A 124,229-nucleotide genomic window follows, 5' to 3' on the forward strand; every position below is an offset into this window, starting at 1 on the left:
CTGCAGGTGCTGTGGAGGCCAGCAGGGTTTAGGGACGGGCAGCCCACACATTTTAAAGGCAGCGTTTCAGCACTAAAATGCCATCCTGCCCCCATCCATACGGCAAAACCCACCCCGTGGCTCCAAGAGCAGCGGGCTGTCCGCTTCAGGCTGTCCTGCTGACCCCACTGCCCTCCTGAAATGCCTGATGGACTCCCAGAAACATCCCAGGAGTTTGGCATCTCTGGTAGACACAAACGCTTCATGCAGCGTTGGCTTACACGGGAATTATCTCTATTTTTCAGAATAGCCTGTGCTGTCAAAGATGCCCTTGGGTATATTCCTTCCAAAGCTTCAAAAAATTCATATAAACTTCCTAAAACACCTAATTGTCACTGCAACATTAATGAAAGCAACCATTCAGAGATCCTTTTGTTGCACTTTATTCCACCACAAGCCAAGACCAGGCAGGGAAAGATGCTATGTGAAAAGGCTGTGCTTTCTAAGACAGAATATTTTTATTTTAATAAGTAAAAACCCACTCTGAATTTAGCAATATGATCATTATAAACCAGCTTCCCCAGTGCCTAGACGGCAGTTTAAAACACCGGGGTGAGCACGGCTTCAGAAAGTGAAGATGCACTTTGAGAGGACTCCATTCACCCGGATATTGTACTGCTTCAAAATCAAACTCTGCCTTTCAAAATGTCAAAGGCAACAATTCACAGGCATACACCATATGGTGCATTTGTTCTCTTCTATTCCTCTCGGAACCAGCTGAAACAGAAAGAACATTTCAGAGCTGAAACGCCTGCATGCCACACTGCACACTGCAAGCTCTCAAAAACTGTAGATGGTGGCATGAAATTGCTCCAAGGGACAGAACTGATCATTTTCAGCCCAGCCTCCAGAAAGCCCACTTGTAAAATTCACTGTTGCTATGTCGTGGTTTTGCTCTGGGATCTGGGAGGGATTTGCACAGGAAAAGCCTCCCAGGATGTCCCCACCCTTTAAAAGGCAGCTGAAGTCGGTTATGGCAATGGTGAAGCTCTGCGATGGTGTAACAGCTGCTGAGTCCCAGCACGATTAAAATAAACTGCAGCAAAAACAGTCACATATTTGTGACTGAGGGGGAACAATCACTAGGGCAGCAGCAGAGCCGTTGGAGGCATCTTTTTGACATTTATGGGAGTTTTAAAATCACCTTCTCAACGGGTTCCCAGGCTGCAGTGGAAGGGCAGATCCTGGCCAGGAGCCACCAGGAGCAGCTCCTGCAGTTTCAGGGAGGGATTTTTCTGCTCCCACTGTTGTTCTTTAAATAAAATCCAGGCCCACATCTCTGAGTCTGGGGTGTGCACCCGTCCCAGGGCTACGCGATGGCACCACAGTGCTGTCAGCAACAGCAGCGCTCTGTGTCTCTTTCAGTGAATGTCCTCTGCAGATTTACTGAAACACCTGATGGGGGATCTTGCACTGAAACTAATCTTTGAACTGCATGAGACACAGATGATGACAGACTCTCAATTCCCTCCCTGTGACCCCGAGTGCTCAGGCAGCCTGAACCTGCTGAAACAAAGCTGGCTGAGGAGCAGCCCAACACCAGGTAACCCCAGAATGCAAATGTGATGTGATGTGATCTGGGTCTTCATGTTCACTCTTAAAAGCCTTTTCCAACCTGAATGAATTCTGTGATTTGCAGAAGAGATCTAGACACCACTACTGGAGTAAACACTTCACAATAACAATAGTAATAATTTGTGAAACAATTACACACTGCCACGCAAGGAAGGCTCAGGCCTTACATTTTATTTCTGCAAATGAGAGACAGATCTGGCTTGTGATCAGCTAAGCACACTCAGGTAACAAATTAAAGCCATCCCTCTTATCCCCTTTTCCCAGCATGTGACGCTGAGGTTTTGGAACGACATTAAACAAGAGCTCACAAAGCGAGATGGAAAATCCCAAGCGGCGGCGACACGCTCTGTTTGCTCGTTACTGAGTCCGTCTTACACTTTAATTGTGGGCCCACAGGACAACACTCGAGAGCAAAACCCTTTCTTTCACGGCCATAACAAACAGTCCTGCAGGCCTCTGGAGAAGAAGTGACAGCCCATGGGAATGGTGCTGGGCTGAGGGGACGTGGCCACCGCTGCCTGGCGAGGATTGCGCAGGCTGGTGTCCAGCCCCAGGGCAGCACGGCGCTGCTCCGCCTGCCAGAGGGGCTCCTGGGGTCACTGGCCGCTCTCCCCCCGTGCCCTGGGCTCTGCTGGCTCCGGGTGGGCAGCTGGCCACTCCGCTGCAGCCACGCCGCTCCCACTGGGATGGACGGATCCTCCTCCCGAGCCCGTGGGACACAGCCGAGGGTCCTGCGCCTTCCCTGCCCTGGCACACCGCCCTCCAGCCCGGGGGCAGCGGGACTGTGGGCAGTGGGGCAGTGGGCAGTGGGGCAGTGGGCAAGTGGGGCAGTGGGCAGTGGGCAATGGGAGAGTGGACAGTGGGGCTGTGGGCAGTGGGCAGTGGGAGAGTGGGCAGTGGGCAGTGGGCAGTGGGCAGTGGGGCTGTGGGCAGTGGGCAGTGGGAGAGTGGGCAGTGGGCAGTGGGCAGTGGGGCTGTGGGCAGTGAGAGAGTGGGCAGTGGGGCAGTGGGCAGTGGGGCTGTGGGCAGTGGGCAATGGGAGAGTGGGCAGTGGGAGAGTGGGCAGCGGGACCGTGGGCAGGGGGCTGTGGGCAGTGAGATATTGGGCAGTGGGCAGTGGGCAGTGGGGCCATGGGCAGTGGGGCTGTGGGCAGTGGGGCTGTGGGCAGTGGGGCTGTGGGCAGTGGGCAGTGGGAGAGTGGGCAGTGGGAGAGTGGGCAGCGGGACCGTGGGCAGGGGGCTGTGGGCAGTGAGATACTGGGCAGTGGGCAGTGGGAGAGTGGACAGTGGGGCTGTGGGGCTGTGGGCAGTGGGCAGTGGGCAGTGGGGCAGTGGGCAGTGGGGCTGTGGGCAGTGGGGCAGTGGGCAGAGGGGCAGTGGGGCAGTGGGGCAGTGGGGCTGTGGGCAGTGGGAGAGTGGGCAGTGGGATCATGGACAGTGGGATATTGGGCGGTGAGGCTGTGGGCAGTGGGATCACAGTCAGCAGGACAGTGGGCAGCACAACCGTGGGCAGCAGGACTGTGGGCAGCACAACCGTGGGCAGCAGGACCGTGGTCAGCAGGACCGTGGGCAGCAGGACAGTGGTCAGCAGGACCGTGGTCAGCAGGACCGTGGTCAGCAGGACCGTGGGCAGCAGGACAGTGGTCAGCAGGACCGTGGTCAGCAGGACCGTGGGCAGCAGGACCGTGGGCAGCAGGACCAAGGACAGCCAGCCGTGGTCTTCGGGGCTGGTTGGATCTGCTCCAGTGCGGGGCAGCTGCTCCTTCCATTGGAATGTCCCCCACCCCCAGTGAAAGTGCTGAGCTTTAGTTGAGGTATATCAATCATCTGCAACACCCCAGAAACCAAACCTCTGTCTCTGTCCCGTTTCCCCTTTCTAAACCGCTCTGGGGGACATGCAAACGCTCTCAGCAAGGACCTGAGACAAATGGCTTTGCCTTTTCAGGCCTCCTCCGTCAGCTTTGCCTTCCAAATGCCTTCCCCACCCCTGCAGCTGGACTTGCGCCCCATGCCATCCTTGCAGCTGGCTGCCTTCACACCAGTGCTGCCGATGGGCTGGAGCAGTGGCATTCCCATCGCCCCGACGCGAGATCCTCACACAGGAACACCTTCCTGGGCTTGTCAAAGCCTGCCACAGCTAACCCTGGTCCCAGCAAGAACGGAAACCAGCAAAGCAGCAAGCACTGCTGCTAGTCATCGGAGCCTCACACGCGTTTCTTCACGTCTCAGAGCGTTTAGCGGATTGCTTGTTAAAAGGGTAGAAATAATCCACACAGGAATAGTTAAATATGGGCCTTGCAGTACTAAATAGAGCAGTTTCTCCTGTACAAACGCCAGCAGCGCCGCTGTGCCAGGCAGCACAGCAGCAGGATGGTGAGGAAAGCAGAGGCTGTCTTGTATGGCACTGTTTACAGATCTCCCATTTAAAAAGCTGCCGAGTTGGGTTAAATATAAGTATAGAACATTTCTTCCCTATACAAACTCTTGTTAGCTGATTCATTATTAAGGTGCTCAGAAGTGTGGATGGAAACAGAAGGTACAGTAGATAGATCAGCCGTGTCTTCATCTATTTACACACAGTTGCCCGCTGACACCGGCATCTCCCAGAGAAGCTGGGAGCAAAGTGGCCGGTTAGGAAGCTCATGCCACAGGAACTGTTGTTTTCTTCACGAGATCTTTGTCAGGAGGAAAGCCTGTAGCACTTTGAGTCCTTTTTCAGCAGCAGAGGTGGGTGTGAGCTGAGCCCTGGCTGGGTCTGTGTGGCTGGAGGTGCCGGGCAGCGTCGCTCCCTGCTCCCAGCTCTCACGCCCGCCCAGCCCTCCCCATCCCGCTGGAATTCGCTGGTCTAGTGGCAGCTGTCCGAGCACCAGGCTGTCGCCCTGAAGTGCATCACACGGGCCCTCCGAAGTGCTCGGAAAGCTCAGATCCCCGTGCATCCCCCGCGACTGAAGGGAAGCTTTTGGTGTGAGAAACCACTAACCAGCAAAATGCACTTAGCAAAAATTTTGTCTTGTCCTCAGAGAAAATAAAACAGATCCCCAGCGGCCCGTACTTTGTAGGTCAAATTTCTTCCCCATTCATATTCTCAGAGAGTTATTTTTCTGTCTGGTGGCCAAACTCTACCTCTAGTTCCATTCTGTGCTGACTGACGGCTGGCATCACTTTATTCCGTACCTGTCCTCGCACAGGTGCCTCAGAGCGGCTCAGAGTTTGGCGTTTTGGGAACCTGTCCACCCAGGAGGGAATCTGACCGTACTGAAAATGTTAATTGTGTCCTTGTCGTTTCAAGTTGCTATAGAAAAAGAAAGGAAAATAAGTCTGTTTGACTACTGTTTGTAAACCTACCATGTACTGTCGTTTCTTCCCCTCGTACATTTAAGCTTCAAACAGGTCCCAGAGATCGCAAGGCAAGATTGTTAAGGCAGTGTAAGAAACCCAGGATTTCGCTCGCACCTCCGGATCCCCTTAGAAGCACTTCTAAGGCATCGCAAGGGGCGCGTGGTTTGTGCTTGCCTTTCCCGGAAAAGGCGTTGGGTAGTGTGGAGAGGGGACGCTCGGTGACACCCGGGAGCCGCCGGGCCCCGCGCAGCGGCCGCACCGCCCCGGAGGAACAGGGGTGCAGCGGGGCCCACGGGGGCTCACCACCGCTCCTTCTGGTACACCTCCGCCTGCACCATGTCCCCGGCGTGCTCCGAGATGCAGGCCCCGTTGATCTCGCTGAGCTTGTTGTCCGGAAGATCCTCGGGCTTCGTGCAAAGCTTCAGCGCCCTGGAGATGAAGACGTCCAGGTCGAAGTCGGGGTCGGTCTCGCTGCTCACCTCCGCGGGCTCCTTGTGCAGGTGGTGAGGAGAGGAGGGCAGGCTGCGCTCCTGCATCTCCGGCAGGGAGCTGGGGCACTCCAGCCCCGCCTGCGTGCTCTTCACCCACTGGGCGATCTCCAGAAACAGGTTGGATGGCTCCTCTTCCAGTGACAGCTCAGCTGCGGGTGCTATGGTCGCCCTTTTCCAGTGGGATAAATCCAGGATTAGCTTGGGCTCCGAGTAGTGGTGGGGCTTACTGTCCCTCCACAGCAACTTGTCCAGATAGGAGGGCGACCCCACTTTGTAATCGCACGACTTCCCGCAGTCGGCGTCGAACACGCGGTCCATGGACGAGTGGGACAGCTCCAGGAACCTCTCGGAGCTGCTCTGGGAGTATTTCCGCGGGTCGACCTGCGCCTCCTCCGCGGTGGACTCGGAGCCCGCGCGGGGGTCCCGCTGGACCTCGTCCATCTCGTGGGGCTTGTCGTGCCTCCAGTCCAGGTCGGAGGAGAGGCTGATGTGGTACCTGCCAAAGACACACCGCTGTGAGACACGGGCAACAGCAGTGCCCAAACCCGCCCCAGGCTGCTGCTGCTGCTCGCCCGGCCTTCTGCTCGCTGGTGTAATGTCTTACTGACATTCTCTTCTGCGTTAAAATGCCAGGGGGTCAGTAATTTTTATTGTCAAGAGCCTGAGATGCAGGAACAAAACCCCAACAAACAAACCAAGCAGCTCCTTCCTTCAGATGCCGATCATCTCCCCTCCCCTCGGGACTAAAAATTGATTAGCACCTTTAATAAGCAATCTACCCCTCAGCCCACAGACAGGTACCACAGCGAGAGTCCTTCCTGTTTGGTGACAGAACAGTAAAAGACCTAAAACTGACAGAACCAGAGGACGCAGTCTCAAGCTGTGCCAGGGGTTGGATATTAGGAAAAGGTTTTTACAGAAATAGTGATGAAGTTCTGGGATGGCTGCCCAGGGAGGTGGTGGAGTCACCATCCCTGGGTGTGTTTAACAAAGCCTGGATGTGGCACTGGGTGCCAGGGTTGAGTTGAGGTGCTGGGGCTGGGTTGGACTCAATGATCTTGAAGGTCTCTTCCAACCCGGTGATTCTGTGATTCTGGGAATTCTGTGACCAACCCCACCGAGGCTGGGCATCACCAGCTGGTTCTGATGTCAAGGACCCAGAGCATTCCTGAGCTCACCTTGCTCAGTGACAGCTTCTCCAGCCAGCCGAAATCCCTGCCCTGCACCTCCCCGACAGCCCCCACGGCTCTCCCAGTGATGCCTGACTTACTGGCTCCTGAGTGAGCTGCCTGTAGCACAGTTATCCCCAGTTCTGGGGCTCTGCCACAGCCACACGCTGCTCTCGGGTGTCCCACAGCACGCAGCCTCCTGTCCCCAGAACACCTGGCTCGTGCTGCAGGACCCACAGCCTGCAGTGGGCTGTTCCCAGTGTGTTTGCTGTACCTGGCAGGGGTGCTGGGGCTGTGGGGATACACCGAAGGTGAATATCCCACTTCCAGCCTTCCTCCCCACCCGACTGAGCCCCCCAGGCCCCACCCTGACCTTTATCACTCGGGCAAAGGGACTAATGACAGTGAGGGCGAGGAGAGGGTTCCTTTGGGTGATTTTTTCAATGCTGGTGAAGTCCAGTGGCTCAGGAAGGGGAGGAGGTTCAGTTGCTCTGCAGAGAGGAGCAGTGCTCAGAAATCCTCAGCCAGTTCATCCCCCACAGCCGGAAGGAGCTCTACAGAAAACTGAACCTACTGAATTCCCATCTGCTAATTTTGTCCTGCCTGCTCCAGTGCTGGAACTGGCCCAGTGGCTGGGGCAACCACCTAGAACGTGAGAGACCTCAGCTCAAGGCTTTCAGCTTCTAAACTTCCCGTGCGGCTTCCAGCAAACCGTTTAAACATCAACACAATTCAGGATGTTTTACAAGACCCCCAGATCTGTGGCCTCTGGGGTTTGTGCACCTTGAAAAGTGGTGAATGTAGCACAGTGCCAAATCAGGGCCAAATCACAGGGCCAAAAGGTACAAGAATTACAGTATTCTGTAACCTGTGCTATAGGGACAGAGGGCAGAGGTAAGGGCTGCAGAGCCACTTAAACCCAGGTGAAGACAACCTGGGCTGTGAGTAAAACCAAGAGCAGAAAGGTGCTCAGCGACTGGGGTGTGCAGGCTCTGCTTCTGGTCCCTGTGGAACCCAGGACGAGCCTCTGGGTGGCTTCAGCGAGGCGCCAGCTCGGGCTGGAATCACAGCGTGGCATCAAGAAGGAAAAGCAGGCGTCCTGCGTGGGCCTGGGACGCGGCTGCTGGAATCCAGCCAGCAGCACTCAGAGTGCTCTGCCCGGAGCACTGCAGGCAGGATCTGCTCTCCAGCCCGCCCTGGCGCCCTACCTGTCCCAGGTGGACATCTGGCTCTGGTTGGCCTCCATCAGCAGGATGTCGTCGATCTCGTCCTCGATGCGGAACGGGTGCTGGGACACCGGCTCGTCCTCGGGGCAGGAGTACGGGCTCATGTAGGGGTGCTGCAGGCCCATCTCAGCCGTTAATCGATCCATGGGGTTAAATGTCAGTATTTTCTCCAGAAAATCAATCGCTGCGAGGAAGAGACAAACAAGCTCGCCAATTCCTCAAAAGCAGGAACTGCCTCGCCAGCCCCCTGAACAAATCCCCCTGCCGTAAGGGATGGGTTAAAGGCCATCCCCAGGTGGACCCAAGCCGGGCACTTCTGTCCTTGCTGTGTCCCCCTGCTCCTCACGGGAGCTGTGAGCCTGCAGGGGAGCAACCCTGCAGCCCTGCAGCACAGCTGGGGCAGCGACTGCGAGAGCACCCTGGCACCTGTGCAGGACTGCAGGCGTGCATCACACACCCGGCGTGACAGCCCCGCACTGAGCTGACATCTCACCCCAAAACAGCCTTCGGATCTGGGATCTGGGATCTGGGATTTGAGCTGGGTCTGACTCCACGCCCTCACATCCACTGGGCAAGCACGCCAATTTCACGTCTTAGGTACAATCTGCATGAAGCAGATGGTATTTACTGCAATTTTTGAAAGCCTTTGGCGTGACTGATGCTACGAAATTATTTCACCCATCAATGTTTGAAGAATTATGAGTGGCTAAAATAGTTTTAGGAAGACTGTGGTGCGTGAACTCTTTCTGTGATGGCAGGAAATGTAAGTGCAATTAAACCTAAATGCAGAGTGTTTGCTATGATTGCTTTGATAATTCCTTCTACTGAGGCTATGTGTAAAGGTAAAATCCTGTTGCTGAAGTTGTTGCTTGTCCTGTTGTTCATGGGAAAGTCCCTTTGAGTTCAAGCAATAAAAATAGGAATAATGCCTTTTTTCAGATACAGCTTCGCATTGAAGCCTTCAGGAACATCCCCATTAAAGATGTTACCGTGTGAATGGGACAGTTTCTGTAGGGGCAGGACCCCTCGGCAGAAAGGACAGCCACACGTGCTGCCCCAGAGCTTAAACATTAACCAATTTACGACTGTCTCCCACGAGATTACCTCACCGCCCGGACTAATTAAGCAGAAAGGAATCAATTACTCCATAAGGTCACAACAACACATTACAGGCTAAATATTGTGATGCACCGCGGGGCAGCGAGGCAGGAAAATGACAATGAATTGTGTCAGGGGTGCGGGTGACCTTTCCTCCTGCAGCCACGGCAGGGAATAATCCTGCTGCTGCTTGCAGAGGCTGACACGGCTGCCCCGGCGCCGGGGATGTCGTGGCACCAGGGCATGTCCCAAATGAGGAGCCACACAGCAAACGGGAGCCCAGCCTGGTCCTGACCTCCCAAAAGCAGGTGGCCAGGCCGGGTTTAAGCCTCAGAAGGAGCTCAGAGAGCACTGGCTGATGCTGTCTGTAACACCTCAGGAGCCGGGGTGTTGGTCCAGACAAGGAAGGAAAAGCCTGTCCCTCGCTGTGCTGCACAACTGTGCTCAGGCCAGCACAGCGAGGAGCCGACGGGGCTTGGAAGGGACCTCTGGGCTGAGTCCTCGCTCAGAGCTCGGGGAGACACACGGGAAGCCAGGGATGTACCTCCAAAGGGCTTTGGAAGTGTGTTTCACCCTTAGGAGCCAGCTGTGAGCAATATGCAGCACCATGAGTGCTGTCCCGTGGCAGGGCCCAGGGACAGGCCGCCTGCGAGGGGACAGCAGTGGGGATATTAGGAAAAAACTTTTTCATTGAAAGAATAATAAAATACTGGATTTGTCTTCCTGGGGAGGTGGTGGAATGACCATCTCTGGATATGTTTAAAAAAAGACTGGACTTGGCACTTGGTGCTATGGTCTAGTTGTGGTGTTGGGGCATGTGTTGGACTTGATGATCTCAGAGGTCTCTTCCAACCTCGTGATTCTGTGATGTCTGCGCTACAGCCAGGGATGTGCAGCCCCTTCTCCAGCCTTTCCCAGGCCTTAGGCCTGAGACAGCTCCTGTGGCACTCCAAGGAGACGGCTCCGAGCACACGGCAGCCGGGGGAAGCCCCGCCGAGCCAGCGGCCAGCACGGTACCTTCACCGTCCACCTCGGGCAGCAGCTTGCGCAGCGGCTTCCGCACCTCCCACGTGCTGTTGATGAACATGGGCATCACCTTCAGCAGCTCCTCCTTGTCCTCCTGGTGGATGACGGGGATTGTCTCCAGAATCAGCTGCATCTGCTCCAGCTCGTGGCCCCCTGCACGGGAAGAAGGGCGCGGTGAGACGAGGCGCGGGAGTTAGACTGGGGCGGGCGTGGGGTGCTGTCAGCTCCGGGCGTCCCGAGCTCCACCTTTAGAGGAACGCAGGTGCCCAACCCCAAGAGGAAAGGTGTTTTCTGACCGGCTCCCAGCAGCTGCTGGGCACCAAGTCACGGCTCTGGTGGTGGCAGTCCCCCCGGCTGCCACGTGCCGTGTTTGCAGCCCTTTTCCTTCAGGATGTATTTATCCGTACGACCCCAAGCCCCGCTCAGGGCTGGCTGCCGGTCAGTGAGAGGAGAGGAGCAGCAGAGCCAAGCAGGGCACCTCGTTAGTGAGTGCCAATCCCACTCCTCAGGTGCTCCTGGATGGCACCAAGAGCTCCGTGGAGGATTTCCAGAGGAGCCCGGCAGGAGCGCGGAGCCGCGCCGTTGAATCCCTGCCTGCCAGGAGGGCTGGCTGGAAATGCTGCGTCCTCAGAGGCACTGCCGGAGCCCAGCTCACCCCTCTGGCTGCCCTGGCTGTCCCCAGACCCTGGCACAAGACAAAAACAACCATGGCTTTGATTTTAGCTCATGGAAAAAGCTGCCAACTCTGTGTGAGGAGTTACAAGCCACAAGGGTTTGAGTGGCGTGGTGGTTGAATTAACACAGGGTGAAAAAGTAGAATTTTGGGGGTTTTCCAGTGGGGTTCAAGGGGACAAGATGGAGGGATTTGAGCATGTCCTGGCCTTCTCCTTCTCCTTGCCCTCCATGTCTTGCTGTGCTGGTGACACTTTTCTGTTGGTTTAAGGTAGAGACAAACTGTCCAACATAAATGACAGATACTGGCACATTATTGTAAACATGGCACACACAGTTTTTGGTATAAAATGTAAATGCCACCCAAGATGGAGAACAGAATGCCATGGCCGAGCTGCTGGACAGAGCTCAGCAGGTCAGAGAAAGAATGTTAAAGAAAAGGAACAATAAACAACCTTGAGAAGCCGACCCTGCGCGTTTCAAACAGCTTTGGCTGTGCAGGCTAAGAAACAAAGGCTTTTACAATCTTAAGGTCATCCCAACACCCAGACCCCTGGGGCAGCCTGAACAACGGGGGTTTTTGGGCTACCAAGCCCTGCTGTCCCAGTCCTGCACTTCGGGCTGCTCCAACAGTGAGCAGGACGCGTCTGATCCACGACAAGGAGAGCTGAGCTCATCCACGGCCACACTTGTGATCAGCCAGCAGGGAGGGTGGGAGAGGCCACAGGGGATGGGGACCACTTGTCCCGAGGCAGCCCGGTGCTTGCAGGGGCTCCCCTCCACAGCCCAGAGCTCCCTGAGTATTGCAAATGAACCCATGGGAAGAAATTATGATGTCTGCTCCAGCTCAAGAGGCTGAATGATTTCTGTATTATAACTAGGCTATAATACATCAATATACTATTTAAAGGAGATACTAAAAATACAAACCTACTTTTTCTACCTACCATACCTAACTCCTCACAACTCGTGCCCCTCTCTGAGAGCCCAGCCCCAGGTGGGTTGGATTGGCCACCAGGCTCAAAAAATCCTCACCAGAATCCAACCAAGCAATCACCCTAGGTAAACAATTCTCCAAACACATTCCACATGGGAAAAACAAGGAGCAGAAATAAAAATTTTCTCTTTCTTTCCTCTGTGCTCCTCTTTGAAAAAATCCTGAGAGAGAGAAGAATGTGCCTGCCACACCTGTGGGTCAGCATGAGTTTTCCAGACTCACAGAGCCACAGGAAAAGCAAAGAGGACAAAAGGAGGGACGCCCTTCCCATATCAATCCTGGGCAGATTAATTCCCTTTCCTACAGAAGAGCTAATTTTAGGTCACTCAGAGATTCACAGCGTGACTCCAGGGGAAACCAAAGGTATCTGCCACGAAATGAACACCTTGTTAGTCAGGCTAATTCCCAAGCTGTGACCAAAATTACAGGGTGATGAAAGTCACAAAGCCTTGGTGGCTCTTCTCTTGGTGCAGCCCCAGCCACTGCTCTCTGAAGATACCTGGCAGCCAAAAGACACCGTGTTTAGTCACACAAAGAAGCTGCTAATGCAGTACTGGAAGCCTTGAATTATGGCTCTCCAGAAACCCCATTCTCTTCCATTATCCTCTATTTATGGAATTCCCAGGGACCTTTTCCTGAAGGCATTAACTCCTGAAAAGGGGAACACGAACCACAGGCAGAATAAACGCAGCAGGCTGTTGTTACCCAGGGGAGAACGAGGAGCTCTGCACCACATCTTGGAAAAGAGAACCTTCTCCAGGCTTGCAGCCAAGTCCCAGGGAAGCACCCAAGGCTGGGAGTAAGCCCTGATGCCATGGGAAAAGCCCCTGTGCCATCTCTAGCTCTTGTTCAGAGGCACAGCACCACTGGTGGACCCCATGGAGATCCGCAAGAACAGATCTCTTCTCCATTTTTCTCCTCTTTTCTCCCTTTTTCCCATTCACTCCTGCTCCCACTGCTGCATCTTTTGGTGGAAGGGACACAGGAGGGAGCTGTAGGTGCTCAGCTATGGGTGCTCTCCCCTGTTTTCCGTGGGGAAGCTCTCCCGAGGCCTGCAAGCCATGTTCCAGGTGCTGGGCAGGAGCTGCACGCTGTGAGCCTGGGGACAGCCAGGTCTGCTGTGGCCTCCCAGGGCTCTGCCAAGCCCACAGCACCCAGGGAAGGGCCTCTGGAAGGGGCTGGGGTCCCTTTTTGCTGCGCGTCCAGTAACTCGTGTGGGAGGATGGGAGCAGTGAGTGGCATCTACTCCGAATAACCAATCACCTTCATTCACCTGCCTGGCTTAAGCACCCCAGATAGACTGCCGAGTTAATTATATTGATTTATGCTCAGCACTCAATTTAAACTGCGCTGCTGACGCACTCTCAAGAAACCATTTACCAGGGCAAGGTGCTGCTGCAGGCTGGAGGCTTTCTATGAGCTACACGGCTGCCACTCCCCACGGGGCGCTGGCTGGCACCCAGGGCTCTGAGAAACCCTCATCCTGCAGGGAGAGAGGCTGTAGTTCTGTGAAACCCTCATCCTACAGCTCAGAGAAACTCTCATCCTGCAGGGAGGGAGGCTGTAGTTCTGTGAAACCCTCATCCTACAGCTCAGAGAAACTCTCATCCTGCAGGGAGGCTGTAGTTCTGTGAAACCCTCATCCTACAACTCTGAGAAACCCTCATCCTGCAGGGAGAGAGGCTGCAACTCTGAGAAACTCATCCTGCAGCTCTGTGAAACCCTCACCCTGCAGGGAGGGAGGCTGTAGTTCTGTGAAACTCATCCTGCAGCTCAGAGAAACTCTCATCCTGCAGGGAGGGAGGCTGTAGTTCTGTGAAACTCATCCTACAGCTCACAGAAACCCTCATCCTGCAGGGAGAGAGGCTATTGCTCTGTGAAACTCTCATCCTGCAGCTCAGAGAAACTCATCCTGCAGCTCTGAGAAACTCATCCTGCATCTCTGGGAAACCCTCATCCTGCAGCTCAGAGAAACTCTCATCTTGCAGGGAGAGAGGTTGTAGCTCAATGAAACTCATCCTGCAGCTGAGAGAAACTCACCCTGCAGCTCAGTGAAACTCATCCTGCAGGGAGAGAGGTTGTAGTTCTGTGAAACTCTCATCCTGCAGCTCAGTGAAACTCATCCTGCATCTCTGTGAAACCCTGGCATCCTGCAGCTCAGAGAAACTCATCCTGCAGCTCTGAGAAACTCATCTTGCAGGGAGAGAAGCTGTAGTTCTGTGAAACTCTTATCCTACATCTCTGTGAAACTCTCACCCTGCAGCTCAGTGAAACTCATCCTGCAAGGAGAGAGTCTGTAGTTCTGAGAAACTCTCATCCTGAAGCTCTGAGAAACTCCTGCATCTCTGAGAAACCCTCATCCTGCAGCTTTGAGAAACTCATCCTGCCTGCAGGGAGGGAGGCTGCAGCTTTGAGAAACTCTCATCCTGCAGGGAGAGAGGCTGCAACTCTGAGAAACTCATCCTGCAGCTGTGAGAAACTCATCCTGCAGCTGTGAGAAACATCCTGCAGCTCTGAGAAGCCCTCATCCTGCCTGCAGGGAGGCTGCAGCTGGCGTGGGGTGAGCTCCTTCTCCTGAGCAAAGAGAAGAGCAAGAGCAGAGGGGAATTCATGCTGCTGTGCAGGTGTTTGTGAGCTTTAGCTGCTCTGAGGGGCTGGGCTTTACTCCCCTCCTCTCTGGACACCACGGGCATCCTGCCTGCTGCCAGGCTCCTACCCTGGCCCTGCTGTGCCTGCTGGCACAGGAGGGGCCCGGAACTTCCCATGACAATGACAGATTTTGAAAGCCACCCAAAAGGAGTTATTCTGAGCTTGGTTTTGATCCCCGCCCATTAACCAAGCATCCTGCCAGCCCCTGGGGATGATTCAGTGATTTCACGGGATGCTCGCAGCGTGTGTCGGGCTGAGCCCAGCCTGTGGTGTGCCAAACCCCACCTCTGATCACCAAATCACCTCTGCTCTGCGCCTGCTGAGGGCTGTCAGGAACCAACCTGGGGAGGTTCCTGCTCTGGGGCAGAGGACAGATCAATCCCATCCCAGGACTACTTCTGCCTCTGTCTTACCTCGAAATGAGCTTAAAGCACCGCCTTGGATACCTCAGCCAAAATTACCTGTCCCATGGGATCCACAAAGAGCAAAAAGAAACCCAAGCTGGGGCTGAGAGAGGGGTCAGGCAGAGTGTGGAAAGCCAGAAATGCTCGGGAGCTCAGAAACAGCTCCTGTTTTGCTGTTTGGCGTGAGGAATAAGTGCAGGGGAACAGAGTGCAGCATCTCCCAGCAAGGTCAGACAATGCCCTGCACGTGCAGGTGTCCCTGCTCCTAGAACATATCCCAAGGAAACACCAGGAGCAGACAGCCTAAACGAACAGTTTTCAAAGCTGAAATCCTTGAGCTGGAGAGTTTTGGTGAAATTGAGGACAAAAAGAAGGAAGGAAAGGGAGGCACTTTTAATGATCGCTTCATAATGGTACTGACTGCTTATTTTTAAGCTTTCACAAAAGAAATATGGAAGATGCAGGCAGGAGTGGGGAGGCAGCAGCAGAGCAGCTGCAGACTAAGTCTGCAGAGCTCTTCTTCGCTGAGGTATCTGCGAAGGAAACGTTCTCCTCCATTATTAACGGGTCTGATTATTTATTTACACAACTCTGCAAACAGCTGCTCACAAAAGGCGTTAAGCCTTGTCGTTCAGAGTGCTGGCAGGCACAGAGGACATCCCGGGAGGAGCTGCAGCATCCCTCAGTGATGGCTCCGTGTCCCAGCCTGGGAAGTACAGCTTTGCTCCCCACACAGCATTTTTGGGACTCTGTTAAATGCATATTTTCTTCTCAATAACGTCAGAGCTGAGCTTTGAATGCTGCATTGATAACTCCTTGCTGTGCTTTTGTTGTCTTCTTTTCTTGCACCTCACCTTTACAGCTGCAATCCGTGCTCACAGGTAAATCCTAAAAGTTACAGGTCATTCAAATATCTTCCCATAAAGAAAATAAATAACTTGGAGACACCAATCACGATCCAAATCCATGGAATAGAGTACAAACCTGCTGGAACAGGGCACCAGCACCTCCTCTCCTCACACAGGGAAATTCCCTCTGCCGGGCTAGCCTCGGAATTGGGTAGCAAGGAAGGGAGAAAAGTGAATCAACGGGAGACAGAAACTTACCAGCGAAGAGCATCCTCCCAGTCAGCATCTCGGCCAGGATGCAGCCAGCTGCCCACATGTCGATGGCTTTGGTGTAGTTGTTGGGCGACAGGAGGAGGCGGGGGGAGCGGTACCACTTGGTCACCAAGCCTTCGGAGAGGTACCCCTGCAACAGCAGAGAGGGATCAGGAGGGGAATGGATAGAGAGCTCCTGCACCCTGAGCAGAGAGGGATCAGGAGGGGAATGGATAGAGAGCTCCTGCACCCCAAACAGAGAGGGATCAGGAGGGGAATGGATAGAGAGCTCCTGCACCCCAAAGAGAGAGGGATCAGGAGGGGAATGGATAGAGAGCTCCTGCACCCTGAGCACAGAGGGATCAGGAGGGGAATGGATAGAGAGCTCCTGCACCCTGAGCAGAGAGGGATCAGGAGGGGAATGGATAGAGAGCTCCTGCACCCCAAACAGAGAGGGATCAGGAGGGGAATGGATAGAGAGCTCCTGCACCCTGAGCAGAGAGGGATCAGGAGGGGAATGGATAGAGAGCTCCTGCACCCCAAACAGAGAGGGATCAGGAGGAGGAATGGATAGAGAGCTCCTGCACCCTGAGCAGAGAGGGATCAGGAGGGGAATGGATAGAGAGCTCCTGCACCCCAAACAGAGAGGGATCAGGAGGGGAATGGATAGAGAGCTTCTCCACCCCAAACAGAGAGGGATCAGGAGGGGAATGGATAGAGAGCTCCTGCACCCCAAACAGAGAGGGATCAGGAGGGGAATGGATAGAGAGCTTCTCCACCCCAAACAGAGAGGGATCAGGAGGGGAATGGATAGAGAGCTCCTGCACCCCAAACAGAGAGGGATCAGGAGGGGAATGGATAGAGAGCTTCTCCACCCCAAACAGAGAGGGATCAGGAGGGGATGGATAGAGAGCTCCTGCACCCTGAGCAGAGAGGGATCAGGAGGGGAATGGATAGAGAGCTCCTGCACCCTGAGCAGAGAGGGATCAGGAGGGGAATGGATAGAGAGCTCCTGCACCCCAAACAGAGAGGGATCAGGAGGGGAATGGATAGAGAGCTCCTGCACCCTGAGCAGAGAGGGATCAGGAGGGGAATGGATAGAGAGCTCCTGCACCCTGAGCAGAGAGGGATCAGGAGGAGGAATGGATAGAGAGCTCCTGCACCCCAAACAGAGAGGGATCAGGAGGAGGAATGGATAGAGAGCTTCTCCACCCCAAACAGAGAGGGATCAGGAGGGGAATGGATAGAGAGCTCCTGCACCCCAAACAGAGAGGGATCAGGAGGAGGAATGGATAGAGAGCTCCTGCACCCTGAGCAGAGAGGGATCAGGAGGGGAATGGATAGAGAGCTTCTCCACCCCAAACAGAGAGGGATCAGGAGGGGAATGGATAGAGAGCTCCTGCACCCTGAGCAGAGAGGGATCAGGAGGGGAATGGATACAGAGCTCCTGCACCCCAAACAGAGAGGGATCAGGAGGGGAATGGATAGAGAGCTCCTGCACCCTGAGCAGAGAGGGATCAGGAGGGGAATGGATAGAGAGCTCCTGCACCCCAAACAGAGAGGGATCAGGAGGGGAATGGACAGTAGAGCTCCTCTATCCTGAGCAGAGAGGGATCAGGAGGGGAATGGACAGCAGAGCTCCTGCACCCTGAGCAGAGAGGGATCAGGAGGGGGAAAAGGCAGTAGAGCTCCTGCACCCTGAGCAGAGAGGGATCAGGAGGGGAATGGATAGAGAGCTCCTGCACCCTGAGCAGAGAGGGATCAGGAGGAGGGAAAGCAGAGCTCCTCCACCCCGAGCAGAAAGGGATCAGGACAGAACAGGCAGCAGCTCCTCCATCCTGAGCACAGAGGGTTCAGGACAGGAACTGGCAGCAGAGCTCCTCCATCCTGATCAGGGAGGGTTCAAGACAGGAACAGGCAGCAGCTCCTCCACCCTGAGCAGAGAGCTCTCAGGAGGAGGAAAAGCAGCAGAGCTCCTCCACCCTGAGGAGAGAGGGATCAGGAGGGGGAAAAGGCAGCAGAGCTCCTCCATTCTCAGCAGAGAGGGCTCATGACAGGAACAGGCAGAAGCTTCTCCACCCTGAGCAGAGAGGGCTCAGGACAGAATGGGCAGCAGAGCTCCTGCATCCTGAACAGAAAGGGATCAGGAGGGGGAAAAGCAGCAGAGCTCCTCGCGGTCACTTCCCAGCGCAGGGAATCCTGCCCCCAGGGCTGCGCTGCTGCCCCACGGGATCTGGGGAACACCAGTGGGGACAGGGACACCTCAGGGCTCCACCAGGCAGGGCACGGGCTGTTTGTCACCATGGTAGTGCAGCACCACCTGCAAAGGACAGATGGCTGTGGCAGCACAGAGCTGCGGATCACACCTGCCCGAGTCATCCCAGGTCACCTCTGGAGGCTTGGATGTGTCCTATGAATCCCAATCCCCCTTCATGGGAGACATTGGCCAGAAAATCAAAAGCATCAGGATGGATCCACAGCACAGTGTGGAAGGAAAGCCTCTGGTATCAGACCTGTCTGCGAGGGGTGCAGAACTGCCAAGGGCTCTCAGCCAAGACTCCCACAACAACAAGCCAGGGGAAAAGTGGGAAAATCCTTCTGGGGAGCACCTAGCTGATTCAGGGATGGGAAAACCTGTTCCTCTGCACTGAGCCTGAGCCTTGCCTGACAAATCATCCTCTGGCATGGCGAGGGGCAGCTCCTCAGCCCGGCCCCACTGTGCTGGCAGTGGGGATGTTTGGGGCAGTCCTCACCCCTCTGTGCTGGCACTGAGGATGTTTGGGGCAGTCCTCACCCCACTGTGCTGGCAGTGGGGATGTTTGGGGCAGTCCTCACCCCTCTGTGCTGGCACTGAGGATGTTTGGGGCAGTCCTCACCCCACTGTGCTGGCAGTGGGGATGTTTGGGGCAGTCCTCACCCCACTGTGCTGGCACTGAGGATGTTTGGGGCGCTCCTCACCCCACTGTGCTGGCACTGAGGATGTTTGGGGAGTCCTCACCCCACTGTGCTGGCAGTGGGGATGATTGGGACAGCTCCTCACCCCTCTGTGCTGGCACTGGGGATGTTTGGGGAGTCCTCACCCCACTGTGCTGGCACTGAGGATGTTTGGGGAGTCCTCACCCCACTGTGCTGGCACTGAGGATGTTTGGGGCGCTCCTCAGCCCAGCCCCACTGTGCTGGCAGTGGGGATGTTTGGGGAGTCCTCACCCCACTGTGCTGGCAGTGGGGATGTTTGGGGAGTCCTCACCCCACTGTGCTGGCAGTGGGGATGTTTGGGGAGTCCTCACCCCACTGTGCTGGCAGTGGGGATGTTTGGGCAGTCCTCACCCCACTGTGCTGGCAGTGGGGATGTTTGGGGCAGTCCTCACCCCACTGTGCTGGCACTGAGGATGTTTGGGGAGTCCTCACCCCACTGTGCTGGCAGTGGGGATGTTTTGGGCGCTCCTCACCCCACTGTGCTGGCAGTGGGGATGTTTGGGGCAGCTCCTCACCCCACTGTGCTGGCAGTGGGGATGTTTGGGGCAGCTCCTCACCCCACTGTGCTGGCAGTGGGGATGTTTGGGGCAGTCCTCACCCCACTGTGCTGGCAGTGGGGATGTTTTGGGCGCTCCTCACCCCACTGTGCTGGCAGTGGGGATGTTTGGGGCAGTCCTCACCCCACTGTGCTGGCACTGAGGATGTTTTGGGCGCTCCTCACCCCACTGTGCTGGCAGTGGGGATGTTTGGGGAGTCCTCACCCCACTGTGCTGGCACTGAGGATGTTTGGGGAGTCCTCACCCCACTGTGCTGGCAGTGGGGATGTTTGGGGCAGTCCTCACCCCACTGTGCTGGCAGTGGGGATGTTTGGGGCAGCTCCTCACCCCACTGTGCTGGCACTGAGGATGTTTTGGGCGCTCCTCACCCCACTGTGCTGGCAGTGGGGATGTTTGGGGAGTCCTCACCCCACTGTGCTGGCACTGAGGATGTTTGGGGCAGTCCTCACCCCACTGTGCTGGCAGTGGGGATGTTTGGGGCGCTCCTCAGCCCAGCCCCACTGTGCTGGCAGTGGGGATGGAGTTTGGGATGCCTGACCTTGTTCCCAGGAGAAGCTCTCAGCAGCATCCATGGGATGAAGGCCATCCGGTCTCTGAAGCAAGGCCCTCCTGCTCCTGAGCCCACCTGGATTTGTCACCAGAGCCAAGAGCTCCCAGCCCTGCTGGAGCCACGGGACGTGTCCCCGCAGCCTGGGAATAACCCTGGCACCACCAGGGACCCCTCACTGCCACCCTGGGGTTGGGCATGGATGGTTATTGCATCGGGATAACACTGGAATATTCACAAGCAGCCCTTTCTATATCAAATATAACACATTAACAGAAGGAGGTAGATTGAAATGCAGCAGGAGCAGCAAAATAAAATTAAGTTATAAAGCTGAATTGCATTTAAATGCCACAAAGCATTTGGAGAACGTAAAAATGCAATGACGGCATGGACACAGCTCACATAAAAGCTTATTTGAAAACTCTATCCCTGCTGATTTAGTCCCACAGACTGTTTCCAGCTGCACTACACCTGGAGTTGTGCTGCAGGGCATTTCCTGGGATGCTGTAGGATGCATCTCTCCACCTAAACACCACAAACACCACAAGGCTGATCACACTCCTCTTCCCCCAGTGCAGGTTTTTGTGCCAATTCCCAAATGTGCGAGTCACCAAGCTTTTAATCATAAAGGGCTTGCTTTTAAAAGAACGTTTTAATTTCGGCCTTCTCATGATAAGTTGTAATGGAGACTGATTAGCTAAGAAGTTTCCTTTTATGGTGCTATATTTTTGCTAATGCTGCTCAGTCAGAACCAGCACAAAAGCCCCCAGGCATTATCCGATCAAACCACCACTTCTCAGCTGCTGCAATTATTCCCAACAACGGAGACGCTGGAATTTATTGGAGAACCCCAGGAAAATAAACTCTGAGGGTAGTAATCCAGGGCAATTCTTAGCTGGAGCCATTTCTTCCCTCTCCCAGGGAAGGAGTGCCACCTCCTTACGGATTTAACGCTGCTCATGTGTTTCTCCTCTCTGACAGCAAGAGGGATCTGAGCTCTCAGGGGTGTCTGCACCATGCAAGATGCATGAGCAAATATCTGAAAGTCACAGCAAGCTGAGCATTTTCCTCCCCTCATGTCTTGGAGAAAATTCCCTGCAAAAACTCGCCGAATGGACACATCTTCGACCTTCCTGCTGCCAGGTGAGGCTCCTGGAGGTGGTTAATTCTCGCCGTGCTTCCCCTCTCCTGCTGCCCCTCACCCCGGGTCTGAGTGGAAGCCATCTCCCCGCTTCCACCTGCTGGGAAACCTTGGCTTGCCCAGGAAGAACCCACAGAGGAACCAAGGATCCAAGGAGGAACCTGCAGCTGCTTTCCATCCCCCCAGTTCGTGGTCCTTGGAGCCAGACCCCACCATGGAGGACCCCACCATGGAGGACCCCACCTCATGGACCCCACCATGGAGCATCCCACCCCATGGACCCCACCAAGGTGGATCCCACCTCATGGACCCCACCATGGTGGATCCCACCTCATGGATCCCACCATGGAGGATCCCACCTCATGGACCCCACCATGGAGGACCCCACCTCATGGACCCCACCATGGTGGATCCCACCTCATGGACCCCACCATGGTGGATCCCACCTCATGGACCCCACCATGGAGGACCCCACCTCATGGACCCCACCATGGAGGATCCCATTTCGTGGACTCCACCATGGAGGATCCCACCTCATGGATCCCACCATGGAGGATCCCACCTCATGGACCCCACCATGGAGGATCCCACCTCATGGACCCCACTATGGAGGACCCCATCTCATGGACCCCACCATGGAGGATCCCATTTCGTGGACCCCACCATGGAGGATCCCACCCTGTGGACCCCACCACTGCCTCCCGGGGCATTCCACACCGGGCTCTGCATTATCCCTGCCCTTCCTCAGGGGAGAATACATGGAGGAGCTATTGGAGGTCTGGAAAGCGAGACTTTTCCGACCTGTCTCAAGGTCCTCCCGTGGGCAGCGCAGCGTCCCAGCCTCGAGCAGCTGACACAGCCCTGACACCTTCCCCTCACTAACAACCATGGCTAGATCCCTATTTTTAGGGAATACCCGAGCTCCTGTCCTGCTGCCTGCAGGAATTAGCTGCAGTCCTGTGGACTAACAGGTTCTAGGGAGAAATGCCACTGCAGCTTTGGGAGGAATGCCACTGCAGTTTTGGGAGAAATGCCACCGCACCTTTGGGAGAAATGCCACTGCAGTTTTGGGAAAAATGCCACTGCACCTTTGGGAGAAATGCCACTGCAGTTTTGGGAGAAATGCCACTGCACCTTTGGGAGAAATGCCACTGCACCTTTGGGAGAAATGCCACCACAGTTTTGGGAGAAATGCCACCACACCTTTGGGAGAAATGCCACTGCAGTTTTGGGAAAAATGCCACTGCACCTTTGAGAGAAATGCCACCACACCTTTGGGAGAAATGCCACCACAGCTTTGGGAGAAATGCCACTGCAGCTTTGGGATCCAGGATCATGAGGTCCTGGACCAGGACCCACCTGCACCTGGGCTGGGCACGGACTCAGCCCCAACCTGTGGTGAGGAGCCCAGGCACTTCTGGCCATCAGCTTGGCGAGGCAGGGCTCCAGCACAAGGATTTCACCGTTCACGTAGATTCAACCAGACAGCAAGACCAAGAGCCAAAGCATATTAATTAGTTCTAATTAAGATGGAACATAACCTCTTCGTGACAATATTCTGTGGATTCAGCACAGCCCTTTCTGCACTGAAGAGTCTCTTTATAAAAAACAACATAATGGAGTTAATTGAAAAATGGAAGTAGTTTCAAGTCTAAGCCCTTCCATGCTCTATATATTTTTTTCCCCTAGCAATTTTCTAGTGTCTTTTTCCTGCTTCTCCTCTTGTCTTCCCGTGTGTGTGGCAGCAGCTCAGGCAATCTATAAAGGTGATGGATTCACTACAGTTTGGATAAGAATCGAGTCAGATCAAACAGCACAGTGAGGGAACTGGAAAGCAAAGAGAAATGGACGCTTTTCCAAATTCCTTACACAACACATATTTTGTGTTTTGGTTGAAAACACCAGAAGGAGAAACAACTCAGGGCAGGCAGCACACTGAACCTGCCTTCCATGGGTGCGGGCACACGGGGAGCACACGGGGAGGACAGAGCTGCTGGTGCTCCAAATCCACCACCATCCAACCCCAGGGCTCCTCCCTGGAGCCAGAGCGATCCTCCTCAAGGGACCACGGAGCGCAGGATCCCACCTACTGCAAACCCAGCAGATGGATGGATGGATGTTGGATGGATGGATGGATGATGGATGATGGATGGATGGATGGATGGATGGATGGATGATGGATGGATGATGGATGGATGGATGGATGGATGGATGGATGATGGATGGATGGATGTTGGATGGATGGATGGATGATGGATGATGGATGGATGATGGATGGATGGATGGATGATGGATGGATGGATGATGGATGGATGGATGGATGGATGGATGATGGATGGATGATGGATGGATGGATGGATGGATGGATGGATGGATGGATGGATGGATGATAGATGGATGGATGGATGATGGATGGATGGATGTTGGATGGATGGATGGATGATGGATGGATGGATGGATGGATGGATGGATGATGGATGATGGATGGATGGATGGATGGATGGATGGATGATGGATGGATGGATGGATGATGGATGGATGGATGGATGGATGGATGGATGATGGATGGATGGATGGATGGATGGATGATGGATGGATGGATGGATGGATGGATGGATGATGGATGGATGGATGGATGGATGGATGGATGGATGATAGATGGATGGATGGATGATGGATGGATGGATGGATGATGGATGATGGATGATGGATGCATGATGGATGGATGATAGATGGATGGATGGATGATGGCTGGATGGATGGATGATGGATGGATGATGGATGGATGGATGGATGGATGGATGGATGGATGGATGGATGATGGATGGATGGATGGATGATGGATGGATGGATGGATGATGGATGGATGGATGGATGGATGGATGGATGGATGATGGATGGATGGATGATAGATGGATGGATGGATGATGGATGGATGGATGAATGGATGGATGGATGGATGGATGGATGATGGATGGATGGATGGGTGGATGGATGATGGATGGATGGATGGATGATGGATGGATGGATGGATGATGGATGATGGATGATGGATGGATGGATGGGTGGATGGATGGATGATGGATGGATGGATGATGGATGGATGGATGGATGGATGGATGGATGGATGATGGATGGATGATGGATGGATGGATGGATGGATGGATGATGGATGGATGGATGGATGATGGATGATGGATGGATGATGAATGGATGATGGATGGATGGATGGATGATAGATGGATGGATGGATGGATGGATGATGGATGGATGATGGATGGATGGATGGATGGATGGATGGATGGATGGATGAATGGATGGATGGATGGATGATAGATGGATGGATGGATGATGGATGGATGATGGATGGATGGATGGATGGATGGATGGATGGATGGATGGATGGATGGAGATGAGCAGGAGGACCAGAGCCTCTGCAGACACACTGGCAGGGACAAGACCCTGTGGGCCAGCCGGGCCGCAGAGCTGCAGACAGGCGGAGCATGGCAGAGGATTCTGGTGGGGAAGGGGGGATGAATGCATTCCCCACAGGGATGGAGACTGTGAGCAGGAAATGCCCAATTTGCCTGTCCTACACCAGGATAAGGACCACGTGGGCCTGGGAATGCTCCTTTCTTCACCTCCAACCCCCTCTTCGCTCACCATTTGGGCACTGGGGTGCAGGCCCAAGTGTTGAAACCACAAGCAGCAGCAGCCAAAGAGAAAGGCAAAAACATGGAGATGTTCCAGAGGGATAAACTCCCAGGAATAAAGAAAGAGCAGAGTGGTGGAAAAGAGAGGAGCCTCCACAGCTGGGTGGTGAGAGCTCTGGAGAAGATCCAGGATGAGAGAGAGAGACATGGATGAAGAGGATCAGCTCCTGAGGGTTCTCTCCTGCTACACCTGCTACTCTGTGCCCTAAAGTCTGCAAGCACCTGAGCTTAGAGCCTCCCTGTCTGGGACAGCGCTAAACTTGTCAGGCCTGAGCAGCCTGGGAAGGCTCAGACCGAGATCTGGATGTGACCTTGGCAGCTGGAAATCCCTTTTGTTCACTGTGGACAAGTTTCAGACCAAGAGATGTCCCCATGCTGCTCTTACCACATGGAGAAAGGTATCTGAGCAGCAAAACCAGCCAGAGTGGGAGACACAGAGCAAAAACTGCTCTGCTTCGCAGCTGGGGAGGCCAGCTCCTTGTTGTGCCTCGGGGCATCTCCCAGGGATGGGGAGCTCTCCATTCCCACCACGTTATCCCAACTCAGCAAACACCAGGGATGGGGAGCTCTCCATTCCCACCACGTTATCCCAACTCAGCAAACACCAGGGATGGGGAGCTCTCCATTCCCACCACGTTATCCCAGCTAAACAAACCCCAGGGATGGGGAGCTCTGCATTCCCACCACGTTATCCCAGCTCAGCAAACCCCAGGGATGGGGAGCTCTCCATTCCCACCACGTTATCCCAGCTAAACAAACCCCAGGGATGGGGAGCTCTCCATTCCCACCACGTTATCCCAGCTCAGCAAACCCCAGGGATGGGGAGCTCTGCATTCCCACCACGTTATCCCAGCTAAACAAACCCCAGGGATGGGGAGCTCTCCATTCCCACCACGTTATCCCAACCCAGTGTTTGGCTGAGGAAAGTCACACCAGGCAAGGATGGTAGGTGTATTCCAAGCTGTGTTTGAAATTCTGCTCACAACCCAGCGTGGTTCACATCTGCCGTTTTGACACTCTGCAGGATGGTTTGGGGTTTGAGAATCATCAGGTCAGAAGAGGTGTGACCTTTGAGACAACACCACAACCTGCAATTGTTTGTGTTAGCAGAGCCCAGCCATTAGTGCAAGCACATTCCAGACACAAAACATGCTAAGAGAAAAAAAAAATCCACACGCTTAAGACAACCCTTCCTCGCCTCACAGGCTACCAGAAAACAGAGGCGCAGCTCTGTGCTGCCTTCAGAGGTTTGGATCTGCTGTGTCTTTGGGGTAGTTAATTGCCCAAAGGGTGCAGGATTTCATCTGCTTGTGGGCGCCTCTGCCCGAGCACTGGCTGGAGCACCAGGTCTGGGCTGTGAGCATCCCTGCTGTGCTCAGGCCCGTGCCCTGGGCTGGCTGCCTGGGACAGAGGCCAAAGATTAAGAGAATAAAGTGGGCATTTATTAAAGGCCCTCAATAGCTGCACCTTGGGCAGTCAAAGCCTCCCGGAGGCCTCACACAGGGTGGATGAATTTTTCACACAATTTTAAATTTGGTCTTTTTACATATCAGGGGCTAACCTTCCAATTACAGCTTCAGGAAATGAAGTCATATTCCCCCAGTTTGCTTCCCCACAACTCACTTTTCTTTGTACTTTTCAGGGCCTGAGGCTGTAGGGTGTCCCTGGGTCTCAGGCCCAGAGGGATTGTTCTGCCTGCCCAAAATGTAGAGACAGGAGACAACACTTTATATAGAGTTTGGAGCGATGCACCAAAGCAGTATGGGATTTGAAAAATATAAAAGCTAAAACTCTAAGGTATCAGGGGGGTCCCGAAGCCTCAGACCCGGGATGCTCCACTGCTCTGCCTCCTGCCAGAGCACGGAGCTCATCAGTCCGAGCGAGCCTTGCAGGGGAGCAGAGCTTGAAAGGGAAACGGAAAGGAATTGATTTCCCTGAGCCATCTCCAAAGCGCTGGACATCAAAGGCAGGGCCACATCCCACCAAACCCAGCTGTGGCAAACCCAGCCCTGGCAAACCCAGCCCTGACAAACCCAGCCCTGACAAACCCAGCCCTGGCAAACCCAGCCCGGGCAAACCCAGCTCTGGCAAACCCAGGTTTAGCAAACCCAGTCCGGGCAAACCCAGCTTTAGCAAACCCAGCTGTGCCAAACCCAGCCCTGGCAAACCCAGCCCGGGCAAACCCAGCTTTAGCAAGCCCAGCCCTGCCACCACCAGCGATCACCAAGGGCTGACGTTACCTGCTGCTCCCAGCTCTGCTCCCAGCAGCCTCCACCTTTCTCTGCACACTCACATGGGCTTTTTTGCACTGATCCTCCAGCCTCCCACCCCATGAGGAGCTGGACATGCTCGTGCCATGGCATCTGCCAGAGTTAAACACCAACATGAAGCTGCAGCCCTTGACAGCTCCTTCCACTGCACTGGCTGTTATTGATGCGACAGAGGATTGCTTAGAAATAACAATAATTCCGCAGCAGACACCAGCAGATGACTCCTGCCCCGACCCCGCAGTCTTTGACAACACAGTTGTCCTTAAATCAGAGGCTTTCTGTGTTCATGTAGCCTGCCTTGTTTGCAGGGGTTTTCTCTGGGAGCTACCTGACTTTAAAACAAACAAATCACACGTTTGAAAAGCCAGGAGCCTCTTCCTGAGCTGGGGCATAAATAATGAGTGAGGAAGGGAGCACAGGAAGGGCAGGCAGTGTGACAGGGACCCCGTGCTTGCTTCCTGCAGCTTCATTCCTTTTCCCCAGGCTCTGTTTCTCCCCACATCCCAGACTCATATCCAGAATAAATCAGCGCAGGATTGTGAGATTGTCTTTTTGCCATCCTCTGCTGCTTTCCCTTCCCAGAACAATGGGCAGGAACCCACTGGTAAATGCAAAGCGCATTTAAACCTCGGCACAGGCACAACAAGAGATCCATGCAGGACCCCAGCCTTGCCCAGGCACATCCAGCTCTAGAGAACAGATTCCATGTGATCTCACAGCACCAAAGAGTGGCTTTAACCAGAAGCCAGCTGCAGACCACGCCGTGGCTTTGCATTCTCCCAGGAACGCGCGGGCCCACGGGCTGACGGAGCCTCCGCCACGCTCCTCCACTGCTCAGGAGCCCCAGCCTGGAAGGCAACCTGCAATTCACATCTGCAGCTGCGCTCAGGATCCATTAGCACCAGGACTGTGTGTTACAGAGCCTTCTCAGCCATTATCCCTCCCTCCCTGCCTCCCACGCCGCCTGCCCGCTGCCAGCACTGCAGGCTGCCCCGGTCACTCATGTTTTTGTGGCTTCATGATGCTGAGTGCCAAGCAGCAAAGAACTTCATGTGTCATTTGGATCCAGACCTCAGATGAAAGGATTTGGCTGAGCCTCAAAGACCCACTCCTCTCCCCCTATGTTAAATGAATGTAATTCAAACGAAATCAGGTTTTTAAGAAGCTGGTTGGCACCGAAGAGAGGACAAAGCCCAGCAGAGTGGGTGTGGACATGCCGGGTCCCCTCTCCGCGTGCTTCCAGCAGCTTGTGCTTTTTAACAGCAGCAGAGCAAGGAACACAGAGCTTAGTAATTTGAGTAAATCAAGCAAACACACGCCTCCCCACAGTGCACTGCTGAGACAGAACAAAATACCTGAGCGTGCGTTTGATATACACAGCATAAAGCAATGCAAGGCAGCTGAAGGACACTCAAATCCTTCCCCTGCCCTCTTTGCAGAGCTCAGTGCACGGGCTGTGCCCAGAAACCATGGATGGACAGGGCTCTGAGCAGCCCCTTCCAGTGGAAGGTGTCCCTGCTCCTTGCTGGGAGGTTGGGCTGAATGAGCTTTAAAGGTCCCTTCCCACCCAAACCGTGACTCCCTGGACACGTGTCGTGGCTTGGGGCAGAGCAGCCACCAGCAGTGACCACCCAGCAGGGCTCACAGCTGCCCAAAGAGGCTCCAGTTCCCCTGGAAGATCCCCCACGGCCCAGCCACATCACGCCACAAGCGCCTGGCCAGCCGGGCGCTGCTTACCTTGTGTGAGTAGTGCTGATCCACGATCCTGGCCAGGCCGAAGTCGCCGATCTTCAGCACCAGGTCCTCCGTGCTGATGAAGATGTTGGCCGGCTTGAGGTCGCGGTGCAGGACGTTGGCCGAGTGGATGTACTTGAGCCCGCGCAGCAGCTGGTACATGAAGAGCTTGGCGTGCTCCTCGGCCAGCTTGCCCTGCTCCAGCAGCCGCGCCAGGTCCGTCTCCATGTACTCCTGCACGATGTACACCATGTTGAACTTGAAGAAGTCCCCGCGCAGCTTGGCGCCCTTGGGGCCCAGCACCTCGTAGACCTTGACGATGTTCTCGTGGTCCAGGCGGCGGATGATCTTGATCTCGCGGAAGGCGTGCTTGACGCTGCGGGCATCGCCCAGCGTCAGCTTCTTCACGGCCACCTTGCGGCAGCTGCGGCTGTCCAGGGCGGACAGCACCAGCCCGTTGGCCCCGAAGCCCAGCGGTCGGAAGTTGACGAAGCGGCAGCCCAGGTCGTAGCCGTACATGCTGGCGATGCAGTCGCACTTCTCTGCCATCGCGCGCTCCGGCTCTCCCCGCTCCGCCGCTCGTCACTCGGGAAGCCGGGGACGTCCCAGGGCGGGCGGGTCAGACACGCGGCTGGAAAACGAGCCCCTCATTGCTACTCACGGGTGCCTGGAGAGGGGCCTTGCGCTCAGCCCATCACTTCGAGACCACACAGCGTGAAAATGAAGCTGAGGATACACAAACATGCAGAGAAATTAAATGTTTTAAACTGACTTTCCGAGCAGCATAGAGAAACAGAGATCTCTATCAGGGAAGGGAAGGGAAGGGAAGGGAAGGGAAGGGAAGGGAAGGGAAGGGAAGGGAAGGGAAGGGAAGGGAAGGGAAGGGAAGGGAAGGGAAGGGAAGGGAAGGGAAGGGAAGGGAAGGGAAGGGAAGGGAAGGGAAGGGAAGGGAAGGGAAGGGAAGGGAAGGGAAGGGAAGAGAAGAGAAGAGAAGAGAAGAGAAGAGAAGAGAAGAGAAGAGAAGAGAAGAGAAGAGAAGAGAAGAGAAGAGAAGAGAAGAGAAGAGAAGAGAAGAGAAGAGAAGAGAAGAGAAGAGAAGAGAAGAGAAGAGAAGAGAAGAGAAGAGAGGAGAGAAGAGAGAAGAGAGAGAAGAGAAGAGAAGAGAAGAGAAGAGAAGAGAAGAGAAGAGAAGAGAAGAGAAGAGAAGAGAAGAGAAGAGAAGGATCCATTTGATGCCAGTGCTTCTCATTCCCTGCCCATGTACCAGCTCGATGAAGGCTGACCATGAGCAAAGCCGTGACCTTTCAGAGGATCATCAGTTATCCCCTCCCAAGGCACGCAGCACCACCAGCATTTTTCAGCTGCTTAATTTTCCCTTTTCCATTTGTAAGATGCAGAGAGCTGTAACTCTCCCTTTCCCCTTTGCTGCTGCCTTTTTATTTTTTTTTTTTTTTAAATTTTCTTGAAAATGTAACAGAGCAATTTGCAGTGGCTGAAGAGCGTGTCATGTCAGCAACCACCCATGCAAAGCACACGGCAGAAACAGCACAGAAACGACAAACCCTCCCTGCCAGGCAGCTGAGAGAGCCCCGGAGCTTTCCAGCTTTGCAAAAACCCTTTGGAAGTGTCTGTGAGGATGTGACAACCCCGAACTCAGGTCCCACCTCGGCAGCAGCCCGGGGATGCCACCCCTGGATGCTGTGGGATTACGGCTGAGCAGGTAAATGCACACATATTCAGGGGTGAAGGACATAAAGTTTGTTGTCTCACACACCAAGCGGTGCGTGTGGGCACCAGGAGCCAGGTGAGCGGGGGCAGCAGGCTGAACCATCTCTGGAGCACAGCCCCACATCCCTGAGCTGCCTGCCCCTCACGCCTGAGGAGTCTCCCACCAAGCTGCAGCTGCTGGCACCACAGCAGACCCTCACCTCTGCTGGGCTGTGCCTTCAGCCAGAGGATCCCAGCTCCTGGGGGATCCTTCTGGAAAATGTCCTGGTCAGGTGGATCATCTGGTGGATCCTCCTGGAAAATGTCCTGGTCAGGTGGATCATCTCAGGGATCCTCCTGGAAAATGTCCTGGTCAGGTGGATCATCTGGGGGATCCTCCTGGAAAATGTCCTGGTCGGGTGGATCATCTGGGGGATCCTCCTGGCAAAATGTCCTGGTCGGGTGGATCATCTGGGGGATCCTCCTGGAAAATGTCCTGGTCAGGTGGATCATCTGGTGGATCCTCCTGGCAAAATGTCCTGGTCGGGTGGATCATCTGGGGGATCCTCCTGGAAAATGTCCTGGTCAGGTGGATCATCTGGTGGATCCTCCTGGCAAAATGTCCTGGTCAGGTGGATCATCTCAGGGATCCTCCTGGAAAATGTCCTGGTCAGGTGGATCATCTGGTGGATCCTCCTGGAAAATGTCCTGGTCAGGTGGATCATCTCAGGGATCCTCCTGGCAAAATGTCCAGGTCAGGTGGATCATCTCAGGGATCATCCTGGCAAAATGTCCTGGTCAGGTGGATCATCTCAGGGATCCTCCTGGAAAATGTCCTGGTCAGGTGGATCATCTGGTGGATCCTCCTGGAAAATGTCCTGGTCGGGTGGATCATCTCAGGGATCCTCCTGGCAAAATGTCCAGGTCAGGTGGATCATCTGGGGGATCCTCCTGGCAAAATGTCCTGGTCGGGTGGATCATCTCAGGGATCCTCCTGGCAAAATGTCCTGGTCAGGTGGATCATCTTGGGGATCCTCCTGGCAAATGTCCTGGTCAGGTGGATCATCTGGGGGATCCTCCTGGCAAAATGTCCTGGTCAGGTGGATCATCTGGGGGATCCTTCTGGAAAATGTCCTGGTCAGGTGGATCATCTGGGGGATCCTCCTGGCAAAATGTCCTGGTCGGGTGGATCATCTGGGGGATCCTCCTGGAAAATGTCCTGGTCGGGTGGATCATCTGGGGGATCCTCCTGGCAAAATGTCCTGGTCAGGTGGATCATCTCAGGGATCCTTCTGGAAAATGTCCTGGTCGGGTGGATCATCTCAGGGATCCTTCTGGAAAATGTCCTGGTCGGGTGGATCATCTCAGGGATCCTTCTGGAAAATGTCCTGGTCAGGTGGATCATCTGGGGGATCCTCCTGGCAAAATGTCCAGGTCAGGTGGATCATCTGGGGGATCCGCCTGGAAAATGTCCAGGTCAGGTGGATCATCTCAGGGATCCTCCTGGCAAAATGTCCTGGTCAGGTGGATCATCTCAGGGATCCTCCTGGCAAAATGTCCTGGTCAGGTGGATCATCTGGGGGATCCTTCTGGAAAATGTCCTGGTCAGGTGGACCATCTGGGGGATCCTCCTGGAAAATGTCCTGGTCAGGTGGATCATCTGGGGGATCCTCCTGGAAAATGTCCTGGTCAGGTGGATCATCTCAGGGATCCTCCTGGCAAAATGTCCTGGTCGGGTGGATCATCTGGGGGATCCTCCTGGAAAATGTCCTGGTCAGGTGGATCATCTGGGGGATCCTCCTGGCAAAATGTCCTGGTCAGGTGGATCATCTGGGGGATCCTTCTGGAAAATGTCCTGGTCAGGTGGATCATCTTGGGGATCCTCCTGGCAAATGTCCAGGTCAGGTGGATCATCTGGGGGATCCTTCTGGAAAATGTCCTGGTCAGGTGGATCATCTCAGGGATCCTCCTGGCAAAATGTCCTGGTCAGGTGGATCATCTTGGGGATCCTCCTGGCAAATGTCCTGGTCAGGTGGATCATCTGGGGGATCCTCCTGGAAAATGTCCAGGTCAGGTGGATCATCTGGGGGATCCTCCTGGAAAATGTCCTGGTCAGGTGGATCATCTCAGGGATCCTCCTGGCAAAATGTCCTGGTCAGGTGGATCATCTGGGGGATCCTCCTGGCAAAATGTCCTGGTCAGGTGGATCATCTCAGGGATCCTCCTGGCAAATGTCCTGGTCAGGTGGATCATCTGGGGGATCCTTCTGGAAAATGTCCTGGTCCGGTGGATCATCTCAGGGATCCTCCTGGAAAATGTCCTGGTCAGGTGGATCATCTGGGGGATCCTTCTGGAAAATGTCCAGGTCAGGTGGATCATCTCAGGGATCCTCCTGGAAAATGTCCAGGTCAGGTGGATCATCTCGGGGATCCTCCTGGAAAATGTCCAGGTCAGGTGGATCATCTGGGGGATCCTCCTGGCAAAATGTCCTGGTCAGGTGGATCATCTGGGGGATCCTCCTGGCAAAATGTCCTGGTCAGGTGGATCATCTCAGGGATCATCCTGGCAAAATGTCCTGGTCAGGTGGATCATCTCAGGGATCCTCCTGGCAAAATGTCCTGGTCAGGTGGATCATCTCAGGGATCCTCCTGGCAAAATGTCCTGGTCGGGTGGATCATCTGGGGGATCCTTCTGGAAAATGTCCTGGTCAGGTGGATTATCTCAGGGATCCTTCTGGAAAATGTCCTGGTCAGGTGGATCATCTCAGGGATCCTTCTGGAAAATGTCCTGGTCGGGTGGATCATCTGGGGGATCCTCCTGGCAAAATGTCCAGGTCAGGTGGATCATCTGGGGGATCCTCCTGGAAAATGTCCTGGTCAGGTGGATCATCTCAGGGATCCTCCTGGCAAAATGTCCTGGTCGGGTGGCAGGTGACCACGCGGACCTGGCCACGGGCAAGGAGCCATTTCCACAGCTGCTCCAGCAGGGAAAAGACCCTCAAAGCACTCCAAGTTTTCCCCAGTGGCTTTCACCTGATTTGGACCCAGGATGGAGCAGACGGTCTGAAGCGGGAGGGCACAGCTGGGCTTCTCCTCCCAGATGGTCAGCACAAGGTTCTGATTCACCACGTCTCCCTGCAGCTGTGTGGGGGTCTGGAGGAGCAAGGACGCCTCTCCTGCCTGAGCCTGGCCCCGTCCTGCTCCCACACACCCCTGATGTCCTGCTGCACCCAGTATCTCCCCTGTGACACCTCTGAGGGTCCTTCCAGCTTGGGGGGACCTGTGGGACCACCCGGCTGCACAGGGGCCGTGACCTTGCGCAGGGAGGTCCCAGGTTACCCACTGGGCTCAGTGCTGCCCAGAGGAGGAACACTGAAATAATAAAATAAAATATAAAATAAAAAAATATATAAAATAAAATACTAAAATAAAATAAAATAAAATAAAATAAAATAAAATAATAAAATAAAATAAAATAAAATAAAGAAAAGTAATTAAAAATTTTTAAATTAAATAAAATAATTAAAATAAAATAAAAAATTAAAATACAATGAAATAAAATAAAATAAAAGTAATTAAAATTTTTCAAATGAAATTAAAAGATTAAAATAAAATTAAAAAATTAAAATGAAATGAAATGAAATGAAATAAAATAAAATAAAATAATTAAAATAAAAAATTAAAATGAAAATAAAATTAAATTAATTAAAAAATTTTAAATGAAATAAAATAATTAAAATTAAAAAAAATTAAATTAAATTAAATTAAAATAAAATAAAATAAAATAAAATGAAATAAAATAAAAAATTAAAATGAAAATAAAATAAAATTAATTAAAAAATTTTAAATGAAATAAAATAATTAAAATAAAATAAAAAAATAAATTAAATTAAATTAAATTAAATTAAAATAAAATAAAATAAAATAAAATGAAATAAAATAAAAAATTAAAATGAAAATAAAATAAAAGTAATTAAAAATTTTTAAATGAAATAAAATAAAATAAAATAAAATAAAAAATTAAATTAAATTAAATTAAATTAAATTAAAATAAAATAAAATAAATTAACTTTTAAAATGAAATTTAAAAATAAAATAAAATAAAATAATTTAAATGAAATGAAATTAAATGAAATGAAAAAAAAATTTAAATAAAATAAAATAAAATAAAATAAAATAAAATAAAATAAAATAAAATGAAATAGCAAAACAACTATGGATCTGCTCCTGTTGTGTTCTTCATGCCGGAAAGGATGGCTCTCTTAGAGCCCCTGATCACCAGAGCTGCTCCATTAACCTGGCAGAGGGTTCACAGCCTGTCCTGTGCCCTGCGCTCCCCAGGCAGTGCTGCTGGGACCCTCAGCTCCCTGGCAGAAGTCACCGGGAATAACAGATTGCCAGGGAAAGCGCTGAGCGCTGAGCAATCACCCCTGGCAGGGCTCTTCAGAGGAGCCAGCTAGCAGCTGGAATGAAGGCGCATGGAGCATCTGAGGCAGGCAGGACGTGGGCAGGGCAGGGATACCCTCTGAGGAGCCTCTGCCAGCAGCTACCGAGCGTTTTGGCAAGCGCTGCCGGCTCCTCCAGTCGGGAAGCAGAAATAATTACAGCCTCTTCTCCATCCAGCAATTATCCCTACGCTGGCTTTCGCACGCCAGGGCCGCGCCGAGAAGGCTGCTGGCGCTCTCGGGGAGCAGGGCAGGCTCCAGAGGGGTGCACGGGCAAACCAGGGGCACAAACCCAGGTGGGAACACGGGGATGGATAAACCCTGAGGCTTGCAAGGAAGGAGCAGGAAGGTGTCCCAGCGTGGTGACCCAGATGCGAGGCACGGAAAGGGAGCAGGAAGGTGTCCCAGCGTGGTGACCCAGCTGCAAGGCACAGAAAAGGAGCAGGAAGGTGTCCCAGCGTGGTGACCCAGCTGCAAGGCACAGAAAAGGAGCAGGAAGGTGTCCCAGCGTGGTGACCCAGCTGCAAGGCACAGAAAAGGAGCAGGAAGGTGTCCCAGCGTGGTGACCCAGCTGCAAGGCACAGAAAAGGAGCAGGAAGGTGTCCCAGCGTGGTGACCCAGATGCGAGGCACGGAAAGGGAGCAGGAAGGTGTCCCAGCATGGTGACCCAGATGCGAGGCATGGAAAGGGAGCAGGAAGGTGTCCCAGCGTGGTGACCCAGCTGCAAGGCACGGAAAAGGAGCAGGAGCTGGCAAAGCCCCGGAGCTCTGGAGGTTCTGGGGACCACAGCAAGGCTGAAGGGCAGCCTGGGACCCGGTGAGCAACCAGGGGGCTGCAGCAGCACCGGGGCTGTTCCCCCGTGGGGAACCACCCGAGCTCGCCCAGCCTGCGCTGCAGACCCCAGCCTCTGCACAGGAGAGAGCCTGCGAGGAAAGGAAAGCAAACAAAACTGACCAAAAGCTCCTGCTGGCCAAAGGGATGCTGTGAAACGGGGCTGGGATCGATGTGCCTTTGGGAGCCTCTGCACGGCCCACGGTGGCCCCAGCAGCCAGCCCAGCGCGCTGCTGGGCTCTGCACTGCTCTGCTCTCCCGGGCTGGGGGACTGGGTGGTCCTGGAGGTCCTTCCAAGCACACCCTGTCAGCAGAGCCCCATGGGCAGCGGAGCCCAGGAGTGCGGGGCAGGACCCGGCACGAGCTCCCACGCAGTGGATAAAAACCGAGTTCTGCCTCGTCAGCCCAATTATTAATAATTAGTAGAGCTCTAGGAGCGCTGAAAGGGAAAGTGCAGCACATGAGGGGAAGAAAAGGGAAGAAAGAGCACAGTTTTTCGTCACAAGCAGAGCGATGGTCTGTGTGGCGCACCCTCAGCTGAGCCAGGGCCCTACTGCAGCTTCTGCAGTCAGAGGGGCCGAGGCAGAACAGCCCTAAAGGATGGTCCTGGAGCCCAGCAGGTCGCAGCCCTGTCCTCATGTGGCTGTGTCTCTCATTGAACGTCCAGGGAAAAGCTGCTGGCAAACACAGGGGGCTGCTCCGTGGCCAAGGGACCAGCAATCAGCATCCCATGGGAGTGGATAGAGGCAGGTCGAGGTAAGGGATTCTGCCCCTCTGCCCCTGTGCTCTGCTCAGAGCCCACCTGCAGAGCTGCCCCAGCCCTGCTCCAGCAGCACAAGGACGTGGAGCTGCTGGAGCCAGCCCAGAGGAGGCCACGGAGCTGCTGCCAGGCTGGAGCCCCTCTGCTCTGGAGCCAGCCTGGCAGAGCTGGGGCTGTTCCCCTGCACAAGAGAAGCTCCAGGGAGAGCTCAGAGCCCCTGCCAGGGCCTCAAGGGGCTCCAGGAGAGCTGCACAGGGACTGGGGACAAGGCAGGCAGGGACAGCACACAGGGAATGGCTCCCACTGCCAGAGGGCAGGCACAGATGGGAGATTGGGAATTAGGAATTGCTGGCTGGGAGGGTGGGCAGGCCCTGGCACAGGGTGCCCAGAGCAGCTGTGGCTGTCCCTGGATCCCTGGGAGTGTCCAAGGCCAGACTGGATGAGGTTGGAGCACCCTGGGACAGTGGAAGGTGTTCCTGCCATGGCAGGGGGTGGGATGGGATGACCCTGAAGTCCCTTCCCACCCAAACCACCCTGGGATTCAGTGACTGATCTCTGTCTGCATCTGCTCTCCGCCTGCTCCGCCTGGGACAGCAGCAAAGCCCCGGACCAGGCTGACCAGCCTCCCTTGGAGGGCCAAGGAGGTCATTGTCCCTGCCTGCCCCATCTCCAAACCACAGCTGGCTCTGACCAGGAGCCCCGAGGAAACGCCATCAGCAGCCCCGGTTTCTGCTCTGCCGTGATGAAGAAGAGTTAATTCCCTCGTGAGAGCTGCTGCCGCTGCCACAGAACCAGCAGAACGTTTTGTGATGGACACAAAACAGAGCCAGCTTTGGTGCAACTGCAGACCAGGGTGAAGATCAGGCTGGCCGGGCCAGGCTCTGGAGCCCACTCAGGGAGCCAAACCTGGTGGGAGGTTTGGGAGAGCAGAGCACAGCCAGCAGCTCCTGCAGCACAGCAGAGAGGGAGCAGCAGATTTTGGGAGCACCCGAGCGGCGTGCAGGGAACAAACCCGACCTGTTCACACGGGGGAGGCACCCAGCCTGCTCCTGTGGGCTCAACAAAAGGCTTTGCTGGCCAGCCAAACAGAGGGACAGCAGCTCAGAGGGACCTAAGGGAGTGCTCGCTTCATTCCCAGTCGCTGTCAGTCCCAGCTCAAAGAGAGGAAGGCGCTGGGTACCCCCAGGGCACACACCAGCGGGGCTCCTGTGTGCAGACCATGGATCCCCCGGTTTAATAAATATCTGCCATCACCCAAACCTGCACCGGGGCCTGAGGGAAGGGCCAGGAGCCCCGCGGTGCCACCAGCCTGCCCCACAGCCACCGGGAACGGATGGACACGGGGAGGGACCAGGAAAGGATGGGGGAGCTTAAACCACCAAATTAAAAACCAGAACCACCCCGCACTTAAGAATAATGCAGGAAATGTAGAGCTATTCCCTCCTGATGAACACACAGTGTATTTCACGGGTTTGATTCACCTCTCACTCGTTTTTCACTGGGGCAGCCCCAGCAGCTGCCTCTGGACAGATGCAGAGGTTTTATAATTGGTACCCTTAGTGCCATAAAATACCAAGACGGGGGAAGATTTGTGAGTTTCCTTTCATTCTTCCATCCTTCCTCTCTCTCTCCCCCTCGCTCCTGTGCGCAAGGGCAGGGCTGGCCCTGACGATGCTGCCGGGATTCGTGCTGACCCTCATCCTCATTTCTGCTGCCTTCATCCTCTGAAGGCTCGGGGTGCCCTCACAGGGCTTGGGGAGGCTCTGGGTGCCCTCACAAGGACTCTGGCTGCCCTCTCAGTGGCTCTCTGCTGTCACACGCCAGCGAGCTCCCAGCACGTCCCAGCACAAGCCCGAGGGTGACACCTGAGTGAGCTTTTCCTTGTCCCCAGCCCCGCTCCGAGGGCAGTGATCTCCCCAGCTGGGTGAATCCACTAAACCTGCAGAGCCTGAGCACGCTGCCTGTCATTAAGAGGGCACCACAGGTGCTAATTAGGGCGGGGTGGCAGTGATCTCTGGCTCGCACACCTTGGGAAGGGCCGGACCCCATTACACCTCGTGTCTCGGGGGGCTCTGGCTGTAGCACAACGAGCTTCATTTTTTCCCTACTTCTCCTCAGCCCAGCATTCCTCCCCGCTCAGCCACGGCCATCCTTTATCCTGTCCTGCTGATCCTGCTGAAGACCTGCCTGTCTTCAGGAAACCTCTCCAAGCTTCAGTCCCAGAGCTGGAGCTCCTGAAGCAGCAGCAAACAAGGACGAGGCTCCCGCTGCTCTTTGCTCCCACGCCAGCGGCTGCTCCAAGGCTGGAATTTAATTACCGCAGCCCATCAATAAACACGGCTCTGCAGAGCATCCCACGGAGAGCCGCAGGGACGGTGGCTCCTCGGAGAGCAGCGCAGGCGGGGAAAGCTCTGTCCTGCTCCTCTGCTGCAGCTCCAGACACAAACCACAGCGCCTGGCTCCCTGCTTTGTGCCCTCCTGCCTCGCCCGGGAGCACCGGGGGTCCCTGTCCCCCCTTCCTGCGACCCCCCACACCCCCACACCGAGGGCTGTGCCCTGCTCTGGCACCGGGAGCACAGCAGGACACCGGACAGGACACCCCAGGGACACGGGACATCCCGGGGTGAGAACCCACCCAGCAAAACCTCAGCAGAAGAAGCCGTTCAGGGAACCATCAAGGCTGGAAAAGGCCTCTAGGATCACCAAGTCCAAATGTTAACCCAGTGCCAGCACACCACGGCCCCAGATGCCACATCCACAGGCCTGTGGAACACTTCTGTTATGTGCAGTAAATATAATTCACACCATTCCTTGTATGAAATATGGAATATCGGATACTTGTTAGATTATGCCCATTGTATTCGTTCCCCCACCTTTGAGACTGGGTGTGTATTGGAAACTGAGTCACAAGTAAAAGGATTGGCTCGGCCGGGAGATGGGCCATGGCTGGACTCCAGTTGTTCACCATTGGGACTCCAGGTGTTGATCATTGGGACTCCAGGTGTTGACCATCGGGACTCCAGGTGTTGATCATCAGGACTCCAGGTGTTGATCATCGGGACTCCAGGTGTTGATCATCAGGACTCCAGGTGTTGATCATCAGGACTCCAGGTGTTGATCATTGGGACTCCAGGTGTTGACCATCGGGACTCCAGGTGTTGATCATCAGGACTCCAGGTGTTGATCATCGGGACTCCAGGTGTTGATCATCAGGACTCCAGGTGTTGATCATCAGGACTCCAGGTGTTGATCATCGGGACTCCAGGTGTTCACCATCGGGACTCCAGGTGTTGATCATCAGGACTCCAGGTGTTGATCATTGGGACTCCAGGTGTTGATCATCAGGACTCCAGGTGTTGATCATCAGGACTCCAGGTGTTGATCATCAGGACTCCAGGTGTTGATCATCGGGACTCCAGGTGTTGATCATCGGGACTCCAGGTGTTGATCATCAGGACTCCAGGTGTTGATCATCAGGACTCCAGGTGTTCACCATCAGGACTCCAGGTGTTCACCATGGGGACTCCAGGTGTTGATCATCGGGTGCTGATCATCCCATAAACAGCCCAAGGTGGATCTCATGGAAATCCTCAGACAGATCCATGTGAATGCAGCCTTCCCAGCCTTCCCATAAATCTCATCAGGGATTCACCTACTCCGGACACTGAATTACTCCTCCTCATCACCAAAAAAGAGAATCTCATTAACCGATGGACTCTGAATGGAAGAAAAGACTGACTGCTGAAATCTTGGCCTCGGGTGGAATTTTCCCTATAAAACCCGCTCGTGCCAGGATGGAGGTGTGTGGGCATGGGGAAAACCTCTGCTGAGGTGACTCCTTGTGGCACACCCAGGGCTGACCCCAGGCTCGGCTCTGTCTTCTTCCGTGGCTGGCTAGATAGAATTTGACCGCTAATAAAATTATTTTTTATTTTTAATCTGGCTGAATAAATTCTCATTTATAACACTTCCAAAGTCCCCAAAACCCCAAAGCACAGCCTGTGACCCGCTCGTCTCTGAAGGACGCTGAGGAGCAAGGGAGGCTGCTGGGCTGCGTGTCCCCTGTGCCGGGGTCTCCAGCTGGAACCCCCGGCACCCTGATGGGTCTGGGGGCTGCCTGGGAGCCAGGGCTGTGCTGGGAGCTGCTCTGGGTGAGGGTCCTGCTGATCCCCCAGCAGGATCAGACCCTCCCAGCCAGAGCTGGTCACGGCAGAGACAGAGACAGCCAGTCAAACCAGCACACCCCAGCTTGTGGAGGGAACCTCGTGGGTGTTCTCAGTTCAGTCAGAGAGAAAGGAGAGTTTATAACCAGGCTACAGCCCGGAAAGAGTTGCAGAAAAATGTAAATAATTCTCTATCTCTCTTGTTTATAGATATGTTCTGCCACCGTGTGTCATTCACTGCACACCAATGGATGAGATGTTTTTACTTTAAGACCAATGAAATTAGTCTGCACTATGCCCTCTATGAAAGAGCGATGTATTTGAAGTAAAATAATTAAGTGTTCACATCATCCAGCCTTCTGAGCTGGAGTTCTTCCCCATCCTGCCTCAACGGCGACTCGCCGGGGCTGCACGGCACACCAGTGCCCGCTGACCCGAGCAGCCTGCCCTCCCAAATCCTGCTCTCAGGGCTGTCCCACTCCCCTGGCAGCCCCGCTGTGCCCAGCAGGCTGCTCGGGAGTGCATCGTGTTCCTGTGCCCTGAAAACATGACTTTTCCAAATGTGCTTACTACCAGGAGCCACGCAGAGGCTCATCAGCGAGATGAGAAGATGTTCCACCAGCTGAAAGCCAGAAGGCATCAAGCAGCACTGCCACAGGAGGGCAAAACCCTCGTGAGCCAGAGGGAAAAAGCAAACCCAAGGGAAACAGCACAGAACGACCCCAAATCCTGGCGTGACCAGCAGCAGAACACGCCGATTTCCCATGCACTGTGAGCAAGCAGGGCAGCATCACCCAGCTCTGCAAAGCCAGCTCTGCTGCCCAAACCTGACTCAGGGAAACAGGAACTCTCCTCCTTAACAGCTAGGGCAATTGTGAACAGGCCAAAATACACTCAGAAAAAAAATAATAAAAGGAGAAAAAAAGATCAGACAGCGCTCATTAGCTCGCAGAAAGAACAGAAAACAAAGAAGAACTTGCTGACACTCACAGGGGCTTTAGGCAGTGTGGGAAAGCCACCCATCTGTTCCTGAGCAGGCAGCCAGCCCTGGCCAGTCAGCCGTGGAGGGCTGAGCAGAGCCAGGCGTGGGGACAGCCCCGCTTCCCGGTGGGACCCAGCAGTGGAACCGCTCGGCTGGGCTGCCCGCAGCCAGACAGCGACCAGACAGTGCCTGAACAAACACGGCCGGGCCCGTGGGCCAGCGGGGACACCCCGCTGCCTGCCCCCTGCCCCTGGCACGGCCTCTTCCCCTGGCAGCGGCACCCACCCGTGCCACGCACACACAGCTGGACCCAGCCCCAGTCCCTGGTCAGCCCCAGACCCTGTCCATGGTCAGCCTCAGACCCTGGCCAGCTTCTGTCCCTGGTCAGCCCCAGTCCCAGTCCCAGTCCCAGCCCCAGTCTCAGTCTCAGTCCCAGTCCCAGTCCCAGGTCAGTCCCAGTCCCAGCCCCAGTCTCAGTCCCAGTCCCAGTCCCAGTCCCTGGTCAGTCCCAGTCCCAGTCCTAGTCCCAGTCTCAGTCCCAGTCCCAGTCCTAGTCCCAGTCTCAGTCCCAGTCCCAGTCCCAGTCCCAGTCTCAGTCCCAGGTCAGTCCCAGTCCCAGTCCTAGTCCCAGTCCCAGTCCCAGTCCCAGTCCCAGTCCCAGTCCCAGTCCAAGTCCCAGTCCCAGTCCCAGTCCCAGTCCCAGTCCCAGTCCCAGGTCAGTCCCAGTCCCAGTCCCAGTCCCAGTCCCAGTCCCAGTCCCAGTCCCAGTCCCAGTCCCTGGTCAGCCCCAGTCCCAGTCCCAGTCCCAGTCCCAGGTCAGTCCCGGTCCCAGTCTCAGTCCCAGTCCCAGTCCCAGTCCCAGTCCCAGTCCCAGTCCCAGTCCCAGGTCAGTCCCAGTCCCAGTCCCAGTCCCAGTCCCAGTCCCAGTCCCAGTCCCAGTCCCCAGTCCCAGTCCCAGTCCCAGTCCCAGCCCCAGGTCAGTCCCAGTCCCAGCCCCAGTCCCAGTCCCCAGTCCCAGTCCCAGTCCCAGTCCCAGTCCCCAGTCCCAGTCCCAGTCCCAGTCCCAGCCCCAGGTCAGTCCCAGTCCCAGTCCCAGTCCCAGTCCCCAGTCCCAGTCCCAGTCCCAGTCCCAGCCCCAGGTCAGTCCCAGTCCCAGTCCCAGTCCCAGTCCCAGTCCCAGTCCCAGTCCCAGTCCCAGCCCCAGGTCAGTCCCAGTCCCAGTCCCAGTCCCAGTCCCAGCCACAGTCCCAGTCCCAGTCCCAGTCCCAGTCCCAGTCCCAGTCCCAGGTCAGTCCCAGTCCCAGTCCCAGTCCCAGTCCCAGTCCCCAGTCCCAGTCCCAGTCCCAGTCCCAGTCCCAGCCCCAGGTCAGTCCCAGTCCCAGTCCCAGTCCCAGTCCCAGTCCCAGTCCCAGTCCCAGTCCCCAGTCCCAGTCCCAGGTCAGTCCCAGTCCCAGTCCCAGCCCCAGTCCCAGTCCCAGTCCCAGGTCAGTCCCAGTCCCAGTCCCAGTCCCAGTCCCAGTCCCAGTCCCAGTCCCAGTCCCAATCCCAGTCCCAGTCCCAGTCCCAGTCCCAGTCCCAGTCCCAGTCCCAATCCCAGTCCCTGGTCAGTCCCAGTCCCAGGTCAGTCCCAGTCCCAGTCCCAGTCCCAGTCCCAGTCCCAGTCCCCAGTCCCAGTCCCAGTCCCAGTCCCAGTCCCAGGTCAGTCCCATTCCCAGTCCCAGTCCCAGTCCCAGCCCCAGTCCCAGTCCCAGTCCCAGTCCCAGGTCAGTCCCAGTCCCAGTCCCAGTCCCAGTCCCAGCCCCAGTCCCAGTCCCAGTCCCAGTCCCAGTCCCAATCCCAGTCCCAGTCCCAGTCCCAGTCCCAGTCCCAGGTCAGTCCCAATCCCAGTCCCAGTCCCAGTCCCAGTCCCAGTCCCAGTCCCCAGTCCCAGTCCCAGGTCAGTCCCAGTCCCAGTCCCAGCCCCAGTCCCAGTCCCAGTCCCAGGTCAGTCCCAGTCCCAGTCCCAGTCCCAGTCCCAGTCCCAGTCCCAGTCCCAATCCCAGTCCCAGTCCCAGTCCCAGTCCCAGTCCCAGTCCCAATCCCAGTCCCTGGTCAGTCCCAGTCCCAGGTCAGTCCCAGTCCCAGTCCCAGTCCCAGTCCCAGTCCCAGTCCCAGTCCCCAGTCCCAGTCCCAGTCCCAGTCCCAGTCCCAGGTCAGTCCCATTCCCAGTCCCAGTCCCAGTCCCAGCCCCAGTCCCAGTCCCAGTCCCAGTCCCAGGTCAGTCCCAGTCCCAGTCCCAGTCCCAGTCCCAGCCCCAGTCCCAGTCCCAGTCCCAGTCCCAATCCCAGTCCCAGTCCCAGTCCCAGTCCCAGTCCCAGGTCAGTCCCAATCCCAGTCCCAGTCCCAGTCCCAGTCCCAGTCCCAGTCCCAGTCCCAGTCCCAGTCCCAGTCCCAGGTCAGTCCCAGTCCCAGTCCCAGCCCTGCCAGCTGTGGCTCCCATCCCACACTTTTTTCTGATAACACATTGATTTAAAACCAGCAGAATTATCTCCGTTACCAAAATAAAGCAGTTCCTGGAAGGGATGACTCAGAAGCCTCTCCCCTCGCCATAAATCAGAGCAGAAACATGATACCTCATTGGGGCAAATCACTTTGCCCTTTTGGTTTGGCACCTACAGCCTTTTCCACTAGAAAAAAGGAGATTAGAAATCCACTCGGAGCCGGCACTTTGTCAGAGAGCTCAGCCTTTCCTCCCCGGGACGCCACGGCTCAGGGCTTCGCCTGTGTTATCACTGGAGGGGCTGGACAAAGATAAGCAAAGCAGGATGGATATTAAAAAAATAATTTTTGTAAAAACATACAGAAACAGCCCTGGAGGTTTTCGTGCTGTCTCCGAGAAGCCGGCGCGAGGAATTTGCCCCAAAGGAGGTATGTGCAGCATGTGCCAGCAAGGCAGAGCAGTGGCAGAGCAGCTCCTCCAACCCTCCACGGGCCCCAGAGATAGGTATCTCTGCAGAGACAGCCCGTGTCCTCTCCGAGCGCTGCTCAGGGACCGCACGGAGGGCTGAGCCTCCCTGCCATCCTCCTGCTGGCTGACAAACCTCACCCAGCCCGCTCCGGGGCCCCACCGCTCGCAGACCCGCGCACTCAGGGGCTTTGGGGCAGGGGAACAGCTGTGGGACCAAAGGGTCCCAGCCCGCCTGCCGTGCCCACCGGACTCACCCCTGCTCTGCCAGGCTCGGGGGGCCACAGCCGGACCGCAGAGACCCCCGGCCAGAGGGATGCTCCACCGAGCTCACGGGGCTGCTGGGCTGTGAGCACCCCGGGCTTGCTCTGGGGTCCCGTGTGGTGGAAAAGGCTCTCCTCCAACCGTGCTTCCAGAGAAAAACTCCACAGGCTCTGTTGTTGGGTCTCAAGGCAGTTTATTGCGAGTTATCAAAAAGATTTTCTCCTTGAGCTGCTGTGGTTTGCTCCCAGCTCAGGCAAAGGCACACACACACCCTGACATCCTCTCTGCTGTCTTCTTCTCTCCCCACCCAGGGCTGCTGCTCTCTTTTATATGATATATTACGTATTACATGTTTACAGTTTTCCCCAATACCTATTACCTATGTTACAAGATGCTTTTCTACTCTAAATCAATCCATAAGTGCCAACATCACCAAGAACATGGAGGCAAGGAAGAAGGAGGAAGAACAGGGTCAGCCCACTTTCCTCCATCCTAGAACTTCTGATCCCTATGTACAAAGTAAAAACCCCCCTGGACAGGTGCTAAAACCCCCCTGTACAATACTAAAAAAATTTCCCTCTGTTTTGTAATTACTTTTACTATACTATCTAACCCTTTGTGACTGTTTCACCTCCAAAGTTGGTAATTAATTCCATGGCTCAAACTCAAAATCACAGCTGTTTGCAGCTGTCTGCCAGGGTCTAGAATGCTTCTGACCAAGGCCTGGAACCTCTAAAAATGTCTGAGGGACATTTTGAGCTCCAACACTGGGCCATGGAAATGGCCAGCTGGGTCTGGGCCAGCAGTGCCCCAGAGCCAGGAGGGACAGCCCTGTCCTGGGCGCATCAGGGACACCAGTGAGGTGCCACTGGTCAGCACTGGGGCTGCACAGTGTGAGAAAGATCTGCCCAAAGGAGGGACACAGGGATGGGGAAGGGTCTGGAGGGGCCACGTGAGGGCACCTGGCCCATCTGGGTGGAGGAGACTGAGGGGAGAGCTCGCTGCAGTTACGGGTTCCTTGTGAGGGGCAGACACTGATCTTCCTTCAGGGGTGACTGGGACAGCACCCAGGGAAGGGCTGGAGCTGTGCCAGGGAGGTTTGGGTGGGATATCAGGGAAAGGCTCTTCCCCAGAGGGTGCTGGCACTGCCCAGGCTCCCCAGGGAATGAGCACTGCCAGAGCTCCAGGAGCCTTTGGACAGCACTGCCAGGGATGCACAGGGTGGGATTGTTGGGATGTCTGTTCAGAGCCATGGAATGAGCACTGCCAGAGCTCCAGGAGCCTTTGGACAGCGCTGCCAGGGATGCACAGGGTGGGATTGTTGGGATGTCTGTGCAGGGCCATGGAATGAGCACTGCCAGAGCTCCAGGAGCCTTTGGACAGCGTTGCCAGGGATGCACAGGGTGGGACTGTTGGGATGTCTGTGCAGGGCCATGGAATGAGCACTGCCAGAGCTCCAGGAGCCTTTGGACAGCGCTGCCAGGGATGCACAGGGTGGGATTGTTGGGATGTCTGTGCAGGGCCATGGAATGAGCACTGCCAGAGCTCCAGGAGCCTTTGGACAGCGCTGCCAGGGATGCACAGGGTGGGATTGTTGGGGGTCTGAGTAGGAGCTGGGCTGGGTGATCCTGGTGTGTCTCTTCCAGCTCAGGGTATTCTGATTCGATGATGATGGGGCAAGGCTACCGAGCAGATCTTGAACCAAACAGAGCCAGCACCAAGCACAGCCAGGATGTGTTTGGAGAATTGTTTCCTTGGGGTGATTACTGGATTGGATTCTGGTGAGGATTGTTTGAGCCTGGTGGCCAATCCAACCCACCTGGGGCTGGGCTCTCAAGAGAAAGTCAAGAGTTGTGAGTTAGATATAGTAGTTAGAAAAAGTAGGTTTGTAGTTTTAGTATCTGCTTAAATTGTATATTAATGTATTATAGCATAGTTATAAAGAAATCTTTCACCCTCTGAACTGGAGTCCGACACCATCATTTCTTCCCACTGGACCCACAACAAAAATATTGCAAGTCCTGCTCCTGAAACAGACCGACCAAACCCAAAACGTGCTCCCAGCAAGGTGCTTTTAGCCACCCATAAAACAGACAGGGAATAAAAGGCTTTGCTGGACCACTGCTAAAGCTTGCTGTCAGTATAATCACCTACTACTATAATGAGATTACATGGATTAGCTGCATTTTAAGGAAACATCAATGGGCTGGATAGCCTTTCCAGGCAGGTTTTTAGAGCTGCATGGGATAACACCGGAAAAACCGGGAGGCTATTTTTAGGAAGCATTTCTCCAAATAACCTGGGCGGATCACAAGGCAGCAGAGGTGAGCTAATGCGGGCAGGAGATGGATGAATGAAGGCTGCAGAGGGGAACAGATCCACCCCTGGTCTCCCTTGGCCGAGCTGCACGTATTATTTTATATTACTATGCACAGATTAACGGAGCCGGACCCAGGCTGGTGTTCCTGCCATGCAAGATGGACTGGAGGCTGGAGGGGAACGGGAGCACAGCACGCACTGAGCACGGCTGAGCTGGGAGGGAGGCCACAGCCCTCCCTGGCTGCACGCGGGGCAGCTCCCAGGAGAACATCCCCAAAATCCAGCCTGCAGTGAAGACTTCCCCAAACCACGGCATCCATCACCAGGCGGGACCCACGGCTATGTCCCAGCAGCCCAGGGATGCCCACGGTCACCTGGAGGAACAGGGATGCTGTGCAGGCATCCTCACCCAGGAAATCCCACGCCCACGTACTCCCACTCATTTTCTCCTCGGGATTTAAGAGGAACTCTCAGGCAATCTGATGTTTTTTTCCTTCCCCCATTGCTTTTTGTCCTTGGAGCTTACTCCTACAAAATACCCATCGACCATCCAAAATAAACTGCGCACCTCATTTTCCAAAGTCCTCTCCTCTTCCTTTCCAGCACGGATCCAGCCTGGAAGCCTTGGGGAACTGTTTGAGGACATTTTGCTCCCCATGTTCCACCCAGCACCTTCTCCCTCTCGCTGTGACTCAGCCAGGGTCGTGAATAAAACCCAATTAGGGATTAAACATCAGAGCAGCACAGCAAAGGGATGGCCTCTACCCCAGGCAGCTCACAGCCTGGGATCTTTAGCTCCCACCATGGTGAAGCGACAAAAATAGCCCATTAAAAAGTCACTTTAATTGCCTTGCCAGCGGTTTGCACAAACTCCAGCGAAAGCTGGAGGTAAAAATGAATTAAAAGCCTTAAATAGAAAATTCTCTTTCATAACTCCCACTTTTGCCCTTAAATTTTAATGGGGTGGTGGTGAGGGAGGAGGTACATCCAGGCAGTCCTCCAGCCCCCCTGCAACAAGGACCAGCCTGGGTCTGATGGGTCTGCTCCACCACGGGCTCCTGCGCAGGCACCCAGGCTGGCCCGGGACAGACACCCAGGCTGGCCTGGGACAGACACCCAGCCTGGCCTGGGACAGACACCCAGGCTGGCCCGGGACAGACACCCAGGCTGTTCCGGGACAGACACCCAGCCTGTCCCGGGACAGACACCCAGGCTGGCCCGGGACACACACCCAGGCTGGCCCGGGACAGGCACCCAGCTTGTCCTGGGACAGACACCCAGGCTGTCCCGGGACAGACGCCCAGCCTGTCCTGGGACAGACACCCAGGCTGTCCCGGGACAGACACCCAGGCTGGTCCAGGACAGACACCCAGGCTGGCCCAGGACAGACACCCAGCCTGTCCTGGGACAGACACCCAGGCTGGTCCAGGACACACACCCAGGCTGGCCTGGGACAGACACCCAGACTGTTCTGGACACCCAGGTTGTCCTGGGACAGACACCCAGGCTGTCCCGGGACACCCAGCCTGTCCTGGGACAGACACCCAGGCCAGCCTGGAGAGCCAGGCCGGCCTGGGACAGACACCCAGGCTGTCCTGAGATACCCAGCTTGTCCTGGGACAGACACCTAGGCTGCCCTGGGACAGACACCAAAAGTATTCTGGGACACCCAGGCTGTCCTGGACACCCAGGCTGTCCCGGGACAGATGCCCAGCCTGTCCTGGGACACCCCGGCTGCTGCCCAGCACAGCTCAGGCAAACCCTCACGCTCACATTCCTCAGGCCAAGCGAGCCCTAACCAGGACAGCAGCATTCAGAATCCTGCACCAGGCTCCCCCAGAGCCCTGGAAGTTCTGTCCTACGAGTGCTTTGTGCTCCGCAGCCCCTGCCCAGGGCAGAATCCCAGAGGATCGGGCGCTAACGCACACGTCCCAAACGCCAAGAGCTGCGTGGTGTGGAGCCAACCAAGGATTTTTGGGAATAACAAACAAGGCCTGTTGGTAAAAACACAAGAGATGGGATGGAGAAGGGGCCATATGGAGGCAGGGCAGCCTTTTCTGGGACACATCTACTGGTTGTGGCTCCTGCAGAAAAGCACAACCCAGCTCAGCACAGGTGCAGGGATGGAACTGAGAGGGATCAGGCACTGTAGTGGGGAACGAGCCCATCCGAGACCCCAAAGCCTCCAACCCATTTCCCGATCTGAAAGAACTGCTGCGAATGAGAATGACTTGCACAAAAAGTGGGAAACTTCTCCCCAGGGAGTGGAAGATTTAAATGTGCCCCACAAAGCCCAGGGCCCCAGGACATCCCATTAACTGGATCGACACTGGAAGCAGGACTAGTGATCTCTCTCTTCTTCTGTCTCACTCTCTCTTTTCTTTTTAATTCATCTCTTTCTCTTTCATCTTAGCCCTCCATCCAAGCCCCACTGCTGCCTGCTCATACTGGAGATCAAGCACCAACACGTCAAGCCAACACCACAACCCACCGAAGATCTCTGTGAGATTTTGCTGTTCCTCTCAGGGTTCCTGCAAACCCTGGGCGCTCCCTTGTCCCTCGGGGTGGGACGCCACGCACAGCACTCCCTGTCCAAGCTGGTTCTGGCATTTATTTAGATAAATATTGCTCTGAAAAGTCCCTTCTGCTCTGCCCAGGACCATGGAAGAGCCATCAGGATGGAGCAGTTTCACAGCTTCAATCCCTTCCTTCACTTTTGGCTCCAGTGGGCAGCAGCAAGACCATTTTGCAGAAGGAATTGCACCAAGGAAACCTGACTGAGGGGTTTGGTTTCCAAATCCCAGAGACTCACTTTTTTTTCCTCCCCTTTCTATCTCTGTTGCTCAAAAAATCCTCATGTTTCCGAAGCGTTCTGCAGCTCTTACAGCATTTTGCTGGGATGAAGAAAAGCTGGCACACATGTCACGGCAGCAAAGATTGGTTTTGCTGTCTGGGCCCGGGGTCAGTGGGGCTGCCCGACCCCTCAGCCCCACGAGAAGCCTGAGATGAGCACAAGCACCAGCCCGGGCTCCTCCACAGGGAGCAGGAGCTTCCCAAAATTTTTGTTTTCCTGCCTGTCTGCCCAGCCGCAGCACTAATGCTGCCACTGCTCCAGGGATCTACTGGAACACACGAGGTTTTCCCGTCCTGAAAAGATTACGAGTGCAGGATTTCCTCCCAGCTGCCTCTCCTTTTTCCACAACACGCTTGAAGCAGACAGCAATTAGCTTCCCAGCTTGGAGACAGGTGATTTTTATTTAACCTCAGACCCATCTTCAGCAGAAGAGATCAGGGGCGCTCCGAATGACTCAAAGAGACAAAGTCTCTAAAAGCCTTTCCCAAAAGCAGATTTGCCTCCAAACACGGGAGATAAGGAGGCTGTGGGAGAGCTGCGATGGCTCCAGCCCTGCCTGCAGGGATTTTGGGAGCAGGAGTGGCCAGCAGGGATTTTGGGAGCAGAAACAGCCAGCAGGGATTTTGGGAGCAGGTGAGGCCAGAAAGGATTTTGGGAGCAGGAGTGGCCAGCAGGGATTTTGGAGGCAGGTGAGGCCAGCAGGGATTTTGGAGGCAAGTGAGGCCAGCAGGGATTTTGGGATCAGGTGAGGCCAGCAGGGATTTTGGGAGCAGAAACAGCCTGCAGGGATTTTGGGAGCAGAAACAGCCAGCAGGGATTTTGGGAGCAGGTGAGGCCAGAAAGGATTTTGGGAGCAGGTGAGGCCAGCAGGGATTTTGGAAGCAGAAACAGCCAGCAGGGATTTTGGGAACAGGTGAGGCCAGCAGGGATTTTGGGAGCAGGTGAGGCCAGCAGGGATTTTGGGAGCAGGTGAGGCCAGCAGGGATTTTGGGAGCAGGTGAGGCCAGCAGGGATTTTGGGAGCAGGTGAGGCCAGCAGGGATTTTGGGAGCAGGTGAGGCCAGCAGGGATTTTGGGAGCAGGTGAGGCCAGCAGGGATTTTTGGGAGCAGGTACAGCCTGCAGGGATTTTGGGATCAGGTGAGGCCAGCAGGGATTTTGGGAGCAGGCGAGGCCAGCAGGGATTTTGGGAGCAGGTGAGGCCAGCAGGGATTTTGGGAGCAGAAACATCCTGCAGGGATTTTGGGAGCAGGTGAGGCCAGCAGGGATTTTGGGATCAGGTGAGGCCAGCAGGGATTTTGGGAGCAGGTACAGCCTGCAGGGATTTTGGGAGCAGGTACAGCCTGCAGGGATTTTGGGAGCAGGTGAGGCCAGCAGGGATTTTGGGAGCAGAAACAGCCAGCAGGGATTTTGGGAGCAGGTGAGGCCAGCAGGGATTTTGGGAGCAGAAACAGCCTGCAGGGATTTTGGGAGCAGGTGAGGCCAGCAGGGATTTTGGGAGCAGGTGAGGCCAGCAGGGATTTTGGGAGCAGGTACAGCCTGCAGGGATTTTGGGAGCAGGTACAGCCTGCAGGGATTTTTGGGAGCAGGTGAGGCCAGCAGAGATTTTGGGAGCAGGTGAGGCCAGCAGGGATTTTGGAGGCAGGTGAGGCCAGCAGGGATTTTGGGAACAGGTGAGGCCAGCAGGGATTTTGGGAGCAGGTGAGGCCATCACAGATTTCTGCTGCCACAGGTATTTCTGCTCCCCAAGTTCCCTTTTTGGCTCCCCCAGGAAATTTCCCTAGGCACCATTCCCGGCTCCCAGCTCTCCTGAGCACGAGGACAGCCCCTGCCTGCTCACTGCCTCCCTAAGAGCATGTCATTATTTCTGATTTATGGCGTTTCTGCAGCTGGCCACGCTCAGCCCACGAGGTTGTGTGGAAGGGAACTCAGCCTGGCCTGCTCCCTGCAAGCTCTGGATAAAGCCTTTCTCCCGTTGATACAACCTCACATTGAAAAAAAAAATAATCAACAAACAAAAAGCTATGGAGAAAGTAGAATTTCCAGAGAGTAAAAGAACAGTGGTTCTTAAAATAAATTATGTGAAATAGTCTCCCGAGTACAGGTGACCAAATACAGGTCAGATCCACTGCTTGTAAGAGAAATCAAACCAGAATTCCAGAATGGCTTAGGGTGGAACAGATCTCAAAGCCCATCCATTGGGCAGGGACACCTTCCACTGTCCTAGGTTGCTCTAACCTCATCCAACCTGGTCTTGGACACTTCCAGGGATCCAGGGGCAGCCACAGCTGCTCTGGGCACCCTGTGCCAGGGCCTGCCCACCCTCCCAGCCAGGAATTCCTAATTCCCAATGTCCCAATATCTTTGAGAGTCACAGAACCATGGGATGGTTTGGATGGGAAGGGACAGTAAAACTCATTTAGTACCACCCTCTGCCATGGCAGGGACACCTTCCACTGTCCTAGGTTATTCCAAGCCCTGTCCAGCCTGGCCTGGGACACTCCCAGGGATCCAGGGACAGCCACAGCTGCTCTGGGCACCCTGTGCCAGGGCCTGCCCACCCTCCCAGCCAGCAATTCCCAATTCCCAATCTCCCATCTGTGCCTGCCCTCTGGCAGTGGGAGCCATTCCCTGTGTGCTGTCCCTGCCTGCCTTGTCCCCAGTCCCTGTGCAGCTCTCCTGGAGCCCCTTGAGGCCCTGGCAGGGGCTCTGAGCTCTCCCTGGAGCTTCTCTTGTGCAGGGGAACAGCCCCAGCTCTGCCAGCCATCCTCTGACTTTGTGGCTCCCCTCTGCCCAGGGCTGCCCCAGCTCAGACCCGAGGAGCTCCAGCACATCCGTGACCTGATGAAATTCCCTGATCCAGGGGCCTGGCTCAGGTCCCAGGAATGCAGCTCTGACCCACGGAGGATGCAGCCCCCTCCCCGTGGGTGCAGCCCCTTCCTCACCCTCCCATCCAGCACCTTCCCTGGGATACACAGTGGGAATTACAGCCACCCTGGAACAAAACCAGGAGCACACCGACCTTTCTGGGCAGCCGTGGGGAGAGGAGCCCAGCACTGCACCCAACCCAACGCTTCATGCTGCAATCCCGACAGAAATGCAAAGATAACTGCTTTGTTTTTCCCCTCGTCCCATTCTCCTTGATCTCATTTTAATTGGAGCCGGTCCCAGATGGATCACATCCCGAGAAGCCCAGCACCTACCCTCCATCCTTGAAGTCATTTTAAGCCAGGACTTATTTCCACATTTGGATCCCAGCCCTGCCCCCTCGCAGCTGGTGAAGGGTTTAATTCACCTTCACCCACAGGCGATTTGGGATGGTTCAGAACTTTCCACAGCACGGGGCAGTTAATGGAGCACAGAGCTCTGCTGCAAACCTGGCCCTGCCTCCAGAGCTGCCAGAGCACCTGGGGCTGGCAGCACCGCGGCTCCTCCAGAGGGGTCACAGAGGGGGACCAGCCTCCTTCCCAAAGGCTCAGCTCCCCAGCTCATTCTGCATTTCCCAGCTCCACTTCACCCACACCGAGCAACAAGCCTCCCTCAGGGGCTGGAGATAACCTGCACAGCTTCCTCTGGCAAGGGATTTCAGAAGGGCTTAGGAAGCCTCCGGCTGGAAGCAGCCTGCACTCCCAAACATGAGATTTGATTGGCCTTTTATCTTGGTTTACACAGCTAATTGTTCCAGGTGTATCAGTTGCCATGAAATTAATCCTGTTGTAAAACCAGGTGTAGCCAAGAATTAAATTGAGCGAACAATTCAGGCAGTTGGGACAGATGGACAACAACAGGACTCAGCTCCGGGGCAGGGGGGGGATTGTGAGTTCAGAGGGGCTGTGACACAGCCAGAGCTGTTCCCCAGTTCAGAGGGGCTGTGACACAGCCAGAGCTGTTCCCTAGTGTTCAGAGGGGCTGTGACACAGCCAGAGCTGTTCCCTGTGTTCAGAGGGGCTGTGACACAGCCAGAGCTGTTCCCTGTGTTCAGAGGGGCTGTGACACGGCCAGAGCTGTTCCCCAGTTCAGAGGGGCTGTGACACAGCCAGAGCTGTTCCCCAGTTCAGAGGGGCTGTGACACAGCCAGAGCTGTTCCCTGAGTTCAGAGGGGCTGTGACACAGCCAGAGCTGTTCCCCAGTTCAGAGGGGCTGTGACACAGCCAGAGCTGTTCCCTGTGTTCAGAGGGGCTGTGACACAGCCAGAGCTGTTCCCTGAGTTCAGAGGGGCTGTGACACGGCCAGAGCTGTTCCCTGTGTTCAGAGGGGCTGTGACACAGCCAGAGCTGTTCCCCAGTTCAGAGGGGCTGTGACACAGCCAGAGCTGTTCCCTGAGTTCAGAGGGGCTGTGACACAGCCAGAGCTGTTCCCCAGTTCAGAGGGGCTGTGACACAGCCAGAGCTGTTCCCTGTGTTCAGAGGGGCTGTGACACAGCCAGAGCTGTTCCCCAGTTCAGAGGGGCTGTGACACGGCCAGAGCTGTTCCCTGTGTTCAGAGGGGCTGTGACACAGCCAGAGCTGTTCCCTGTGTTCAGAGGGGCTGTGACACAGCCAGAGCTGTTCCCTGAGTTCAGAGGGGCTGTGACACGGCCAGAGCTGTTCCCCAGTTCAGAGGGGCTGTGACACAGCCAGAGCTGTTCCCCAGTTCAGAGGGGCTGTGACACAGCCAGAGCTGTTCCCTGTGTTCAGAGGGGCTGTGACACGGCCAGAGCTGTTCCCTGTGTTCAGAGGGGCTGTGACACAGCCAGAGCTGTTCCCCCAGTTCAGAGGGGCTGTGACACAGCCAAACCACTTCCCTGGGAGATCACAGGGACCTGGTATTAGCGGAGCCAGGACTCGGGGTGGCAGGAGGTGGATGTTTATCCGGCAGTGATTATGTTTATCAGGGCAGGTGAGGCAGGCGGCTCTGGGCACAGGCAGGACACAGACACAGGGTGCGGGTGCCCTGGCTAGGAGGGGACAGCCGTGCCCCAAGGAGCACGGGGGGCACACCCCCAGAGCTCTGCAGACCTCCTGCCCTGCTCCCTGCTCCTTCCCTGCTCCTTCCCTGCTCCTTCCCTGCTCCTTCCCTGCTCCTTCCCTGCTCCTGCCCAGCTCCTGCCCTGCTCCCTGCTCCTTCCCTGCTCCCTCCCTGCTCCTTCCCTGCTCCTTCCCTGCTCCTTCCCTGCTCCTTCCCTGCTCCTTCCCTGCTCCTTCCCTGCTCCTTCCCTGCTCCTTCCCTGCTCCTTCCCTGTTCCTTCCCTGCTCCTTCCCTGCTCCCAGGAAGAGCTGGCGGCTGCGGCAGCGGCGTGGGCTGGCCGGCTTCCTACGGGGATGAGCGCTGGGTATAATATAGAAACCGAGCTGCCTGTTCCAAGCACAACCACGCCGGCTGCTTTTTAAAGACAGGCTCGGGTGGAAAGTGCCGCAGGAACAAGCGGTGTTAGTTCCCCCCGCAGCCTCCCAGCCAGGGGAAGCCTTCAGTGGGGAGATCTGGGAGCTGGTCCCACTCCTGGTCCAGCCCCGGGGACAGGAAAGATTGTAAGGTCACCCTGGCACCTTTCAGCTGGGCTGAAATTGGCTCCTGTAAATCCTCACAGGCAATCCAGCCTGGAAAGCCCTGGAGGGAGATCAGTGTTTAATCTCAGCCTGGTGCTGGGCAGGGGGAGCGCTCGGTGGCCTCCCGAGCCCAGCCTGGGCTGCACCCAGCCAGGTCTGAGGGGTGCCACGGTCACCTGGGAGAGCAGCGGGAGGACATCAAGGCACAGACCAAGAATTCACTGTGCCAGAACAATTCCACCACGTGGAGTGTGTGATCTCCTCCCCCAGCGGCGTCAAACACCACAAGCGCTGGATTTCACTCTTCTGCGTGCACAAGGACATCTTGCCACCATCCATCACACCCACACGGCCAGGGAGGGCAAATAAAAACGCCACAATGCCAACAACTCATGAGTAACCAACACCAGAGCCAGGGAGCTCACAAATCTTCGGGATGAGAAGTCGCTGCTGGCACAAGGAACGGGTCACGTTTCAGTGTTAATCGTCCATGGAGTGGCAGCAGGTCTGCGTGACAGGGACGAGGCCAAAATGAACTGCCATGTCTAATGCAAGTCATCCTCTATTACAGTTTCTTTCTGTTTCTCTGCCGCTCACAGGAACGGCGAGCCCAAAATAACGGCAGCAGCGTATGACTTTAAAAGGGCAAATTTTAAAAAGCCCAGAGCAGTCGCTGGCACCAGTGAAAGCAAGGAACCTGCGTACAGCTTCTACCAAAGACCCCCAAAAGTCACAAGCCTGGAAAAGCAGCAGGATTTAAAGATTTAAATCATGAAAAAGGCATTCTGGCAAAAATGAGATGTGGAAAATGCAGGGGAACGTGATCTTTCTAGGCACAGGAAAGGAGAGAGCTGGAAAAGAAATGTCCAGTGTTGGTGACTGATGGGGAACTCTAAAGGAATCCATTAAATCTGTACAGCCAACAGAACTAATTGAAAAATAAGGCACTTCTTAAGCATGCGAGGAATAGGGAATTAGATGTCTGCCAGACTCACTGTTAGGTACCATCAGTAAAACTGATGAAACAGTTGCCAAAGAGGACGAGAGGAGCCCACAGATCAACTGTGTGCACCCCGCTGTGCCAAAGCAGGGCTTTTCCCACCCACCCCCTGTGCAACCTGCTTTAAAACCCCCTCATCGACCCCTTAAAGCCCCTTAGCGACAGAAATCTCTCTATTGCCAGACATCTGCCAAAATAAAGCATCTTCAGACCAACTGGTGGAACTCGGAAACTTTGTGTAGTCACAGTATTTGGGTAAAAGGCAGCTCCAGCTAGAACAGCAGGACAGAAATTTCAGGTAAACACACGGACTGGAGACTAAAAATACAATTCCAACCAGCCAGCTGAGTTTCCTGGAATTAGATCTATTTAGGAGACTTATTATCTACCTAAAGACATTATTGTTGCCTCGACACAGTGTTTGCCCACACTTCTCCAGAGCACATAACAACCTGAGGATGGATCTCACAGCAGGTGTGGCCAACTCCACACGAGACAGCCCCAGCATGGGGATTGTTGTCACTGCCCAGTGGGATTATATTAAATGTAAATCTAACGGGAAAGACGTGGTCAGTCTGTAAGGAGTCAAAATAGCGAGCTCACACCCGTGGCTCACCCAGATGTCAGTCTTAAGGAGTCAAAATAGTGAGCTCACACCCGTGGCTCACCCAGAGGTCAGTGGGTAAGGAGTCAAAATAGCGAGCTCACACCCATGGCTCACCCAGAGGTCAGTGGGTAAGGAGTCAAAATAGCGAGCTCACACCCGTGGCTCACCCAGAGGTCAGTTTGTAAGGAGTCAAAATAGCGAGCTCACACCCATGGCTCACCCAGAGGTCAGTCTATGAGGAGTCAAAATAGCGAGCTCACACCCGTGGCTCACCCAGAGGTCAGTCTATGAGGAGTCAAAATAGCGAGCTCACACCCGTGGCTCACCCAGAGGTCAGTCTTAAGGAGTCAAAATAGCGAGCTCACACCCATGGCTCACCCAGAGGTCAGTCTGTAAGGAGTCATAAAAGGGAGCTCACACCCATGGCTCACCCAGAGGTCAGTCTTAAGGAGTCAAAATAGCGAGCTCACACCCATGGCTCACCCAGAGGTCAGTCTATGAGGAGTCAAAATAGCGAGCTCACACCCATGGCTCACCCAGAGGTCAGTGGGTAAGGAGTCAAAATAGCGAGCTCACACCCATGGCTCACCCAGAGGTCAGTCTTAAGGAGTCAAAATAGCGAGCTCACACCCGTGGCTCACCCAGAGGTCAGTCTATGAGGAGTCAAAATAGCGAGCTCACACCCGTGGCTCACCCAGAGGTCAGTGGGTAAGGATTCAAAATAGCGAGCTCACACCTGTGGCTCACCCAGATGTCAGTGGGTAAGGAGTCAAAATAGCGAGCTCACACCCATGGCTCACCCAGAGGTCAGTGGGTAAGGAGTCAAAATAGCGAGCTCACACCCGTGGCTCACCCAGAGATCAGTCTTAAGGAGTCAAAATAGCGAGCTCACACCCGTGGCACACCCAGAGGTCAGTCTTAAGGAGTCAAAATAGCGAGCTCACACCCATGGCTCACCCAGAGGTCAGTGGGTAAGGAGTCAAAATAGCGAGTTCACACCCATGGCTCACCCAGAGGTCAGTCTTAAGGAGTCAAAATAGCGAGCTCACACCCGTGGCTCACCCAGAGGTCAGTCTGTAAGGAGTCAAAATAGCGAGCTCACACCCGTGGCTCACCCAGAGGTCAGTCTGTAAGGAGTCAAAATAGCGAGCTCACACCCGTGGCTCACCCAGACGGGCACCTGGGCAGCACGCATCCCGAGGCTGCCACAAAAGCCACGCCAGGAGGAGCAGGAGCCCCGCGGTGTGAGGGGACAGCAGCCTCGGGCTCCCGAGGAGCGGGTGCGGACAGAGAAATGCAAACCGGTGACAGCGATGCGAGCGACGAGTCACCTCTGTGACAAGGACACGGCAACATCCCCCCCACTGCAAGCCAAAACTAGATAAGTTCAACCTTGAAATGAGATAGCATCTCTCCAGAGTGAGAGCAATTAAATGTTGGCACAAGGTAGGGAGGAAGGGGGTGGAGGGGGGGACTCGCCGTTGCTCAGAGCCATTAACACAAAATTAACAGGCTGCTTGTTTAACCCGGGCTTCTGCGCCTGCAAAGGAGGATGAGCTGCAAATGCTTCCCTGCAGTTGCATTTCTGCAACACCTCCCACCTGGGGGTGTGGAAAGTTTCAGAAGCATTTTCTATGCTTGGGAAGAGTCCTGAGTGGTAGGAGAACAGCAGGGTCATGCTAAAAAAAGGAAAGACCAAGGCGAAAAGTCTGAAAACCAAGGTTTGCAAGCACCGGGTGAGATTCATCTCGTTTAAATTTAGACCTTTCAAGCTCAGCTATCCAAATCAGAAGCAGCACCCGGAAAGGCATTTGCCTGGCCTGCATACGAGGCTTTCCAGAGAGGGAAACAAGCCTCCTTTGGAGGTGCCTGTCCCCCCTGTTTGGAGGGGGACAGCTCGGAACAGACCCTTTTAGACCCCTGAGCAAGGGCAAACAAACAGCACCCACTAAGATCCAACTCCAAGCCAGCTGGCGCATGCAGCCTGCAAAGCTGAGAGGTAATTCCAGCCCAGAACAGCAGTTCTGGAGAATTTGCCTGGCGAAGCCAGGGGCAGGATCAGGGTGAGGAGCTAATCCAGCTCCTGGAGGCAGGTCTTCACGACTCCGTGCTAAGCGCAAAGAAGAGACAAACACCAGTGCTCCTCTGCCTGGAGGACTCCCAGAGATCAATGTCATTCTTTCCAAACGCGGGTGATTTGACTGGGATTTCAGGTTTTATCAGAGCTCACTAACAGGCTGGGCTCAGCTGCAGGAGGGAAAGAACTGCGATGAATCAGTCACAGACTCCTTTAGGATGGAAAAGCCCTCCAAGATCACCAACCATTAACCCGGCACTGATAAATCCGCCTCTAACTCATACCCCTGAGTGAGCCTGACAATCCTCTTTGGCTCCAAGGCCAGGGCAGGGCAGGGAACACTTGGTTCTCCCAAGCACAAGAGCATCAATGGAACAGGGATTATCCTGTCCCTTTGCCCCCTCTTCTTTTGTAGGGATGGGGAATGCTGATGCTCTCCTGCTGGGTGTGAGATTTATCCTCAAAAGTCCAGCTCTGGCCCTTATTCCTGCAATTTCCTCATTACAGTCGTGACTTCCCTTTCCCTGCACGCACAAACCTCCACGGGGCTTGTCCCCTTCCACCTGAGGGACACCTGTCCAGCCACAGCAAGGTCAGGGCAGGTCTGAGCTGCCACCCCGATCGCGCCCGAGGGGCTGAAAAAGATGCCCCTGTCTCCAGGCCTCGTTCTGCAGGAGGCTGGGATGCTGCTCAGGCCAGCAGAGGGAAAAGCACTCCGGTTTGCTGGGAAGTTCCCAGCGCCAGATAGGATTAGTCGTGTCTAATTAACTGCGAGGAGCCAGCAGCACAGAGCTGACTGCAGAGCCGGACCCCCTCCCTCGGCTCTGCGTGTCCACGACCAAGCCAGCTGCTTGTTCAAAGGAAACCTTGGACACTGCACATCCCCTCCTGCAGGCACCGCGTCCCCGGGCACACCGCCCAGGCAGGCAGAGGTGCCCCAACACCTCCCACACGCAGCAAAGGCGAGTTCTGGGTGCACCCCGCAGCCTGGGGAGCCTGTCCCCTGATGTCACAGTGAGCTCATGGGCACTATTTCCCCTTCCCGGGACCCTGTTATCTGATCAGATACCCTGGATCCTCCTTCCTGCCCCAGCGGGAGAGCCAGGGAAGCCCACCCTGTCCAAAGTCTGTACAGACCCCTGACATTTCCTGTTCGTGCTCTTGTGCCCCGCTCTCCCCATGGACACCACAGAATAAAGAGAGCTGAACAACATATCTGGGGTAAGAGCCTCTTTTGGGAATCTTTGCCATCTCCTGACATTCCTCCCCTCACAGCCTCGGACCTCTGGGCTAGCCTGATATTCAGGGGCTGTGCAAGGAGGGAACATCACCCTGAGCAGCCCCACACCTCGGGGTGGAGGATTCCTCTGGGCAGCTGTGTGCGGACAGCCCAGCGGAGCCACTGCCACGCCAGGGTCAGGTTTGCCTCCCCTTTCTGGTCCTCACACCGCAGCAGCCCGGGATGGATCTCCCCAGCCAAAATCACCACACGCCAGGCATGGCCCATGCCTTAAAGCCTGGACTGTCACCTGCCACCTCCCCCGGAGGGTCTGGCCCAGGTGAGAGGAAATAAACCTGACTGAGAGCAAATGCAGCCTGCCTTGGAGCAGGGCAGAGGGAGAGAAGCAATTTTCTCTCTCTGTGGTCACAGGGAAAGGGTCCAGGGGACCTGCCAGGCATGCCGACACTGCGTGTGAACCCATAAGCCTGCATGTAGGGACACGCATGGCACATGTGGGCACATGCAGGATCTACACAGGATGGGGTCCGTGTGGGCACACAGGGCAGGTACAGACACTCACGGCACCTCGGGATCGATGGACACGGCTCACAGGGACACCCCGGGGCAATGGATAGGGTTCACAGGGACTCCCCGGGGCACGTACGGACTCACAGGGCAGGTACAGACCCGCAGGGACCACGGGCACACGCGTGGGCTCGCAGGGCAGGTGCGGACACAGAGGGTTCATGTGGGCAAACAGGGCACGTACAGACAGCACGGACAGACAGACAGGGCACAGACAGACAGGGCATGGACAGAGACAGACAGGGTGCACACAGACACACACAGCACAGACAGACAGGGCACGGACAGACAGACAGGGTGCACAAAGACACAGACAGCACGAACACAGAGAACACACAGACACACAGCACGGACACACAGACAGGGCACACGCAGACACACGAGCACGGACAGACAGACAGGGCACAAACAGACACACACAGCACAGACAGACAGACAGGGCACACACAGACACACAGCACGGACGACAGACAGGGCACACACACAGACACAGTGTGGACAGACAGACAGGGCACAAACAGACACACAGCGCGGACAGACAGACAGGGCATGGACAGACAGACAGGACACACAGCATGAACAGACAGGGCGCACACAGACACAGTGCAGACAGACAGACAGGGCACGGACAGACAGACAGGGCACACACAGACACACACAGCACGGACAGACAGACAGAGCACAGACAGACAGGGCGCACACAGACACACACAGCACAGACGACAGACAGGGCACACACACAGACACACGAGCACGGACAGACAGACAGGGCACAAACAGACACACACAGCACGGACAGACAGACAGGGCATGGACAGACAGACAGGGCACACAGACACACACAGCGTGGACAGACAGACAGGGCACACAGACACACAGCGCGGACAGACAGGGCGCGGACAGACACAGTGCAGACAGACAGACAGGGCACGGACAGACAGACAGGGCACACACAGACACACACAGCGTGGACAGACAGACAGGGCACACACCGACCGGCGGGCACGGACACACAGACAGGGCACACACGGTCGCACGGCGCCCGAGCGAGCCCACAGGGCACACAAAGACGCACCGAGCCCGTGTCAAGCCGCGGAGAAGCGATGCCCGCGTCTCCGCTCGCCCTCGCAGGCACAGCCGGCTCTCACGGGTTTGAACCCCTCTGTGCCGGGCCAGGGGGCTCCGGGGCACGGGAAGGACGAGGCGACACCGGCACCGCTCCAGGGACGCTCCCGCGGGCGGTCCCGCACGGATCCGCCGCCCGCTCCCCGCGCCCGGCCCCGCTCAGCGGCAGCGCCCGGCGGGGCTCGGGGCCGCCGCACTCACCGGGTCCGCCGCGCTCGGCTCCGCCATGGCCCGACCGGCACCGGCACCGCGCCCGCCCCGCCTGACGTCAACCCGGCCCCCGCCGCGCCGGCACCTGCGGGAGGCGGGGCCGGCGGCCGCGAACCCCCCCATCCCCGGGAGGCACCGCGCATCCCTCGCCATCCCCGGCAAAACACGCTGGAGAGGTCGGCTCCGCACTCGCCATCCCCGGGAGGAGCCGCCCGGGGGTCCCGTCCTCCCTCGTCATCCCTGGGAAAAGCCGCCCCCGGCATCGGGTCCCCCCACCCGTTCCGGGGAGGGACCGCCCGGGGGTCCGGTCATCCCCCGCTATCCACGGGAAATGCCGCCGGAGGGGTGCGAACCCTTCTCGCCGTCCCCGGGAGGAACCACCCCGGGGTCCGTTCGGTCATCCCCCGCCATCCCCGGGAGGAACCACCCCGGGGTCCGTTCGGTCATCCCCCGCCATCCCCGGGAGGAGCCACCCCGGGGTCCGTTCGGTCATCCCCCGCCATCCCCGGGAAAAACCACCCCGGGGTCCGTTCGGTCATCCCCCGCCATCCCCGGGAAAAGCCACCCCGGGGTCCGTTCGGTCATCCCCCGCCATCCCCGGGAAAAACAGCCGCCCCAGGGGTCCGCTCTCCCCGCTCCCCTTCTCGCCATCCCCGGGAAAAGCCACCCCAGGGGTCCGGACCCCCCTCGCCATCCCCGGGGGGAGCGGCACGGAGGAGTCCGGTCCCACTCGCTATGGCCGGGGGGAGCTGCCGGAGGTCATCCAGACCCTCCGCTCCTCCCTCGCCAGACCCGAGAGAAGCCCGGTGAGCCTGGTGATCCCTTGCCATCCCCGAGAGAAGGGGGATCCGTTCCCCTGGAGGCACCGGCAGAGATCTCGTTCCCCCCTTCTGCCCCAGCCCCTTTGAGGATCCGGGGGAAGGGGACCCCGCCTGGCCCCCAGCTCGGGGCATCCCTCTCAGCGGAGGCTGCTGGGCACCCTGACCCTCGCGGCTGGGCTTTCAGCCCTTTTCCCAACGTGCTCATCAGTTTCATCCTGCGGGTTTCTGGCTCTGCACCAAGCCATCGTCCCCGTGGGACCGTTCTGGGGCCCGCTGTGGCCCCCGGAGCTCGGCAGCGTCCCTGCGCTCCGGAGGCGCTCCCAGCCGAGGAGGTGTGATGGATCACAGGTGAGGCAGCTGAGCTCTTGCTACCCGCGGGTGCCTTCACCCACTGAGCAGCCTCAAAGGAAAAAAAAAAAATCGCTGTATTTACAGTGTGAAAGAGCAATTAAAGGAAGCTGCTTCAACAGTCTAAGTGGAGGAAGCGTGATAGCTCAATAGTTATTGATCCCCTCCAGACAGGCATGCTGCTTTGTTGGAGCTGAAGGAACCCTGCCTGATGCAAGGGAAGTGGCGAGAAAAAATAAAAAATGGTCCCGTAAATTAAAACTCCCAAGGAATTACATGGGAGGAAACGAAGGTGTATAAGCAATTTCTGGTGGCATAGTAATCTGTAACTCTGCTGTTTTGCTGTCGAGGATTAAAATGAATGTTCCCATCTGGTTACCCCGTGAGCAGGAAGGTATTTAAAAGAAGCTTGTGCCTGTGGATGGAAGGGTGGGAACCGAAAGCAGAAAGAGGAATAGGAACATTAGCAGTTATTGTTAAAACCACCAGGGAAACTGCCCGTGGCTCTTGAGCCCCAGGTGACAAACACACAGCCAGGGACACTTAAGGGCATCCTGGGGCCCTCCTGGCAAAGCCCAGTGCCGGAATACAGCGGTGCTTGGGTGTTCTCAGATGGGGCTGCTGTCTGGCAGCGTGCTCCAGGATGCCACTGCAGCAAAACACACGCTGACAAGCCCGGCTCCAGCACCGTGATCCTGGTCTGGCCCTCAGCACAGGTGTTTCCAAGCCCTGGAGTGGCCCAGCAAAGGACAAAGTGGAAACAGAAAATACAGAGCCATCGTGGCCTCAAGCTGAGGCCAAAGCACACAGATCCCATGCCATGGGAGCGCTCCCAGCACCTGCCCTGCCTGTGAGTGAGGCAGGATCTGGGCTCTCCCGCCGTGGCTCCAGCCCTTTGGCTTGTGGCACGGCCATGGGCTGGTCTCTTTGAACATCTGGGCCAGTGAGCTCTGGAGTGAGGCCAGAGGAGGCCACCAGGATGATCAGAGGGAACACTCCTCCATGAGGAAAGGCTGAGACAATTGGGATTGCTCAGCCTGGAGAGGAGAAGATTTGGGGTGACCTAATTGTGGCCCTCCAGGACCTGAAGGGGCTGACAAGAGAGATGGAGAAAGACCATTTACAAGGGATGCAGTGAGAGGATAAGGGGAATCGGATCAGATTGAAAGAGGGCAGGATGGGATATGGGGAAGGAATTGCTGGCTGGGAGGGTGGGCAGGCCCTGGCACAGGGTGCCCAGAGCAGCTGTGGCTGCCCCTGGATCCCTGGGAGTGTCCAAGGCCAGGCTGGACGGGGCTTGGAGTAACCTGGGACAGTGGAAGGTGTCCCTGCCATAGCAGGGTCTGGAAGAAGATGGTCTTCACGGTGCATTCTGTGACCTCCTGATTCCCTCTCGCAATTAGCAGTAATAGCCCTGAAATGCATTTATATTTTCTTCTTGTGCGGGCACTGGTTGGTACAAGCTTAGTTTGGGTGAAGAAACGGGGTATTTGGGTGCTTTCCGCCAGCGCAGCAGGAAACCAGGGCAGCACCTCGCAGGAGCTTGGCAGCAGTCCCTGCAGCGGCCCACAGCAAACCCTGGCAGTGCCCCCGGCTCTCACACCGCCCCGGCACAAAGGGGCTCGGCAGGGTCAGCCCGGCGCCCGGCACAAAGGGGCTCTGTGCGGAGAGCATTAACCCCGCATCCCCCGAGCATCCCCCGAGCATCCCCGGAGCATCCCCGGAGCATCCCCCGAGCATCCCCCGAGCATCCCCGGAGCATCCCCGGAGCATCCCCCGAGCATCCCCCGAGCATCCCCGGAGCATCCCCCGAGCATCCCCCGAGCATCCCCGGAGCATCCCCCGAGCATCCCCGGAGCATCCCCGGAGCATCTCCCAAGCATCCCCCGGAGCTCTGCCAGGGTTTAACCCCTCATCCCCCGGAGCATCCCCCGAGCATCTCCCAAGCATCCCCCGGAGCTCTGCCAGGGTTTAACCCCTCATCCCCCGGAGCATCCCCCGAGCATCCCCCGAGCATCCCCCGGAGCGCTGCCAGGGTTTAACCCCTCATCCCCCGGAGCATCTCCCGAGCATCTCCCGAGCATCCCCCGAGCATCTCCCGAGCATCCCCCCGGAGCTCTGCCAGGGTTTAACCCCTCATCCCCCCGAGCATCCCCGGAGCATCCCCCGGAGCTCTGCCAGGGTTTAACCCCTCATCTCCCAGAGCATCCCCGGAGCATCCCCCGAGCATCCCCCGGAGCTCTGCCAGGGTTTAACCCCTCATCTCCCAGAGCATCCCCGGAGCATCCCCCGAGCATCCCCCAAAGCTCTGCCAGGGTTTAACCCCTCATCTCCCGGAGCATCCCCCGAGCATCCCCGGAGCATCCCCCGAGCATCCCCGGAGCATCCCCCGGAGCTCTGCCAGGGTTTAACCCCTCATCCCCCCGAGCATCCCCCGAGCATCCCCGGAGCATCCCCGGAGCATCCCCGGAGCATCCCCGGAGCATCCCCCGAGCATCCCCCCGCAGCTCTGCCAGGGTTTAACCCCTCATCCCTGCCAGCCGATTAACCCCTCATCCCCCGGGCATCCTCCCGCAGCTCTGCCAGGGCTTAACCCCTCATCCCCCCGAGCATCCCCCGAGTATCCCCCGAGCATCCCCCGGAGCTCTGTCAGCCGACTAACCCCTCATCCCCCGGAGCATTCCCCGAGCATTCTCCTGCAGCACAGCCAGGGCTTAACCCCTCATCCCTGCCAGCCGATTAACCCCTTATCCCCCGAGCATCCTCCCGCAGCTCTGCCAGGGTTTAACCCCTCATCCCCCGGAGCACCCCCCGAGCATCCTCCCGCAGCTCTGCCAGGGTTTAACCCCTCATCCCTGACAGCCGATTAACCCCTCATCCCCCGGGCATCCTCCTGCAGCTCAGCCAGCCGATTAACCCCTCATCCCCCGGAGCATCCCCCGAACATCCCCCGAGCATCCCCCCGCAGCTCTGCCAGGGTTTAACCCCTCATCCCCCCGAGCATCCCCCGGAGCATCCTCCCGCAGCGCTGCCAGGGTTTAACCCCTCATCCCTGCCAGCCGATTAACCCCTCATCCCCCGGGCATCCTCCTGCAGCTCAGCCAGCCGATTAACCCCTCATCCCCCGGAGCATCCCCCGAGCATCCCCCCGCAGCTCTGCCAGGGTTTAAGCCCTCATCCCCCCGAGCATCCCCCGGAGCATCCTCCCGCAGCTCTGCCACCCGCGGTGCGCCCCGCGGGTTCCACCCGGCCTGCCAGGGGTGCCAGGGAGCCCTTGCAGGCGGGATGGAGACCTACAGCACGATAAACAACTTAATTAAACACCGCGGAGCCTGACGAGATAATCACGGCCCCTGACTAGATAATCTGTGCTGCATCCTCAAGCACGAGGGATTGTGTCTCTTTTCAAGCAGGGGAAGGAAAGCTCTCAAAAAGCTGCCGGAGTGTTTACATCAATTTCCTGGTGATTGCTGAGGAGAGACCTGGCACGCTCGATCAAAGCCGGCAGAGCCGGTGCCTGGGATGTGTGTCGGCAGCGGGAGCTGCCACCATCTCTTTTTCTCACCCCGGCGCTGTGGTTTTTATTCCGGGCTCTCTCCTCCGCGCTGTGAGACAGCCACGAGCACAGGTAAGGCGAATGCAGGAAGGTGTGGCTTCAGTCCTGCCTTGCCAGGCGTGGGCTGCCGGATGCTGCCTTCAGGGAGAGCGTGCTTATCTCCGCTACCTCCATTCCCATCGCTTATTGTCGGGGACAGAAGGAGCATTTTCGTCACCTGGTCACAGCCGAGATTCACCCCTGTCCCAGGCGGAGAAGCCACAAGGCACAGGGGGGACGCTCAGACAGCCCCGGGGACGTCGTGGCCACTCCAGGGCTGGATTTCACCCTGCTTGGACAAAAGACCGCCACGCTCACTGCAAAACGTCTTGCACAACATCCCCCTGTCTCCCATTACACGATGCATTCAGCCTCCTTCGGGGGTTAAATCGCTGGCTGCTAAAACAAAAGGGACTCGAGCGTCTCATCAGGAACAAGTTTCAGACATCCCCTGCCAGATCCGGGCTGCTGACACCGGGTGAAGTGACACCAGTCAGGCTGGCACTGTCGTCTCCCACTCAGCACATCCTCCTCGACACCCTCCTCCTCCAGACACATCCCTGGTACTGCATCAGCCCGTGGAACACGGTGCAGAGCTGGTCCTACCTGCGCCAGCACACCCCGGGATGAGTCTTTAACGCCTTCACAGGCCAGACACAACCGGCAGAGAGCAGAGACCTTTTGTTTCATAGCAGATCCCATGAAATTAGGAACTGATGTAAAACCAGCCGCACTTCCAGAGGTGCTAAAGCCTGTCTGCTGGGCAGCATCTCAGTGCCCTTGGGGTGAAAAACCACGTTATAAATCAGCACTGTGTGGGCTGCCTTCTCTCTGCGTGGATGGAGAACCCTTAGGAATTTCTCTCCTGGTATCAGTTTCCTCACAGGATTTTCCAGTAGAGTTCTGACCATCTCCAAGCACAGAAGATCGTACTTGGGTTGGGGGAAGGGGATGTAAGAGCCAGGATTTGTGTGTGAGGCAGCTAAAAAAGCAAACAGTGTTTCTGGCCACGGCAGCCTCCTCTCCCAGCTGCAGGCTGCCTACCCCACATCCACACACTGCTCACTAAATTTTAGCTTTCCTCAGCACTTCGAGCTCGCAGCCCAATTTTGTTCCGTCAGCTGTATTACTAATCAGCAGGCTGCAAATTATGTTGCTGTAACCCACGTACTTTTTATATTTTAAATTGAAAATGAAATAAATTGGCGCATAGTAAACAAATCCCAGCTTTCTGGGAGCTGCAGGCGGCTGAGCAAGGGGAGCTGTGGGGTATCTGGGGCCAGGACAGATGGGAGACCATGAGAACCACACCGTCCAGGCTGAGAAGGCATTGAGGAACGGATCTGGGAAGGGGCTGGAGCCCCAAGAGTTCCTGAGGAGCTGGGAAGGGAATGGAGAGTTCCTGAGGAGCTGGGAAGGGAATGGAGAGTTCCTGAGGGAGCTGGGAAGGGAATGGAGAGTTCCTGAGGAGCTGGGAAGGGAATGGAGAGTTCCTGAGGGAGCTGGGAAGGGGCTGGAGAGTTCCTGAGGAGCTGGGAAGGGAATGGAGAGTTCCTGAGGAGCTGGGAAGGGAATGGAGAGTTCCTGAGGGAGCTGGGAAGGGAATGGAGAGTTCCTGAGGAGCTGGGAAGGGAATGGAGAGTTCCTGAGGGAGCTGGGAAGGGGCTGGAGAGTTCCTGAGGAGCTGGGAAGGGAATGGAGAGTTCCTGAGGGAGCTGGGAAGGGAATGGAGAGTTCCTGAGGGAGCTGGGAAGGGAATGGAGAGTTCCTGAGGAGCTGGGAAGGGGCTCAGCCTGTAGCAAAGGAGGCTCAGGGGGACCTTGTGGCTCTGCACAGCTCCTGCCAGGAGGGGACAGCCGGGGGGTCGGGCTCTGCTCCAGGAACAGGGACAGGAGGAGAGGGAACGGCCTCAGGCTGGGCCGGGGGAGGTTTTGATCAAATATTGGGAAAATCCCTCTGTGGAAAGGGCTGTCCAGCCCTGGCACAGCTGCCCCGGGCAGAGGTGGAGCCCCCATCCCTGGAGGGATACAAAAGCCGTGTGGATGTGGCACTTGGGGACAGGGTGGCCTGGACAGTGCTGGGGAATGGTTGGACTCCACGGCCCTGGAGGGCTTTTCCAACCTAAAGGATTCCGTGATCCTTTGATTTCAGCCCAGCTGCCATACAGATCTGCACAGAGAGCTGGGTGCAGTGCTTGCCTCAGCCTCAGACTGCTCTGGGTGAGCAGCTCTCTAAATGGGGAAAAAAGGGCAACATGAAACATTTTAAAAAGCTCTCTTGGCTTCCTAACCTTTCGTGCAGAAAAAGGACGTGCAGGAATACCGGAGGAGAGGCTGATTGATGGTCAGAGCAGAGCGAGCCTCCCATGCCCATGTTTCATATTCAAGCCCTCAAAAAGGTCAGTTTATATTTCCAGCACACAGAGCAAAAATGCCATTTTAAAAATGCTTTTTCTTTTTTGCCCCACCTGTTACTCAGAGGTGCCTTGCTGAGCTGGGCTCTGGCACAGGCTGTGTGGTGGTTTGCACATCGGTGTAAAGCTCCACTTGGGTGCTCCAGCTGCACCAGCCCTGGGTTACTCACTCCTCTGACACTGCTCTGCCTTTGCACTGCTGCCACCAGGAAAAGATGAATTCTCCAGGGAAATGTGTGACAGCAACGTCTGATCAACTGCCCCAGAGCAGCATTAATGTAGAAGAATAAAGTGGAAATTAAAAACAGCAGGACAGAGAAACGCCATGAGTGTCAGTCTGGGGAAATAAAACTGCTGCGACTCGCTGTGTGCTCTGTTCAATCCTTCACACACGCTCTGATTTCTCCCCTGAGCGCTATAAATCAGGTTGATACTTGAATATCAGTGCCTACGCAGCAGCTGTGCAGGTGGGGAGCTGTGCATGGGCTGAAGCAGCCCCACCCTGCACCGGTCAGGTCACGGTGCTGCCGCAGCTCTGGGTCAGTTTAATGCCACAGAGGGAGAAGGAAACCTCCAATGGGGTGGATGCTGAACTGATGGCAGTTTGGGAAATCAAAAGCTTGGCTCCTGACTAGTTCTGCTGCCAGTGAGGAGCAGGCTGGGGTCTGAGGACATCACCACAAACACCAGCCTGTGGGGCAGGCATCGCCTTCCTCTGTCTCCTGACCTCAGGACAGCTCCGGGGCTGGGGCTGTGCCTCTCAGAAGGGATCAGCTGCTGCTGCAGCCCTGGCTGCAGCACTTGGTGCTGCTGGGGCACAGCCGGTGGGTGTGAGGACCCCTGCCCTGCCCAGGGCAGCGGGGGGACCCTGGCTCTGGGCTCAGAACACTGCTGGACACCAGGACAGAGCCAAGGCACTCCTGGGGCTGTCCCCTGGGGAAGCAGCTCCCAGCAAAGTCTGCTCTTGGGATCGGGAGTGCTCTGAGAGAGGAAATGTCAGAGCACAGGATCGGCCAGGCACGAGTGAAGAACTGCCCTCAGCCTCCTCCAGGGAGGGATGCAGAGCTGCACGGAGCAGCGGGAGGGGTGGGAGAGGCTTCGGAGCTGCCCTGGATCCAGAGTTGGGTGGTGTGGCAGGGGAGGGCACAGAGCAGCTGGTGCGAAGAGTGATGGAGCGGTGAGCAGATGGGATGTCCAGACATGGAGCTCCTGGGGCTGTGTCTGTGTGGAGAAAGCGATATCACAGCACAGCCCATCCTCTTTTTAGCCATTGCAAGTCCTTGTTCACTCTCTGTGCCCGCACAGCCTGTCCCTGCTGCCCTCCTTCCTGCCCCACAGCTGCACCCACGCCCCCCGGCATCCTGAAATTACAGTTTACCCACTTCTCCCTCCATTTGCTCACCTCACATTTAATTTTATGCTGGTATTGGAGCACCCACCCACCACCAAGCATTGCCACTCACCAGCTGCGAGGGATCCCAGCCTGCTCTTTGCACCTCACTGGCAGCAGAACTAGTTAGGAGCCAAGCTTTTGATTTCCCCAACTGCCACCAGTGTAGCATCAACTTCCTTGAAGGTTTCCTCTTCCTTCTGTTCCATTAAACTGACCTGAAACTGCCAAGGCGAAGAAAAAAGATGAAGTCTCTCTCACATCGTAGGCAGCCACCTTTGTAAATCCTTGGGGACGAGCTTGTGACAGCTTCCTGGCACCAAGGGACGCCTCTAGAGCAACTTTTCCCTGCCCACCCACACCCCACCACTTCTCACCTCCTGCTGTCATTTTTGAGGTGCACTGCAGCCAGCCTTTGCGCACCTAGAGCACGGGGGAGTGGAGGCAGGACGCCCCTGAGGTGACAGCTCCACGCGCTGGGGCTCCAGGGAGAGCCCAGACTTGGTCCCAGACCCTGTCCCAGACCAGAACAGTGCCAGGAACTGCTGAGCAGGAGGAGCACCCTCACCCCACAGCATCCCCTGCCTCGCCCGGCACCCCTCCCCGCTTGCCGCACGTTTATCCTGGCGCTTCGCTCATTAATAAAGGCTCTAATTGAAAGCACAGCCTCTGCCTGCTCACAGCCCCCGCAGCTCCTGGACACAATGGACAGGGAGAGCCCGGGCTCAGCAGGAAGGCACCACACAGATTGTGGGGTGCAGAGTTACAGATCTGTGTGCCCACATTCCTGACCGTGCCCACAGCAGAAATCCAGCCACAAGGAGGAAAGTGGATGGCGTTATTTCAAAGGCGGTGTTTTTCTTCCTGGAAGCAGAGGCGTTTTCTGTCACAGGGACATTTCTCTCTGTGCACCTCTATGAAAAATCCTGAGAGAGAAATGTCCCTGTGACACGTTTGTTTTGCCCCAGCGTGTCAGATGCAGATGATGCCCAGGTCAAACAGCACCGCCTCAAACCTTTGCTCCCCCACCCTTCCGAGTAAATCCCCCCCAATACCTGGATCCCAGCTGAGCTTTGACAATGGAGCTGCCCCAGGAACTCACCTGGTTATCCGTGTGCTTTGCCAGCTCACAGCACTTGCATTTCCTGGGTGTTTGAAGCACTGAGCCTGCAGAAAGCAAACAGCCTGGTTATCCATTGCATGGTCTTCCATGAGGCATCACTCCAAATTATCTGGGAGAAGCATGGGAAGCAGAAGAGAAATAAAAATGGGAGTCAGACATGGTCTTCCTATTTATTCATAGGTTATTTTACCTGTTAATTGAAACAGAGCATGCTTCAGAGGGGGAACTGCCTCCCTGAGGTCCCGGTTAAGCAGGGTGGGTTGGCAGCAGCCTCCTGGGTGTCGGAGGGGCTGGGCTGGGGCAGGGGGCTGGCGGGTGGCAGTGCTGGAGGAGCTGTGTGACCACACGTGAGCAGAGCTCTCGCTGACCTGCAGCTGCCGTGCAGGAGAGGCAATCACAGCCCAGAGGAGGCATCCCCCAGCCCTCTGTGCTTCAGATCCACCACCCTGGGGGTGTTCCAGCCTCAGAGATCTCCGATGCCAAGCGCAAGATAACTTCTTTTTTTTTTTTTTAACTCTCCCAAGACTGGTCATTTTCCTGCATTGCTGTTCTAATTGCAAATAGCGGTTTGAAGCTGAAGCACCTGTTTTGGAGGTGAGGGCGGCTGCCCAGCCTCGCAGCCTGTCTGATGCCAAGGCACACTGAAGCTGAGCAGCGTCCATCTGCGTTGGCCTTTTGTTAGGGGGGATTCACAACTGAGCCCCAAACACACCAGAGCTGGGGATGAGCAGGGGTCCAGCAGCTGGCACTGACCTCCCTGCAGAGAAGCTACCCAGCCCAACACCGCCAGCAGCATCTGATTTCCTCACTTGAGATAATGCCCATGGCAGCTTTTAATTAACACTGCTGTGCCTTTTCTAGCGGTTCTTAGCTGAGAACTCACAGGGGCAAGGCAGGAAGCGAGGCAGAGCTGCTCTCGTCCACCCCAAGCTGAGTGCATGGGAATACCCTACATCCAACCCCACCCCTTGATCCAAAGCCCACTGCTGTGTGCTTACTCTGGGTCATCAGGGACTAACAACAACTTCCATGCCAAGTGTGTAATTTGCTAATAAAACCTTGTGAGTTTTTGCAGACTTTCTGATTTTGCAATTCCTTTCAGCCACGAGCGCCTACGAACCTTAGGTGTTCCCTTCCAGCAGGTCGCCCCTCCAAGGAGGTCCAGAAGCCCGAGGATGGGTGTAGGCAGTGATGCTGTGGATTGCTGGCATGTGGCAGCATCCCCGTCAGCAGCACAGGGAAATTTGGCTGCTGATGAGATGCTAATGATGGCAGGGCTCAGAGCCTGCCCTTCCCACCAGCTGGGTTCCACCAGCCACATGGGCCTGGGCAAGCCTGGCAAGCTCTGGTCATCACCGGGGGGCTGGAGCCCCAAAATCGGGCACGGCGTGTGGGGCAGGGCTGGGCTGAGGGTCCCCAGCTGTCCCAGTCACCTCCTCACAGACCCCTGGAGCTGGATTTTGCTGGAGGAATTGTCCAAAAGGCAGGTGGAGGCAACTGCTGGCTCCCCTGTGTCGCCCTGATTCTTAAGATTTTCTAGAACCTTCTGAGTTTACATTCTGTTAGAAAAACTTTCCCGCACATTTTCTATAAACAACATATTGTTTTGCATACCTTCGTGGGGGTGGAGGAATTGATGTACCGGTGGTTTGTCCAATGCCTTTGGAGAGGTGGCACCTTTACTCTCCAATCCACTGTCACCTTTGGAAAAGTATAAAAGTTGGAGTCAGAAAATAAACTTTCTTCTTTTTTACCCTGCCATCGTAGTGGCTGGTGTTTGCTTTCTCATGTCCTATGGTGACGAACACCCCTGCACACACCTCTTTGCTGTCTCCTGGTGGCTCCGGGCGCTGCTTTTGTGCAAGCAAGCCCTCAGTGTCCCCACCGGTCCCTGCAGGAGTGCTCCTGCTGCGTGGGACACGTGTGCTGCTCCTCCCAAGCTCTCCTTTCCCTGTCTGCAGGCTGAGGGTCACCGTCCTGGGCACAGCCAGTGTGGGGCTGAGCCCCTCAGGCTGGGGCACAGCCTGATCAGATGCTCCCGTGGGCGTGCTGCTCCTCTCAGTGCCCCCCAAGAACAGGCAAGCACCATCCAGTGTCACCAGGACGTGGTTCACCCCTGGATCAGCTGGGGCTGCTTGGTGAGAGCTGCGGGCAGCATCAGCCCCGGCTCACATGGACACACAGATTTTGCAGTGCTGGCTTCACCTCTCCGGTCCTCCCAGGCCCCCAAATCCCTTCCAGCTGAAGAGCAAACCCAAATTACCAGCTGAGCCACTGGTGCCAGGCACAGCCCTTGGTCTGGGGGAGACTCCAGCTGCCAGAGCCAGTCCTTCCCCAGCCAGGGGAGCTGGCCAGGCTGCTGATGGAAGAGGCAGGACAGCCTGCAGAAGACCCCGAGCACCTCAGCGTGGCTGTCACCAAAGCCCACAGTGCCAGTGACAAGGCCTGAGGAGCAGGGAGGCACTGCCAGGATTTTTTTTTTTTACGTGAGACAGATTAATCCGTAACTTGGTGTTTTCTGCCAGGGAAGTTCTGTCTCATCTGAGGGTCTCTATTTGATCTGAGGATCTCTGTTTCTCTGCTCCCACCAGCTGAGACTGAAGCTTGGCCTCAGCAGAGGAGAATAAGAGGTTGGAAATGCTCCCATGAAAAGCACGAGCAGGCTGAGGAGCTTTGTGCCTGGGTGCTGCCATTAATCAAGCTAATTCACATAAGTGAGCCATTCAAGTGATATTAGGCCCAGCAAGAGCAGACAGACAAAATTAATTAAGGCTTTGGGAGAATAAAGAAGACTCCTGAAAACAGAGATCAGATTCCTGATGGTTTCTGTGGGCACATGTAGGAAGCCAGAAAACCAGAAAACCAGAGAGAAGGAGGGCCCAGAAGCTCAGGACGTGCTTGGGGGTCAGAGCACAGAGGATTTGGTGTCCACACTAAGCAGGAGGGACCCTCCAGTGGCTGGATCTGGGTCCAGCTTGGTGCATTTTTAAAAATGAAGTGGTTCATCTGGAGATTTCTAAGCACCCTTTTGTGGCTGCTGCGGTCAGAGTTAGGAGTAAATTAGAATTCACCATCTGTGCAAGAGCCCTCCCTGCAGCCACTGCTGTCCTGCTCCCCGCCCGGGCATCATGCCCCAGATGTGGGCACAGAGAGGAGCCAGAGCTTCAGCCCTTCTCCTCGCTGCTTTTGGGGTGAGAAAACATTTGGTAGACCTTTTGTATCACCCCACACCAGGGTTAGGGCATAGGGAAGGAAACCAGGAGAAATCAGAGGATAAGAAGTGAAGATAAAGGATGGCTGCTCAAGACATCTTATCACTGCTTTGTCACCTCCCTCTGTGTTCTCTGTGCCTTGCAGTGCCATTTTGTAGAGGTGGAAAAACCAGGAATTGTCTTCCCCAGCCACCACGGCAGGAATTCCTTGCCTGGGCTGCCCATCCTTCACGCGAGGCAGCCTGGCTTCTTCCCATGCTGCAAAAAGGGCAGGGCCTCAGCTCTGGCTGGCTGAAAACATCCCTGCTGAAGGCAGATGAATGAAAATACCAAATCCAGCATCAGAACAGCTCGCAGCGGCGCCGAGCTGAGCAAAGCCTTCCTAAACCCGCGCCTTAAGCTTGATCTGCTCCAAAAGCTGGCTCTACAAGGCTCTGCAGGTTTGTGTCCTGCCCCCGCCTCTGCAGAACGTGCTCCCAGCTTTAAAGGAAAGGCTGGTTTGCTGTTTTCTGATGCTTCTGATAAGGTTTTGCAGAGCGTCTCTCCTCTGCTCCGTTTCCAGGCGATCTTCCAAAGGCTCATAAAAAATCTCACTACGGGGATGCAAAACAACATCCAAGGGTGCAAACCTGCAGCTCGGGAGGGAGAAGCAGACAGGCACATGGCCACGCATGGGAAAGAGCTCCTGCAGCAGCACCTGCATGGGATTTGGAGGCAAGGAGCCCCAGAGATGGTGGAATTTCCCATTTTTCACCTGCTTCCCATTTCTACCCCATTTCTGGGCACAGACACCTCAAAGCCACAATTAAGAAGAAGCAGAGGAGCTCTACAAACATGGAGAAAACCCCATATAAGAGAAGATACACATCCTGCGTGCTCGGGTGAGGACCCAAATTAAAAGTTGCAAACCACTAGTACCAGAACGAAAAATGGAAATTTTGCTGTGATTTATTGAAAAAATACAGATGTTGATCTAGTACCGATATCCAACTGTGAGGGACAAAAACTAACAGATTGAAGTTATAAAGTGTGTGTTTATTGTGTGTGGGATCGCTCCCAAATCCACACCCGCACCTTCCAGGTGATTACAGAGCCCTTTTATCCATCCAAGTATTGAATACCCAAAATACAAATACATATTCATAATTTTGGTACATCCCATTCCTTGTTTCGTATGCTAATCACTCCAAATGCTATTCAGCATGTGTGGTTTGTCCCTTGAAATGGGTCGGTGTCCCTTTCATGGGGAGGGGTCCCAAAATGAGGAAGTAAATGAAGTCTTCCTCGTTCTGACCTTTCAACCTTTTCAATGCAAATATGACAAATGAACTCTTGGTAGAACTCCCATTCCTTGTCTTCAATTGGTTTCAGAACAGAGGAGACCCACAATTGTCTTATGTTCCTAAAAGCAATTTGTCAATTTATATTCTTCATTATAAACTCAGCTAACTAAACATTGTGTTGACAAGCAATCAATTATTAGTTAACTCCTAACTTCATCAAGGCCCACTCATCTATTACTTATTATTTATTATTTTAATTTACTCTGTAATAATTAATTTATTATTATTTTAATTAACTCTAGTAAGGCATATTTCTAACTAAAATCTTAGCTCCTCTAAAATCTCTAAATTCCTTGCAGTTTACGTTTGAGCTGGTGGAAAACTCAGCCCTTTCAGCCCGGTGTCCGTGACCACGAGCGGGGTTTGCAGTGCTTGGTCCTTCAAATGGTGGCACCAAATTGCGCTGAGCAAAGTGGGAAATTCCTGGCAGCAGCATCCTCATCTTGGGGGACACCGGGACAAGGAAGGAGAGCAGGTCTGGCTTAGAGAAGGGAGGGATGGCTTTCTCAGCCGTGGCTGGGTTTTAGCTGGATATTGGGAGAGTTTTTTTCCTGTTAAGGCAGAAACATCAGGGCTCCCTGAGCTGAAGAGGCAAAGGTGCAGCCAAGTGGCTTTAACATGGAGCTTGTCGAGTTCATCAGCCAAAAAATCATCACTTCTCTGGCCTGGATTTGCAAGGCTGGAACTTGGGAGAATGTGGGGAGACGGCAGCTGGGGATTCAAGACTTTGTGTGCAGCTTCAACCACGAGCTCCTGGTGGTCTTGTGAAGTGCTTAACTGCCTTAACAACTCATCTTCCCTTTGTACAACGGGGATAACACTTCTAACCCACACCTAGGATCCACCCGGGACATTGAGGCGTAAGAGCCTCTCCCAGTTCCCACTGCAGCACAAAAAAACCAGTGACTTGGACTGAGACAAGTAATTTGTGACAGTTCTGTGGGCTCAGGCAGGAAGATAGAAAACCAGAGGCACTGAGGGCCTGGAAGCCCAGGACACACCTGGGGGTCAGAGCACAGAGGATTTGGTGTCCACACCAAGCAGGAAGGACCCTCCAGTGGCTGGGTCTGGGTCCAGCGTGGTGCATTTTTAAAAATGAAGCGGTTCATCTGGAGATTTCAGCTGCTGAGTGTCTGGCACGGACGCTCGGCAGAGAGCTCAGCTCACACCCACGCAGGCAGGAGCCCCACGAGCTCATCCTGGCAGGTGATGGAGCTGCCTCAGACACCTGCAGGTGGGAAGGACAAGCAGCCAGGGATGCCCAGCAGCACAGACACCCCTCCAACACTCCTGAGTTTTGCCCACAAACAAGGCTCACACCCCACGGGCCACGGCATCTCCATCCCGGTTATCCGTCCCAGGAGATATTTGGGAATTCCCCACAGGGCCAGCACTTCCCCAGCTGCTCACATGTGTGTTCCCACCTCCCATCATCGTCGCTCCCGGGGCTGTTTCCCAGCGGGAAGAAATTCCCGAGCCTTTTTCTCTCCTCAAGCAACCCGGCCACAACCAGAGGGAAACGCTGCTGCAAAGGATAAACACAAACCCCAAAGCATTTCCAGCTTGTAACAGTCAGCATTTTATTTAATTTAAACCCTCTATTAAGATCATTGTGATTTCCCAGAGGAAAAACATATCTAAATTATTTCAGCAGCTGACGCTCGCTGCTGTTACTGTAAGGCAGGGAGGCAGCTCTGCCCCAGACACCCTCTGCACCAGGGAGTGATGAGAGCAGGAATATTTCTGATGCCATTTCTTTGTGCAGTCAGGTTACAGGGCCACCTTCACGTTCATGAGTCTTCCCAAGCGGCAGCACAGGCTGAGAATTCACAACTCATTTATTCAGATGTGCTTAAACAAGTAACCTCAACCCAAGGGGTTTTTCTGGGTTTAGAAGGATATTGCAGGAATACATTACTGGGCATTGATAAAGAGCGAGAAAATGTAATTTTGATTTAAGCTCATCCAAAGGCAGATAACTGCAGCACCTAGAAGAGCAGTTTTCCTTACAAGCTTTACAAGATCTGACTGGGCAGGACACACACCATCCCAAATTATTTTAATAAAATAAACCTGGTTTAGCCACCATAAAAGATGTGGGTCTTGAGAAAAGTATTAAACAGAAATTAGAAACTCTTACGGGAGCAGGAGGGAATCGAAGGGTCCCATTAATCCATTAATTTCATTTATTTCCTTCCTCTTTAGCAAGGGTGCAGAACGGGCTCGTTAGACCTTCGATCCAGGCTGCCAAGACAACCACTCTCTTCCCAGATGGAAGCAGACAAGAGACTAGCAGCAAACCTGCTCTAAATTAAACATTTGTCTTGCAATTACATACTTCTGCGTAATTATCGCCATCAAGACAAACACCAAGTGGATTACAGCAAGAAAAGACAGACAGTAAAGGTTAATGGGCCTTTTTCTCCCTTTGCAATTATTCCCCAGGTCTGGGAGAGGGAAGGGCAGGACGTCCGGAATGCTGCTGCCACTGCAAGGGAGGAGCAAGCCCATTCCAGGAACAATTAGCCTGAACTAGCAGACTCTGAAATTACATGTCTGAGAGGATGGATGATGAATTCTTTGAGGTCTTGCTGCAGGCTTGGTGTAACTTAGAGCACGGCCAGCTGCAGTGCTCCTGCATCACTGCTCTGCACTCACACCTTCCCCTGTTCCATCGCCCTCAAGGACCCACCCCTGAGGGTTCTGCATCTCTCTGTGCACAAAGCTCCTCACTTTTCCCTTCCTAGCCATCCTCGCTTCCATCTTACAGCTTCTCTTGAATTTCTCCTGCCCCACGGAGAGAGTCCAAGCCTCGTCCTCACTGTAATTAGGAGCCTCACTGGCTGCTTTCCATTTCTAACAGTTTGGTAAGTCAGATCCTATCTGTATTTACTGGCTCACTTTGTCATAGCCACACTGACGGATTCCTGCTTTAATCTGTGGTCTGCTGTGACCATCAGGTCTCCTCTGACCTACCCCTGGTGGCCAGCTCATTCCCAGCCTCTGACCTGGCTCATTCCCAACCTGCAAAGCTTCCCTTTCCCACGGGTATCTCTGCCTGCCATCGCCCCAGGATGTGGCACCAGGAGAAGGGGAGGCAGCATTAGATGGCAGGGAAGCAGGGATGTCTGGATACTGGATTTTAACAAATTTCACCAACACAGCACCTGGGCATCTGGATAATTCATTAATTCATCTCATCTGCTTGTAACTGAGAACAAGAGGATGCCCAGATAAAGCCCACGAGGAGCTAGACAGGGATTTAGCACTCTGATGCTCCCACAGCCAGTCCTGTAGCAACTCTCAGCCTTCCTGACATCCCTGCATACTTGTGACACGGCTGAGAGCATCGCAGAAACCCAGACTATTAAAAACAACCAGGGTAATGAGGATTATTAAATCAAACATCTGAACGGTTTGAATAAATCTCAGACTTGCACAACAACTAGCCCTTGCTGTGAAATGAACCCTCCAGATGGATGGTGCCGGCCTCTCCCTGCTCAGAAAAAACGATTTTGCTGCTTTAAGAACAAAGGTTGCAGCTTTGGTGTGCTCCCAAAGGTTAACCCGAGGTGCTGAGCCACAGCTGAATTATTTATGGTCAGTGGGGCAGTTTCTGCTAAGGAAAGGCACACACAGGTAGCCACCACCACGCCAGCAAATCCTGCAAGGCAGCACAGCTCACATCTACAAGGCAGCTCGCCCAGCTCCTGCTTGGGCCACAGGGAAATTTAATTATTTAGGCTTCTCAGCTGCTGCATAAATATCAAACATAAGACATTAGCTCATGAGCGAAATGCTGCTGCTCAGCACAGGTCTGCATCAGCAGGCATGAGCGAGCTGAGGCTGGGCAGCACAAAAAAGGAGTGGGAACAGGAGCTGGGCTTCTCTTGGGAACGAATTCCCTCTGAAATTTGGGAAAAAAGGGAAATAAAAGGGTGGGAGGGGGAGGGCAAAACTTGGAACTGGATCAATCCACAAAACTTCTACTGAGCATGAAATAGCCTTAAAATAATGCACGGAGAGTCCAAGCAGCTTCAGTTCAGGAAGTGATGAAAAGGTCTGGACTCCACTTACCAGTCTCACATCAATTAAATAAGACACACTACTCAACTGAAATAGACAAAAAATTGTGCTGCTATTCAGCACTATGATATTCCACTGATTTTTCTGCAGTTAATAAATTAATGAAGAATAGAGGAAATGGGAAAACCAATTTTTCTAGTGTAATTCTCCGTCCATGGAATCTGAGACCACAACCTGATGCACCAAAATACAAATACACTTAATTAATTTTGATCACAACTTTCCAAAATACTGAGTTTTATTCAGGTTTGAAAGCAACACATGCAGAAATAAACTTTTTCCATATGTCTGTCTGTATATAAAATGTTAAAGTACCTCTGCCTGCACATAAACTCCAGTGTTTAATGCTCTTTTGTTTAAACAAGTTTTCTTGCATTTTAACTGCATCCCAATTCCCAGGAAATTCTGTGTGACACAAAACTTACATTAAAAAAAAAAAAAAAAAGAAAAAGCAGCGACTTAATAAGGAAGCACCATTTTAATGTGGAAAATTATTAACCTAATTATGAGATATTAAGCTTTGCAAGTGCTTAGCTGTATATTATCCTGGTTGTGACACACATAGATCCCAAATTCAACATGCAGAGGAAGGCAAATAGATCTTTGACGGCAATCACTGTGGTTTGTCTGGATTATTCAGTCCCACAAGGCACAGCATGCACCACCCTGGACAAAAGGTTTTATATTTTTTAATTTATTACATATATATTTTTTATTAAGAGAAAAATTTGATTAAACCTTGTATGGAGGAGAAACATTTTCCAGGTGAGAGGCTGCTCTGTGGTATTCCTCAGTATCCACTAACTTTTTTCCCCGTTCCCTCACGGAGCTCTGCTCAGCATCAGCTCCCTACAAGCAAAGATCCATGAATGGCATGAAATGCTCCTTTTCTCTTCCTCCTTATGGGCTCAGTGAAAGGGAACATGTGCTCTCGCAGATGGGAATCCCTGCCTCCTGAAACAACACGCAGCACTAAATACTCAGGGGTGCGAGCTGCTCCCGGCATTGATTTCTACAGATAATTATTTCCATTAGTGCCTCCTCAGAAGAGGAGTTCAGGACAACAAAAAGATTTATTTATTTTTTTTTAACCGACAAAACAGCAAAGCAGCAGGAACAAAGAGCATTTATAAAAAAACTTTTTGTGTTTCTGACCGGGAGAAAAGCATCTCCCCTGGGATGTGTGGTGCCTTTTCTGCGGCGAGCAGCCCAGCCCAGCAGCTCCCGCCGGGCAGCGCTGCTCCATCCCTGCCCGCAGCATCCTCCCTCCTCCAGCGGCGTGTTCCTCACCTCCTGGATCCAGCAGACGCTTCTTTCACCCGCCTCGGGATGTCACCAGCATCGCGGGGCCCCTGTTTATCCAGCCAGCCCGCATGTGCTCCCCAAATACCCATTCATCCACCCCGCTTCTGCTCTTCACAGCTCCCACCGAGCCACGGGCTGAAATCACCAGCTGAGGTTTCGGCTCCCTCCTGGTACATCACGCAATTAAATTGGTGTTGCCGCTGTTCCCTGCCCTTGTTTTTGGCAGCTGCCGCCAGCGGCTCCGGCACGGGCTTTAGAGGGGCTTTTGAAAGCCCTTTGGAGGGGTTTTTAATTAAACCATCTGGCAGGGCTGGTACCCAGGGCTGTGGCCTCTCTCTCTGCTGGTGAGTGAATTCAGGGAGCGCTGGCCAGGCAGAAATCCGGGCACATCCTGCAGAAAATTGCCATTTTTTGAGGCAGCTCCTGGAGGCGAATGTTTTGTCCCCAGAATGCCCTGGACACACCAAAAAGCTCATCCAAGACAGGAGAAAGGTGCTCACCGAGCCCCTGGGACGCCAGGGAATTGCTTTTTCCCAGCTCCCTGGCCAGTGTGAGCTTTTGGAGGAAGAAAAGTTGAAGGGCACAGTAGGTGACCACAATCCATGGGCAGAACTCCTTGGGAGAAGGAAAACATAATGTTAGGACAGGGAATTAAAATAATGAGCACGTTTGTGAGAATTTGCCCGAGGGAAAATAGTTTAGAAAATTAAAAACTCCATAGTAACAGACTGAAAGCTGTTAACCAACATCTAATTAGACAAAAACTGCAATCCCCACAACAAAACAAGAAAAGGAGGGGAAAAAAAAAATAAATTGTGCAGCAACCAAGCTTACCCAGACCAAAACAAGTACTGAGGAAATAAAAATAAAAATACACTGTTCAGTGACATTTGAAAAAAAAAAAAACACCTAGAAAAAAACTAGCAGAACTTTACAGTGAGTAGGCAAAACCAGGATAATATTGTATACTATCAGGTCTTGCTTTTTAATACCCATCAGAAGCCAAGGACAATCCCTAGTGTTCTCAAATATTTTCCAATACAATACAGAGTAGAGACCACAGCTTGGATCTCAACACTCCAGAGCAAAAGACCAAAAAATAAAACCCCAAAGTGCAACCACCACGCACAAACATACACACAAAGGGAATTTAGAATTACTTTATTGACAAAGTTCAAAGATCATTTGGGGTATTTTGCACATTAAATTTCATGTTAATGCTGACACGGTACAAGAGGAGGTGTTTTAGATGAGATGTTAGGATAACAGCACATATAGGCTCATGAAAGAAAAAGAACACAGCTTTTCTTATAAAAACAGTTTTTATTACTTGCAGAGTTTATATTAATCACAATAGATCTACTCTGAACCTTACTATGCTAATAAGTAATTTGAAAGCATACTTCTATAACAAAAGCTGTAATAAGGACATCTATAATAAAAACAGGACAAGTTTGACCTGAATTTTCATGATTAATCTGAATATTTTCACTTCAAACCCCTACTGTTTCAGGCCAGTTGGGTATCTGAGGGAAAAATCTGGCTGCATGATGAAGGTGGAAAAGCAAAGGATTAACAGAATTACAAATCAGTCTAGAATCTTTCGACCACCTCAGATTTTCCTGTTCAAGTGATGCAGAAAACTCCAAAATGCACAATTAGTATAAGAAGAAAGATTAAGAAAAAGAAATCTGGAAGTTGGTTTGAGGCATTGGGAAAAAGAAAAAATAATCAGATGCTTCCTTTGAGTAGCTACAGACTCTAAAACACAGCTGCCAACTTATTGTGTTGGTTTTTAAAAGCCTTGAGAGGCTGCCTGGAGCAGAGGCTGGACAGAGTTAAAGGAATAAAGCAGGAATTTATTAAAGGCCTCCACAGGACACACCTTGGGCAGTGCAAGAGCCTGGCTGAGGCTACACCCAAGATGGACAGCATGTGAGGAGTTTTCGCACTTTTTATAAGTTTTGGTCAATTTCCACATCGGGGTTCATTGTCCAGTAAAAGCTCCAGGTTATGCAGTCCCACCCTCCCAGTTTACTCCCCTCAATTTGCTGCTGTTTGCACTTTTTGGGCCCAAAGCTGTGTCCTTGGTTCTCAGGCTGGGAAAGGATTGTTTTGTCTGACTGAACTGCGAGGAGAATTTGAGGAAAAGACTTTATATGAAGGTCAGGGTTATATACCAACGCAGTACAGAATCTGGAAAATGTGAAAGCTAAAATTTAAGGCATCAGTGTCCTCCAAATTATTATAACTTTGGAATGATGGGGATTTGGGGCAGAGATGGGTGGGGGAAGAGCAGCTCTTCACTAGAACATGTGTAAGTGAAACAGAGATTTTCGGAGTTCACTTAAGTTAACAAAATGAATTAAGCATTTATATTTTAGCTTGTAGAGTTATGTGTTGAATTTTAACCCTTTACTTAAGAAACTTCTGCCAAGGTACAAAAGGCCACAAGAAAATGCAAAATTCAGAAGATTCTTGCATAAAGAACAATACCAGAAAGGACTAAAAGCACAAAGAACCCTGAAAAAGAAGCTCCTCTGTCCCTAAGCCTACCGAGACTGACAGAAATACTCAAATAAGCACCAAAAATCTGAAAGCACACGTGCAAAGAGGAAGAGTTCAAAGGTCCAGCCATGAGGAAGACCACGATTTTCAGCCCCAAAAGACCACCAGAGACCCCTGCAGGACCACCACCTAGAAGGGCATGGACTTATTTAGCATGAGAGGCGAGGACAGGCGGGGCCAGGTGTTGAATATGCATAGAAAAGTTGTGTAATGTATTGCATATGGAACACCTTTGGGAATAAAGGTTTGGGTCAGACTGAGGATTGGAGAGCAATCAGTGGTGGATGGCGCAGCAGCTGCAGTGGTGAGGCGGAGTGAAAATTGAACAGGGTAGAAATCCATTGGATTTAGGTGAAATGTGCAGCTTTGAGCTTGCTAGCATAAGTAAAATATGCTGTTTAGTCAGGTAATTGCAGTACTAGCAAAACTGCCCCAGCTCAGGAGAAAGAATGCAAATTTCCACACTAAAAAGATAAGAGATAAGAGACTCCTCAGACCTTGAAACAGGCAGAGTGACCCAGGAGTTCTTTCCATACTTTCTAACAAAACTGAGTACAAGTGCAACTAGCTGCAAGTGTAACACTTAGCAGAATGAATATGTGTGAACCTATTGTGAAAATCTATGCATATGTAAATTAGCAAGAGTAATAAAAAAGGATCGGGAATTCTCAGGGGCACGCATGTCCTTTGAAGGGGAACAATCCCTCACATGCGTCCAGCGCTGCAATAAAATAAACATACCGTCCCTACAAATCTTTATAGGGATTGTGGGGTTTTGATTTTTCACCCGGGTTTCAGCAGGAGCCTCAGAGGAGCAGCAGGGATGGCATCCGGGCGTGGTGAACAAAGCGTAGCATCGATTCTGGAGCCTGCCAGGAGCCACAGGGGTACAGGTCCCTCTCTCCTTCTGAGGGGATCAGGATCCAGGTTTCCTTTGGGAAGCAGCAGCCTGGCTCCCATGAGCATCCAGGAGACACATCTCTCCCTCTGAAGGGGATCAGGATCCAGGTTTCCCTTGGGAAGCAGCAGCCTGGCTCCCATGAGCATCCAGGAGACACATCTCTCCCTCTGAAGGGGATCAGGGTCCAGGTTTCCTTTGGGAAGCAGCAGCCTGGCTCCAATGAGCATCCAGGAGACACATCTCTCCCTCTGAAGGGGATCAGGGTCCAGGTTTCCCTTGGGAAGCAGCAGCCTGGCTCCAATGAGCATCCAGGAGCCACATCTCTCCCTCTGAAGGGGATCAGGATCCAGGTTTCCCTTGGGAAGCAGCAGCCTGGCTCCAATGAGCATCCAGGAGACACATCTCTCCCTCTGAAGGGGATCAGGGTCCAGGTTTCCTTTGGGAACCAGCAGCCTGGCTCCAATGAGCATCCAGGAGACACATCTCTCCCTCTGAAGGGGATCAGGATCCAGGTTTCCTTTGGGAAGCAGCAGCCTGGCTCCCATGAGCATCCAGGAGACACATCTCTCCCTCTGAAGGGGATCAGGATCCAGGTTTCCTTTGGGAAGCAGCAGCCTGGCTCCCATGAGCATCCAGGAGACACATCTCTCCCTCCGAGGGGATCAGGGTCCAGGTTTCCCTGAGGCACTGCAGCAGGTGGTGAGGTTGGGTGTTGGAAAGGTTCGAGTTCAATTGCTGCTCTCACAAGCAAAGGCTTGCTCACTGTAAGGAGAAGCAGTTGCAGGACAGTAGCAGTGAATTCTCTCTGCAGCAAAACCCAAAACCCCCAACACAACCTGTGTCTTCTCCAATCCCAAAAGCACGAGGGCCAAACCCAGCCCCGACCTCCAGCCCAGGCTCGTGGTGTCTCTGCATTTCCCAAGAGAAATACCTGCAGCTAAGGGACAGTAGCAAACTGCACCCCTTTTCCTCCTCACCCCACAGTGCCCCCCTCCCCTACCACATCTTTTGTCTCTCTTAAATATCCATTGTTCCCATCTCTTAAGACAACAAAAGGGAGAAAAATTCTCTGTGAGAAAGGAAAAAAAAAGGAAAAAAAACCACTCAGAAACAGAAAAGGACGAAAGGAGCACTGTTAATAAGGAGCATTTTATTTTCAGGTGTTGACCAGAAAGCATGCCCAGATGCTTTTCTGGTTAGGATTTATAGTTCCTTAGACTTCACAAAATAAAACTCAAAAGCTTCAACGCCACTCCTAATTCAGCCTGACAAACCACTCCCTGTCCTCCGTGCTGTCTGGTGGCAGGTCAGGTCTCTCTCCCAGAGGCAGCTATTAGCAGATGACGTAGCGGACGAGCCCCGAGCTGCGGATCTCTCTCACTCTCTGGCAGTGCCTCAGGATGCTGAGCATGATGTAGAAGCGCTTATCCAATTTCAGCTTAGTGAACTGCTTGATATCATTGTCCACAATAAAAAATACTCCTGGAAAACAAACAGTTTTGTTACAGAAACTACTCTGTTGTTACACACACAGCATTCCACAAGCGACAGCACAGCCTCTTCTTCATAATTCCACAATCTACAATTCATAATTCCACAGTCAGTAGGATGGCTCCACAGTGCATTGGGAACTTTGTTCTACTTTTAAAACCTGTCATCAGAATGACAATGGGCAGCCTTCCCCTGACATTCAGACACTCTGCATCATCCAAGCTCCATGAGCTCTGTCTCCCAGCAGGCACTCATGTTCTGGAATTAGATCTTTTCCATAAGGACAGAGCCCTGCCTGCATCAAGCTATGCAGCCCTCCATTCCCTTGACTTATATCAGATGTGGAAAAGAATAAGTCATCATTCCTTGAGAAAATTACAGGAAAAGACTTGCAACAGCATCGTCCCTGTGTCTCCAAGAAAACAGCACAGGGAAGCCTCGCTTCAAAGCTGAATGCTTACCCGCTTCTTGTAGTTGATTAACTATTTCCATAAGCAATCGGTCATTAAAATTCAGGCTGCCCAGGGCAGTGGTGGAGTTACCATCCCTGGTTCAAAAGTGTTCAGAAAGCCGTGTGAATGTGCCCCTGGATGACATGGTGTAGTGGTGAACATGGCGCTGGAATTTTCCAACCTAAATGATTCCTGAATGATGTGTAGTAGCATGCTTCCAAGTCTAAAGGGAAGGAGGACACAAGAGTAGGGAGGGGTGTTTTAGCTTAGAAAAAGAAGATAGCATTGTCCCTCCTTGTTTAATCCTTAACACAGAGGCAGTGACATCTTTGGAAAAATGGAGCATCTCCTCCTCCTATTAAGTCCTTCCAGTTTCACTGGAAATAACTGATCCAAACTGGAAAGCCGAAGCTGCCAGAATAGAATTATGGTCCAAGAATTATGTTTGTAAGTGCAATGTCCCCCAAAGTCTTGCTTAGACAGAGCTAAGAAATAACAGATCATGTTTTCTCACAGCCTGGGCCTCTCATGAGAGTTGGTGTCACACATGTCTCACAGGGAGTAGAATCTTCCAGAGACAATCACTGTCAAAATCTAGAGATATTTCCCCAGAGAGGAACTCAGTTGGAATTTCAGAGCTTGAAATGCCACCAAATTCACATACAGATGAGAAGTAGGAAGTTTGTTTACTAGGAAAAGAAAGAAGAACTGCATTACTGCTCAAAATAGAAAATTATCTCAAATAGAGACCATTTACAACTTCCAAGGACACTAACACACACAGACAGTGTTGGGAAGCCAGGCATAACCTGCCTGCTGCCTTCACAGGCTGTTACATCTGGGGGAGCATCAGAACCCCCTGAATTTTGATAAAACAAGATTTCTTCTTATATTTGCTCACAATCCAGAGTGGCAACATTCAGCAGAGCAGGATCTTTCTTGTGAAGAAATCAGAGCTGTGTGAAGGGCAGTGGTTTGGTCCATGTGCTAAACAACCAGCTAAATTGACTGAGCCACCTGAGTGGCTGGAAGTGACCCTGATAAACCAGGCAGCATCTTATCTCTTCTTGAAATCAGAGAAGAGGTCAGCTGGCAATCAGCCCAGGCTGAGAACCAGTGGGAATCCTAAGCAGAGAGACACTCACAGGAGAGATTTAAACAAACAAATCAATGAATGTGGAACATCATCCTGAAAAATGCAATGGATAAAGACATTTAATCATTATGTGCTGGCCAGATACGAACCATCTGACGGCCTGCCAGGATTTTTCTCTACACTTTCTAAATGATTAATCACAAAAAAACCTAAACAAAACCATCTACCACACAAATACACACGTTCTAATAGATGCTGAATGTCCTAGTTTCCTAACTGAACTTCCCAAAACGAAAGAAATAAAGGCCATCTCTCAGGTGCTTAAAGAAATTAAGCACTTCAGTTTTTCAGACTAGGGTCCCCAGCTGACAGAAAATCCTCTGGCCAGCTGAAGTTTTCACGTTGCTAGGATGGTTCATTCACTGCAGCCAAGAATACTGTGGATCATAGTGCAGACTGAGCAGCACTCCAGGCCCAGGAGGGCCCTTCTCGTGTTCAGCCTCTCTTCTACAGCTGTGGGCTCAAACTCTTTACTACTGTTCTAAGGATAGGAACAGTGATACCAAAAATATGTTGCAAATCAAATTAATGAAGCCAGAATTTTAAGAAACCCAGATGAATATAAGCTGCTGTTCAACTGAGGCACAACATACATAGAGAGAAACCAAACCAGAAGTCAGTAACACAAATTTATGCAGCTGCATGTTCTTAGAATACTTTTAATAAAGCCCTTTACAACAATGACCTTTGAATGGCAACTGAGACCTTATCTGGAGGTCATCTGAGACCTCACAGGTCTCATCCTGTGTCCAGCCCTGTGACTACACCATGAGAAGGATGTGGAGCTGCTGGAGCCAGCCCAGAGGAGGCCACGGAGCTGCTGCCAGGCTGGAGCCCCTCTGCTCTGGAGCCAGCCTGGCAGAGCTGGGGCTGTTCCCCTGCACAAGAGAAGCTCCAGGGAGAGCTCAGAGCCCCTGCCAGGGCCTCAAGGGGCTCCAGGAGAGCTGCACAGGGACTGGGGACAAGGCAGGCAGGGACAGCACACAGGGAATGGCTCCCACTGCCAGAGGGCAGGCACAGATGGGAGATTGGGAATTGGGAATTGCTGGCTGGGAGGGTGGGCAGGCCCTGGCACAGGGTGCCCAGAGCAGCTGTGGCTGTCCCTGGATCCCTGGGCTTGTCCAAGTCCAAGATGGACAGGGCTTGGAGTAACCTGGGACAGTGGAAGTTGTCCCTGCCATGGCAGGGGGTGGAAGTAGCTAATACTGAAGGCCACTTCCAACCCAAACCATTCTGTGATTCTCTGTTTATCTTACAGGTCTCAAAGCGCCAGCATGTCCCTCAGATCAGAATTCCCTCTGCAGAAAAGCTGCATTTAGAACCCAGAAGTCACTAGTCACTGATGTCATCATCACACTATAATATCCAGAGTCTTGAACAGCAGTAAAAGCAAAGGAAGGAAGAAAAAGTTGCAGTTTATCTTCAGGGCACTCCTGAGTACCCAGGGAATGCTCAGGGCAGAAGGTCTAGCACTCTGTCCAGGGCTAAAATGAAGGTGGGTGCCGTGTTGTCAGAGACAGCTCTTTTTATGTGAAACAGAAGAGACTTTGCTCCACTCTTTATGCCTCAGCTTGCAAACATGAGAGCATTCTAAGGACATCACCAAGCTTGACATGTGCAGTACGCCCCTCCAGGAATAATTACATACTTGTTCTCAAGAGAAAAAGCATGCCAAAAAGAAGATTTTAATATCAGAGATTTACAGTGACACATGTTTTTGGAAAAAACAGCCCGTAAGTGCAACTTACTTTTCAATTGAAAGAAAGGTGTTTTGGTTTTCACTCCCTGTGTGCTTTTAAGAGGAGAAAACTTCTTAAGATTATCACACAGACTTACCTCTTCCACAAAGCCACTACAGCACAGTTAATTAGCCAGATTTCCCAACTTCAGAATTAATTTTTAATTGTTCATGTCCAATCAAGTTTAACACCTGAGAACGCATTTCCATGGTTTGGTTATCAAGCTAAAAATTTCCAGAACTTGTAGTAATTCCAAACTAAATCTTTGTGCAAAGTTTCTGCCATGACACACCATCAAAGAGACATATTTTTCAAGGAAAACATTCACTATGAATGGGAAACTCTTCAGTCAAAGATACTGAAAAAAAGACCAGTATTTTTATACTTCTGCTGCAACATCCAAGTGTTACGAGTTTGGTATTAAAAAAAGGAAAAAAAAAAAAAATTACCATTTGTATCCCTAGTTTCTTCTTCTATGAACCGGTGGTAGAGGTTTCTGACTGGTGCACTCATAGACTTCAAAGGCTGATACAAGATCTTGTACTTGTCCACCACGGCCTTGTTAATCTCTTCAACAACTGCATTAATCTGATCATATGTTATACGGCCTTTCATATACCTACAAATAAAAATAAGAATCAGTAACCAGAAAGTTCTGTGTTTATTCTTCTCTTTCATCTGCCTTAACTGAAGAAGCCATTCCTAGTTAGAGGCAGTTTCTCCTGTTTTGTACCATTGAAAACATGTATTAGTTAATTCTGCTCATTTCCTTGATTGCTTAACACTCTTGAAGGTAAAAACGCCATGACATAATCTAAACCAGAAAGATAAACTATTAGAAAGCTAAATTAAGAAGCACAATGTATTCAGTGCTTAAGCTGCAAAAAGCTTTTCAAAGTAGAATAAAGGTTGCTTTTGTAGTGTACCACTTAAACACAGAAAAATAAAGTAACTTTGCAGAAAACAGCATGAAAAGAAATGTTTGTCTAGGAGCACAACTTGACTCATATTATCACCACAAATAGCCTGTGTTTGATGTTACAACCATTTATTGTTTAGCCAGAGCACCAAACAATCCAGCAATGGGCGTGGAGCAGAGCTGGAGCACAGTGGCCCTGGCCCACCATGGGCCCTTTTCTTTTTGTTTGTTTGTTGGTTTGTTAGTTTGTTCGTTTGGTTTTTGTTTTGTTTGATGTGGCACTCAGTGCCATGGTTTATTTGAAGTCTTAGGGCATGGGTTGGACTCAAAGATCTTGAAGGTCCCTTCCAACCTCGTGATTCTGTGATTATCTGAGGTTTTTTGAAGAGCTACTAGTTGTGTTGCCTTTTGTATTTGACTGTGCAAGCTATTCAGCTGTGCAGATACAGTTCTGCACCACCAGCATCCGTTTCTGAACTCTCAGAGCATTTCATAATACTAGTACTGGAAGAATAAGGTCTGTTGATAACAGCCTAGAGGTACAGGAAGCACAGAAGATAAAGAACAAAGTGATGTGGAAATACTAGAACACTGGGAAGATTTGCAAGGAAGGCTATTCAGTATTTATAGATGTAAAGCCATGCCTTCAAGGAAAAGGAACTGTGCTGCACACTGAGAAGCCATTATATCAAAATGAAATCTGAAACTCAAATGACAAACAGTAAGATAAATACAACACAATCTCCCTCCCCTGTCACCCAAAAATGGCAGTAAAGGCCAGGCCAGCCTTGCAACCTGCATTGTCCTGTGGCCTTCATTCAGTTGCTACAACAAACCAAACCTGGCTGTGTTTTGCTCATTATTGGTTTGCAGATGTGAGGAATTAAACAAGTGTTACAATTCATTTCAAGAATGAATGCTGTAGGTCAGTAGAGCAGGTGGCTAAAAGCCGTGGGACAGCAAGAGTGAAAAGATCAATGAACAGCAATCTCCTCCCTCCTTTTAATCTGAACAGACAGGTTCATTCTTTGGAGAACACACAAAGAATTCAAAGCAGAAGCAGATAATCAATTACAGGTTCAGTATTCCAAACCAGAATTCAGACAGGCATTCTGCAATTGCCAACTCAAAATACCTGCTGCAGATTTCAGCAGCCAGTCCCTGCCGGGCAGACAGGCCGGCAAGGTGTGTAAACCTGAATTCAAAGCAATTGTTCTGTCTCCAAACTGAGTTTGAAACCTAGTAGCCATTAAGTTACTTGCGACCAGCTTTCAACTTTATTGATACCTCGATTAATTCAGCGTTGGAGGCGCAGCCATCTCATGGCTGTAAAAACGCTCTACTTTGCAGAGCAATAAAAGCAGCGCTACCACCCCTGAAATGCAGCCACAGCACGAGCACAGCCTGTAACCACAGCAGGGCTTTGCCTGTGTGCATTAACTGCTCTTTATTGCTGTCTCTGCCTCCCTGCACCACGGGGGAGCGTGCAGAGCGAGGAAGACTCAGCCCAGAGGTATAAAATACCTTTATTTAAGCTCCTGTGCTCCCACTGCCAGCACACAGACACTGAACACACTTAATAAAGCCAAGGGAGCACCGCAGCTCATCCTGAAGCTGAAACAGAGAGGCGGGACTGGGTTGCCTAAACCTAAAAACAAATATTCTTTGAGAGGCCCTCAGGCATCCAAGATGCTTTAATCTGAAATTAAACCCTGTCAAAACTGAATGGAATTTTTATTCTGTGCATAACTAAGGATCATAAAAACTCCAGCTGTCCTACAGCCCTCTCGTGTTTCTACCCAACCATGGCTGGCAAACCTGTTAATGCTGACATTTTTTTCAGTCCATACGTGCACTAATATCAAAATACAAAGTTGAGAAGTTCCAAATTCAGGCATTTAATTTAGATTTAAAATAACTTTAAAGTCTGCTTCACTATTCCAAATGCAATAAAATTAAAAACTCTTCTAAAAAATATCCAGTCAGTTTCTTTTTTTAATCCACAGAAGCCCTTTTTCATTTTTTCTATAGGTATGAAAACCAGACCACGGTGCTGTGATCCTCAGAGAAAAGAATAACATCAATATATCACATGTATACCGCTCTAAAAGAGATAAAGCTTGCAATGGCCACCCTCTGCTCTCTCAAAAATGGTTGAGCTAAAATAGCTATGTATTCTCCCAAGCTACCATCTTTTGAGACTTGAGAGTTATAATGAATGCACTGAATCAAAAATGCTTTCAGCAGTAAGATTTTTAGAAAGCAGTAAGAATTCTAGACACAGAATAAAACATTTTCCTTTGCCACAAAGTCAAAAGTTAACAAAGACAGGTACTGTGAAATGTCCTTTATCTTCTGCCAAAAAGCACCTTCCTGCAACAGATTTGAAGGGGAAGATAATTTGCAGGTTTTTTTGTGCAAAGTGTTCTGTTTGATCAGAGTGTTCCACATCTGCTCCTTAAAACAGCATGTACCTTTGCTAAATGCCAGCTGCCCTATGAAGGACTATGAAGACACTGAAGCCAGCGTGTCTGACAGTGGCCTGATGGTGTTAGGAACAGATTTTCCTTCATGTTGAGCATAAAGCAAGTGAAAACAGCCTCAATTTTTCAGTGACCACCCCCCACCTCCAGTGCTCACCTGAAGAAATGGGCCCTGACCCAAATTCTCATTCTTCCAAGAGAATACAATCAGTGCAAGAGAATTTGTATTACAAGTATTTGCTGCTTTGATTCGGTCAATCAGTATGTGAAATTGCAAGTACTCCCTCAATCTTGTACTACAAGATTGCCAGGCAACAGAAATACTGGTAGATTAATAGATCTATGTAAATTCATGTAAATTTTCCTCCACAGAACAAACATGCTTCTCCCATCTGAATAAAATTAAATTATTTCTAGAGCTCTACCAGCACAGTCTAAGCTAAAACCATTCCATAATGGGTACCTTCCAACACAGCTGCAACATTTCCACAAGGAATGCATTCCAACCCTGCTTTTTCTGTGCTTTTGTGAATCTGCAGTGGATAGGAAGAGGATCCATCTGGCCTCTGTCCCCATCCTGCACACCCATGAACAGCAGTGGGAAACATGAACTCCTTCAGGTTGGAAAAGCCCTCTGAGATGACCAAGTCCAACCTTTCCCCCAGCATGGCCAAGGCCACCACTAAACCATGCCCCTAAGTGTCCTTCCACCTGTCTTGTGATGTGGAAGACCATAGCCTTAACTGGGAGTTAAAGCAACATTTGGCTGGAATGGTCTATGCCTATTTCTCTCGCCACAACAGAGATAAAGACCAAAAATTCCCAGGCTCCAGCTGTATCCTCCCATAATTTTATCAGGAGAGAACTACCTAAAGGAATAAATCCACAAAATACCCGAGGTGTTCTGCAGAATAAAAATATCAGGTGCATGCTCTTCTACAAAGTAACCAGAAGTCCTTTATCATTAGCTCAACATTCAGGATAAGGAAGAAAATGGGCATTACTCACTGAAAATTTTGAAGGCTATAGAAAAAATTATTGGAAAGCCTTAAGTAAAGTACAGACTCAAAACCATATTTCTTACTGGAACAGGTATTGTCAGGGAACATAGTAAATCTAGAGTTTCAATAACAATTTAGCCTTAGGCATCAAGAGAAATTTCTTCTTTTTGCAGAAACATTTACCCATGCCATCCAAATGCCATTTAAAAAGTTATTCCTATATATCAGACTTCAGACAAGGATATTCATTGATCAGGTCCTGATGTTAGGGGGAAATACCCACAGCTTTCTCTTCCAGAAATTTGGGGATTTCTGTGCTTTTTTTTTTTTGCTTGTAACAAGTCTGATTGCTTTTCCTGTCTCAAAATAGAGGGTAAGTCAAGGCTTGAAGTTTCCAGAAACCAATATTTGGGTCAAATAAAAACAGCATTTATCACTTTTTTTCTTTCTATATGTAAACAAACCCTCCATGTTATGAGATGATGGCACATTTTTTAATGTCAGCTCTCAAAACAAGATGAGGATTCACCTATTAGCTAGTAAATCTCTGTTCATACACTTACATCAACTTTTGAGGTAAGAGTTTTGGGTTTTAACTGATGAGATTTCATCTTCCCAACAGCAGCAGAAAGAAGAGCCCAATTAACTCCATTCATTTGATTTTCTGGTTTGCTAGCAATGCATTTAAACGATTTGGAGCTATTGTCATTTTACACCCCATTAAATATTTCATCTGTCAGTCCCAGTTCTGCAAAAGGTCACTTTTTGTTTTTGTGTGCCACCCAAATTGATTTGCCAGGGTACAAGGGAAGCCACGCTTACTTACGCGGGAACATTTTCAAACTCTTCTGTGGTTATTAATGCTACTTCTTTAATGGCTCTTCCTTTTGCAGGTTTCTTCTCACATTTGGGTTCTACAGCCTTTGTTTCTTCTTTGTGTTTCACAGTTGGCTCCACGTTGCTGTAAAATGAAGGAATATTCAGTGCATAAACAGCAGGTAAGTTGGAAGAATTCCACTACACTGCTTAGTCACAGACCTAAGTTCCGGCCTATCTGTTAGGCTGGATGAACACAATAATGGTATTTCACAAAAGAAACATCAGTAAAGCAAGCCTACTCTGCTTCAAATCATATCCTTCAGCTGACTTCAGCACAGCTCTTGGTTTCTCAGCTACAGAGGCTGCTAGCAGGTGAACTGGAAACAGTCCAAGTGCAGCATGGCACAGCTCAGAATTCAATGTACCATTACATTTCACACAGCGCAAGGCCTGGCTTTTTATCAGATGAAACACAGCACAGAGCTGCAGCCTTAACAGGCAGATTTGAAATACTTCATAGCTCTTTGAAACAGGTTCAAATCTTGGGAAGCCTGACTCATCCATTGAACTTTTGAAGCAAAGAAATTCAACCACCTTGCAGACACTTTTAAAAATTTATTAGGCAAGATCCAAAAGGTCAAAGAATTTCCTGATTTATTCCTGATTATTTATAAATTCACCCTTCCTCTAAACCCTCGGCTTAGAGTCTCAAACCCCAAGGGATTTGCCAGCCACCCACCCAGCTGCTCCTCAGCAGCACAGCAAAGGTGATGCATATGGCCAAATCCACTGTCATCAGAACACGTGGACATTCCTGGGATATGCAGCAGAATTAACTAAGGCAGTACAAAGCTGACCTGGACCAGGAAATGATCCTCTGCTTGAATATGAGCATCCCCCGAGACATCATTGTTACACGTGGGGTCCCTCAGCAGTGAACGGCACAGCAGTGCCCCATCTGTCGACTCCAGGGCAAGGATTTGAGGTGTCATTGATGTGACCCAGTGTCTCATGGCCCAGGAACACCAGTGCCACGGAGAGCACAGTGGGTGCTACCTGCTGGGCTCCCACACTGTCTGCTCGGTGACACGGGACCGGAGCAGCTCTGCTCTGCGCCGAGACACAGCACAGAGCCCTTCTGAAACCCAGGACATCTGCAGCCAGACTTACTCAGGTGTCATCACCTGAAGAACATCTGTTTGCATCTGACCAGCAACAACAAAACGAATCCTGGCACCCTGCAGCCAGCAGGGAATGTCAGCAAACAGGAGGGAAAGGGGAGGGGGGGTTGCATTTTGGGTGGTGGTGGAGGTGGGTTTGGAATGAAAGGATAAACACAAGAACCAAGGGAATCAAGTTCACATCTTGAAACTTCATTACTCCCACACTCCAGTCTCCTGCTCAGCCTTCCGCTGTCTGTTACACTGCAACAAACCTTTTCTAGATGATTCCCCACATCCAAGCATCCTTCCTTTGTGCTCCCACCCACTCCCTTGTCCCTGCACTGCTGCAGTGAGGTGGTGCACACACAGTTCACCACTGACCTCAACCATGAAAAGGAAAAACTTATGCTTGTTTACAAAATCTGGCTCTGGTGGAATGAGATACTGAATCTCAACAAACACCAGGGGTACAAGGAGCTTGAGAGATATTGAACTTGCTTTTTATTTCAGTGAGATTCCTCTGGTAAACAAGAAAAGAAAACCCAAGGCAAGAAACAATAAAGCCATGAATTGCTGAATTTCTCTGTGTGGGTGTTTTCATTTTCCCAGGGACTTCAAGGCTTGTCTCAACAGCATTCAAGTGCTCCTCTGCTTTCCGCATTACCTCACAAAAATGACTAAACATTAATATTCACAGCCCCACATGTCTGGGAACAGAAAGGGAGGAGGCCAGAAGAAGATTAGGGGAATAGGCCTGAAAACATATTTACAGTGATAACAGTGGGTTTTAAACAATTATGTCCCTTCTCACACTCCCTTGACCCTGCACTGTACAACACAATGAACATCAAGAAGTCACAACATGGGGAGAAAAGGAGAAAGTGTGTTTTGACAAGTGGCATCATTATACAGTGCATTATTACTCAAGAAAAACCAACAACAAACCAACACTGCCAGAACAGCAGCTGTGAGCTGGCTGAGCACAATGTGTAGAAAACTATCAGAAAAACTTGGTTTGTTTTACATATTGTGGTTCCCTCCAGAAAGGGAAGAACTGGCTAAAGTCATATCACAATTAACTTCCTAATCACAAGCAGGACAAGATTGTAAGGGAAACAAACATCCCAAAAAATCTTTTTGTGTCAGAGGCAGCACAATCACTGACCAAATCTCATTTACATCTAAACAATTTCCAGGAGCTAACACAAAGTTAAGACAAAGTATTTCCTACAATAAGAAAGTAAGGTATGACAGGAAGGCAGAACCCAAGTGGTAATTTCTGGAAAACTTCAATTCTTACACACACACACACAAGAAAAGCAACATCTAAATTGAAAAGGAACATGTCACCCCTAGAGACATTTTAAAAGGCTGTTTCCTAAACTGAGGGGTTCATGTCTAAGGGTGGGTGGGAATAAGAAAAAAGGCTTCTGCACAGGTTATCCCTTCACCAGTTAAGAACAGTTTCAATACAATACCTACACCAATGACCATATTGCTACACACCAACAAAAATTATTGTTCCTTTTTCTCTTATAGAATCCTCTTTCCACACATTTAACCTTTTACTTTGCTGGAATACATCTGTAATGTTTTGAGACTGAGGCTTCTCTGGCATTAGGAGCCAGACCAAGTAAACCTGGTTGATTCAGGGCACATATGGAAGCACTGAGTTCAAACTAATGCATTGCCTTTTGACAAGCTACAAGGTGGGAAAGAAACTCTGGGATCCCCAGGTAATAATACTCTGCAAGTGACCCCACCTGACACAGGCTAACAACGCTCCACAAAAAAAAGCAGCTCCAACAGGATGGAGAAAGATATGAGGAACTCAAGAGTTGAAATGTCTTAGAAGCCTTCTGAGTAAGTGTTAATTCATAGCTGTTATTTTCTCACACTTCAGCGACTTGACTCTGAAAAGCTTCTTACTAGAGCCCCCGCCAAGGCAAGGGGATGTCATAGCTAGCTGAAATAAATGCAGGATTTCTGTAGGGAAAAGAGAACAAAACTACCACAAACACAATTCAAAGTCCCACAGAAAGATGACTGAGTTAGAGGATTTTTGGTTTTTAATGATATTTGGAAGGGCAGTGGTGAACTTCAGTTCTAGTGGCCCAGCATTTGGGTCATAACCCTTTACTCTGTAGGCAGCGCAGTTACATAATCGGTGTGTTTGTGATTCTAAAGGAAGGGATGCTCAGACTCAGAGAAGCACTTGCTTTCTACTACACCACACCTACCCCTGGAAACTCCCATTGGATCAACTTGGGATTTTATAGTCTTGACCTGACAAATTTGTTGGGGTGCTAGCACAAACCTGGACAAGAGCCAACTCCACAATCAATACATACAACAACTTTGGCTCCCAAAATTTCCCAGTTAATGTGGAGTGAAAGGAACACAGCTGTACAGTGCTGCAGCTGGACAGTGCCAGGAGCAGCCCAAATCCTCGGGGCTCATGTACCACATACCAGACCTGGAGTGGTTTAGGCAGATAGCGTGGCATGTGTTCAAGGAGGTGCCATGCTTCCTTTTGAGCTCTCTCAGCAGACTTCTGGATCTCCTGAAATTAATATTAGACTTTATCAGAAATCCCATCCTACTAAGATCAGGCAAGTAAAATTAGGGCAATACTAAATTAATTTTCAGCTTTTTAAGAGGTGTCTTTTATTCTGTCAACATCATCTTACCTCCATACCCCATAATTTCCCCAGGGAAGCTAGTAAAGATACAAAGGAAGGAGCATCTGTCCTTGTCCTCAGAATGTCAGAGAAATTTGAGCAGGCAGAAAGAATTTTAGCAACACACCCTCAGCAAGGTCTGGTCAGGGGAATAGTGGTGGTGAAGATGAGATACTATGCTAAACTCACCTCCACTCCCCAAACAACATTTCTACAAAAGACTTAACAAAGTCACTGTAAACACACAATAGAAAAACAGACAAATATTCTAACTGAATAACTTGTGCAGCTACTGCAAAGATGTGTAAGTGGAACTGCTCTTTAGATCATCATATCTATTATGATAAAGACATGTTTTCAAGGCCAGTGACAAAGACATTATTTTAATGAACTTTGGATGAAGGAAGGTAGACTCAGATTAGCTATTAAGAATAAATTCTTCCCTGTGAGGGTGGGCAGGCCCTGGCACAGGGTGCCCAGAGCAGCTGTGGCTGCCCCTGGATCCCTGGCAGTGTCCAAGGCCAGGTTGGACGGGGCTTGGAGCAGCCTGGAACAGTGGGAGGTGAACCTGCCCATGGCAGGGGGTTGGAACTGGCTGAGCTTTATGGTCCTTTCCAATTCAAACCATTCTACAATTCTATGATTCTATGTACAAGCCTTGAAAAATACAATTTTTAATGTTCATTGTCTGGAGAACTGCTTAACAAACCATCAGCAAGCCTGTTCCAAGCCCCAGTTTCTCTTGTAAGTACATGCATGCAAACATCACTAAGAATCTAGGGAAAAAGTGACAAATGTATCAAAGATTTCTTTGAATCTTTCAGTATTTTATGAACAGGAAAAAAAAAATACTACTTTGAGCGATTTTTTCAGTTCTTCTTGCTTTTTAACTTGAATTTCCATTGCTTGCAGGAGCTCATGTACAAGGATCCCCTCGTTACATATTTTATGGAGAAAACGTTTGCAGGAATCGTGTTTACCTGTAAAAGAGAGACTATTAAGCTGCAAAGTCTCTAAGAAAAAACCAAAATCCAATATTCCTCCCCTCCACAAGAAGTGGTTATCTAAATCTCTGCTCCTCAGCCACCATATCCATCCAGGAGAAGCAGCAAGCCAAACTATCAGCCTTGTACTCTGCACTGCCAACAGAGTTCATGGAATCACTTAATTTGGAAAAGCCCAGCTATTACCCCAGAGCACTGTCAAGGCCACCACTAACCTGCGTCCCAAGTGTCACAGCCATGTGGCTTCAGGATTCCACCGCCTCCCTGGGCAGTTCCAGTTCCTGAGCCCCTTTCCATGGGGAAATTCCTGCTGGTTCCACCCTGAGTCTGTCCTGGCCCAGCCTGAGGCCGTTCCCTCTGCTCCTGTCCCTGTTCCTGGAGCAGAGCCCGACCCCCCGGCTGTCCCCTCCTGTCAGGAGCTGTGAGAGCCACAAGGTCCCCCTGAGCCTCCTTTGCTCCAGGCTGAGCCCCTTCCCAGCTCCTCAGGAACTCTCCAGCCCCTTCCCAGCTCCCTCAGCCTCTCCTGGGGCTCAGCCCCTTCCCCAGCTCCATTCCCTTCCCTGGACATACTCCAGCCCCTCAGTGTCTTTCTTGCAGTGAAGTGCAAACCAAACCCTACTGTTGCTCTTGTTTACCTAGGTCTCTCAATATGATACACTTTTTAATATTTGAAATCCTCAAACTGATGTAGAGGCATAAATCTTCCAGGCTTGAGGATGCCATAGCGTTCACCATCACACTGAGAGGGAACAAAAATGAAGGCAGGAATTTAACAAACATAGAAGTTATAAACATTGCATACAAAAGCAGAATTTGTAGAAGGACCCTGAACTGTCAAAGAAGCAAAGGAAATGTAAATGAAACAGTAAATGGAGTAATTCTCTTTTGTCTTACTAGATTGAAGGCAGGAAAGGAAGCATAAAGTGGCACTAGACAAGGCAGAAGTTTCCTAGAACTTTGGAGATAAATGCAGTATATCAGTGTAGCGATTCCTCATGAGACCAGGAGCATCCTTGTTATATTGAAGAGTGAAGTCAAAAAGGAGTTGGAATTTACTGCAAAAACCAAGAAACACCTGGCTTATATAAGGCATAGAAGACTCTCTCAGGGAGACTACATCAGATGATTGATGTTTAAAGAGGTGTGTTTCTTTAAAAATGTAATTAAGAAAAAATAGCCGTTATTAGTGAAGTCTGGAGGCATGAAAAAGAGCATTATAGATCGATTGCTATATTGTCTATAATAATAGACTTATTAACCCTATTATAGACAGGAATTGATTAAAAGAAAAGGTTATACAATGTGACAATCCCCCGCATTTGACACTGGGGCCCAGCACTGAGCGTTCACACAGCTCCCTCCAGCGGCTCACGCTTGGAAATTTTTAAAATACCTTTATTTCGCTTTTGGCTTAAAATACTATCAACTACCGCGCTTATTAAACCCGTTCTTAGAGAGCTCCCCACCTCCGTACCTGCGTGGACACTCCGAGGCGGATCGGGATTCCCTGAGGGGATCGAGGTCACGGCAGCGCCCGCTTCTCCTCAGGTTTTACCAGCGCCAGTGCTTCCAGGCCTTCGTCCCACCCGCTCAGCCGCTCGGCCGGGGGAAGAGAGAGGAAGGAGGCCGGGGAAAGAAGGAGGTCGCTCGGCCGGGGGAAGAAAGAGGAAGGAGGCCGGGGAAAGAAGGAGGCCGCTCGGCCGGGGGAAGAAAGAGGAAGGAGGCCGGGGAAAGAAGGAGGTCGCTCGGCCGGGGAAAGAAGGAGGCCGCTCGGCCGGGTAAAGAGAGGCCGCTCGGCCGGGTAAAAAGAGGCCGCTCGGCCGGGTAAAAAGAGGCCGCTCGGCCGGGTAAAAAGGCCGCTCGGCCGGGTAAAAAGAGGCCGCTCGGCCGGGTAAAAAGAGGCCGCTCGGCCGGGTAAAAAGGCCGCTCGACAGAGAGAGGAGGACGCGAGGCCCCGGCTGCCGCAGCCCGGTTCGAGGCCCGGTTTGAATCTGCCGCGCTCGGGCGGCCGTTGGGGAGGGCGGGGAGGGCGCGTGCGCGCTGAGGGGAGCGGGCGGGAAGGGCGGAGCGGGAACCGGGGCAGGGGAGCGGGCGGGAAGGGCGGAGCGGGAGCAGCGGGAACCGGGGCAGGGGAGCGGGCGGGAAGGGCGGAGCGGGAACCGGGGCAGGGGAGCGCTCGGGAAGGGCGGAGCGGGAACAGCTGGAACCGGGGTGGGGAGCCGGCAGCGCTGAGGGGAGCGAGTGCAGGGCGCTGAGGGAGGTTGTAGGGCAGGTTTGGGTCGGTCTGGTCTCTCAGGACAAGGGGATGGAGCCGGCAGCGCTGAGGGGAGCGAGTGCGGGGCGCTGAGGGAGGTTGTAGGGCAGGTTTGGGTCGGTCTGGTCTCTCAGGACAAGGGGATGGAGGCGGCAGCGCTGAGGGGAGCGAGTGCGGGGCGCTGAGGGAGGTTGTAGGGCAGGTTTGGGTCGGTCTGGTCTCTCAGGACAAGGGGATGGAGCCGGCAGCGCTGAGGGGAGCGAGTGCGGGGCGCTGAGGGAGGTTGTAGGGCAGGTTTGGGTCGGTCTGGTCTCTCAGGACAAGGAGATGTGGTGTCAAGCTGCGCCATGGCAGGATCAGGTTGGACATCAGGAATTTCTTAATGGAAAGGGCGTTCGGGCATTGGGGCGGCCCAGGGAGGTTTGGCGTCCTTATCAGTAGAAGTGTCCAAGGAACGCCAGGACATGGCACTCAGTGCTGTGGTCTGGATGACAGAAGGGGATCAGTCACAGGCTGGGCACGATCTCGGAGGTCTTTTCCAGCCTTTGTAATTCTGTGAGTGTTGGAGGGACTAAGAGGAAGGGCGTGAGGCTGCAGCTCTGAGGGGAGCAGGAGCGCGGAGGGTGTTGTCGATTCTAGGAGCTCTGTGAACATAGAGTTCAGCTTAGGAAGAATACACTGTTTATTCAGCGCAGCGTGCGAGGACGTTCCCACTAATCAGCTTGCCAAAGGGTTAAAAGTTACATCTGTTTTACAGTAAAATTCACACGAACACGCCCACTTACTGCGTGTTCTCCGCCCACCTAATACACATTTATTTGGGTGATGTAATCTTAACGCACGGCTTGAAACGGGTTCTTTCCTTCACCAGGCAAACTCCTCTTGTACAAGTTATTTCACATAAGTTACGTTTACAAAAGGCGAGGAAAAAAAGTCATAAAGGGCGGGGAGGGAAGGGAAGGGAAGGGAAGGGAAGGGAAGGGAAGGGAAGGGAAGGGAAGGGAAGGGAAGGGAAGGGAAGGGAAGGGAAGGGAAGGGAAGGGAAGGGAAGGGAAGGGAAGGGAAGGGAAGGGAAGGGAAGGGAAGGGAAGGGAAGGCGGGATCACTGAGGGGAGCGGAAAGGGCGGAAGGCGGGATTGCTGAGGGGAAGGGGAAGACAAGGCGGGATTGCTGAGGAGAACGGTTAGGGAATCGGGCGGGAAGGGAAAGCGGTATCCCTGAGGGAAGCCGGGTCGCTGGGGAGAGCCGGGCACGAAGGGAGGCGGGATCGCTGAGGAGAGCGGGAAGGAAGGCAGGATTGCTGAGGGGAATGGGAAGGAAGGCAGGGTTGCTGAGGGGAATGGGAAGGAAGGCAGGGTTGCTGAAGGGAACAGGAATGAAGGCAGGGTTGCTAAAAGGAATGGGAAGGAAGGCTGGGTTGCTAAAGGGAATGGGAAGGAAGGCAGGGTTGCTGAGGAGAACGGGAAGGAAGGCAGGGTTGCTAAAGGGAACGGGAAGGAAGGCAGGGTTGCTGAGGGGAAAGGGAGGGAAGGCATGGTTGCTAAAGGGAATGGGAAGGAAGGCAGGGTTGCTGAGGGGAATGGGAAGGAAGGCAGGGTTGCTGAGGGGAATGGGAAGGAAGGCAGGGTTGCTGAGGGGAATGGGAAGGAAGGCAGGATTGCTAAAGGGAACAGGAAGGCAGGGTTGCTAAAGGGAATGGGAAGGAAGGCATGGTTGCTAAAGGGAATGGGAAGGAAGGCAGGGTTGCTGAGGGGAATGGGAAGGAAGGCAGGGTTGCTGAGGGGAATGGGAAGGAAGGCAGGGTTGCTGAGGGGAATGGGAAGGAAGGTAGGGTTGCTGAGGGGAATGGGAAGGAAGGCAGGGTTGCTAAAGGGAATGGGAAGGAAGGCAGGATGGCTAAAGGGAATGGGAAGGCAGGGTTGCTGAGGGGAACGGGAAGGAAGGCAGGGTTGCTGAGGGGAACGGGAAAGAAGGCAGGATTGCTGAGGGGAATGGGAAGGAAGGCAGGGTTGCTAAAGGGAATGGGAAGAAAGGACGGAAGGCGGGATTGCTGAGGGGAACAGTTAGAGAAGCGGGCGGGAAGGGATCCCTGAGGAGAGCCGGGCACGAAGGGAGGCGGGATCGCTGAGGGGAGCGAAAGGCGGAATTGCTGGGTGAGAAGGGAGCCGGGATCGCTGAAAGGCAGCGGGAAGGGAAGGCATGGCTGAGGGAAACAGTGAAGAAGGGCGGAAGGAAGGCGGAATGGCTGAGGGGAACTGGATAATAAGGGAGCCGGGATCGCCGAGAGGCAGCGGGAAGGGAAGGCATGGCTGAGGGAAACAGTGAAGAAGGGCGGAAGGAAGGCGGAATGGCTGAGGGGAGCCAGGCGGGATCTCTCTGAGCGCCCCGCTCCGGTTCCGCCCCTGAGGACTTCACTCCCTCCAGGGAATTACTACAGCATCCAACAACTGCCGACGCACTATTTATTACTTGGTCGTATAAATTCAGTTTATTTCAGCGTTTAACAGAAGACAAAGCCCTCAGTAAAAACTCATTTTTCAACATACACATGCTCACGCTGGTGTGTCCCCTATAGGATATCATCACCCATCACATTTTTTCTCATGGGAAAGGGACAGAGATAATTCAACACTTTACACTGATCCCAAGCTAATTTTTTTTTCACTTATTAGCTACAAATATAAAAGTTTATTTTGTTAAGGACAGGCTGCTTATATCTCCAAGGAAGGAATCAGCAGAATCTCTGTTGCTTTTTCACAATTCCCTGACACATAAAAGCTCACAGCTCCCTCTTTATCCCCAAAATCCTGAAGAGCTTATAACACACAAACGAGTTGAAGGACTGTGTTAACGCAGGAATGCAATCCAGTCTGTGTCCAGTAGAATTAAGGAGAACAGAAAATGCAAAAGCAGCACTAGGACAGGTTATTGAAACTGCTTTGTAAAAGAATACATCTTAATATTTTAGCAGAGAAGCGTGGTCAGGGTGGAAATGTGGCACTAATTCCGCCAGGCAAACCACAGAAAAAGGAGGAAGAAAATGTTCGAAAGCCCTGCTTCATAAGGAATTTTTAATGTCAATAATTAAGAGATTAAAAACAAACCAAAGAGAGAGTTCTGAGCCCAAAACCTGGGGTTTTTCATGTTTGTTAGCTGCTCCAAACAACCACACAAATGCCTGTTCTAGACTTGAAGCGTGGGGTTGTCTTGCGCTAACAACCTCTGCAGTAAACAGAATTATAACGTATGACATAAGAAAAGGGGAAAAACCCTGAAACTGCACAATCCGATACAGAAAAAAAAAAACATAGTACAGATCCCCATGCCTATGAAGAGTATATAAACCTGGCACTCAGAAGTTTCTTTTGTTGTTTAAACCACACCATGGGAATGATGTGACGTTTGTGCAGGCAGCTGAAACCCCTCCTGTGGTCTCCACCAGTTTATTGATTAAAAGATAAAGTTTCTGCTGCATGTTTTTGGGGCAGAGGAAAAAAGGTCAGAAGAAAGTTTCTTTCTGGAGCCTACTACACCACCCAGTGCTACCCGTAGTCACAGGTCCAAACTTAGCATAACGTTTCAGAAAGCTGTGGTATGATCACAAATCAGTTTCATCATCAGGAAGCAAGAATGTTCTTTTCAGTTTATTAAGCAAACACCACTTAGTAAAGAGGCTGATATCCACTTTCTTCTTTCTTGCAAGTAAGCACACAGATGCTCAGCATGCCGAAGAACTGGAAAAGAGGGAGTGCACAAGGGACTTAGTCCTGCTGTGTTTCTGTTTCAGTTGTCAGATTAAACACCTACACAGTGGATGACTTCACCGTATGAAAAAAAAAACTAATTTAAAAATACATCTACAGAAAGTGTTATTTTTGCATACCAATTCCCAGTAATAGATCTGTCTGGAGTGCTTCCTCTCTGGTTTGTTCCATTAATTAATACAGTCTCATTAATTACTAGCTATCTCGCCATGGGGAAAATTTCAGTGAAAGGCTAGGATTGTTCTGGGATAAAATGAGTTCTCCAAACTATTTAAGCACATTTTTGGACAAGGAGTGACAGGAGTGGCTTCCCACCAGGAAGGGCAGGGATGGATGGGATATTTGGAAGGAATTGCTGGCTGGGAGGGTGGGCAGCCCTGGCCCAGGGTGCCCAGAGCAGCTGTGGCTGTCCCTGGATCCCTGGCAGTGTCCAAGGCCAGACTGGATGGGGCTTGGAGGAGGTGGAAGGTGTCCCTGCCCATGGTGGGGGGTGGGACTGGATGGGCTTTAAGGTCCCTTAAGAACTAAACGATCCTGGGATTCTGTGACTATGATAAAATGGATTCCACACTGAATTTCCAGCCCAAATCCCCTACTGTCTTTCGAATCCCTCCCATCATTGTGAGGCAGATGAAACAGAGACAGCTGGAAAAATACCAGCGAGGAACATAGGACTGAGTCTATTTCAGAGGCAGAAGAAAGCTGTAGGGCTGTTGGGATAATGAAGATGAAAAAGACCCGAAAGCCAAGGGGAAACTACTATTTTCCATGAGGGAAGAGACAGGAGCATTTACCTTTACAATGGCAAACCCCAGGATTACCAGCATGGCATAGCTGATAACGCTCTGCAGCCCAGTCTCCACCTCCTGTGCACAGCCCTGCCACGAAAGAGAGAGGTAGAAACATGTTAAAAGGTGTTCACCCAGCTGGAAGTTTTTATTATTTCCCCCCCCAGCTCTCCCAAGGAAGCAGGGCCTGGTAAGGCCTGCATAATCAGCGCTGCAGATCTGAGGAACTCCATTCTTGTCTTCCAGACCTGATGGCTTATTTCCTCCTGCATGAGGAGAGGCACTGAGAAAATGGCATTAACTGAATTGCTGCATCTGAATTTCCTCTAGCTCAGGTCATTTAAACAAGAGCCCTAGAGCCAGAATGGCCATCCATGGTATCTATAGAAGTCAATTTAGGGGCTTATGCCCCAGACTAGACAACCTGGTATGGAGTTAATTGAATCACAGAATGGTTTGGGTTGGAAGGGACTTTATAAATATCATTCAGTTCCATCCCCTGCCATGGGCAAGGACACCTTCCACTATCCCAGGCTGCTCCAAGCCCTGTCCAACCTGGCCTTGGGCACTTCCAGGGATCCACAGGCAGCCACAGCTCCTGTGGGCAACCTGTGCCAGAGCCTCCCCATCCTCATATCTGACCTACACTGATCGTCCTCTAGCTTAAAAACATTACTCCTTGTCGTTTTGCAACAGGCCCTGTTAAAATGTTTGACCTCATCTTCCTTACAGGCAACTTTTAGGCCCTGGCAGGGGCTCTGAGCTCTCCCTGGAGCTTCTCTTGTGCAAGGGAACAGCCCCAGCTCTGCCAGGCTGGCTCCAGAGCAGAGGGGCTCCAGCCCTCTGAGCATCGTCATCCTCCAGATTCAGCGTGGTCAATCCCAGAGGAGTCTGTTCCCCTGCCCCAGATCAGTTTAAACAGCTACAGCTGTAGGCATATCCCTGAACTCTGCCAGGTGTGCTTCCCTCCACGGTTCCACCTGGCTGAAAAATGAACATGGCCTAACTGAACATGGCCCAAACCAAGCCCCTCATCCTCACCCGTGTGTTGAGTTCCTGCGGCTGATCCAGGCGCCCGGTGCAGTTCCTGGCCTCTTGCTGGCAGCAGCTCAGGGGGACACTCTGGTTCCCAGTGGAATTAAACCACTGGGTGGTCGTCCAGTCACTGTAGTTCTTAACCCCGCAGCAGTGAAGCTACCAAACACAGAACAGTGACACAGCAGTTATGTTGCACAGCGTTATACATACGTATTACTAGTTACATTATATATATATATATAATATATGTATATGTGAATGCTCGTGGTGAGTTAAGAGGCAGAGCTGCCAGTAGTTTGCAGCAGATTTACAAGCGGCAGTGCTTCAGGAAAACAGTCACAGATGTAATAAATCAATCTCCTTCACAGATTATGACATCCCTCTTAGTTTATTCTTTGTGAAAGCTCCAACAGGAAGGTGACGAGTTGCGGGGTAGAGTCTTCCATCATCTCACTATTTTTATGGTGCGGTGTTCTCAGCAGCAGTTATTCATAGGGACTTATTTGCTGTGATGCAAATGTCACTCACATCAGCCACATCCCTCACTACATAATTTCACATCCATAGCCTGAACACGCCTCTTCAAAATGAGGGGCATCCTCAGCTGCCTTGGAGAATTGGATGCTAAACACAGAGCCAAGTTCCAAGCTCCACTCATCCTCTCCCCTTCTTTCCCAGCTTAAATTCCTTGTTTAGGACCCAACTCTTCTTTTCCAAACAATGCTTAAATATTTTCTTACCCGTCTTTGCAAGTAATCCACAACTGTAGACTCTGGGTCTCTGCCATCATACTTCTCAAAGACTGAGCGCATTGTACCTTGCACATCTGATTTTACCTGTTTAGAGAGAGAAAAACAATGCAGACGGTTTTAGTGTGAGAGCTGAAAATTTCAACTGGTGGAAACTGCAGAAGATCTGTATCCCAAATAAGTAGGGGGAAAAAAATAAGAAATAAGAAAAAATCAAGCAATGTTTAAGACAAAATTCAGGTGGCACTTAAGCAGAATCATGTTCCTGGGTTGTTGCCCTTGATGGAAAAGCCCTCCTTTGGGAGCATCAGCAACTTTTTAATCCAACTCAGAGACTGTTATGATATCTGCCAGGTACTTTATATATTCACCGTATTCCAAAGACATCCCCATTCCCATTTGCTCTGCAGGTTGCAGGACAGGGGATGAAGTAAAAAAAAAAAAAAGATAAATTGGAATGAGTAAGCAATGTGAAATGTATTCTTTACTTTTATGTTGGGACAGAGATGTTAATTCTTAATTTACCTTTTCCCTGTAAACAAATCCCAAGACAAAAGCGGACACTTCTGCAATGAAGATAATCAGGATAATGGCCAAGAACTGAAAATAAAAAAGAGAGACAATAAGAAAGACTCGCCCAGCACTTGAACTCAACTGCACAATAGACTTCACATTAATTTACAGCAGTAAGTGATCATTATCTCTTATTGCCTCTCCAATCAAAATAGTTCCCAGAAGATAATTTAGGATAGAAGAAGCTGTGGCTGCCTCACCCCTAGAATTGTTCAAGGCCAGGTTGGACAGGGTTTGGAGCAACATGGCTGGTGCAGTGGAAGCTGTTCCTGCCCATGAAAAAGGGGTTGGAACCGGATAATCTTTAAGGTCCTTTGCAACCCAAACATTTTGGGGATTACTGTGCATGTCTGGGATGATGACTGTGGCTCCACAGGCTCTGTGCCTGATCCTGAACACTGCCACGATGTGACCTGAGCCTAGCGAACACTTGACAAGGTGGATGTCAAAGGGGAGAGCGCACAGATAAACCAGCAGCTGAGTTAGGTACACCGTGCACTGCTTGTTGGGCTCACACTGCCTTCAGGACATGAGTCTGGGCATGAAGCTACTCTAGGTGAACCTTTCTGGATTTTTAAAAGTAAATCTGCGAGCAGTCAAGGCATGCTTTCACCACTCAGAGGACTGAAGTCAGCAGAAAAATGGATACACATCTGGTTTTCTTGCTTAGAAACTCGTATTTCCATCTGTTCCTTCACCACCTCACTCCTCAAAACTCAGAGGAAAACAGTGTCCCCCAGAGCTATTGCCAGCAAGAGACCAAGAACTGCACCAGGCACCTGGATCAGCCACAGGAACTCAACACATGGGTTGAGTTGAGGGGCTCGGTTTGGGCCATGTTCAGAGGACTGGAGTCAGCAGAAAAATGGATGTGCATCTGGTCTGCTTGCTTAGAAACTCATATTTCCGCCACCTCACTCCTCAAAACTTGCTGCTCCCCACACTCATCTTCTCTTAGCTAGCTGAGGCAGATCACAGCATCTCAGCCATAGGTGAATGTCCTAGGCTGATGTTATGGTGTCTGAATCCCCGATGTGTGTTCTGTTTATGTTTGATATGTTCTGTGCTTTCAGAACTGACTCTGAAAGTGAAGGTTTGTTTTGCCTTGTTATCAGCCTGTTCACCTCCCCCCATGGTCTGCTGTCTAGAAGAGGCCAGTGCTGGCTGGCTTGCTTTTGCTTGCTTGCTTGCTTTGCTTGCTCTTGCTCCTGCTTCTGCCTTTGCTTTTGCTTTGACTAAGCAGTCAAATTTTTTCCCTGGACTGTTTTTTTCCTTTCCCTTTCCTGAATACCATCCAACCTGCTCCGGACTGGGACTTGGGAAACACCCAGAGCCTGTGCTTTTTGATCTGCAGCAGCCATCCCCAGTGCCCAAAGCAATCCCCAGCGTCCAGACCTGGGAGACCACCCCCAGGAAAGACTCTCTGGATTTGTTAATCTCTTCAGAGTGGTGAAAGGGTTTTGTTGTCATCCGGTGTTGCTCATTTTTTGGTGCTGGGGGAGTGTTTTTTCCCACTTCTCTCCAAGAAAATTCTTCCCGAACCAGGTGGGTGGGGAGGTGCCGTGGGGGTTTGTTTCCTTCCAGAGGTTTTCTCCCAAATTTGCCCTAAACTAGGACAGCGACTCGCACAAGCAAGCAGTGCTTCAGCACTGCGTATCACCACGACCTTTCCCTTTGCTGCACCTCGGTGACACTCACCAGCCCCAGGCCCACCCGGGACTCGCGGAAAGTGGCGCAGCAGCCGATCAGCCCGATGATGAACATCACCAAGGCCACACAAATGATGATCACAGCCGGCAGCAGGGCGTACTTGTCCTGCAGAAAGCTGTCGTAGCTCTTGTAGGTGTTGATGACGTACGCCCCAACATAGCTGAGGCCTGCAGCTGCCGCCTGAAATGCAGTAAGGAAAAGTGATTAGCTGCTGTTTATTAAGCCTCTGACCTGGAAACTAATAATGGATTGTTTTCTTATAGTGATTTTAGAAATAATGGCTACAGCGTGCAAAGAACTAGTGGAAAAGAACACTGAGTCTGAAACTATTACCTAATCTAGGCATTCAAACTTGAACACAGAGAAGACAAAATTCACTGTGTCACTCCCCTGCTAATAAGGCACCACGGGAGCTGAGCTGAAAGGATGGTGTCTATAGAACTGCATCAGTGTCTTTGCAGAATGCCAAGCTCACGCTACATCCCACCCAAGGCTGCATTAGTAGGAATCAGATCACCACAGGGTTGATTTTTTTTTTGTTTGTTGAGAAAAACTCATCCTTCGCATTCTCATTAACCACTAAGGCAGACACAAATGTACCTAGTCTCAACAAAACAGTCCCTCCTTTTCCTGAAGGAAACAGCTTTCTACAACCTCTAAAATAATCTCTCTCCCAGAAGGATGTTTTGTCTTTTGAGGCTAAGGCAGAGCGCACCAGTGGCAGCTGCCCTGGAGACCAAAGACTTTTGCCCACTGGACTGGGTATAGCCCTGGAAACAACACCAAAAGACTCAGCCATTTTGTGCCCTTACTGATGGCACAAAAAAAAAAAATCTCTCAGGAGTCAGGATGGCTCATCCACCCTCTGTAATCCTGCAGCATGAGGAAAATTAAGCACACTCCATATTCACATTCTGGAAACTTAAGGGAAACCAGCTGGTTTGTTTTCAACAGGTCACAGCAGGATTTCATCACGCAGCCTTGGAGCAGTTTGTTACCTCCCCAGCACTGTACATTTTAATTAATCAAACACTCCTCATGCTGGAGCTAGGACTTGCTAATTCCTTGACCTTGTTTGGCTCTTTCCCCTCCAGCCAGGTCTGCTGCCTGCCTTTCAATTACCTCCGAGTGCAGGAACATCATTTGTTTCAGACAGCTCCCATCCCATAATCTCACATTCCTGGATGCTGTCTGTACCCCAGAATTACTGGGGCTAGATGCACCAGGTGATGAAGCCAGACATTTAGTACAGGACCTGAAAGATCCCAGGGCTTACATACAGCAGGTTCTCTACAAAGTGGGATATCAGGAAAAGGAATAGGATCACCAATTCTCAACAGGTTATTTGTTTTTCTTTTCCACATGCACTGGGTTTTCAGATATGCTAATGATTAAACTGGTTGCTAAAGCTTCCTTTCATTTTTCCTCTCATTGAGGAAAATCTGTTTCCTATTTCCCCATCTACCAGTGTAGGGTGACTGTAGCTTTTTCCTGCCACCCCTTTTTAGGGATTCAGGGAAAGGATGAGACTACTTTATCTCAAAGGGCACCACTACCTTCTCACTTCACCACAGGAGTGAGGAGTTGAGGAGGAGTAACCTCACCTTCTGTTCCTGAACCAAAAGGGAGACAGGAAAAGTCCTTGGAATGGCAGCAGCAGTAAAGCGTCTCAGCAACGGGCCCCCAGCTGGGTAATAATCAATGTATTCACACAAGGCCGATTATTTTAGTTTATTAAGAAATTTATTAATTTCTTTTTTATACCCTAGTTTGCTACAGGTGGAATTGACTGGTCCTCCATTCAAAACACCATCACCACTGGCTAATTAAGAAACCGCCCTTTGGTAAACAAATCTCATAACACATTGCACATGTTCACAATACCAGGTGCAGCAAGTGAAGATAAGAATTGTTCCTCACTCGTGCCTCTGATCTTCTCACAACCTTTCCCAGGCATCATTCTGGGCAAGTTGTTTGTCCCTGTGGTCAGAGAGCTGCTGCCACAGTAAAGGTGGAGGTGGGGGACACACCACCTCCATCCTCCTTTGCCTTCAGTTGCACAAAAAGAAGGAAGGTGCATGACTCAGAAAGTGTATCCTGTATTTCTGGCCTGGAATGCTGGATGCACGTGTCTGTAGGGGCAAGCAAAGTCATGCCAGGGCCTCACCACCACCGCAGGGAATGATTCCTTCCCAATATCTCATCTCACCCCACCCTCTGGCAGTGGGAAGCCGTTCCCTCTTGTCCTGTCAATCCAGTGTCTTTTCCAAAGTCCCTCTCCACCATGGTGGAGAAACATTCTCCATTTTTCATCCATATCCCAATTTTCATCCATTTCCAGTGCGCTCAACAGGCAAAGGAAGCAGCACAAGACATGCTGAAGATCAATGCTTTCTTAGCTGTGGGGAGCCAAGAAAAACCTTGCTGCAAGTAAAAGACTGCCACAAATGAAGGAAAAAAATGAATAAATTATTAAGCCAATTCACAAAAGGCCCCTAAAGCCAGGACCAGCAAAGCTCCAAGACAAGCCAGAAGGTCTAGGGTTAAGTTCAAGGACATCAAATATAAAGCACTTTCACAGTGGGTTTTATTGCAATACTCAGGATTGCCTTGTTTCTGGTCAGAGACAAAGCACAACCAACAAAAAATCTACTAAAATTTCCTAACTTCTGCTTCCAAGCAGAAAAAGGAAGTGTAATGACACAACACCAGAAGTCTTTGGGAAAAGACTTAAAGGAAGATGACCACAGATACTGCCACAACATCACACATGAATTTTAATTCAGTGGGAAGAATCCGGAAGCCTTGAAGAGCAGGGTCACTTAGGAATGGAAGCATCACAGCTAATGACCTCTTCCCTGATTTTTCAAGGTGAGTCCCAGAGACGAGTTTTGAAAGCAAAGATGAAAAATACTTCAGAGCTTAAATCCAAACTCTTCCCTTAAGCCTTTCCAGAATTTAAGGCAAATTCAAAATCAAAATGGAGGGATTTTTTTCACCTCAACATCACACAGCCTACAGCCCATTCCTAGATCTAAGATGAAGATGTACTTCTCTAGAAGGACAAGTCCTTTGCCTTGCAAAAGATGGATCTCAAAGTTTGTTTGATTAGGTTTCTGCTGGATCTCAATAAATAAACAATCCCACAAACACACAGACCAGTCTGAGCAATTACTTTTGAGGAGGAATAGATCAAATACCTCCTTTTCCACGATTAGTCAACCACCTCCACAAACCCATCTAAAATTACACACGAGTATGCTAGGATTATGCCAAAAAACACACTTTTTGTCACACTTTTTGTCAGTCTCCTGCTTGTCAGCGTGCTTGCAGCCAGCCAGTGCCCAGCAGGCTCCCAGGGCGCGGGCACAAACCCCGGCAGGGCAGCCCAGGGTGACTCAAGGAGGATGGGGGAGAAACATCTCCCCTGGGCCACCCACAGCCAGCACAACACCCACCCCTGACCTGTCCTGCCCACGCACACTGACTCACCAGGCCACCAGGAAACCGCTGCTGCTGCTTCACAGTGCTGGTGACTTCCTTAAGACATGATGGCAAGATGAGGCCAAAGGAAATTTTGTAAGAAAACCCCTTTTCACAGCTGGGCAACGGAGCCGCAGCCGCCTCGGCTGCCTCACCCTTCAAGGACCTAGTGCCAGAATCACTCCATTTTTCATATCCCACGCCCTTGACAGAAAGCAGAAAAACTACTGGAGCGTGAAAAAGTGAACTCCTCGGGGCTGAGTGAGAAGAAAGCCAAGCTGTGACAGTCACCAGATTTTCCCAGGCAGAGGTTTGGGCAGGGCCTGAGCTCACCAAGCCCTTCCACGCTTAGCTGAGCCAGGGAAGCTGGTGCACAGAGGACAAACACAATAAGGGGATCTCCCAGTCACAAAACACACGCAGAGCACCGTGAATACTCACTCCTGCCCAAGAAACAGAACCCTGGACTGTCTGACTGACGCAGAGCAGGACAGCTGCTGGAAAACACTGATTTTATGTATTTTTTAAAAATGCAACAAGCCTCTTAACTTCGTGTTCCACTGTTTTTATGTGCTCATGACCAAAAGCCCCTATCTTTTTCAGGAGGCTTATAGCCATGCAAATACTTCATGCCACTTAATCACAGACACAGAAGGGGCTGCTTAAATCTTCCTTTATACCACTGCTCTGAAATATATGCAAATTATATATATATATATATATATAAAATCTTTCCTTTGTATCAGTGAAGCAGAACAGGTGCTTTTCCACCTTTACTTCTCTGTTTTCATAAGCCAAGCTTATGTGACGGCTGAGAACAGAGGTTACTGTTCGTTCACAGTTATCAGCACAGGCTTCTTTGTCCCCTGCCAAACCCAGATAAGGCACAGCAAAGGAGCAAACTACCAACTATGATGTTAAAAGGCAGAGTCTGCTGCTTGGAGGATTTGGGGCAGTTTTTAAAATGTTTCCTCCAGCATCCTCCCATTTCAGAGTGTTGATTTTATGACTCGATCTGTTACTGTAAACTGGTGTGAGACTTTCATTTGAAAAGGCAGGAAAATTAAAAATACAGAGTAACAAAGCTGTAGTGTTAAAAGGAGAAGCTTAAGGACACGGTGAATTCCGAATTCACCCCATGAGTCCAGCAAGATGCAGCCTCTATACAGTAAAAAATCGAGGGTGTGAGACCTACAGACATTTCTCCTTTGTCCAATGGGACTTTCCCAGGGCCAGCACTAATATCCATAACAGCACAAAACTCAGGCTGGCTGGACTTTTCCCTGTCTCATTAACTTCCTATGAGCAAAGACAGGTAAGAGAAAGAATACAATTTTTCATTACACAGTAAGAGCAGCTGTCTTCTACAGCAAACTACTGCAAATACAAACTGGATGAACTATGAATATCCACACAAACCCTTTCTGAACCACTGCCACCTAACTCATCATTAGACAGTCAGCTCACAGAGCTGCCAGAGTTAATTTTAAGGCTCAAATCCCACTTTTTTACCAGTATCTTTGCATAGTCAGATGCAAATTATTACATCAATTATTCTTCAATTATTAGTTGCCAATTCCAGTTATTACTATTGTGCTGCCCCCATGTCTCTCATATCTAGAATCAGCCTCCAGCAACACTGGTCTCAGTTACAGCTGCCCATCCTTTCCTTAACACAGAAGACACTCCATGTCTTTTTTTTGTTTGGCTTTTTTTTTCTGTGTACAAGAAGTGCTTTTTATTTACCTTGACACATAAATCTTCTGCTTGAAAGGTTTTGCACATTTCCTCCATAAATAACGTATTTTATTACCCAACAGCCAGCTTGCATAGCAAAGAAAATCACTATCTAGCTCCCTTGCTGATTTATTGTACTACAAGATTTATTCTTCCCATTCACTGCCACGGTTTCAAGTCCTCCCTGGCTGCTGCACTACCCCATTTTCAGGGAGGCAACAGGTTTTCTAGGGACTTTAGGGGAAAAGAAAGGCATTGAGCATTTTTCAGAAAGCTTTCCTCACTTTATCCTCATTTTAAGCAGTTTAAAGCTCCCTTGTCCCACATGGACCAGGCACTTCCCAGGGCTGAGGGTCTCCCTTAGCCTGAGGCAAAGCTGGTTTGGAGCAGCAATGAGAGTGACCCCAGCTCAGCACCTCCCATCCCACCTGCACAATTTTCTCTCCATTTTCCATCCTGGATTTAGAACTCTGCCAGCTGGTAGGGAACTCCTGGCTTCAGCTACCGTTTCCTACCCTGCTTATTGGTATTAATTTCTCTAAATCATAAATCAGGTAATGTCACATTTGTGTTCTCTGGCTTCACCCAGGACAGTGTGTGATTGTGCTTCGTCACTCTCACTGTGAAAAAGGTTTGTGATGTTCAGAGGGACCATCCTGTGCCTCAGCTTGTGCTCACTGGCCCTGTCAGCATCATATGGGCAAGCCCAGGCTCCGAGGAGCAAGCAAAACTGCTGCTCTGGGCACCCTGTGCCAGGGCCTGCCCACCCTCCCAGCCAGCAATTCCCAATTCCCAATCTCCCATCTGTGCCTGCCCTCTGGCAGTGGGAGCCATTCCCTGTGTGCTGTCCCTGCCTGCCTTGTCCCCAGTCCCTGTGCAGCTCTCCTGGAGCCCCTTGAGGCCCTGGCAGGGGCTCTGAGCTCTCCCTGGAGCTTCTCTTGTGCAGGGGAACAGCCCCAGCTCTGCCAGGCTGGCTCCAGAGCAGAGGGGCTCCAGCCTGGCAGCAGCTCCGTGGCCTCCTCTGGGCTGGCTCCAGCAGCTCCACGTCCTTGTGCTGCTGGAGCAGGGCTGGGGCAGGATTGGGTCTCCTGTTAGCCACAAACCCGCTGTGTTCCCTCATATCTTCACATTGTGAAAACACTGATTTACAAAATAATAAAAAATACTGAACTCAGCACCCTGGCTTTGGATTGGAGCAAAAAGCACCAAAGCTGTGAGCTCCCACCAGGCTGTCCTCTATTCCAGCAGCACCAACAGCCCCAGGAGAGAATTCCTGCCAATCTCATGCCAGTCATTGCCCTCAAACTAAAGCCTTCCAACCAGTTTCCTCACATGAGCTTACAGAGGTGGGACAGAACCCAGACAACTGTTCTGAGCCAGGGTACACCAGGGCACAGCAGACTCACCAAGCTCTGCTACACGTCAATATTCAGCTGGGATGTATGACTGCAGGGCATGCTTCAGCCTGCCTTCCAAACACACCTCAGGGTGCTTGCTGGCTATGGTGGGAAGCACTTGCTTTTTCCTTTTCTTCCTCAATTTAAAACAATGAGCAGCTGCCAAAATGCTCTGAAAACCTGTATCTCTCTCTTCAGGAGAAAAAATCCCCAAACCAACATTTTCCTGCAGTTTACATGCTGCAAAACCACACACTCAGAGGGGATTCTGGGTGTAGTGGGCTTGTTTTCAAGCTATATTAAGTAAATGTCCACCTTAGGAGTTGTTTTAGCACACTGCTTTCTGTTCCCCAAGCCTAGTTTCAGTGTTATTTTCCCATCCCTAAAAGCCAGCACATACCTGGCACAAATGGTGGGATGTCCTCACAGAGACACTGTACAGCAGTGCAAAGCCAGGAATCCTGCCCCAATTCCTACAACTTTTAATGCTTAAACCCCTGCCTTGGGGATAGGGTTAATCACAATCACAGAGGCAACAGGACCAGGAGGAGGAGAAACCCATTTTCACTTGTCAGAACCCCCATTTTCACTCGTATTCTCCCCAAACACACAGACTGCAGGGCATGAGTGTGCATGGAGTGTAACTTCAGCTGAGCATGGATTGATTTATCAGCCAGTGCCAGGCTGTTTTGGATCGGAGCAGCCTGTCTGGACACAAACCACCCTGTAGTTCAATATTTGTTTTCAGAACCACCGCAATTTCTCAGTCAGCTGTTCCAGGCTCAGACACTGGACGCTGCAACTAAACCAAAGTGCACCTAAATCACAGCAGAGCTAATCCTAAATCTTGCTAAAGAGGTACTAAAATGGGACCTCTTGAGCCCCTGTAATTACCACATGCGCTTCCACAACGTGGAACCACAGAATCCCAGAAGGGTTTGGGTGGGAAGGACCTGTAAAGATCACCCAGTCCCATGCCCTGCCATGGGCAGGGACACCTTCCACTGTCCCAGGTTGCTCCAAGTACTGTCCAACCTAGTATGGAACACTTCTGTTTCTCTGGGTAACCTACAGAGTGCCTCACCACCCTCACAGGAACAATTCCTTCCCAATACCTACCCTGAATTTCCCCTCTTTTCAGTGAGAAGCCATTCTCCCATCACTACAGCTGCTGATGAAGAATTCCCCTTGCAGCCTCCGTCAGATGTTGAAGGCTGTTATGTGGTCTCCACACGACTTCCTCATCCCCAGGCTGATCACCCCCACCTTCTCAGCCTGCTAACCTCTGGTTTTGGTGACCTGCACACTGGGAGACCTTCAAAGAGACCGAAGTGCCTTTAGGGATGGATACAGAGCCTGGCCATCCAACAGGTCCTTTCACTGCCACAGGAACTGTCTGGCTGAGGCTGTTTCCCTAAATCTGCATCACTGTCCCAACACTTCCCCTCTGCTGACCACACAGCACCAGCACCTTCATTTTAATTTAGTCCGTGAGGCCCCTATGCAATACAGCAGAGCCCATTTTCCTGAAAGGCAGTTCAGTTCCTCTTCCTGATTTTGGGCTGAGTAATTTCAAACAAGGAGCAACTTTACCCTTTCAGGGCATGCTCAAAAGGATCACAGCCAAGCGCCCAGGCATCAGCCCCATCCTGTGACCTGCATCATGTGGCTGCTCTGCCCTCAGCATTCAGAGATGAGCTAGAAATCATAGAATGGCTGGGGCTGGAAGGGACCTTAAAAATCACCGTGGTTCCAGCTCCCAAGGAACCCACCACCTTCCCCTCCCCTTCCTCAATGAAATCTTTGCCATTCAATACATTGTTCATTAAAAGCATCCAGATTTCTCTCTGACTGAGGCTTCAGAGTAAGCATTCCCAAAGTACTCTTTACTGGAATGAGTGATTTCTAACCATTCACACATGCAGAAATTTTTCCTGTCCGTAAGTTTATACCTCCAAATCACCAAAAATTATTTAAAATGAACCACAGCAATATAGTGATTCCCTGAGCAACCTGGTCTAATGCAAGGTGTTCCTGCCCATGACAGGGGGCTGCACTTCTTGTCAGCAGATCAAATGCTGCTCTCTCAAATCTCCTGGTCCTGCTAAAGCCCCCTGGGCAGGAACTTGTCCTTATGCTCCTCCCTGCTGTTGGGCAAGTAAAGCAAGGAGGCTGGGGAATGCCCACCTCTGCTTAAAAGTGAATGGGAAATGTGGGCAAGCAGGATTTCCACTGCAGGAACACCTAAGGTAGCCCTTTGGTGATGAATCAGAACATCTTGCCTTGGAGGGGACCCACAAGGATGGTGGAAGTCCATCTCCTAATCCCCAGGACCACCAGTGGATGCCAAATCCCCTCTGAAGGCAGAGAGCTGCTTAGTGACAATGAAGCTGAAGGTGAGCAGGGACAAGGTGCTGGATGCTTTGAGGTTAGAAGTGACCTGGAAAGTGTTTACTGCACATTATACAGAAATACTGGAGCACAAAGCTTCCAGCTAATTTTAACATTCTCAGTTTCTTCCTTTGGACAAGGAAGTGAATCCCAGCATTTCACCTCTCTCCTTCAAAAAGATCATCACATCCCACCCAGCGAAGTCCCCTCAAAAGACATTGCCAAGAACATCATGGTCTGCTCTGACCCTTCCTGTCTGCTCTTTTAGGTCCCATGAGATAAACCTGAATAAAACAAGATAAAACCTGAGATAAACCAGTCTTCACCTGGAGCAGGCCAGCACCCACTCACCAAAACAACCACTCACTCACACCTAGTTGGTAGGTGCTAAAGAGCAGGAGACGAGGTGGGAAGAACTCCCACAGCCTGAAGCACCACCCGTGGTAACCTAATAATTAAATAATCTTTAATCACCGAGTTTCTGGGGGGAATTATGCATAAATCCCTCACCCGCAGAATGACCTGCACATACAATGCTGAGCCTGATGCTTAGGAGAAAAGCTGTTTTTTCACCTCATTTAGAAAGCCCGATTTGTCATTGTGGAAGATCTGACTTCCTTCACTCTGCACGATAACGATCAGAAATCCAAAAGAGGATTTTTTTGCCTTTTTAGGATATTCTTGAGTAATAACTTCTGTCAAAGAACCACATCTGCACCATCTGCTGACTATGCAGGTGGTGAATTATTTTCCATAATCACTTCTGAGCTGGGAAAAATCTGCAGCGAGCAGTGTCTGGACATGAATTACTCCTTGGAGAAGGGCTCTGATGTTCTTTGCAAATCCTGTTTTCACAATCATCTGAAGCCTTGTACTTACAGAGCCCTGAGTGTTAGAAATGTTCTGAGGGAGTATAAAAGAATCAGTCCCTCCATCTCCACCCTCCTAAACCAGAATTCCAGGTTCTGCAGTTCTGCTGCTGGAATGCGATCACCACACGTAATGGTGGCAGCAGCATCTAAATGCCACAGGTACTGGGCTGCACTGCTCTTACTGGGATGATAAATAACCCAAAAGATCTGGGTCACCCCAAATTCAGAGGGCAGAGATGTGCACAAGGATCATTACTGACAGTCCACAGAAGCAGATGACCAGTCACGAGTACAGAGTGCTCCTACAGCAGAAGGAAAAGCACCAGTGACATTTCTAGGAGGATGTAAGGCTCTTGCTTCATTTTCAAAAAGCCAAGCCATGATGCCAAACTGAGGTACGCCTGATCTGAGGTTTTCCACATACAAACAGAGAGATGCTGCAATGTTTCGCTGTGGATACTTCAAAATAAAATTTAAAAAAAAAAAAACAAACTAAAACCAAAAGAAAATCACCACAAACCAAGCAGACATATGAGATCGTGTCAGCTGGTGTGCAGCAGTGACTCGGCCTGCAGCTCCCTTTGTGCCAGCGGTTCAGGATTTACGTGGAGCACACGCAGCAATAAATTGTGCCGGGTCTCCATAGAGGAGGCAGAGGATGGAGGGGACGAGCTCCCCACCACAGCCAGCAGCAAGTCATGTTTTTACAAAACGGCACCACACCCCACGAGGCCCCAGGGATCAATTAGAGCAGTATTCCATCTTTTGCTTTATTTTTTTCTCTCCTCATGTCTCTGTTTGGAAAACTCTGGTTCTTCTCTTGAGGAAGAGCCCCTGCAACACCCAGAGCAAGGGCCACTGCCATGCTGAGCCCAACTCCAGGCCCTGGCTGTCGCCGGCAGGTTGGAGCATCCCTGGAAAAGCCCCGTCTGGAGAACATCCAGGTGCTACAAAGCAGCCGCGAAGCCCCATCGCAGAGCCCGACACACCCCAGGTCTGGCACGGCCCTTCCCCGAGCGCAGCACACAACTCCCAGGGCGGTCCGTGGTGATGGTGGGGGCTTTCCAAACTTCCCCATGCAGGGGGAATGCCGAGCCTGCTTACCAGAACAATCCCCAGATTTCCAACAACCACAAGGCTGCCACAAGCCTCCGATACCGACACCCCCAAACCAGCGCGAGTTAGGCTACAAAGCATACAAACCACCCTCATTTTCTCACTTGCTTGTAAATAATTACCACGGATTTGGAAAGCCGTAACTGTGCCAAGGACATAGCTGGAACAAAGTCCTCAGCAGTTTTCCTCCCCAAAAGTCTCCTCACCCCAAATACGGAGCAGAGCCCTTGTAGAACACCCTCGCCGTGCGGCTCTGTTTGCTTCAGATCACAAAACGTGGCTCTAGACTGCCTTAACTAAAAACACTACTAAAAAAAATGTACTAAAAACTACACTACATTAAAAACATGAGTACTGCATTAGAAACAGGAGTACTGCATTAGAAACGTGAGTACTACATTGAAAACGTGGGTACTACATTAAAAACCTGAGTACTACGCTAAAAACATGAGTACTACGTTAAAAATATGAGTACTACGCTAAAAACATGAGTACTGCATTAAAAACATGAGTACTGCATTAGAAACATGAGTACTACATTAAAAACATGAGTACTGCATTAAAAACATGAGTACTACGCTAAAAACATGAGCACTACGTTAAAAATATGAGCACTACATTAAAAACATGGGTACTACATTAGAAACATGAATACTACATTAGAAACATGAGTACTACATTAAAAAAATGAGTACTACATTAGAAACATTAATACTACATTAACAACATGAGTACTACATTAGAAACATGAGTGCTACATTAAAAACACTCCACGAAGAAAAAGAAAAACGAACAAAAAAAAGCAACAAGCTCTGACCTTATTATTTTTTCCCTTAGAAACTCAACCCCCTAAACCTCCCCGCTCTTTAAAAACACGAAATTAGGCGTTGCTGCAGAAAAGTGCGAGCGCACAGCTGAGCCCAGTGCCCGGACACGTCCCGCAGCAGCCCAGCAGCGTGTCCCCGTCCCCACGGCATCCCCACGGTACCCAGAAGGCGAGGCTGAGCAGCAGCAGCACGGTCTTGGAGGTGATGACTCCGCAGTCCATGTCCGCGCAGCTCTGGGGCTGTGCCGCCGCTCCGCGCCCGGCTCCCCCGGGACCTCCCTGCCCTGCCCGCCCACCCACGGGACCTCCGTGCCCTGCCCACCCACCTCCGGGACCTCCCTGCCCTGCCCACCCACCCACGGGACCTCCCTGCCCTGCCCACCCACCCACCCACCCACCCACGGGACCTCCCTGCCCTGCCCGCCCACCCACGGGACGTCCCTGCCCTGCCCGCCCACCCACGGGACGTCCCTGCCCTGCCCGCCCACCCACGGGACGTCCCTGCCCTGCCCGCCCACCCACGGGACATCCCTTCCCTGCCCACCCACCCACCCACCCCCGGGCCGCCCCTGCCCTGCCCACCCACCCACCCACCCACGGGACGTCCCTGCCCTGCCCTGCCCTGCCCACCCACCCACCCACCCACGGGCCGCCTTTCCCCGTGGCCGAGCAGGCGGGTTTCCAAGCAGGAGTGTAGGGAGTGCCGGAACAAGTGCCAGAGTACATTACTCTTGACTTCAGCGCGGTTTGGGTTTCTTTGGTGTTTTTTTTCTTCCCCTTCCCTCCCCACCAAAACTTGTGTAACTTTCCAGCGAAGTTACGCTGAGCTGTGTGAAAAGCTCTCAGCGCAAAGCTTTACGACAGATTTGCCTTCCAGGGTTGCTAACCCACAGCTATCTCCCCTTCAGCCAGCCTGTCAGTTCTGGTTTGCCTGAAGCCGATCTCCTCAATCACATGCTCCATGAACAGCAGGAATATGCGGATCGGTGGTGGGAATACGTGGATCCATGCTGGGTTAACAACTGGACTCAGTGCCCTGGGCTGATCCCCCAGCGTGGGCAGCAGGGCAGGGGGGATTCTGCCCCTCTGCCCCTGTGCTCAGGGCTGCTCACCTGCACAAGAGAAGCTCCAGGGAGAGCTCAGAGCCCCTGCCAGGGCCTCAAGGGGCTCCAGGAGAG

At 52.2% G+C, this 124,229-nt stretch overlaps 4 protein-coding genes across 4 annotated transcripts; all 4 read right to left on the bottom strand.

Moving 5' to 3' along the window:
* Positions 1-1,770: 1,770 nt before the first annotated feature.
* LOC144248242 (uncharacterized) lies at positions 1,771-3,383 on the bottom strand. The gene is made up of 2 exons (XM_077790206.1): positions 3,015-3,383; positions 1,771-2,737 (listed from the first exon to the last, which is right to left on the bottom strand). Exons 1-2 carry the CDS (start codon positions 3,381-3,383, stop codon positions 1,919-1,921), a joined length of 1,188 nt encoding a protein of 395 aa, XP_077646332.1. The 3' UTR covers positions 1,771-1,918.
* Positions 1,771-62,366, bottom strand: MAPK4 (mitogen-activated protein kinase 4). The gene is made up of 6 exons (XM_031507514.2): positions 62,332-62,366; positions 28,727-29,449; positions 15,792-15,936; positions 9,955-10,116; positions 7,822-8,023; positions 1,771-5,940 (listed from the first exon to the last, which is right to left on the bottom strand). The coding sequence occupies exons 2-6, from the start codon at positions 29,270-29,272 to the stop codon at positions 5,253-5,255; spliced, it is 1,743 nt and encodes a 580-aa protein (XP_031363374.1). The 5' UTR covers positions 29,273-29,449; positions 62,332-62,366; the 3' UTR covers positions 1,771-5,252.
* A 24,209-nt stretch (positions 62,367-86,575) lies between these two features.
* SKA1 (spindle and kinetochore associated complex subunit 1) lies at positions 86,576-102,047 on the bottom strand. Its single transcript, XM_021550247.2, has 7 exons — positions 101,828-102,047; positions 100,989-101,092; positions 100,205-100,329; positions 99,140-99,231; positions 95,513-95,647; positions 90,733-90,902; positions 86,576-86,927 (listed from the first exon to the last, which is right to left on the bottom strand). The coding sequence occupies exons 2-7, from the start codon at positions 101,086-101,088 to the stop codon at positions 86,779-86,781; spliced, it is 771 nt and encodes a 256-aa protein (XP_021405922.1). The 5' UTR covers positions 101,089-101,092; positions 101,828-102,047; the 3' UTR covers positions 86,576-86,778.
* A 3,987-nt stretch (positions 102,048-106,034) lies between these two features.
* On the bottom strand, positions 106,035-123,330 carry LOC110481543 (tetraspanin-36). Its single transcript, XM_021550245.2, has 7 exons — positions 123,214-123,330; positions 111,218-111,409; positions 109,472-109,546; positions 108,938-109,033; positions 108,201-108,353; positions 107,166-107,249; positions 106,035-106,341 (listed from the first exon to the last, which is right to left on the bottom strand). Exons 1-7 carry the CDS (start codon positions 123,271-123,273, stop codon positions 106,270-106,272), a joined length of 732 nt encoding a protein of 243 aa, XP_021405920.2. The 5' UTR covers positions 123,274-123,330; the 3' UTR covers positions 106,035-106,269.
* Between the last annotated feature and the right edge of the window lie 899 nt (positions 123,331-124,229).

This window comes from Lonchura striata, chromosome Z, assembly GCF_046129695.1.
Source record: "Lonchura striata isolate bLonStr1 chromosome Z, bLonStr1.mat, whole genome shotgun sequence".
Lineage (NCBI taxonomy): Eukaryota > Metazoa > Chordata > Aves > Passeriformes > Estrildidae > Lonchura > Lonchura striata.

Excerpts from the sequence above, each read along its gene's own strand:
- LOC144248242 (XM_077790206.1), bottom strand. The coding sequence starts at position 3,383 with ATGGAAGGAGCAGCTGCCCCGCACTGGAGCAGATCCAACCAGCCCCGA. Across the intron at positions 2,738-3,014 it reads CCCACTCTCCCACTGCCCAC|TGCCCACTGCCCACTGCCCA; the intron begins AGCCCCACTGCC and ends CCATGGCCCCAC.
- MAPK4 (XM_031507514.2), bottom strand. The coding sequence starts at position 29,272 with ATGGCAGAGAAGTGCGACTGCATCGCCAGCATGTACGGCTACGACCTG. Across the intron at positions 15,937-28,726 it reads ATCAGCACTACTCACACAAG|GGGTACCTCTCCGAAGGCTT; the intron begins GTAAGCAGCGCC and ends CTGCTGTTGCAG. Across the intron at positions 8,024-9,954 it reads GCCCGAGGTGGACGGTGAAG|CGATTGATTTTCTGGAGAAA; the intron begins GTACCGTGCTGG and ends TCTTCCTCGCAG.
- SKA1 (XM_021550247.2), bottom strand. The coding sequence starts at position 101,088 with ATGGTGAACGCTATGGCATCCTCAAGCCTGGAAGATTTATGCCTCTAC. Across the intron at positions 99,232-100,204 it reads AACTGAAAAAATCGCTCAAA|GAGATCCAGAAGTCTGCTGA; the intron begins GTAGTATTTTTT and ends TATTAATTTCAG. Across the intron at positions 95,648-99,139 it reads CCTAAACCACTCCAGGTCTG|CAACGTGGAGCCAACTGTGA; the intron begins GTATGTGGTACA and ends TTCATTTTACAG.
- LOC110481543 (XM_021550245.2), bottom strand. The coding sequence starts at position 123,273 with ATGGACTGCGGAGTCATCACCTCCAAGACCGTGCTGCTGCTGCTCAGC. Across the intron at positions 109,547-111,217 it reads CCCGGGTGGGCCTGGGGCTG|TTCTTGGCCATTATCCTGAT; the intron begins GTGAGTGTCACC and ends TTTTATTTTCAG. Across the intron at positions 109,034-109,471 it reads GATTTGTTTACAGGGAAAAG|GTAAAATCAGATGTGCAAGG; the intron begins GTAAATTAAGAA and ends CTCTCTAAACAG.